The sequence below is a fragment of the Mytilus galloprovincialis genome, chromosome 11 (assembly GCF_965363235.1).
Source record: "Mytilus galloprovincialis chromosome 11, xbMytGall1.hap1.1, whole genome shotgun sequence".
NCBI classification, from domain to species: domain Eukaryota; kingdom Metazoa; phylum Mollusca; class Bivalvia; order Mytilida; family Mytilidae; genus Mytilus; species Mytilus galloprovincialis.
Genome location: NC_134848.1, coordinates 60,412,285 through 60,530,996, shown reverse-complemented (window position 1 = coordinate 60,530,996; position 118,712 = coordinate 60,412,285). Strand labels below are relative to the sequence as shown.

At 32.1% G+C, this 118,712-nt stretch overlaps 3 protein-coding genes and 2 long non-coding RNA genes across 5 annotated transcripts; 1 reads left to right on the top strand and 4 right to left on the bottom strand.

Moving 5' to 3' along the window:
• Positions 1-11,190: 11,190 nt before the first annotated feature.
• On the bottom strand, positions 11,191-20,757 carry LOC143051279 (uncharacterized). Its single transcript, XR_012970684.1, has 4 exons — positions 20,447-20,757; positions 19,221-19,324; positions 15,427-15,618; positions 11,191-12,470 (listed from the first exon to the last, which is right to left on the bottom strand). It is a non-coding gene; the product is annotated as an uncharacterized LOC143051279 (long non-coding RNA).
• A 5,877-nt stretch (positions 20,758-26,634) lies between these two features.
• LOC143052519 (toll-like receptor 2) lies at positions 26,635-30,915 on the bottom strand. The gene is made up of 2 exons (XM_076225567.1): positions 30,792-30,915; positions 26,635-28,860 (listed from the first exon to the last, which is right to left on the bottom strand). The coding sequence occupies exon 2, from the start codon at positions 28,846-28,848 to the stop codon at positions 26,704-26,706; it is 2,145 nt and encodes a 714-aa protein (XP_076081682.1). The 5' UTR covers positions 28,849-28,860; positions 30,792-30,915; the 3' UTR covers positions 26,635-26,703.
• A 13,288-nt stretch (positions 30,916-44,203) lies between these two features.
• LOC143052518 (uncharacterized) lies at positions 44,204-72,601 on the bottom strand. Its single transcript, XM_076225566.1, has 20 exons — positions 72,415-72,601; positions 71,534-71,610; positions 69,997-70,130; positions 69,575-69,655; positions 68,042-68,182; positions 65,482-65,591; positions 64,620-64,720; positions 64,109-64,203; positions 62,692-62,804; positions 62,102-62,226; positions 61,337-61,423; positions 60,142-60,314; positions 58,800-58,895; positions 52,036-52,164; positions 50,846-50,992; positions 49,565-49,652; positions 48,351-48,448; positions 46,915-47,065; positions 45,556-45,687; positions 44,204-44,431 (listed from the first exon to the last, which is right to left on the bottom strand). The coding sequence occupies exons 1-20, from the start codon at positions 72,585-72,587 to the stop codon at positions 44,421-44,423; spliced, it is 2,262 nt and encodes a 753-aa protein (XP_076081681.1). The 5' UTR covers positions 72,588-72,601; the 3' UTR covers positions 44,204-44,420.
• Positions 72,602-74,718: 2,117 nt separating this feature from the next.
• Positions 74,719-82,197, bottom strand: LOC143051278 (uncharacterized). The gene is made up of 5 exons (XM_076224233.1): positions 82,142-82,197; positions 81,577-81,698; positions 79,609-79,688; positions 75,887-76,001; positions 74,719-74,905 (listed from the first exon to the last, which is right to left on the bottom strand). Exons 2-5 carry the CDS (start codon positions 81,689-81,691, stop codon positions 74,763-74,765), a joined length of 453 nt encoding a protein of 150 aa, XP_076080348.1. The 5' UTR covers positions 81,692-81,698; positions 82,142-82,197; the 3' UTR covers positions 74,719-74,762.
• Positions 82,198-83,787: 1,590 nt separating this feature from the next.
• Positions 83,788-88,719, top strand: LOC143052517 (uncharacterized). Its single transcript, XR_012971144.1, has 2 exons — positions 83,788-83,895; positions 87,691-88,719. It is a non-coding gene; the product is annotated as an uncharacterized LOC143052517 (long non-coding RNA).
• Positions 88,720-118,712: the final 29,993 nt, after the last annotated feature.

The window sequence follows — 118,712 nt, the reverse complement described above, 5'->3', positions numbered from 1 at the left end:
AAACATTTATCCAAATTACAAAAAGTCTAAAACAAGCGATTTACATTTTCTATGTCTGTTTGATTTCAATTTTCAGGTTTAAAATTAAGTTAATTTTCGGTTTTACCTGTATAAGAATGATGTTTTGTGGATCGAATCGGTCAATCGAATGATTTACATTTGTTTCACTTTCAATGTTGACATTCTTTTCTTTTTATAGTCTAACACGCATCAATCATGCATATTTCATCACTACCTAATGGGTAAAATTGAAGTTCACATGCATACGGATTCAATGAGGTCGAATTATTCAATTGCAAGTGAATAATTCATCATCGTTTATAATGTTTCTTATTTTATTTTTACAACATTAAACCATACTGGCTGCTATTAGTGAATTATTATTTCACTATAATTTCACTTTCATTGAACAAAAAAATCATAATTTAATTGTTTTATGTATCTCGTAGCTAGTGCCCCTTTAAAGAAGCTTATATATGAAAATGATGAAGGCATTAACGAACTGTGAATCACAGCACAAGAAAACCAAAACATACTAAATTGAATACTTAAAAGAGTATTTTATTAATGTTTGTTATTTCATTGCATTGTTCATACCATTTTTGACGAGAATAGGTGTGCATACATTCCATTGTATAAGTTTGTGTTCCTGGTGCAGGTGGGTCATGTCTGTGTGTGTTGCTCTGTACCGAGTCAGGAATATGACATTTGTTTTAACGCATTCCATTTGTAGATAACGTTTGACTTTTTGCAGTTTTTATAGACTTCTTCTTAATTTACTTTGAAGTTATGATATTTTTGATATAGCTATTATTTAGCACAGTTATTTCGATTTTTAATCTTGATTTGAATTTGAACTGTTTTGATAAGTTAGAAACACAGTACTGCCGAACACTATGATCGGTCTTGTATTTTAAATGAGGTTTATTTCTGTTTCATTTCACGCAAGAGATTTTGTTTTTTCTATGTTACAAATAATGTTAATTATCATTTTTGCATTGTTTTATGAGAAATCAATCTGATTTAACAATTTATCATTTTGCTGCCTGTTTGAACTTCTGTAACTCGAATACCTTTAAAAAAATGGTCTCTGAAAATCATCAATTAGGCGACTTGCACTGCAGCAATTGAAATGAGATACCACTTTTTGAATTAAGTGAGAAAAAAACGTACACAGAACCACAAATTAATTCAAAGAGTGCATACCTTGTTCAATATAGGTAGTTCATTACACGGTTCCAAACTGGTCGATAAACTCAATTCAAATAGGACTTCTCATTGAATATTTAGAGAGGCACTTGGTCAGAAGGTACGACGAACTAACTTTATAAATATCGGCGTTTGAATCTTTACAATCCTTTTACTACATTTGTTTTTTTAAATTTAATTCTTCCTTATTTGATTTGAACTTATTGGCATTGATATGTTGATTTTTGTATCATAATACAAATTCCACATTGTAAGTACTTTCGAAAAGGAAACAATGCATTTATACGCTTCAAAACATCAATATAAAAACTACAATAAGTTCAATTGTGGCTATTATTGTTTTTTTTAAATTTGTATTACACATTGTCACTCATTTGTTCATATTTCATCACCGGCTATTCAATTTGTAAATTAGTATTAGTCATGTTTATGGCCTTCATTCAAAACTTTGATGCTGTTGACAGATCTTTGATAATTCTTTGTTTTCTTTAGGAGAATACAGATAATTATATGTTATAATGTTACACTTCTGCCTCAGGTTCGGGTGGAGGTACTACAATACTGTCGGTATTTATTACAGACATTTCTTCTTTGTTAATAAAATTGTCATTTTTTTTTTGTGTACCATTATTTGCAATCAGTTGTTTCAAATGAATTTGGTAGTGTAAATTTTGTTATGAAATGTGAATGACATACGGGTAAAGACTTAGTTGGTTTTACTTTGTGTTTTTTAAAAGTCCGATCATTTCTACATTTTTAAAAAAATTATAAACTTGTCTTTGTTATTACCATGATTAGTAACAATTGTACATCATGAATGGTTGCTTTTCATAAAGTATAATGAATGTAATAGAAAAACTAACTAAAACTTTGTCAGCAATTATTACACATATTTCTTCTTTTTTTAATTTTAATTCGTGTACCATTATTTGCCATTAGTCTATTTTTGAATACCTTTGGGTATGCAAATGTACAAGTAAAGATACTTAAATTTGTGTGTGTGTTTGTGAAGAGTTTTATACATTTTTTATTTTCTCATTTTAATACAACACCATGAAGTATAATTTTGTATAAGCATATTTTTTTTAACATAAGGAATGTTTTTTCTCATAAAGAGTAATGAAGATAGTTTAAAGATACTAAAACTGCTACGTATTATTTATAAATATCTCATATTTTTGTTAAAATCATTGTACCTTCATTTTCAATCAGTCATTTTAATGATACTTGGTGATATAATTTAATTTTATGAAATATGAATAATAAAAGGATAAAAAAACTTACATTATCTCCTCTTTTTAAACGGAAGCATTAACAAATTTTTTATATGATTTTTTTATGTACATCGTTATGGATTGTTCTCCATACATTATGATAATTATCAGATAAAATATACTTTATATTTCATTTGTATTATTTTTAAATTTTATTGAAAATCATCCACCGAATTGGCATGTTTTGATTGTTTTGAACAATTCTATTAGATTGTAGCAATCGCGATATACATTTTCAATTAGTACTCATCGGGTTTGATAAAAGAATGCCTTTATGCTTTTGGCAAACGGAATTATAATGCAATTTAAAGTTGAGATTTGTCTGCACGTTTCACTTCTTTCCAAATAAACGAAAACAATCTGGGATCAGAAAATTTTGTTGAATGATTAAAAATAAAATGTCGGGCTCCTGTACATAGGCGATTTAAATTTTCCCGAGATTCAGGATCATTTTAATGAATTGAAACGAAACTACGATTGCGTAATTTGTAAGAGTACAACATATGACGTAGTAGAGTTCAATCTGTCAGAAAGGTCCCTCCATCCTATCCTTCCGATCAGACCGATCACTTTAAGTCTGACATGTTTGTGAAGATGAAATGCACGTACTGTAGCTATAAAACCAGGTATAACCCATTATTACATTGGTTGCAACGAATTACATTGATTTCCCAGTGAAATAAAAACCGATAATTTCACATGTGATTAAACGTGTTTATTTCACTCATCTCACGTCATACAACAATAGGCGTTGTCAAGGCGTCGATAACGTCGGATCAAAACAAATTGTGAATGCGTAGAACAAATATATAGTTCCTTATATTTTCTACTTTAATTTTATTAAAAAAGCCATTTGGCAATCTAATAAAAAGAATAACTAATCAAAGAATTCAAATATCGAGAAATATGCAACTCGTGACCGAACAACACTCGTGAAATAATGTGTTGTTCGGACAATCGTTGCATGTTGTTCTCTATTTGAATTCTTTGATTAGTTATTCTATATCTATTGTCATCAGCAAATGCATGTCAAGACTTTTGTTTTATATGCGTTCCATTGATTGAAGTCTACGTTTGGTTTGAGTTTGTCAGTTTTTATGGACTTCCTTTTTTGAATTACCTTGGAGTTACTTCCCTTTTTGAATTACCTTGGAGTTACTTCCCTTTTTGAATTACCTTGGAGTTCAGTACTTTTGTTAATACTTTTTTTATTTGCATTTAATAAACAATGCTGATATTACAAAGTCATGTTGATGAAAGAATTAAAGTAAATATAGTGATAATGATATTCCCATTAGAAATATAGGGTTCATACGAAAGAAAACTCAAGTACATGTTCATGAAAAAGTATTTAAAATGTTTACAAAGCAATTAATTTGTGATTTACACTAATGAGCTTGGGTGTGTAAAAAGTGAGGATTATGGCTTCCGTTGATGATCACCTAAAAACTACTCAAACAGCGTCTTTAAACTTGTTATATTTTCTTTTGAAAAGAAAGAGTGAGATAAAACAAAATGAATAGAAATCAAAATTTTCTTAAATCTCTTGTATCCGAGAATAATCAATTTTGTCAGCTATAACCGACCTGAACAACGAAACTATCAATTGGAAATTACTCTCTTGGAAAAGCCATAGGATTTTTTTTTTAATTGAAAGAATTGAATAAATAAAAATAATGTCATCATAATAATAATTAAAAGACTGTGACATACAAATACATCGATCTGATACTAGAATATCGATCCCCTTGCCATATTCACCTGGATTTATTTTAGCTTTACCAAGCCAAGCAAGAGTTGTGTCCCTTAGATTGTCGAACTTCCGGTGTTCGTTTGAGTCGAACTATGTGTATCTCGAAATATTTCTGTGGTCCGGCTGACTTCGACATAACGAGAGTCGACTGTAGTTAATATTGGGCGTTTTACAAAATATTTCATTATACATTTTTTTTAATTTTAATAGCATGGTGTATTTGAAAATAAGTTTAGTAAATTTCAATATCGTCTTTATTACAATTTCAACGAGAAAAATTCGTGTGCTCAATATGTATACAGTATGAATAAATGATATTGAATATACGTGTACATAAATGAGACAAAAACAACTACAGGAGGAAACCAAAGATCCAACACTGTCTTTCATTACCATTAATCAGAAGTTGTTCTCAATTAAATAACACTTTTATCTGATGTGATCGTCTAAATTTCCCTTCATCAAGAACAAGGGGGCGGGCTTGATGTCCAAGTTATCTGCGTTATTTATGAACAGCAATAAATAGCATGTCCAACGCATGTTGTGAATTCGAGACTAACTTTTATAAACATGGTGCATCAAATATGGTATTTTGAATAAAATTTCATCAGAATCGAGCAAACCCCTTTTTAAGTGGGAGGATGTTTATTTAACGAAACACGTAAAAAGATATGTGATCAAAAGAAAAAAAAGTAAGGTGATTTCTTTTTCTTAATTTATCAATTACCGATTACATACATCTCTTGCCAAGATAACATTGATATACATCGACCTCCTTGTTTCGTTAATGGTAACGATTTCGATATTGATATAAGCTTGTTAAAGAATTTGAACATATCTTTACTCTAGAATCTCTGCCAAACTAGCATCAAATATTCACAAAAATAAAAATGAATACCAAGAAGCAACAATAAAACAGCACAGTACATAAGACCAAATTCACCAACCACAGCCGACTAATCCGACATGCATATAAAGACAAATAAAGACAAACCAGCAACGATAAAAACACATTCCATAGCCTTAAATTTGATTACACCAGATTAAGATGCACGCAATCATATGCGTTGCCGTTTTAAACCATGTCATAAATCTAACAAACATACATAGGAATAAACTGCAACGGGAAGCTACCAGCAGAATGAACTCTTATTTGGACATTCAAATTAAAAGCAACACAATATTTAAAAAGAAGTGTCAAAATGGCATTAAATTGCTAATTAAACACTCGGTTTACAATTGAAAAGAAGTATAATTGAATCTTGACTTGAATATTTTCAAAAGTGGTCAAGATAACAAGGGGAAATTTTAATACAACGGAACTATTAACAACGGTCATATGTGTGCGAAGTAAGGCTATATAACTTTTTTATCTATCATTTTCTACGGATATTTCCTTAACTTAGTCAGGTAAATGACGATTGTCTTTCATTCGTTCCTTTGGTTTGTCATGCCCGACGTTCGAATTTGTCAGGTTTTTTTTATTTATTTTTTTTATTTTTTTTTTTTTTTTTATTTTATTTATTTTTTCGATTTTGTTAAACCCTAGCCGTATTTGGCACAACATTTTTGAATTTTTGGTCCTCAGTGTTGTTCAACTTTGTACTTGTTTTGGCTTTCGAACTTTTGTATCTGGGCGTCACTAGTAAGTCTTGTGTGGACGAAACGCACTTCTGGCGTATTAAATTTTAAACCTGGTGCCTTTTGTTAGCTATTATTCGTGTGTTTCTTTGTCCAATATGTTCTCCTATTTATTTGTATTGTAGTCCTGTAATGTTATGTTGTCATTTTAATGTTATATTTAACATTGCCATTAAAGCTGGAGGTTTGGCATGCCACAAAACTAGGTTCAACCCACCATTTTTTTCTTTAAAAAATGTCCTGTACCAAGTCAGGAATATGACCATTGTTATATTATAGTTCGTTTCTGTGTGTGTTAAATTTTAACGTTGTGTTTCTGTTGTGTCGTTTGTTTCCTCTTATATTTGATTGTGAATTCACATTACTATAAGACGTGTTACGGTACTGTTCTATTCAAAATTCATGTATTTAGTTTGATGTTATATTTGGTATTCTCATCGGATTTTGTCTAATGCTTAGTTTGTTTCTGTGTGTGTTACATTTTAATGTTGTGTCGTTGTTCTCCTCTTATATTAAATGCGTTTCCCTCAGTTTTAGTTTGTAATCCGGATTTTTTTTTGTATCGATTTATGAGTTTCGAACAGCCGTATACTACTGTTGCCTTTATTTGTCAGTGTTAATGGAATTTACCTTAGATCTTGGTATGTAGTTTTATTCTTTGAGTGGTGTCATAATCGAAAATACTTTAAATTATAAACGAAAAAATTGAATTAATAGTGCAATGAATTCACACAATCGTAAAAACATTTTTCTTCATTCTTATCAGAAAAAACAAACTAAAATCTTTAAGTCAGAAGGCGAAATAGAGAAAATACGTGGTATATTTTTTTTATATATAGCAAAATTTAACTACTTATATTAAAAACGCATTTAAATTTCTACACTATTGGTTTCTGATGTAAAATAATTATTTTCTTTGAAATCGGTAATTACTATCTCCCGGATCATTTTCTTTTCAATTAATAATTAACAGTTTTCTGTTTGATAACTAATCAATCAGACAAATGATTCAATATTCCACTGATTTATTACCTGTCATACAATGTCTATCATAGAAACAACAAAGTTAATTTCACTATTTCAATTTAAAAAAAACATGAAAAAGATAATTACAAAAATTAAACTTTAGAGATATAGATATAATCGAATTTTCCTAATTCCAAAGAAAATTGTGAAATTAATATTCATTTCAAATTTTGAAACGTCTTAATCATTGCATTCTATAACTGGATGAGCTGGTTTGTTTATTCCAAAACATTGATCCAAAATTAAAATACTATAAATGTGTTAAATACAACTACAACAAGTCTGATCACTGTAATCAATTGATGATTTCTGTCAGCATCTTCCTTATTCTTACATATTATCGCACCGCGGGAAAATTATCACGTTTTGATTGGTTTAAAGCCGTCACGTGGTGACCCCTATGGATCCGTAGGGGGTTAGTAAATTTCATAAGGGGTTCATGACGTCACGTTTACTATTATTGGTGACGTCATCTATTAATGTTGTTGTCTTTCATTGTTTATTTTTCCACAAAACGCAGCAGAAAAGGTTAAGCATGCGATAATTCGTTATACGGTTAACTACTGACCCACTACGGACCATAGAGGGTGAATAAAATCCTCTATGGATCCGTATAACTTATAATATTATGCCAATATTCATGCAAATACAACTTGAAAACTATGAATTAATTTTTTAAAAACATTTCTTTGCTTTTGTTGGATATTTGTTCCACAGTTAATATATAGATTTGTTTGTAATTTTAAGAGTTATGACACTTTTGAAATGCTTGTATATAATGAGAGATGGTACATGATTAAATCCTTTTCTGTATTTGATAGAACAATGAGGTCATATGCTTTCGAAATCAGTTTGGTCATGTTGGTGTTGAACTGTCCTTTCATTGGACATTTGTACCATTATTTGCTTGCAAAAATGACAAACGATGGCACTCTTTCCAATTATTAATTTGTGCTTATCTGAGTCGAGTTTTGTAGGTCCCTTTGTTCGTACATGTCTACACGTACATGAATTTGTGTATGTATACAGCGTTGGCTACATAGTGTTGGGTTAATGTGTTCATAATTAAGTTTTTTTCTAAAGCTTATCATATGCACAAAATTAAAAAAACAAAAGTTGCTTATGTGAAGGTATCCCTTTTTGAAATTAAGGAACTTGAATTTTAGATATAACGTATTTGTACATTTATGTTAAACACGATTTAATTTATATTTTTTAAACAATTTTTGTATACATATTTGTAATATATGTGCTTACCTGACTGCCTGGTTATCATTATGTGTGACTTGAAGAATATTCAACCATAGATAGGTAGAAGTCTTTGGAAAAGCATCAATGTTTGTTGTATATAAGTTAGACAAATATAGTGTTAACATCGACATGTTATATAAAAGAAAACAAGGTTTCGTTACCGTTAGATACTTGATATGGTTTTACGTAAATCAACTGACTTGTAAGAAGGTCTATAAAACCTACATTGACTTTGATTATATCATGACTCCTGACCGAAACAATGAACATAAAAGAGAAAAAAAAATATATAAATATCCTGTCTGATTATATCTCTCCTATTCTGATACTGTTCGCGCTCCCTCTGCTTGTGTAGTATAGTTTGTTGTTAACATGTGCATATTAGCTGATCTCAAGACTAATGCGTTCGTCTCTGTTTTTTATTTCTGGAATTTGTGAAATCAAAGAATACACACATATGTAAAAACCTGTATCAAAAGTTGCTTCAGTATATTTACATTAAACATTTCACTGTCAGGCATAATTAAATACCAGAAATTCTTGTCTTTTCAAATAGAAATCTAATTATTGAAGAAGTGGCTTTATTGTTCCTTGTCTTGTTGAGTACAAAAATCCCGAAAAAAATGTGTATATCTTGATTTATGATATTTAAACTGACATTTGGTTTCCTTAATCAATATAACCCATTATCGTATCATCATTGTCGAAGTCGATTTTTAATCAGTGGTCAGTTGATGTCAAAGAAGAATGCTAGATTTCTCATAGTTATGATTTGATAATTTGTCTAAATATCTCCGTTCTATGTTTTATGCACTTAAACAGAGTATATCTTCAAAGTTTATTTCTAAATCACATATATGTACATGTAAGTGGACTTTGCAATGATTTTTTATTTGTTTTTTGTATAAGTTCACGTCTGTTTTTTCTTTATGGTAAGCGACCTGTTAAAATGATGAAAATGTATCAGCCTGCACGAAAGGTTTAACAGACACAGACATCAAAACAAATTCATAATGAACTAAAAATTCGATAGACAACATGAAGATAGAGTATGACGCCATTTTAATATCAAAATCATTCTACAAAACAAACTACGCAGTTTAAAAAAAAAATGTTTTTCTTTTGAAAATTTTATATTATTAAAATTCAACAAGGCAGCCGACGCAATACAAGAAAACCCCAACGTTGGCCTCCAGTTTATAATTTGGCGTCATTGTGCTATCTTGCTTATTTCAGTTAATATTTCATAAAAGCGTTAATTCATCTGCTAAAAGCAAGTCATTACTTTCAATTTATTTAGTGCAATGTGTGTTTCTTATGTTAGAATATAGATACAATGACTCATTTTAGTGGGATACAATTAATGTCAATCAAAGTACATTTTGTGCATCCCGTTATTTTGAATTGCTGTCATCACCTTTATATATATTATGCATAGAATCGAAATTACGGTTCAATTATTATAACATTCCTTTTTTTATTCAAGCTTCTTCATGTTCTAAATTCTAGAAATTTGTGATATATGTTTATGGGGAGAGAAAAACAATCCCAGCTCTATGTAAGACTGCACGGTGGAAAAGAGACCGTCAACTTATAACATCGAGAGCGTCAACCACAGTGCGTGTTAAGAATGGTAAACTGTCATGTTAATGTTCAAAGATGTCCTGATTCAAGCTTAAATGTTATAGAAGTACAATATTGTATTGAATTGAAATGAATTTAATTGAATTTTTAATTCCAGAATACGGAGGACATAACACACGCGTTCCTTGATTCGAGCAACAACAGATGAAACTGTCGCATTATTTTGATCCCGATCTTTTAGCTTTCAGGCGTTGTAAATAGGTAGCACCTGAGATCAACCTGGTTTCTTGATGAGCTTATTGGTACTCAGTCCTCTAGTTTTATATGTTGTTTTCAAAAGTGTCGTAGTTTTTCGTTTTTTTATAAGAAAGAAATATTTTGCGATAAAACTGTGTTTCTCATATTTCTAAGTTTGTGGAAATACTTTCTCATAGGAATAAACGAATATGCTTGATATATGTCGATAAGAAAAACAACGTAGCGACATAAAAATCAAAAAGACATCTAGAGGTCAATGTATAATCTTAAAAAAATAGACAAACATTTGTACTTTTGTCAAGACATAAATAAACCTCGTCTTCAAAAGTGGAGATTAAATGCAACAGAAATGTTCACGACATGTCATTATTACCAAATTACCAAAAAGAAAAAAGAAAAAAGCAGCAAACAAAAATCACCCATTAAGAAACAAAGACACAGTTCCTGACTAGGGAAAACACGTAAGTAAACTTATAGATGGATAACAAAGATGTTTGAGAAATCAATCTGATGTTTTGCGATCAGTAGAATGATAGAAGGTATATAGAATAGTATACTAAAAAAAATCAGTCAATATACTAGTAACCTGAATCATAATACCATATAATTGAATGCTTGCGTTTTCAAGGATTTAGTCTGATATAAAATAATGCGATTATCTGAGTAACTGCTGCAAGCTCTTGAATACCGAATTAGTACGGAAATGTATATCTGATATGATTGTAAAGTTGATATATTACTGCTACGGTGGGAGAAATTGATAATTTCCAAATTTAAAGCGACTCGTTTGTGCTGCGATCAACGCTGATGTCAAATTCGAGGTATAGGTCTAAAAATGAAGCGGATGAAGCCTTGTCGATTATTACTTTAACTTCTAGTTCTGAAGGATCTAGTAATTGAACCCAATAAGAAATGTTTGGATTTTTTAAAAGAAAAAACATCATCATTTCATCTGATTGTCAGATCAAAGGATCGTGCTTCTTTGATCGTCACGTGTTTGACAAGTGTATGAAGGCAACCCTACTCATATGACAACAAGAAGAGGTCGGGAAAGCCAGAAACATGAAAGATAACATATAACCGAAATAAGGTTGTTTAGAAACAAGATTTAATAACAGCAGTATAGTTTATCATTTTGATCTTTCAATATGGTGTGAGTCAAAGCATAATAATAATAATTTTATTTGCAAAGTACACTCATATGGGCCAAGCAAACAACAAGAAATATACTATACAAATTACAAGTATAAACATTATACGAAAAATAATTATGAAATTGTCACGTTTATAAACTTTACAGATGGCTTAATAAAGTCACGAGCTGCTGTCCAATGATAAGATACATGACTTAAGGTTGTCTTAGCTTTGATTTGTATAACTCGGTTTGATGTGATGAACTTTTTAGTGATTTCTCAGAGTTGAGCACAGTTAAAATCTAGAAAAAAAATTATATTTATCAGCACGTTTATTCCAAAATTACCAAACATTTAGTCTCTAAGTGCATTTCTATTCGACGAATATTCGAAGGAAATGAGAAAACTACAATGTAGTATTGCGGACATAAAATAGGTTCATTTGTGAATATGGTCCAAAATCTTATTTTTAAGTCAACGGGAAACCCCAAATACCACTTGGACAAAGGCATGCACAAAGAATACTGCCATAACGAGTTAAACAAAAAGTCACTTCATAAATTGCGCAAGTCCGAAGCGCTGATCCTTAGATTCATCTCCATCCGAAACGATGTATTATACGTCTATTTTAAACTATCATTGAAATCAAATAATATGTCAGGTAGCAGGTGTGGTCAAAGTGTTGACCGACAAAATGATGCCACCACGATTACAACATTTCATTTCTTGATGGAGTGGGATAAAAGAAACGAGAGCCAATGACGTTAGAATCGAACTTTGTAAAAATTGTTTAGAGCAATATATAAAGGTTATGCTTATGATGATGAAAAAGACAACGGTAGGTTTAGGAACAAAATCTTAATGCCTGCGTCTAATGCCACTAACATTTAGTCCAACAACAAATAGAAATTGAAATAAAATATACCATACAGTTTGCTACATAAAGTAAAATTGTAATTTATAAACTGTAAATATTGCACTTTTGTTTCAAGTAAAATAAATAACTTATTACATTCTAAATTTCCCTAGTTTATTAATTAAAAAGCACCGAAAGTTTTTAATTATTGTACATTTCGCTTAAGTAGTTACAGTTCTTTATTCACAACAGAAGAATCTAACACCATTAAGTGCGGTATCGTCGAATCCCGCTCCTTGGGCAGCTTGTATTTTAGTCTTTACACCACATATGGCACTGTTCACTGGACAAGCGTCACTCCATTCACCGTAAGAGCCATATTTGCCATACCCGGGAGGAAAGCTTAGGTCAAAGTCAAACAAATTATCTTTAAAAGATCTGCATCTGAATCTGACGTAGTTGGCACCTGTACTGTCTTTTGTAGGCTACCAAACAAAAACAAAATAAACATGTGCTGAGTTCATTTAACTTAGTATAAATTTATGAATTTTGTGTGGCGCATATGCAAACTGTTGTCATCAAACGCTACTTAAAAAGAGATATAGTTGGCAGTGTCATCCACTTTCATACAGTTTCGGAAAATTAAAAAAAATATATATCAGTGCATGAGATATGGTTTGTGAACTTTTAATTAGATACAAAACTAAAGTTTTGATAAGCAAAAAATACAGAAGATTTAGGGATATTAAAACACTATGAACCTAAGTAGAATATGCAAACGTCTAATTAATCAATCTTTGAAATGTATCTTCTATATGATTATTCTGTAGAAAATCAAACTCACACTAATTTGCTCTGTGTGTCCAATAATTTGCAACCTTAATTATAGAACTGTACTTAAACAATGAACTTCAAATAAATAAGGTCGAAACTAATAAAACCAATTTCAAAGTACGACTGTATGATTGTAATAAACGGGAATGAACAACATCATATAAAATGTATAGCACATATATATAAGAAAATGTGGTATGAGTGCCAATGAAACAACTCTCCATCCAATTTTTTAAAGTAAACCATTAAAGGTCAAAGTACGGCCTTCAACATGGAGCCTTGGCTAACACCGAACAGCAAGCTATAAAGGACCCCAAACATGACTAGTGTTAAACCAACGGTCGAATCTATATAAAAAACCGACAAACTAGAAACACTTATGAACCACAAACGACAACCACTGAACATCAACGTTCCTTACTTAGGACAGGTGCAAACAAATGCATCGGGTTTAAACACGTACACAATAAGTTTACAAATCTTTACCAGATATCAAATGACATAGAAGTAAACAGCTATGGGTCAACGTACGGCTTTGAAAATGAGCAAAACCCATACCGCACAGTATGTGCATGAGCCAGCCAAGTATAGGATCTTCAGGTCAACTGTGGTAAAATGAAGCTATATATATGAAATATCGATGAGAAAAGGTACATGTATAATATTCTGGTAATTATTTTGTCTCTATAAACATGTTACACTGGTTGAGAGAATATAACGTAATCTTTCGTATTCAATCAGCGCACCAACAGATGAAGTAAATATGTATATCTCCCAGTTGGTAGAATAAATGTCAAATGAAGTTAAAAGTTAAGGTGGTATGGGTGTCTTCCTCCATCTTAGATTGTAAAAAACAGAGAACCAAAGGTCCAGATTTTTTATCAAGTTAGCAAAATTTGATGCAGGAATGCAGATATTTAATGTGAATTTTTATTTAAAAGAACTAATTCATAAGAATATAACTTATAAATATTGATATTTTTGCAAATGATGATTATTTTTGGTTGTTTTTAAAAATAAATTAAATTGGCATTTTAAGGGGAGGTAACTCTAAAACAGTGCATTTTCTGAAGGATTCTACATAGAATTTTCCTATTTTGTATTTTAGCCGGAAAAAACGTACGGTGACCCTATCTTTTCTTTTGATATTCTCAAAGCATTGTCTGAAAGCTATCTTTTCCTTAAGTATTTAACAATTCTATCATTTTGTTTAGTTTCTAATCACAAAATTGTGTTTTTTCCTGTATAATCCATACAAAATTTGTCATTTTGTCACGCCCTGTAGCTTGAGAAAATGCGCGGTGACCTATCATTTTTATAACATTTTTCAACATATATCAATAGATACTACATTTTGGCAAAGTATGAACAAATTCTATCATTTTTATTTTAGACTCCCATACCACCTTAAAGAGCTTTGGTTGAGGAATAAATATGTCGATAGATTAAGCCAAATACAGCTAAGGTTATTTATCCCTGGGATACGACCAACACTCTCTTCCTTTTTGTTATCATTTTGACAAGGTGTCGGCCTCATCGTGTTTTCCAAAAGATGGAAATGAGTTTTTTACGCAAAAACCAGACGATAAGTGAAACTAGATAGATGAAAACACCAAAAATTCAAAACAGAACAGCTGAATCTAAGGTCAATTTTGCCTAAAGCAATTGTGGCATTAATTTAGTACAATCGCATAACATTACCTTTAGTACATTTACATAACATCGGTTTTAGTACAATTTCATTGATAATGATAAGAAATTATACTGTTAAAATGTATCATCGGCATCATGCCAATATCCAAACCCTGGTAACTGGGCTTAATGAATATTAAATGAAACTATGGTAACAATCTAAGAGCTACAATGGCATACCAAGGTTTTTGATTGATCAGTTTCTCTAATTCTTACCCTGATGTTTTTTTTACATCAATGTTTTAACTTTACTAAGGTAGTAAATGTATGAAAATTACGTAATTTTCAGTATGTTAAACTTATACATGATATTAAATGTTACAGAAAAAACTCGCGATTATAAGAACAATATCTACCTCTGGCATTACAATTTTTTTTTTTTTTTATTTTGTTTAACAGAAAAGTTTAAAAATTCAAAAATTCAAAATCAAACACAGGTAATTTTAACATATTCGATTTCACTTAGATTCTTTATTGCATGAATGACGGACACCGAGTAATGTTTATAGATCAAAAGTGCTAGTCTGTTTAAGTCCCCATAAAAAAAATCTTTTGGAATAGGAAATACGAAATATTGTCCCCTTGTAATATTTCTTGAAATCAGAAACAGAAACATTATTATATAGATATCAAAGTACAAAGACAAAAATAAATACATTAACAACTTATCACCTAGCTTAGAATTTCAAAATTTGAGTTCAATGCATATTTCATATTGCAAATTATCTGTATATCCATACAGACATTTTGTAATGGTCTTAATTAATTAAACTTACAAAGGAGATTTAAACACAACAAACATGTTGTTTGTTTTGCAAGAATTTTTAGTATATCATTCATAATAAAATTCGTTTAGATTTCTAATAGCTTAAATCGAGAAAATATTTGTTACATTTTTAGATTTAATCAACTTACATTGTATTTCTCTACTTGTAGAGAAAATGAGGTAAGAAATGTCTTAGCCGGACAAAGTGCTTCCCCTGTCCAATTTCCCCATACCTGCTGACCAGAACTTGCCGTGTCACCACAACGATCACTCCCTCTACTCCCACAGATAATTTCTATGTCATTCAGTTCTGTCTTATCTGTTAAATGTGGTCCTTCGATCTGTAAATAAATCTATTTAACTGAAACAAATGAGGGTCATAAACCAAAACTGGGGGAAACACTTGATAGTATAAGAGGAAACAAAACGGAACAACACAAACACTGGACTGCTAAAAAAACGCCAACATACATAAACACGGACTATGTGATAACAATTGCCATATTCCTGACCTGGTTCAGGACATTTTAAGAAAAAATGGCCTGCCGAACCTCCCGCGTATATAGCAATGTTAACAATACCGATAAAAACAACATTACGTGACAGGAATAAAGTATAAATAATACAAGGACATTCAAGACAGAGAAATACATTAAAAATTAATATAATAGTCCATTTCACCATGTAATCCACAGAATAACAACGAACATCTAAGATTAATTTGTGACAAAACACAATTACAGCACAACAGAATAATGAACTATGCGTCACACGAATGTATCAACGCCACAAAAAGTGACGTCACAGGTAAATTTCTAAAATTACAATAGGAAATTGGGATTAAGTTTGTAATGGTGTTATTTGATGTTTTTTCTAACCATTACAAGAATATTAATATAAAATTGTGTTAGTAATGGTGTCATTATTTGTATCTTAAAACCATGGTGTTTCACAAATGAATCATGTGCATATAGTTACTTTTAACCTAAAAATCATATAAATGAACTAGATGATTAATATCTTTACTTTTACATACATAAAGAAAAAGAAAAATAGAATTAAAACCATAAACGATAAGACATAAAATAACATCCAACAATAACTACATATGGAACATCATAACTAAATACATGAATGTTGGATGAACAAATACCGATACACGTCTTATATCAATGCGACTTTACACTCAGCAAAACAGTCATATTTGGGAATAGGTCATGTTCGGTAGTTAGAAGACCAGACGACGTAGATGATAAACCACAATCTAAGACGTGGTAAAAATGTCGTTAGTTAGTTTAGACAAAGAAACATCATTAGATCAACCAATTCGTGATGGTGTCCATAACATTTACGGAGTGTTAATTTTAATTTTTCCTTTTCATAACTCTGTTGGAGCACACTCCTGTATATGAAGTCCGTATAGTTTGAACATGCACAAGTATAACGTATGAACTGAGATATGTAAACACCATACGATGGGGCAGAGGGTATGTTACTGTTGAGAAATGGGAAGTTGATAATTGGGAAGTTAAAATCGTCCCGTTTGTCATAGATTTTAGTGTGAAGTCGTCTATCTGTGTCAATATTGAGTAAACGATCAAGGTATGAAGCAGTCCTCCTAGTATCAGTAGTATCCTTAATTTTAAGTTCACTTGGATATATGAGATGTAAGTATTGGCTGAAATACGGGTTATTCAGTGAGAGGACATCATCAATATATCTGAAAGTGAAATTAAAGAATTTCACAAGGTGCTTTTTCTGTATGTCTTTTAGAAGGTTTTGAATGAATTTTGCTACATACGAGTACAAAAACAAATCAGCCAGTAGAGATGCACAATTAGTACTGTCTGTAATACCGACTGTCTGTTGAAATATCAATCCTCCAAACTCAACAAATATGTTGTCCATCAAAAAGTCCAGCATTTTGATAATATCATCTCTTCAGTATATTTTATGGGTAGAATCAGTGTGGCTCTTCACAAAAGTAGAATTATTATAACCAAAAACAAGAAATTTGTATCTACGATTTCCATTTTTATAGAAAGCTCTGTTTAATGAGATGGTGAAGTCGATCTTTTAATTGAGCATGGAGAATAGTAGTGTAAAGCGTAGACAAATCAAAAGTTTTAATGATGCTGCAAAATTGCAGAAATTTAGATCTAAGATTTAGCAGTAGATCTTTAGAATTTTTAAGAATCCACATCACTTCAAGACTACTGCTGGAATATATCTCATTTAAAATTGATGCTATTAGTCAGAATAGCATTAGTTAAGGTACACCATAAGCTAAGAATATTGATAGGTTATTGAGCTCCTTTTGAGATATTTTTTTTTAAATGATGGGAAAAGGCTGCCTCGGACTTTTGCCTTATATTTGCCTTGGTATTATTTGGGCCTAAAATCGAAAGAAAAGTAATCTAGAATCTGTTTCAATTTTGGTAAAATACCTTTTATGGGACATTCAATTCTTTTATGAAAAAACATGGGTGTTATGTAGCAAAACATTTTACCCTGTATCGTAGAAGAAAAACCAATGGAGTTTGAACATCTGACAAAAATTCATAAACCTGGCCTAAGTACATCCTTAAACGATTAATTACAAACATGTATTGTATGATCTTCTGATTTGACGTACTGATATTTATTCATGTTTTGAGAACCTTGTGATTAGGTTGTTGTATTTTGTCACTTCTAATAATTCTCCTTTCCCCTGCTGGTGGACTGGACTTGGTGTATTGTGAACTTTAAATGAGTTAAAGACACTTTGTAATCTGTGGCACGTGGCTTTGTACTTATACTCAATCAGATATTGATACTTCTTTATTGACTGATTTGCTTGCTCTCTTTGATGATATTTTGAGGTTTTTTTTAACTTCAGATTTTAATAATTTTAGATTGCCATTGAATTGGTCGAAATACTTGTGACCCCCGGTGAGAAATATTTTTACACATATAATTTATATTATTGAATCAAAATAAGGTATGTGTGTGCATGTTTAAGTGCACATCTGGGGAAAGCCCCTGCATCAATGTGGAGAATGACTTATGAATTGACATAATGGTATGGGACACTACATGTAATCAGCAAAGAGATTCTAAAATATGTGATGTTAACCTATTATATAAAAAAATGTGTATGATTACCAATGAGACAACTCTTCAAAAAAGACTAAATGACACAGAAATTAACAACTATAGGTCACCGTACGGCCTTCAACAATGAGCAAAGCCCATACCACATAGTCAGCTATAAAAGTCCCCGAAATGACAAATGTAAAACAATTCATACTAGAAACTTACGGCCTAATTCATGTAATTTATGTGCAAATAAAGAACAAAAAAACAAATATGTTACACAGAAACAGAAGACAACCACTGAATTACAGGCTCCTGACTTGGGACAGCCACATACAGAATGTGGCGGCGTTAAACATGTTAGCGGGCGCCCAACCCTCTATCTAACCTGGGACAGTGGTGTAACAGTACAACATAAGAACAAACTATAGAAATCATATAAAAAAGCTTAACTCATGAGATGGATACAAATAGAAATACAGGTTTATTCCACCATTGTCTGCATAAAGAAATACATGTACCAAGTCAGGAATATGTCATTTTTTTTCCATTCGATTGATGTGTTTCAGCTTATGATTTTGCCATTTGATAAAGGAATTTCCGTTTTGAATTTTCCTGGGAGTTTGGTATTTTTGTTATTTCACTTTTTATAGACGATTTGATGTTAACTTGGTTTACATTTACTGCTCGCACAATTAACTAAATAGTTATTTTATTTTGACGATAAATTTTGTTACGATTTTTACAATGTTTTAGTATAAAGTAAAGATAGTCACGTGTAGTTGGTATCTGATTGTAGAAGTTAAATAGTCTTAACTCTAACGTTTTAATGATAATTATTTAACGATTATCATAGAAGTATACATACTTTCATTCTGTAACCAACAGCATAATGACCTTTTCTACAAAATTCTTCATTTGCCCAATTACCAAAATATCCACCATTTGTTACAGACAATATCTTATTATAGCCTGAAATAGTAAAAAATACTCTTCCGCAAAAAGTTCTTGACTAGCAGCAGTATATACATTTTTTCTCGTCAATAATATTTCAAACCTATTATTGCAAATTCTTGCGTATTAAACAAATGTAATCATATGTATCAATGAAAAAGAACGAAACTTCCAAAAGATTTTAAAAGCAACTGACACAAATCCTACGTACTTAAAACAAATATTGATAAAAACAACCCCTTACAAAGTAAAGCGTGTTATCCTTCAGTGTATTATCAGGTTTATTACGGTTATTTAAAAAAAAATGTCTTCCGATCTTTATAAAGATTGCACCAGCTTTATATTTTTACTTAAAGGTTGCAACTTTATGTCGTGACCAATTGATATATAATTCATTATGGATCATGATCATAAGTGCAAGTCTAATTAAACAAATGTTGAGTATTTATCAACAAAATGAACGAGATAGACTTCCAGAACAATACTGTATCAAAATTGTCTTCCACATAATTATAATGCACACAATCATATTGCAGTCTAATGGACTTATGTTTAATATTTGACATGTTTGAAGCATAGTTTAAGTATATTAGAAAGACTTTTCATATTCAGTTGCTATCAGGTAATTGTTCATCTTTTGAATTTTAAAAAAAGAAAAGAAAAGATATTGTGCTTACATTCATGACACAAAACAAACTAAACGCAAGTAAACAAACTCAAAGACAAAGAAAAAAGCCCTGAACTTTGCGAAAATCTAACCCCACTACAAGTTCAAACGCTGTGAGTATATATGAGAAATTGGCAACAAATAGCTCGTTTAAATCATGCTTAAAGTTAAAAAATTAACATAAGTTTGAAAGAAAAACAGTTGACACTCTCAAGAACAAGCGTGAACTAGTGTCTATTCAATATAAATATAACGTGGTTACTTTAACATGCTCCTTCTACCTTTCTAAAGAAGAAAGGAAGAAAGCAAATCGGACTGTTGACTCTCTCTATTAAATTGTCATCTGATGCAATGGCCAGACGTAAACACATAAATAAATGGAAATATATCAGGGTATCCTAGACTTCCCCTATTATGAACATCTTTCCATTGCCTTTAATTATAAGTAAATTTTAGGTGAAGATTAGACTTACCGACATATTTACGACTGGTATGTAGGATGTTTGAACCTGAAACATTGTCAAAATTCGTATGACAGCATCCGGACTGATCAAGTTTACACTCTTGAGTCGAATTTATATAAGTAATCTCACAACATTTGTCACTGAAAGTCAAACAAAATACTGCACATTGACTCTGAGACATTCTCCCTATGGCTGTGAGATTCACTGACTTGATTTTCTTATTCTTTTCTACTCTAAAGTATTCTGCTCTCGTCTGATAATTTCCAACAGCCGACACCGCATTTTGAAATAGGAAGCTACATATCGAAGCGATAACATATCCTTGCATGTCTGATACAACGAAAAAATCTATGTAAATAAGATAAGTTTTAAAGTTTTAAAACAAATGCTGCACACCACAAATTCATTTGATAACTGCAATTAATCTAGTTATGTTTAAATTCAAGACAACTTGCTTTTAGACATGATAGATTCAGTTTGATTTATGCTCACACTTAACACATATCATAGGTCTTCAGAGTCAAATGTCAATTGAATTATACCTTGTACATGTAATACGGAGAGAGCTTTTATAGGCTGTGCCTGTTGCTCAATCCTTTTCATATCTTAATGAATAAAATATGTTTAAAATCAAAAACAAATCGAATGTCAATTCATATTAGAAATTTCTGCGTCCCTAACACATCAATTGTCCCTGTAGTATTCTTAGTCTCTCTTTGATTCCAGAGATAAGACTTTTTTATATTAAACACATTTATATAAAGCATTTCATTGATTAATATGTATGAATTCAAATATTGATTATGAATAACATTTTTATATTTATTTCTTCTGTGAATCATCATATACATTTTATCATTATTAAATACAGTAATGAAAGTGAATTATTAAAGGCTATCTGATATATTGTGAGAAGACAAAATACCTTATGAATATTCTAAAAACATCTTTCAAAATACATATACCAATTTTAATTACTCCAAAATGTATAAGTGAAACAGAATTATAAAATAAGTATAATAAAATGATGCAATAACACGAAAACGAGATATTTATCAATACATGATGAGATAAGCTGATAATGATAACAAATTACTATACTTAAATTTGTTCATAGATTGAAATAAACTTAGACAAAACAAACGTTACATGGATAGGTACTAAACACATAGGCAAGACAAATTGTGTGTAAAGTTGGGACTGTCATGCAGCAAGAGTGCCTTCAAACTATTGGGCCGATGTTTTGTGTTGATTAAGACAGAATATTATACTATCAATACCAAAATCTAAGTTGTGTTTCTCGAATTCAAGAAATAGAAAAAAAACATATTACATAAATGGTCATAACAGTCACTTTCCCAATTTGATAAAGTAACAATTACAAAATTATAAATTATCAAATAATATCAAAATTGAATCATCCGTTCATGTCCATCCCATGTCCAGATGACAATATTGTACGTCAAATAAATAATAAAATTTATTCATTCATTTTGGATGATGAACCTTAAAAAAATGAATGGGATCATCTATGTCACCAATACTACAAAGGAGTCCACTATCATAAAATGCAACGACCAAATATGGAAATGATGAATCAAAATAACCATGCCAGATTTTTTTATTTGTTGGATACATTTTAAGTTCACACGACGTCTGAAATAGTAAAATATTTTGTACTAGCTACAAAACAGTAGAAAAGCTCGACACCATGATTTTGTTGTTTTTATGCTTTTGTCATGTTTTTGTTTTCTGGTTCTAAAAATTCTTAATAATAATCTTTATTTGTCATATACGTAACATTATACGTGTGACATAAACAAAAGTAACAACAACAATAAAATAACTGAGTTGAACACACACATATCTATATATATACAAGTAAAACTAACTAAGAGTCCCCTGTCCTCAGCTCTAAAGGAACCTGTTTTTTTCACTTGGTTTATATTAGAAAGATTTAGTAGGACTACTAGTTTTTCAGTATCAGATAGATTTGAAAACATAGGATTATCTATTGCCCTGTCATTAAAAAGTTTTATACGTAAAACATTATTAATTTGACAGTGGAGGAGAAAGTGATTTTCGTCTTCTAAGGTTTTACAAGTTGGACATGTTCTATTGTCTCGAGGTATTTTTAGATATCTGCCCTTCTCAATGAGCAAATTATGGTCACTAATTCAAATTTTTGTAAATAAACGTCTAGTTTCAAAATTGTGATATTTTAGATAAAATTCTTGGTCTTGTTTGACTTTAATATTTTTGTAAAGAAAAAGTTTGCTATTTTCGTTCAAACTGTTAATTTTATTTTCCAGTAGTTCTGAATAAAATTTACTTGTAATATTCTTAATCCAAGTCTTTAGTTTGTTAACTTGTTCCATATTTTGACAGGACATTACTTTTTGTATATCAATATTCATTATATTAATCAACTTAACTAAATTACAAAACTGCAGGATATTTTGAGTTGTCTTTTTATTGAGGAGGTTTTGGAAAACAACTGTTACGATATCGGATGTCGAACTGATTTTTTATTTGGTTGAATTCACAATGTACATATTATTAACGATTCAAACAATGAGGAGAAAGAGATAGAGTAATGAATGTTAGAAATATGTATGAACGAATATAAAAACAAACATGTTGATTGTAAAGAATAGAACAATATAAAATGTGCTCATATTGTGTACTAAATAATCAACAATTAACCAAAGACAACAATTATGAATATGCAGTTCTATTATAAGCAGCAAATACCAAAACCATTATAAAATAGAAGGGCACATACAACAAGCACGCAGACACGTTATATTGCATCGACATAGAACGAGCACCATACCCTGCAATACAACAGGTTTTTAAAAAGGGTACTTTTACTAATAAAACAAATATTCACCGGAACAAATGTACATGTACACACTTATCTCGTAGGAAAAACTCTCAAGTTATAAATGTAAGAGCATGTCTTTCAAACGAATAATCAACTTTAAAGCTATACATGTATATAAATTGCGTCGGTCGAGAAATTAAAATTTAATATTCCGTTTTTTTCTTTGTGAATGTAATTCCCTTATACGACAAATCCGTTGCTGTCTGACATTCATGTATACAACTTACAACTTACAAACTTATCATGGGTTGATTTTTACTTACACCATCAAGACGACCGGTGCCACATGTGAAGCAGAAATTGCTCACCTTCCGGAGCTCCAGAGTTCATCCCGGTTTTTGGTGGGGCTCGTGTTGGTCAGTTTGTAGTTTTATACAGAGTATTGATGACTTTTTCGGTTGTTTTTTTGGGGTTTTTTTTTCATGGGATAGTCAGTTTTTCTTCTGTTTAAGTTTTTAATGTTTCATTGGTATCATCCGCCTTTTTTAACGGTCAGTCATGCAGGTATATGAGACAACAGTCTCATGAAATTAAAATGATTAACTATCTTATGCATCCAGAGACTCATATGGTTTACTGTATGCATTACGTTTTCTCATTGGTTTTGTCTCTAACTTTAATCGCGTGAAAGCGGCTTTCATTTTAAAAATGATATCCGTACGTGGAAAGAAAATGGATTATTCTTTTGTAATATTAAAACGGTCGATACCGATTTCGTTGTATCAATAAAACAATTCCCAACGAAATATTGTTACAAATATGTAACAAGTAGATTTTTTGTTATTATTTAAAAGTAAACATCTATTCTCCTAATGATATAGAACTTGATAATATACATTATTTGATTGATTTTTGCTTGCCTTACGTCTGACGGTAAATATAGTATGCATATTAAAGACGAAAACAAATGAATAATTAATGCAATATATAGGTTGTGTACGGTAGAACGACCGGATGAAAGGTTTGAAATTTTTTTAGATAAATTAAAATGAAATAAATTTTGCTGCAGGGACCGGAAGATAAACAAACGATTAACTGGTATTTGTTAAAACATGAAATAGGAAAACAGAAATTATAAAATAGATCTAAATTATCAACTGTCAAAAGAATCATCAAAGATCAATTTAACATTATGTAGCATCAACGTGTAGCTCAACGCGACTTGGAAATATTAATAGAATATTCTTCGAATGCTTTAAAAAATATCAATAAAAGCACAGAGTTCCAATGTCCCCCGCGTTGCACATACTTTATAATTCAAAGGGGCATAATTCTTTTCAGAAAAGTCGATTGTCCGCTATTACAGAACTTGTCCGAGATATTGCTGATATTAACCTGTAGTAAAAGTTTTATACAAATCTGGCAAGAATTGTACCTGTGAGAGCGCTCACAAGACCGGACGGACAGACACACGGACGCCCGGTATTTCCATGTCCTCCGCAACGCGTTACGCGGGGGACAGAAGAAGATGTTGTAAGATTGCAAAAAAGTTAAATCACAAAAATACCAAACTCCGAAAAAAACCCAAAACGGAAAGTCCCTAATCAAACGGCAAAATCAGTAAAAAAAAGTACAGAGCCACGTCATATGTAACAAAGAAACACAAAAAGGCATATAGACAAAGCACTTTAGCAAAAATGAAAGACAAGAATACAAAAATTTACCATAGCACAATAACACAATGACGGGATGTATAAGTACAGAGCCAAGTGGTATGTAACAAAGAAACACAAAAAGGCATATAGACAAAGCATATCAGCAAACATGAAAGACAAGAATACAAAAATGTACCATAGCACAATAACACAATGACGGGATGTATAAGTACAGAGTCACGTCAAATGGATATCTCCAAAAATAGACTAATCAGTAAAATTAATATTAAAAAAACAAATAAAGAAATACTATAACACGTTATTACGATGATAAACAACGTCAGTACACATAATCTATACTTCAAGACCATCGTGTATTATTTGTGAAGTTATCAACAAGGTCTTAGTATCTTCCGATGAACTTTTTTAGAAAAAGAACGAGACGTTCTTTGACATACTCCTAGTTCATTAACTTTCTGCCTAGACACTGGTGACGTTTAACAAAGTCTTAGTAGGAGCTGCAAGCTCCTGAATACCGAATAAGTTGGGAAATGTATATCCCATATGCAGGTGAAGTTGATATATTGCTACTAAGGTGGGGGAAATTGATAATTTCAAAATTAAAATTGTCTCGTTTGTCATAGATTCTAGTACTGAGATGTCCGTGTATGTGAAATTCGAGGTATAAGTCTAAAAATTAGGCGGAGGAAGCCGTGTCTGTTGTTTCTAGTTCTGGGGAATATATTAATGGAACCCAATCATAAAAGTTTGGATTGTTAATGGAAAGAACATCATCATTATATCTGAATGTGAAATTAAATGACCTGGCTTCCTTGATCTTATACACTTGTTTTTGACAAGTGTCTGAAGGAACTCCGACTCATATCAAAATAAAAAGAGGTCGTCAAGAAGAGGCGCATAGTTCGTTCCCATAGAAATGCCGACAATTTGTTGAAAAAGTCTACCTCCAAATTCAACAAATATATTGTCAATCAGAAACTCCAGCATACTGATCACTTGTTCCTCGGTGTAACATGTTTTACCTTTTTGTTCACTATTTACCAAATATGCCTTATGGTATCCCAAAGTAATAAATTTATAGCGTATGCTACCATTTTTATGTTGAAAAGCATTGTGGATTATTTCTTTTAGACGATTTTTCAATTTCTCATGGGGAATGGTGATATACAGAGTTGAAAATTTTTTGACAGAACTAATTTCAGAAAAAAGATCGAGATTTAAAATTATCCAGAAGTTCTTTAGAGTTTTTGAGAATCCACATATGGTTAATACCACTACGCAAGTAAACAGTTTCACCGTATTTCTGAAGACCCTCTTTCACTACGGACAGAATTTTGTGTTCAATTAATGGACAATTTTTTTAGTCGAACATGCAGATGAGCCGGCAATGTACCGTTGTTTGTACGGAAATTTGTTAAGCTTATGTATCCAACACAAACAAGGTAAGTCCTCCGATTGACATAGAAGTTAGCAACAATAGGTCACCGTATGGAAAATAATAAAGCTTATTTCATTTTTGTTTTAAATACATTGTTTAATAAAAGATATATTTGTAATTATACATGTTTTTATTTACCATTTCAATGAATATTATTTCATGAAGAAATCTTCATAACCAATGACACATATACATAATGCATTTGAATTTAATCGTTAATACAATAACTATCAAATACTTTTTTGAATGATCATATTAAGAAATAACAGTGTAACACAGTTGTGAACCATTTTCTAAAATTTCATGTTTAAATTTATTACAGTTATCATAACAGTGCTGTCGGTGGATGCCCCAATGGCTTTCTTAGTGTTTCTACTGCTGCCGTCCAGAACAGTTCTTCGCCTACGCCCATTGGATATTTCAGACTTGATGCACTGTCTAGAAGGGCTCTGAGTTGATTCGTCATATGTTTAGAATCAATATTTTTAAGCATAATCAATAAAAACACATCCCTTCCCTGTCTGCGCCTTCTCTCTTGAACGACATCAACCTCCCATTGACACCATTCACTTTTTGCAAAATCATTTGATAAAATAACAACCACTTTCCATGATTTCTCTAGATAGTTATTGATATTTGCAGTAATTGATTCCCCGATTTCAAAATCTCTATGATGAATGCAAAGTTTCATTCCTTCATCTTGTTCTAGTTTCTTTAGAAATTTTTGGTGAACCCATTGGCGATCAGCATCACAATACACAACAAATGCATGATATTCGAAATCATCTGCATCTTGCAAGGGGAGATAACCTCTTCTTCTGTTGTAATTAATTCTCCATAGGTATAAATAGTTTTTAATGTTTGTTTGACACTTCATTATTATCGCAAATATCACAGCTAATACCGTTGCTGACAATAACAAGATAATTACCGTGGTATAAATAGGATTCCATAGGGGACACTCCTTAGACGAGTTTACATACTTTTGAAGTAACGTTCCATCAAGCGATGGTGGCGACCTACATTTATATAGCGTTGGATAACTGAGAAGCTTTACTTTAGTTGATTTAATCCATTCTGTAAACCATAGTTGATCACACGTGCATACAAAAGAATTATAGCTCAAATCCAGAACTTTTAACGATTTAAGTACGGCTGCAGGAAAAGTGTTTTTGTTTATAATTTTGATGAAATTATCTTTCAGATTGAGGTTTCTAAGAGACGTCATATTCCGAAATATTTGACTTCCGTCATTCCAATCAGACAATCTGTTTGAACTTAGGGTCAAATTTTCGAGTGATTTTAAGTACGGGAAGACATTTTTTGGAAGAATAAAAAGACTTGTTGAGGATATTATTAAATTTTTCAGCCTCACTAAAGGTGAAAGTATTTGTTGCATCTTTGTTTCGTTTTTAGGGAAAAAATTATGGTCTAAGTTTAGAAAACTTAGATTTGGTGACAAGGAAAAAATAGTCTGTGGATTAAACTCCTCTCTATCAAAATGGAAATTTGCAACGTCCATAAGCAGACGTGAAAGAGTTGAACTATTGAACGCATAATCGTCTATTTTTTGCAAAGGAAACCCTATTTTTGAGAGTTGTAGAGAATACAAAACTGGGAGAGATGCGAATATATTTGACCGAATTCTCTTCATTGGTATTCTATTGAGTAAAAGCTTTTTCAAATTTGGCAAACATTGAAAAGCTTGTACTCTTATGTCCCCAATGTTATTATCGCTTAAATCTAAAGTATGTAATTTGTTTACTAAACTGATACCTCGTCTATCCTTTGTACACAATTCCGGAACCTTTGGGAGAAGATTTTCATTCAAACGCAAATCCACTAAATCCTTTGAAATGCCTTTTAAATCAATATGTTCAATCTCATTTTTATTCATATACAGCTTTTGCAACTTTTTTAATGGTGAAAATGTCGCACTCTGTAGTTCGGACAAACTGTTACCATATATTCCAATAGTTCGTATTTCACTGTATGAAAAACTTGTAAACATATCGACTGGAAGGAAAAGCCAGTTATTATTTTTAAAATATAAAGATCGGAGATTTCTTGTTTCCATTTTCCCAACAGATACCTTAATTACATTCACTGCTAGATTTGTTTCTTGAACTATACTCAAACTATCCAGATATTTTAAATTGATAAACGCATCTTCGTGAATAAACGTAATAAGATTGTTATCTAATGTTAATTCTTTCAGTCTAATATAGGTCAAATTCTTGAATCCATTTTTATCAATATTCGTCAAATTTGTTCCACTCATAATAACAGAAAGTATCATTTCTGGAAATTGTGGAATGTAATGCAAATCCCGTCCCCTACATACAGCTTGACGTTTCTTTGAACGCCTAATAGCGCATTTACAATTCTTGTGGCATTCCTTTTGCATTACATACCCTTTGCCTATATTTAGGAAACACACCGTCAACACAAAAAGGATGTATATTCTCATTTCAAGAATTACCTGAAATAAAGATCAACCAAATATATTAAATGTCATTTCGCCAGATTAAAAGTTAAAGGGGCACTAGTTGTCAAATGTATGTTCACCGATTTGACTTAAATGCTCATTTTAGATTAATTACCATGTAAAACATTTATCCAAATTCCAAAAAGTCTAAAACCAACGATTTACAGGGCAAGGATACGATACTATGTACCTTCATTTTGTGTGAATTTTAGTCTAGAAGCCATCTTATCAACTATCGAGATTACCCCGAAAACAGCCAACGGTCTTATCACACGATATAAACATAAACATAAATACAGTAGATAGTAAATGGAACTTGTACACATGGATCTGTCTATGTGTTTTTTATTTCGATTTTAAGGTTTAACAAATAAGTGATATTTTTTTGGTTTTAACTGCATAAGAATTTTTGTTTTGTGGATTGAATCAGTCAATCAAATGATTTACCGTTGTTTAACTTTTATTAGGTTACATTCTTTTCTTTTGAAAGTCTAACACGTCAATCATGCATATTTCAATTCTACCTAAGAGGTAAAATTAAAGTTAACATGCATACGTATCATCGATGTTTCTTATCATATTTTGACAAATTTGAACCATAATGGCTGTTATTAGCGAATTATTATTTCACTATTTTACTTTCATTCATGATTGAACAAAAAAATCATAATTTAAATTTTATTTTGTATGTATCTCGTAGCTAATGACCCTTTAAAGAAGCTTATATATGAGATAGTGAAGGCGTCAGTGAACTGTAGTCACAGCACAACAAAACCAAAGCAAACATCTTACTAACAAATGTAAAACGTCCAAGCGTATTTTTTTAATGTTTGTTATTTCATTGCATTCGTCATAGGACTTTTGACGATAATAGGTGGTGCAGGTGTTTCTTGAGGTGCGACTGGGACTTAATACGTGTTTACAGTATTATTTGAACGTTAATTACCTTTGTATTTCTATTTACCTATTTTTTCTTTCATTGCGAAAGTTTACACCGTTCAAAGTTTGTACTACCAACTACAAAAACATTTTATTCGGCGTCTTTCTGCATAAAACTTTCAACTACACAAACATTTTTGTTGTCGTCCTTGTTGGATTTGTTTGTTTGTTTTAATATTTTAGTCAGTTGTATGTGTGTGTTATATGTTTTATATGTTTATACAGTTTTGGTTTCTTAATCCAACTTGTTGTCATTTTAAAAGAGGGACGAAAGATACCAAAGGGACAGTCAAACTCATAAATCTAAAACAAACTGACAACGCCATGGCTAAAAATGAAAAAGACAAAAACAGAAAAACAATAGTACACATGACACAACATAGAAAACTAAAGAATAAACAACACGAACCCCACAAAAAACTAGGGGTGATCTCAGGTGCTCCGGAAGGGTAAGCAGATCCTGCTCCACATGTGGCACCCGTTTTCCTACCATGTATGTTTGTGTTGCTCTGTACCGATTAGGAATATGACGTTTGTTTTGGTAGATAATGTTCGACTTTTTGTAGTTTGTATAGCTTTCTTTTTTTCACATTAACTTTGAAGTGATGCATTTTGTTATCTTTATTAAATAGACGTTTTTGGTACCATTTCTTTGATTGTTCTTCCATTTGATTTAACTTTGAACTATTTCTGTAAGAAACACGGTACTTGTGATCACTATGATTGGTCTTGCATTTTAAATGAGGGTTGTTTCTACTTCATAACACGCACGAAATTGTGTTTGACCTATGTTACAATTATCCTTTTTGCATAATTTAACAATTTATTATTTCGATGCCTGTTTAAATACTTTTTTTTTTAATTAGTCTCTGAAAATAAATCATTGGACGACTCACACTGCAGCTATTGAAATGGGATACCAATTTTTAAAATTTAGTGAAAAGAAAACATGCACAGAATCAGAAACTAATTAAAAGAGTTCATACCTTGTTCAATGCAAGTGGTGGATTACAAAGTTCCAAACTGATCGATAAACTCAATTTAAATTGGACTTCTTATTGAATATTTAGAGAAGCACTTGTTCAGATTGTATGACGAACTAAGTTTATAGATAATGTCGATTGAATCTTTACAATCCTTTTACTGAATTTGTTTTTTTCAAATGTAATTCTTCCTTATTTTATTTGAACTTATTGACATTCATATGTTAATTTCTAATAATACAATTTCCACATTATAAGTACTGTCAACAAGGAAACAATTCAGTTATACTCTTTAAAACATCGTTATTAAAATTACAATAAGTTTAATAGAGCGTGTTATTGAGCTTTTTGAATTTGTATTACACATTGACACTCATTCTTTAACTTTTTTATTACCAAATATGCAATTTTCTTTCATTCATTTTCTACTTACCACCTGATACTTTACATATAGGATTTATCTCTCTTTGACTGTTCAGACTCGTAAAAAATTAAAACGCCTTGATGACCCTCATCCCAATCATATAATCATAGTCACCCGTATAAGAATAGTAGGTGAATTCCGCTTAAAAATAGCAGGATCCCAGGTGGAATCCACCTAAAAATTAAGACTTATAGACGGAATTAAGGCGGACATGGAATATTGACAAAAATCCGTCTTAAGTTTCATAGACCTTAGGCGAAATGTTTACTACTTTCCTGTTTAGTTTTCAGGATTTCTGTAGTAAAAGAAATATTATAGATGGAATGCTGGACTTTTTTTTTTTTTATTTTTATTATTTTCAAGATTTACAACAAATACAACACATCAAACATACATACAGTAAGTAGTATTAGCGATACATTTGAATATATATTTATTTATGACAATACACATTGTTGTAAATTAATTTTTTCTATTTATATGAGAAAAAAAAAGGAGCAAGAAAATACAGAAGAAAATATAATTAGAGTTAAATGTTTATGTACCACTGTGTGGCACTTGAGAATTGTAAAGAATGTTATAAAAAAAAAAAAGAAAAAAAGGAAGAGGTTAAAAAATATCCCGTAAGATTTTCAGTACATAATAAATTGTGCTATTAGATACAATAATATTTTATGTTAGTTTTGACAATAAATATAGATTGTAAAAACAAATGACAAATTGAATTATAAAAATAATACTTTAAATGCATTCCACATGGTACCAAAGTGTTTTTGTCTCTTATTTTTGACTGCCATTATTTTTTCTAAATTGTACATATATTTTAACTTTTCTTTAATGGCACTGACTGAAAGATCTTTTGAAAAACATCTACTGTAGTATATATATTGTTTCATGTATAGAAAAATCAAATTATATGGGTCACCTTTTCGAACTTTTGATATATCTCCAAAAATAAAATTCAACTTATTCAATGGCAGGCTTACCCCACCAATAATCTATATCTTGTAAAAAATTTTGGATAATCTCACAATTCCACAGAATATGTTCAATAGTTTCATCTTCTAATTTACAAAAAGTACATAGAGGGTTATCGATAAGTTTGATTTTACATAAACATTTATTTGTGGCAAGAATTCTATGGTTGATTCTGTACTGAAGCCACTGTAGTTTTGTATTGACAGTGACTGTAAAAGGTAGTTTGAATATATGTTTCCAAATGAGATCTTCACCTAATATTTAACTTCACTTCAGTTGTCCTGTTGGAGTTACCTTGTTACTTATGAGTATTTTGTACATATCTTTAGTACCTTTTCTACTTTTAAAAAAGACTTGTAAGCAAGCTGGAATAAATTGACAACATAACTTATATGAACCTTTTTTGTAATTGTTTGCTGCTTTTTTAATAGCAGAAATAACACTCATGTAATTCAAAAAATTTAAACATTGATATCATAACATTGCTGTAACAATTCTAATGAAATAAAACATCCATGTTCATCTATTACATCATTAACATATTGTAAACCATGATTAAACCAATGTTGATAAAAAACAGGTTTATTACCAATTCTGATCATATTGTTAAACCAAATAGGACTTGATAAAAAATATTCATAGTCCATATTTCTTTCTTTATCAGTAATCATTTCCCAGGCTCTGAATACATATTTCCAAAAACTGTTTTTGATATATAAACTAGCTTGTTTGATATACTGAACACCACAATTAAAAAGTTTATTTTTATCAATATCTGACATCAAAATACTTTGCCACTTATTATCTCTCTGAAAAATCCTTCTTATCCATGATGATTTTAGTGCCATGGTAAAACTATAAAGATCTATCATTTTTAATCCTCCCTCCAAATATTCTTTAATCAATATGTCCTTCTTCACTCTATGAATAGGAGAATTCCATACAAAAGAATAAAAAATGTCATTAATTTCTTGGAATACACTGTTTGAAGGATTAGGCAAAGACATAATAAGGTGGTTTAAAATAGGTAAAACAAGAGTTTTTATCACAGTTATTCTACCTATCACTGTAAGGTTTCTTTTTGACCATTGTTTTATTATGTTCTTAATCTGTATAATTTTATCATTATAGTTAATGTTGACAATATTGTCTAAGTCCACATCAAAATTTATCCCAAGTAGTTTAAAAGTTGTCTCCCCCCATGAAAGGTTAACGTCGGGACATAAAATTTCCTTGTTATACTTTTTACTTCCAAACCAAATTACTTGTGTTTTCTCAAAATTTATATTTAAACCAGATATTTTTGCAAACCAGTCCAATTCAGATAAGGATTCATATAAAGATTTTTCACTACCATCTAAAATCAATGAAGTGTCATCAGCAAACTGTGACAACTTATGCTCAACTTGAGTTACTTCAATACCACTAATTTCCTTATTACCTCTTATCTTTAGTGCAAGAATCTCAGCACAAAGGATGAAAAGATAAGGTGAAAGGGGATCACCTTGTCGACAGCCTCGACCTATGTTAAAAAATTCAGAAAGGTTACCCCCTTGTATAACTGCAGACTTGATATTATTATAAAAAGCTTTTATCCAGTTGATAATTGATTCCCCAAAATTAAAGAACTCTAAAACATTTAGCAAAAAATCCCAAGAAATAGAATCAAAAGCCTTTTCGAAATCAATTAACAACAAGAGTCCAGGTGTTTCGTGATCTTCTGTGTATTGCATGATATCATATAAAAGCCATATACTTTCTCCTATGTACCTCCCACTGATAAAACCAGTCTGACCTAGATTAATAAGTTTGTCAAGGACAGTCTTAAATCTGTTTGCAATTACTGCTGACCCAATTTTATAGACAGTGTTTAAAAGTGAAATAGGACGCCAATTTTTCAAAAAATGACGTGGTTTATTTCCTTTTGGAAGGCAAGTAATAATTCCTTGCTTTTGTATTACTGACAATTTAATGCCTGTCCAGCCTCTTTGACTGTGATTTTACCCTCAAAGCTCTCCTTCTCATCATTAGACAGTAATGGAACATTTACATTTTTAAGATCTTCTTTCAGATCAGCTACCGAACTTGAGTTATCTCTCTTCTTATATAAATTTTCATAGAAAAGTTTTACTTCTTTTAAAATTTTGTTCTGATCAGTAAGTATTTCCCCATTATCTCTTTCAATTTTTGGTATAATTTTACTCATAAAATTTTTTGACTCCAGTCCACAAAAATAATTTGTTGGTTTTTCACCTTCCTCTATCCATTGAACACGTGATCTGACTATTTTACCCTTTAATTTTTTAATACGTAATTGCTCAAGTTCAATTTTTTTGCTCTCAAGTTTAGTTATTGAAAGTTCGTCAACATTCTCCTCTAACTGTATAATTTCATTTCGTAAAGTTGTTTCCCTTTTTTCAGATTCCCTTTTTTGTAACTGGAATAAAAAATACTTTTCCCCCTGATTTCCATTAATAAAGTTTCAAGAAAAAGTTGGTGATTAATTCTCATTTGAATATCTTCATTATCCATCTCATCAATATTGTCAAAATCATAAACTAGTGCACAATATTGTGCTTTGATTTCACTAATCTTTTGTTGAACTGTATTTATATATTCTATATCATAAAGTAAGGAGTTGTTGAACTTCCATAAACCTTTTCCTCTAATAAAAGGATTAAATTCCAGTTCAAGTAATACCATAGAATGATCTGAACGATAACTTGGATGTACTTCACAGTTTTTGAGACTATTTAACATATTATCTGTAAGAAGAAAGAAGTCCAATCTAGCCTGTTTAAATGGAGTTCTTTTTCTCCAAGTATACCTTTGGACATTGGGATAAAGCTCCCTAAATGGATCTATTAAACTTCTTTCTTCCATGATTCCTAAAATACTATCTCTAGCCTTAGGATTATTAGTATGTTTGTAGTTACAATAATCTATATAAGGGTTCTGTACAAGATTAAAGTCACCACAAATTATGTAACTTTCATTTTCAAAATCATCAACCATGCCCATAATATTATCAAAAAAATCAGGACTATCCATATTTGGTCCATATAAGCACACTAAAGTAGTTTTTTTGATTTTCTACAAAAATTTCTAAAATCAAATAGTTACCATTTATATCTTTTTTTTCTTTTAACACTTTGAACTCAAAATTATTGTTGAATAATATAGCAACTCCTCTAGAATTGGAACTGACAGAAGAAAAATAACTTTCATATCCCCACATAGATCTAATACTATTTTCTAAATCACTTGTAAAATACATGTATGTATCCTGGATACAGTAAATATTACATGCTTTTAACTTCAGCATATTAAAGACATCTTTTATAGTTCGTTCTTATGTTGTACTGTTATACCACTGTTCCAGGTTAGGGGAGGGTTGGGATCCCGCTAACATGTTTAACCCCGCCACATTATTAATGTATGTGCCTGTCCCAAGTCAGGAGCCTGTTATTCAGTGGTTGTCGTTTGTTAATGTGTTACATATTTGTTTTTCGTTCATTTTTTTACATACATAAGGCCGTTAGTTTTCTCGTTTGAATTGTTTTACATTGTCTTATCGGGGCCTATTATAGCTGACTATGCGGTATGGACTTTGCTCATTGTTGAAGGCCGTACGGTGGACTATAGCTGTTAATGTCTGTGTCATTTTGGTCTTTTGTGGATAGTTGTCTCATTGGCAATCATACCACATATTCGTTTTTATAGTTACAAAACTGTTGTCAGGTCATTACATATTGCATATTTTGGCGTTAATATTGATTCACTTATAGGGTCTTTGCATCGGAACTAAACACATTTATTTTAAAACCAGTTGTAGGCATGACACGGGTTATGTTCTTCTCATATATGTTATGATGGTATGATACTTAACCCATCACGGGAAGGATTGTGTCTGATATTCAGATGATGAAGACATAATATATAACTGATAGTACTTTATATTCGAAAAACACTGAAGAGACATTGTAATATGACTAATAACTGAAAATGAAGAAATTGTGAAGAACTAAAAATGTCAAAATTATATACATTTTGTACGTGAACTGAAGTTGCTTAATACAGTCGATCAAGTTTGATAACTATTTTAGTATTTTATTTGTATGACGTCTTAGTTTTTCTTTGCAAGAATGCTTAGAAAAGGTAAAAACCTGAATCTTTGGAAGGAAAAATTTCCTTTAATGATGGCAGACTTTTTTTCATATTCTTAAGCCTGAATTTTTTTCATATTTTAAGGTTGATTATTTTCCAATTCTTAAGGCGCATTTTTTCCAAATTCTATAGGCGGATATATTTTCCGTCTCTTTAAGCGGATATATTTTCCGTCTCTTTAGGCGGATATTTTTTTAGAAACATTTTTCCTTTGAATCAGACGGAATTATTTTCCCCTAAGACAGGCGGATAAATTTGCATATTTCGGCCCTATTCCGCCCTGAATCCGCCTGGAATTCATGTAAGAAAGATTCTTCGTGTACAGGTGTACTTTAAACGGATTCCCTCTAAAAAAAATCTGTCTAGAATCCATGTAAATACGCCTGGAATTTTTCGTACAGGTACCAAGACGCATGCGTCACCCTACCAAATCAGTTTTATTTTCTGCGCGAAAGAGTCCAGACGTTCTTGAACAACTTCTGTTGTTTCAAGATTTGATTTAAAAACGTGTCTCTGATATTGTTGCAGACAAAGAAAGCGCTTTTGATATGTCAGAAACTTTCAACATGGCGGACGAAAAGAAACAAGACCGTAGCGGTAAGAAAATGTCTTCAAAGAAAAAAGATGTTTATGACTTAGAAGGTCGTATTAATGCTTAGTCTGCTGATAAAGAGCAACAGTGTTCATCTTTGAATGAAAAGTTAAGACAACATCTGAACATACTGGCAGTTGAAAGGCATACAGAACCCGAAACGGGAGTGTCTATGTCAGAAACTGTAAGTCACAGACGAGGCTTGTAGTGCTGCTCGCAGACCAATATTAACCCTGATATCTGCTGTACCATTGAAACAAATGACAGTGGTTTTAAGAAATGGAAATGAGTAGGTCCAGTACGACCCCTTTTTGGCCCCAAAATATAGCAGTTTTACAAAATTGTTAAAATGTAAACTTTTAATTATTTAATGGACAGTAGAATGCTTCTGCTTCATAAATATGGGCTGTTTTTATCGGGTACTAGCACCAGTAAGACATGCTAAATTACTGAAATCTTCATAATTCTAGCATTTTAGTTAAATTTTAGACGGTTTCCGTGTAAAACGAAAATGTCCACATTCGTGTTCATCCTACATATTGGAATGTAAGTTGTATTTAATGATAAAACATAACATATATAAAGGTTGACGATGAACACGGATGCGGCCACTTTCATTTTTGACAAAAACCATCTGAAAAGTGACAGTTTTTCAGCATATTTGGTAGATTTTTCATATTGAAGCTTGAATCGGAACGTTTTTAATGACTTAATTAGTTAAAATCTTTCACATAAATTAATTGAATCAAATGAAATAGACACTTAAGTGTTTATAAAGTGGTCAAAGTCTTTAGTCAGATGAATCTGAAATTTGAGGCCAAAATCGGTCCTTACCGGACCTACTCCTTTGACAGTGGGTTCAAAATACCAAAGAAACCGGCATCTGATTTCAAGTCAGGGGCTACATATACAGCAAAGCAGAATTCAACAAATAAACCTAGGATAAGTTTGTCTTTTAATGCCAAAAATAAATTTTGTTCCCGACGCCAAGATTTTAGCGCTGCTTCCCCAGATACCGGTGGGAGGACGGTTGAAGTTTTTTTGTAAGAGAATCGGGAAAATATAACAGACGACAAATGGATTTTAACAATTCTAAAAAATGGTTTAAAATTGGAATTTCAGACAGAACCTCATTGAACAGGCGTAAAGCAGACCCAGGCCAATGCAGAGTCTTTCTATTATTTAATCAGAGGTAGACGCCTTGTTAGAAAAGGGTGCAATAGAGAGAGTACCTCAATCCGAAATAGGTCAAGGTTTTTACAGTACTCTTTTTCTAGTTGCAACGACAACGGGGGACTTGAGGGCAGTTATCAACCTGAGACCCCTCAACCAGTATCTAGTGTAGCAGCACTTGAAAATGGACATTTTGACAAAAGTCCTAAATTTGTAAAACCTCAAGATTGGGTGTTAGATCTGAAGAATGCATATTTACATGTACCCATTCACAAATCACATCGAAAATACCAACGCTTCTGTATACAGGGCAAAATGTATCAGTTTGTAGCACTATGTTTCGGACCATCTCAGGCTTCAAGGGTGTTTACAAAGATTGTAACAGTAATAGAAGCTCATTTAAGAATTCAGAATGTAAGGCTAGCTAGCGACATATCTAGACGACTTGTTACTAGTAAATATACAGCAATACAGTCTTGTATTAGATCGAGAGAAAACACTCAATCTTTTAACAAGGTTGGGATTCATTGTCAACCTAGAAAAATCTTCATTGATCCCAGATCAGTCAATAACATACTACATATGAGCCCTTTTCAATTTCAAAAAGGAAATTGTGTCACCAACTCCAGAGAGGCTGGCCAAATTAGAAATGTCAATTCAAAATTTAATGACAGGGCACAACAAGGCAAGGGATTATTTGGTTCTACTGGGTGTAATAGCATCATGCATATATATAGATTATTCCAAATGCTCGACTTTTTATGGGAAATTGCAAAATTAAACATAATAGAGACAAACCTGAAAATCAATACTATTATCTTTGAAATGCATAGAAAAAAGGGGTCATGGATGAAAACACGTTTAAATATCTTTCTGCTAAGCGAGATCTCAAACCAGGAAGGTTGTATCTTCTGCCTAAATTGCACAAACTTGATCCTGAACTAATAGAAAGGGTTCAAAAGAATCCTACGCTGTTTAAAAATGGCAGAATTCAAGGGAGGACTATTGTTTCATTATCGGGTACTGTTTTAGAGAGAATAGGGAAGTATTTGGATAAATTCATGCTTCCAGCAGTAGTAAAACAAGAAACACATTTAAGAGACTCATTATAATTTATGAATATTATTCAGAAATTGCAGGTAAAACCTGACGCCTACTTAGTCAGTTTTGACATAAAAAAAATGTACAACAATATGTCCCGTGTAGAAATGATTGACGCAGTCAAGCATGCCTGGCCTACGATAATTAAATGTAAGCATACGATTCTATTGCCTCCACTGCGATATATATATATATATATATATATATTGGAACTTCTAAAGATAGTTCTTGAAAATAATAAATTTATGTTCAATGGTAAATTGTATAAAACTTCAACTGGAGTTCCAATGGGAAATAGTTTATCATCTGAAATTACGGATCTGAGAGTTTCTGAAGTCTTAAATAGTATTTTAAGGACTTTCCAACATAAACAGAAAACATCAAGCCTCTATAGATTGAGGGACGATGGCTTTTTTATTTACAATGAAGGTACAGATGATGAAATAGCCCAATTTTTTTTTAACATGCTAACAGACAACATGCACTTCTGAAATTTGCACACGAGAAATCACAAACTAAAATGCAGTTCTTAGATGTATAGGTATTCAAAGACAGGCCGCAGATATAAAGAAACAGGAATCTTAGACCTCACGACATTCCGAAAAAAGACTGAAAATTATCAGTAATTAGAGAGGTACTCGTGCCACCCATCTTCTACTTTCAGAGGCATAATTAAAAACTAAATGCTTCGCTTTAAGAGATGTACGATCGATCCAGTAGATTTGCAAACACAATATGCGTTATTTTCTGTGCGCCTTATTTAAACGGGATATCCAAAAAATGAAACAAAAACTGTTATGCAGGAAGTGACTGCAAAACAAAGAAAAGACACATTAATGGTAAAGCCCAAATCAGTATTGCAGTCGCCTCCCTTGTTATTCTCCACAGTGTTTTCAAGACAGAAATCACACATTAAGAACAATATCTTAAAACACTTGGATAAATTAAAGGATAACGAAGAGTCAAAACTTTTATTTGATAAAAGACCTCCGTTTGCTTTCCGTAGGCATAAAAACTTGAAAGACACAGTAACATCAGCAACTCTGGGTAATTAATATGTTGCAGATTATGAAAATAGATTCTATACTTTGTTCGTTAAATTGATAAACAAGGTTAAGCAGATAAAGAGTATAAAAAATATTAGTCAGACAGATCATGAGGTGTCGAGACCCTAATAAAAATTACAGTATTTTTTAAAAAGTGTCACTATGCAATGGCTTGGGCTCCTGACGATGGACATGGTCATGGTCAATTAGTTAATTCTAATTGGTCTAAATAGATGTTCGAAACACCTTATGATCTATGGAGTTGGGTTCCTGGGATAGGCTTTGACAAAAATTTATTGAAATATATGCGTGATGTTTTTATAGATGGCCTTGCCGACCATATCAATAAACCTCTTGGAATTCATCGATTCGCTCTAAACTGTACTCCATTCCGCTTTCTAGACTGAACTCTCTATTGAAAGCCTGTGAAGAATGCCACTACAAATAGTCGATCTACGAAGTATAAAACAGTTGCCATGGTGATGGATATTGCTAACCATAGATTATTTGGACCCGTTTTTGAACATTTGGAGGAATTGCATAAACGTTCATTCTTCAATTTGAAGTTCACAAAAAGGGTATTGATGCTATAAATATTAGTAATATTCTTCACAATAAAAGAGTAAAAAGCAACATTCCTTCTTATTTTAATGATCACTCTTCTCCTATAGCATTGTATTCCTACACCAACCGTGTTGAATCTAAAATTTAATCACAAAAAAGTGTTGCAGAATATAACATGTATAAATGTTGATGACCTCAAGGCTAATATAAGCCACCTGATTGTGCCTGTTCACATTCCCATTTCGTGTACAATCCTGCTTGCCATGTAATTTCTGGACATCTAAACATAATCAATAACTACAAGTTGAGACAACTTTTGTCCAAGGGTCCGCAATACAGAGAGCCACAACTAATTAATTGGAAGCAGAACTTCAGAATACTATTGGATTCTGTTGAGGGTTATGCAAACGACTGGGCAAAAAGAGAAAAGGTTGAAGTTGACACTCTTTCGCAGTGGGTAAAATCAGTGAGGTCATTGATTCAGATAAGAGTTAGTAAGCTTATTGATGATGTACTGTCTCTTATTGATAATAGATTCAGTGATCACTTACATTTAATATATCCAAGTGAACTTGAAATTAAAGATGCTAACGACACAGATAAATCTGCTTCATATTTAGACTTTTTTTTCTCGAAATGACTACTGATGGTAGGTTAAATACTAAAATGAGTAGGTCCGGTAAGGGCCTGTTGTGGCCTCAAATTTTAAGTTCATCTGACGAAAGATTTTGAAAACTTTTAAAACACTTAAATGTCTATTTCAATTGATTCAATTATTTTTTGTGAAAGATTTTAACTGATTCACTCATCAAAAATGCTCCGATTAAAGCTTAAATATGAAAAATCTATCAAATATGCCAAAAACTGTCACTTTTCATATGTTTTTTGTCAAAAATGAAAGAGGCCGTGTTCATCCTCGACCTTTATATATGTTATGTATTATTATTAAACACAATTTACATTTCAATATCAAGAATGAACACGAATGCGGCCACTTTCATTTAAGACGAAACCGTCAAAAATTTAACTAAAATGCTGAAATTGTGAAGAATTCAGTAATTTAGCATGACTTAATGATGCAAGTACCCATGTGCATTGCAATGCCAAAAACAACCTATTTAAGTAGCAGAGGCATTATACCTTCCAAAAAATAACTAAAAGTTTACATTTACACAATTTTGTAAAGCTGCTATATTTTGGGGCCAAAAAGAGGTCTTACTGAACCTACTCCTTTATGACAAACGAGATGATTTTAATTTTCCTTTAGTCAACTTTCCATCTTGTGAAACAACATCCCAGCGGCACCAACATATGGAGTATATGTGTCTCAATTGGTACGTTACGCTAAGGCTAGCTCAAAAATTGCTTGATTTGTTTGATCGAGTAATACTGCTTTCTCAAAAGTTGATTAGACAGGGCTATGAATCAATCAAATTAAGGTCATCACTCAAGAAATTTTACGGTCGCCATCATGAGCTGATTGGCCATTATGACAAAATTGTGTCAGAAATCATATCTGATATTCTTCCTCAGTCATCATAACCTTCCATCATTACCGAAGTGAACAAAGAAATAACACGACGGGATCCGTATACGGTACAGGAAATGCTTACCATCTCCGGAGCACCTAATTTCACTCCCGGTTTTTAGTGGAGTTCTTGTTGTTTCTTATTTATTATTTGTAACTGTTGATGTAAATGTCTTTTGGTTTTATGAGTCTTTGTTTACTCCTTGGTTTTGATATTGTCTTTTAACTCATGTCAGATTTGCTCTAAATGCTTTGGTCTCAGAGATATAATCAACAAAATGCATTTTATCCCCTATGTTCTTTTTTAGCCATATCGGCCATCTTGGTTTACTAGCTGGATCATCGGGCACATATTTTCTAAATACTCTAGTGATGATTGTGGCCAGGTTTTTTTTAATGTGGACTAGTAATTTCAGAGAAATAGATTTTTGTAAAAGTTAACAGACGACAACAAACGACGGACGACGGACGTTAGATGATGAAAAAGGCTCACTATGCCTGTGGGACCAGTTGAGCTGAAAATAAATACCAAGAAGCCACAACAAAACAGCACAGTATAACCATATACTCTTTGAGTGGTATCATACTCGAAAACTGCATCAAAAATCAACAAATCTGGATTGGATACTTTAAAGTATAAACATTGATAAAGGAAGAGGTTAAATTAATAACAAGCCCTAACAGGGGTGTGGAAATGCTATGCCCGACTCGCCCGACTCGTACATTTGAACAACCGGACAAGTAATTATGTTTGTCTTGGTTGCCCGTGGACAAGTAAAAAAATATACAAGACAAAGTTCAAGTCCAACAAAAACATAAAATTAATTTCAAAACGTATAAAGATGTTTAATTTATGTAAAAGAAACCAATGTTACGCAAGTAGAAACATCAATGTTCATAACGATAAATATGAGCTCTAAATATTACATGATACCGGAAATAGATCGATTACCAAAATATATAAAAATAAGTATGCGAACCCGAGTCGCGTAACATTGCATTGGCTTTGTCCATTGACCCGGGATCGTCGATTAAGTTTTATCAATCATTTAAAGAAAGTGTCATTTCTTATAATTTTGTATCGAGATTCAGATTGATAAATACTTGATAAAAAAGTGGACAAGCAAGACAAAAAGAGTCATGAGTCGAGTAGAAAACCTTGAAGGACACAGAGTATTTAAAAAAAAAGGGGAAGCGAGAATTTCAGACATCGTGGATATCAGATTGCCCGTCATCTATGGAAATTCGGAAAATAAATTCAGTTTTTGTCTTATTTATACATGAAGTCTTATTTATAGATGAAAGGTCATTGACAACATTATTTGTTGTCAAAGTGGAAAATAAAAGGGATGTATTAATTGCCCATCAAGACAATAATAAATAATCAAGAAAAAAAAAACCAGGTGTGTCAGTTCAGAGAAACACCACAAAATCAATAGTTTATCTATTATTTAGTTTACATTTCTTCAATCACTGTCCTCAAATTTAGTATATGTACCTACTGGCTACAATTTTTATTCAAAAACTGCTGCAAAATTGTCCTTTACATGTCATTTCATTGGTTTGCTGTTAGGTTTCTGTTCCATTGATGTCAACCCATTTCCTACTTTCCTAATTTTTTACACATATAAACAAATATATTTCATTTGCTTGTGATGCACAACAGTGCTAAGTAAGAATCATATATTAGCTAACAAGAAATACTTCAATATTTATTGGGATCATCAGGGCAAGTAAATTTTTTTCCGGACAAGTAAAATTTTAGGTTTCACTTGCCCGGGGACATTAGAAGAACCAGACTACATTTTAATGTCTTTGACAGAAGGCGAAATAGAGAAAATACGTTGTATATGTTTTTGTGTTTTTATTATTTATTTATTTTACACGAAAATGTGTAAATATTTAACGATGATAAGTAAAGTTTCAAAAAGATGATTTAAATTATGAATAAAAGTACTATTCAGTTGCAATCTCACTACGTAACATGAGTTGAATAATAAAGCCATCACTGCAAAGTTGGTGATAACTATCTATCCTAAAGCTTTTTTTATGTACCTCTCTAATACCAATCTGAAACATAATATATCGTGTTAAGAAACTTAAAGACTTCCATAAGATAAAATTACTTACTAGTATGTGCATTATAATCAATTTTGTACTTGTTTGGCTTCACAACTATTTTGATATGAGCGTCACTGATGAGTCTTATGTAGACGAAACGCGCGTCTGACGTATAAAATTATAATCCTGGTACCTTTGATAACTATATACGCAACATCATTTACAACAATGATCGACTTCAATCTTTCATACTCTCAGTGAGACTGTGAATAAGTTTATTCCATATCACGTGCATGTTCTGTCTAGAATAAATCAACTCTAAACATGAATTACTATTATGACTTAAGGGCAATAACTCCTATTAGAATTCAATCGCCAATTTCGGGATGACTAATAGTTAAATGTGTATTACTTTTAAAAAGTAAAATCACAAAAATACTGAACTCAGAGGAAAATCAATTCGGAAAGTCCATAATCACATGGTAAAATCAAATAAGTGTTTCCCTATAGCTATCAAAATTTTAAGGAAATCAGCCTTTAACGTAAAATGAGTCATGATTGTGGAACATATTTGTATCATTGTTACAACTCGTATAACGAATTATTTGACGTGCTTTGTAATGAACACTAGAGCATATTTACTTGTTTTATTTCATAAAAACCTTTTATAAACTGGTCTGAAACAGTTCAATAGATACATAGCAGCTGGACAAACACTAGTTTTGATGTTGAGAAGCTATTTCCTCCATAATAGAAACTGATAAAACGTTCAGCTTAATTTTACAGAATTATCTCCTTGTAGTTTTGTAAACCACATTAAGTTAGGGAGTTGCAAAAACAAAGTAAACTGAGTGACTGTATGTACATTTTAAAACTTATGAATGTGATTGTTGACGAAAAAAATATATTCAGTCAAACTGTAGTCTTTCTCTTTTATACCGTCTTTCTCGTACTAGTATTTTCGTTAGCAACACTTAATAGTTGTATTCTGTTGGATCTTTATTTCTTAATTTTCCTTTTTTTTTTTCTCATTGTTACATTTAGTAATACAAGTGTTGTGTAAAGACAGTCCAGATAATCACTGTGCTGTGAGTAACATTACTAATTTACATAGTTAAACCAACTGTACTTACCCTCATCTAGAAGTTCTTCTAAAGTTTTATACAGGTTATTATCGTTGAACGTGTCTATTGTTCGTTTTCCTTCACAAGGTTTAGGTGCAGGTTCCTTTCCTGTCTTATAACCTAGTGGCAGTGGTTCTTCAGCTGCAAAATACAGGTACCAGTATAGTTTAAATGACGTTATATTGCAATGTGGATAATTTACGCGGAGATTTTATTTTATGATCTCTATATCTAGGAACTAAGCTTTTTGCCAGGTTTAATATTTGCACTTTTCTTGCTACTGATGTTAATTTTGGGATCAAAATGATTGTGAGTGAATGTTTTATATAGCGTATAGAGATATTTAATCTCTCGCAGAACTTTCCCTACTTATGAAATAACATGAATAGCGTCCTGAATAGGTGATACGCATTGCGCGACTGTCCTGTATAAGATACTTTATAGTTCTACTGTAAACCACTTTCAAAATATTGGTCATTTATATTAAAGTCTATATTTTTGTTATTATATCTATTCTTTTTCAGTATGATTGCCAATGAGACAGATCTCTACAAGAGACCAAAATGACACAGACATTAACAATTATAGATAACCGTACAGCACATGTTCTTATAAGTGCTTTTCTATACAAATGGCTTGGAAATGAATTGTTATTTGCACACAACTGTTTAACAATTGTGGTAGTTAACTACGTATGAGAAAATATCAAATAACGTGGGTCTCTGTGTGAGTAAAACAAACATTTTGTGTTAACATTGATGAGTCTGTCGGTAACAATTTTTATCAACAAATATTAAACAAAAGAACATAGAAATGAAGTTTCAATTCAAAAAGAAAGCGACTCAAATGACAAATAAAACAACACAAGTGGTGAATAAACTCATCATAGATACCAGGACTAAATTTTGTACATACGCCCGACCCGCGTTTCGTCTACAAAAGACTCATCAGTGACGCTCGAATCCAAAAAAGTTAAAAAAGCCTAATAAAGTACGAAGTTGAAGAGCACTGAGGACCAAAATTCCTGAATGTTTTGCCAAATCCAGCTAAGGTAATGAAATAGTTTTATCAAGGAATGTTTACAGAGCTGATCAGAATATCAACTATTGCAGGCATAAAGATACGAGTAAATGTCAACCACTGCACTGTGTTAAAGGAATAGATATTACTTGATGCTTCAGAAACCTAGTTCATGGACGGACATAGCCTATAAGAAAATTACAGCAAAATGGTAACCGAGTTATACCAAACCATAATAGAGGACAAGGGGCGAAAGATACCAGAGGGGATATTAGAGGACAAGGGGCGAAAGATACCAGAGGGGATATTCAAACTCATCAATTAAAAAAACACGGCAAATATACATACGTATTGCTGCAGGCCCAACGTGATATCTTGGTTTTGCTTCTTTTGGTAGAACCGGATGTGGAAACTTTGTGTCCCAGGCGTAATCGTTCAGGTCACATCTCGGATCAAAATCTCCGTAAGTAGGTGCATAAAAGTTGTTGTCGCTGGTAATCTTTAAAAAAGAAAATCTTTTTCGTTAATAAGATGATTTTTACTCATACAGATTCTTTATGTCACATCATAGGTCAGAAACTATTACATTAGTGTTTAATGATCATTAAACGTTATTGATTTCATCAAAAGACAATTCGCGAATCATGTGATGCCAGTCAAATTACTTTGTTTAACCTATTGTGTAGATATACTTATTTTTCTATAAAAGTGTTTTTTGTATGTAATTTTTGTACATTACAATTAGATTCATTGGTTCATATAAAAGTAAACATGAACAGAAAATAGGTTGTCAGATCTCTGTAAGTGAAGCGTGGTGGCAAGGTTTGCATGTTTATCACATTTAACATTCAGCGTTCCATGGATATAGGATAAAGCTGTCCAAAGGACTGTTATGATATGTTTATGATTTCTTTGGTCCAGTTTATATACCAATAAATTATTTAGTAAAGGCGTTTAATCCCTATAATTCTTTGAAATTTAAGAGAAGGCATTCAATTTACCCACTCATAATATATATCAAACGTGTATTTTCGTCACTGAATTGGTCTTGTGCATGAATATATTTTTTGTTAGCGCAAAAAAAGTTACTCCATGGAATTGGATATATGATAATGAAAAAAACATAAACATTGACAATATCTTATTATCATTTAAATAAGTGGTTTGTGTATATAATTTGATTTAAGGAACTCAAAGTGAAAATAAATATTTTGAACGTGGCCGTCATCTTGTTTACATTGGTTTTAAAAAGTAGTTCTCTCAGTCAATCGAAAAATAAATATCGACAAGAGCCACTACCGGAAGCCCTCTCGACCTATTATATAAACTTATTCCATCATATGCAAATTATATAAGTATTTCAATGATATAAACATTGGTTTGAAATGTATGTTATATTTTGGGTATTCAAGTATTTTTATATCTTTGCCTTTTGAAATTTGTGTCAGGCGTTTCCATAATATGACTTAAAAATGCTGATCCTTTGTCCAAGTTTCGCTTTCAGAGATCAGAAAACGAGCCATTCTACTTTCTATTTGAAAAATTAATCGGGGTCTTTTGTTTGGTGTGATGATACACACATTCACAAATTCGGAAACATTCACTTCATTTGGTTCATATAAAAGTAAACATGAACAGAAAATAGGACAGGGGTTGTCAGATCTCTGTAAGTAAAGCGTGGTGGCAAGGTTTGCATGTTTTTCAAATTTGCGTTACTGGTGATGACTTATCCAGAAAAGCTTTCAGGACCTACAAAATGATAATGTGTAATTTATTTTTCTTACGTTTTTGTTACCATCGACCTTGTACCATTCAGTGACAAATTTATTACCATTAACACCGGGTTTTATAGAGCAGAATATGTTTCCTTTGATTTCATTACCTACAAAATATATTAATAATAATTATATTTTTATAAACAATGAAAGGCGATTTCTGATATCAAAATGTGACTCTGTTAAGCTGGTATGCAATGTAACATTAGACGCTATTAAATCGTCGGATTTTGATATCGTTCTAATTCATTATCATGTGTGTGTGAGACGTTATAACATTCAATAACACATGAATAATTTGTTAAAAAACGAAACGAACAACAAATTAGGAATACAAAATTTATATTTCTAAACGACGACGTTAACATTGTTCAGTTTCAATATAATATTTGTAGTCACTACTAAAAGAAAATTGCTTTACAAGGATATTTTGAATCGAATGAGTAATACTTAAAGAAAATATCTACCGAGAGGATATTAAATACAGAATTTAAAACTCTTGGCATATTCGGCCTGTGACCATGAAGATGCTTTTCAAGTGTAAATAATATACTTCATAGTTGCAGGATTATGTAATCGTTCAAACGAAATATAGAAATTAGGTAAAACGTCATCCGAATTACTAGAGGTTTGCATCAGTGGTGCTACAATCAAACAGTTAACATTCACCATCATTAACAAAGAAGTGGAAAGTATTATAAAACAAACATTTAAAAGTTATTGTTCTGAAAACAATGGAATACGCTACACTTCTTACAAAAGAGGGGCGATAGATATGATAGATTGAAAATAAACTGACAACGCAATGGCTAACAAAGAAAAACATAAACAGACAAATAATAGTACACAAGATACAACGTAGAAACTGAAAGACTTAGCAACACGAACCCGCTCAAATCTAACAATACTATTATGGTCATTGCCGAGAAGCCCATTGGTTCTCTTTGAGTACTTCGTCTTCCTACACCATAATAACAGTCTCCCGGTGTCCTACACGCTCCCTTGGTGTTGTGTGGGAATTGTTCTGGTGGTGGGATTATATTGTAAAGGACACATCTCCATTAATCTTTAGGGAGTGTACATGGATCCGCTGTACCCTTGCAGTGAATCAAGGAGTGCGTCTCAACTGGCGGAATCTCGAAGTACATATATTGCCCCTGCTAAAACTTATTTATACTAATATCAAGGTAAACCCCAACCCCCCTATCATGATAATTACTCACCAACAGGATTTCCTGGGTTATTGCCATCCATGATTTTAGCAAGCTTAGGATATTTATTTGCCCACAGCTTATCTTTATATGGAATTTTCTGAAATGATTAAAAATCATATCACATCTTGATTTATAAATATCCATGGTAGCATTGCTTTTTCTACAGCTGACACAGCTAATGTTCTCGTATATTTAGCCTCTAATTTACTTTGTTTACTTTGTAGGATATTTGTAACGCTTGTTACAGAAAGTGCAAAGAATTATTTCTAATGAAAAATTCATATTTTTTCCTATGGGCCGTAGTGAGCCATAGTTTTGTCTCAGATCGTCTGAAAAGTAAACGTCAAAACAAATACCGCTTGATTTCTTACATTAAGATAAATGGTCATTATGGACCGTTAGAGCAACAATAGTTTATTGATGTTCAAATCTCGAATCGCATTAATTTCTAAAAACAGGAAGACCGGATGACCCTAAAGGTGCATATAAACACACATTCGATAAATCTATAAGTTAGACCACAATAATATTATATATAAAGATCTGGGAGCGCTTAATACATGTCGTAAGTGATTCAATACACAGGTCTACATACCGCATCGGTTTATCGATTCATGATGGGAACCGTAAAAATTATGTAGTGTGGAATTCATCCGTTCTTTATAACTCTGTTTGAACAATTTGTGTCAAGACAATAATTTGTTAACGAAGTCTATACTATGAATATGCAAGGGGTATGTCTTAATTATGTAAGATGAGACAGAGGATGTGTTACTGCTTCCAAACTAAGAAATGATCACCTAATGAAACACTGACCAGTGTATGAGTTACAACCAGACCACCGACGCGATCTGATACCTTTCCCATCTGCTCACCTAGCTTAACTCTTATCTTTCCAGCATTCCGTTAGTAAAACCTTTCCCAAATGTCAGTCTGCTCCTCCAACATACCTCTACCTGTTCTGGCATTACTTTTGTAAAACCTTCCATGTCTGCTCCTCTAGCTTATCTCTTATCTTTCCAGCATTACTTTAATAAAACCTTTCCCATCAGTTCCTCTAGCTTACCTCTCATTTTTCTACTTTACATTTGGTATAAGCTTTCCCATCTGCGTTTATGGTATACCTGTCATTTTGTCAGCATTACTATTCGTAGAACCTTTTCCATCTCCTTCTCAACCTTACCTCTTCTCTTTCCAGTCTTACTTTAGAAAAACCTTATCCAATCTGCTCCTCTAGCTTACCTCTAAATTTCTTTTGTTAAATCTGTCCTACCTGCTGCTTTTGCCTACCTCTAGTTTTTCCAGCATTGTCTTTGTATTAGATTTCCCGTCAGCCCCTCTGGCGTCCACTTTAATTGTGTATCGCACATCTTTGTTGAATATGTTCTGTCTAACTATGTTATCTCTTCCTCCACCAATGATTATATGTGCATTGTTCTAATAACACAAGTTAAACTTGATGACGTAGTAACTAAATATCAACTTATCGACTTCAAATATAACTTTGAAATGATTTGCATCTAATAGCATTTTAAATTCTATAGTATTATAGCTTGTTTGGTTCAACTATTAGAATAATTTAGGTTTTCATTTATTATATATAGTTGTTGTGTATGACGTTAACATCAAGCGTCTTTTTCCCCGTTCTCTCTTATGAAAATTGTTAATTTCTGTGTCATTTCGTCTCTTGTAAAGAATTGTCTCATTGGCAATCATACCACATCTTCTTTTTCATATTTGAATAACTGCCTCATTGAGCTACAGAATAAGAATTTGTCAATGTACGCTTTATTCTGTTGTCATTTTGTATGGAACGCCACGACTACCTTATGTTGATGATCGTCACTATATGCAGTGGTCACAGCATTATATACACTTTACAGCATTATATGCAATGGTCACAGCATCATATACCCGTTACAGCATTATATGCAGTGGTCACAACATTATATACCCGTTACAGCATTATATGCAGTGGTCACAACATTATATACCAGTTACAGCATTATATGCAGTGGTCACAACATTATATGCCCGTTACAGCATTATATGCAGTGGTCACAACATTATATACCCGTTGCAGCATTATATGCAGTGGTCACAACATTATATACCCGTTACAGCATTATATGTAGTGGTCACAACATTATATAACCGTTACAGCATTATATGCAGTGGTCACAACATTATATGCCCGTTACAGCATTATATGCAGTGGCCACAACAATATATACCCGTTACATCGTTATATACAGTGGTCACAACATTATATACCCGTTACAGCATTATATATAGTGGTCACAGCATTATATACAGTGGTCACAACATTATATACCCGTTACAGCATTATATACAGTGGTCACAGCAGTATATGCAATGGTTACAACATCATCTCCTTAAGTATTTAAACTTTTGTCAAGAGATCAATGTTATGCAGCTAGGCTAGTTGAATTATATATTAAATTAACAATGTTACTTACATCGTGGAAAACATTTTGTTCAATCAAAGCACTGGAGTACTGATCGTCTAACATAATTCCTCGTACATCTGCTCCGGGAACATTTTTTTTAGTTCGCTGAATATGATTCTTCCTTATAATATTTCCTCTCTAAACATATCAAATGGACTAAGTTCAATATACCAAATGTGTATTGCCTTCTTATAAATTGTTGAAGATATAAGATGAAAGGCATTAATACTTATTTCTTAGAAAACAGTGACGGATCCTGGGGATACGAAGCGGACGCCATTTGACACGTTAGATATACATTTTAAATATAATATCGTGCAAAAATTGTTTTGTCGTGTTTAGCTCGGCGTTGTATCTTCAATTATCGGGAATAACGCACCCCGTCTCACAAATTATTGAACTGCCATGGAAAATCTGTTATTATATATATATATATATATATATATATATATATATATATATATATATATATATATATATATATATATATATATATGAAGATAAAGAAGGAATTAATTATTTCATTCATGGCGAATGTCCAATATTCCGAATCTTTATTTGACAATTGTGGTAATGTTTTATAAAATAATGACGTTACTTAAGTACCTGTCTTTGTAAAAATCATGCAGAAGGTGATTCATGACATGTCACAGAAGTAATTTTTTTTGCCCTATATCTTAAGAACTTTGGTAGATGAGTAAAATTCTGTCTTTATTTTCCCTGTATTATGCCCGTTGCCATGGTAACCATCAAATCAACATTTTGCTTGAATATGTGAAAAAAGACCCTTTTTGAAAATATAAAATAACGGAATTTAAAGTCCCATAGAAATATTGTTAATCAATACAAACAATATGTATATTTACAGTATTGACAAACAAAACCCCAAACTATACAAAAACATTAAAATTGTGAATTTACTAAATAGTTTGTTTCCATAGCAACCATTTAAAAATGTGTTAAATTTCGAAAATGAAAAATTTCAAAAACTCCTAAATTTTAAATCTGTTTATCTCCCAAGACCAACAATACCATGAAATGTCATTGGCAAATTTTGAAAGACCACATTCTATATATTCATAAAATAAAAAGAAAGTCGTGCGTTTTTTTTTTTCTTTAAAAAAAAAATTTTAGTCAAAAATTGTCAATTTTCACCAAAATTCAGATTAACAATCAGATGAATAATCAAACATTTAGTAACTTAAAAAGCTAAAATATTCCATTTATATGTGCAATTCTGACACGCATTTGTTAATTTTAAACAAAAATATATAGTAAATGAAGATAGACTTGTACAAAATGAAAAATCATCACTCTGGGTATGGTCCACCCCCCTTTTTTCGATTTTTTTTTTTTTTTTCAAAATTATAAAATTTGTTGAAAAAAAACGTGGTATCTCATTTAGTTTACTTGTGAACTAAGTATTTTAAGAATTTAAGCATAACACAACTTCTAAAGTTGAGGGCATCATATGTACCCCCTCCCTTCAATCTTATATGTAAGATTTCTCAGAAGTTTAAAAAAAAAATTGGTAATACGCATAACCCGTTGTAGTATCTAAGACTGATGCTGTCAGTGAAAAAGAATAATGTTGAATCCAAAACTTAATTACTAGTAAGTCTATGTATAAAAATAAGACGATGTGTTGTAATTGTCAATGAGACAATTAACTCTCCACCAGAGAGCAAAGACATACAAAATAAACAACCACAGGTCACCGTATATCCTTCAACAATGAGCATAACATGATTATCTAGAAAAACAAATCTTAATGAACATTTTAAAAAAAATAGCTCAGGATACTTTGTCTTTCAAAATGGCTATAAAAAAGTTACAGGAACAATTTAATGCAACTCATTGTTGGTTTTTGAAACAGATTAATGCTTTAAAAACTTTAAACCTAGACTAAGATCTGTTAAGCAAGAAGGTTCACCCTGAAATGTCTGGTTGGTTTTATTTATCATTGAATTACTTTTGAAACTCTGTAAGTGTTATGTAAAGATTTTAATACAAGTATCATATTAACTTAACATTATCAATGTTCTAAGAAAATGAGGTCAGTGTAAGATGAACTATGTCAGACAGACGAAAAAGAGAGAACGGAAACGGAAAATTCAGCATTTTTTCCAATTTATAAGGGGCATAACTTATTGACAGTACATGTTAAACCAATAACATTCTAACTGTTCTGAATTTTATGGAAATAAGCATTGTGTATAAGTTTCAAAACATTTGGTTGTGGCAAACTTCATGAACTTAAGTTAGAGAACGGAAACAAAAAAGTCAGCACTTTTTTCCATTTATATAATGGTATAACTCTGGAACGGACGTACTTACGGACAAGGGTACAACTTAATGCCCCCTTTGCTACGGTGGGGCATACAAATTCTACATGTTCTATCTGAGGAAAAATATACCAACGATCTACATTAAATTGTGCAAGAATTTGTCAATGTTTCTATTGTATATGGTGGAAAAGGACAGCTTGTCTATTATTATTATTTTTAAAAACCTAACTGATTATTATTTGTATACGGCAGAATAATCGATTTTTTTTATGGTTCTCAAAACATATTTTCCTTGTGGCCTTGAGGACAATTGGCTGGTCCTAACTATTATATACTGTTTTGATTCTCAAACCTTTATGACAACCATGTGCAATGACCATTCATTGAATTTTGCCTAATTTAATCAATTGTTATATTTACACATTTTTATGCCCCCGCAGTGGCGGAGGGGGCATTAAGGTTTACCCTTGTCCGTCCTTCAGTACGTCCCAAAGTTGGTTTCTGTTCTCTATCTTTAGTTTGCCTCAACCAAATGTTATGAAACTTAATCACATTGCTTATTACCATAAAACACAGACTTAGTTTGAATTTTGGTGGTGTCACTTAAACCGTCCAAGAGTTATGCCCCTTTACAGATAGAAAAATTGCTGAATTTTCCGTTTATGTTCTCTAACTTTAGTTTGTCTTTACCAGATGTTATTAAAATTATACACAATGCTTAAAACCACCATATACAGATCAACTTTGAATTTTGGTGGTGTCACTTTCACTGTTCTATGCAATGCCTCTTTATAGAGGAAAAAAGTTGCTGAATTTTTTGTTTTGTATTTCTTTCTTTAGTTTGCCTCAACAAAATGTTATGAAACTTTTACACAATACTTATCACCATAAAAGTTAGTACACAATTGGTAAGTGTCACTTTTACTGTTCTTCAGTTATGTCCGTTTATAACTTTTATGATATGCAAGCGGGAGCATCATCTGTGTCCAATGGACACATTCCGCATGTATTTCAAATCTTTTACATAAGTTAGATTAATTTATTATATATTAGAATAGAAAGAAAGGTTCTGTAGTTCTTCTTCAATTTCAATTTTAACCCAGTTAAATTGACATAGTGACAAATAAGTGTTTGCATAAAGGTTTTGATGTACATGTCGATTTACATTGGAGGTAAATAGTAACAGCCATTATGTGTACATAATCTGACTCTGCGCAATAGTATACTAGTCCACAAAAGAAACGATACAAGGCAATGTATTTTCCATAGATAATGAAATTGGATACACTGTACCAAGCTTAAAACTGTCCATTGGTCTAATCTTTACAGAGTGTTATTTTCTTATCAAAACCACTGTTTTAAGACAAAAAAAATAAAATATTTTTTTATTTTTGTTATATCAAAAATAGTATTTTTATAAATAAAAAATTCGAAATTAAGTTCTATAATGATGGACAATGGACTTTTTTTAAAGAGTTATGACCCTTAAAAATATTAAAATTTATGGAAAGTGGCCTCGTTAGCGCTCTCGATGGTACAAGTTTTTAATTTTTTATTTTCAGTTTATTTCTAATAGGACGGACGTAGTTTTTTTTAGCTCACCGTTTCAAAGGAACTGTGAAATTTGCCATCACTTGGCGTCCGTCGTCGTCTATTCGGTGTTAAATATTTGAAACATTTCCACTGAAACTACTGAACCAATCCCAGTAAAAATTAAACTGAATGATCCTTAGGATATCTAGAATAAAGTTTGTGTTTTATTTTCAATTTTGTAAAAAAACATGGCCGCCATGGGTAAAAATAGAACATAGGGGTAACATGCAGTGTGTAGCTTATATCTCAAACACTAAAGCCTTGAGAGCAAATTTTCAGATAAATCTAACAACCCATTGTTGGGTTGCGGCCACTAAATTGTTAATTGTACGGAAATTTTGCAGTTTTTGGTTATTATCTTGAATATCATTAATGACAAAGATAAACTGTAAACAGCACAACTTTCAGCAAAGTAAGATCTACAAATAAGTTTATATGACCAAAATTGTCAATTGAATCCTGTGGAGTTATAGCCCTTTAAAGAATTTTTTCACAATTTGTTCATCTAGTTTGCTTACTTTAAAAAAAGTCTTCTTCTGAATATGCTAAATCGATTTCGGCCCAACTTGGGAGTATCTTGTATAAACTTTGTATTTTATTTCCTTGTACTTCAAGAAACTTAGCCACTATGGCTAAAATGGAACATAGGGGTAAAATGCATTTTTTTGCTTTTGAAGAAAAAACGACAGATACAAAGAACATTTAAATGGAATTTTTAAGCCACTCATTGATATATATTGAAAGACACAAATAATCATTGATGCAAAATTTATGAAACTAGGACAGAGTCAATTTTAAAGACCATGAAATAGCACTTAAAGATTTTAAATTTCAATTTGCACAAAACAAGTGTAATTAGGGACGCAGCTATCCTTCATTCAGTTTTCAGCCTTTCGGCTATTTTCTGTTGATTGCTTTGGTTGTTGTCTCTTTGACACATTCCCCATATCTAAAAAAAGATCTTAATATATAACCAGGTGCTCCGCAGGGCGCAGCTTTATACGACCCCAGTGGTTGAACCCTGAACAGTTAGGGCAAATTTGGTCACAACATTCAAGCTTGATTCTGTCTGAATTTGGATTGTGATCAAATTTTTGAAATAATATAGGTTTTTGTCACAAAATTAATGTGGTCAAAGATCTAACAAATCTATTGCACAATACTGTGCAATTGAAGATTTCTTCTTGAAACTTTTCAAAATTCGAAATTTGAAAAATTTTGAAAAAAAAGGAAGCCCTTCAAAAATCGTAAACAAAAAATCCCCCCCCCAATTTTTTTAAACCCCCTTGGAGCAATAACCCTTAAACTCAATCCCATGCTTTCCATTGCAGTATTGAACATTGTAGTACAATTTCAGAGAGATCCATACAATTACACATAAGTTATTGTCTTGAAACTAGAAAAATGCTTGTTTTGACCCCTTTTTGGCCCTTAATTCCTAAACTTTGGCCCCATTACCCCTAAAATTAATCCAAACCTTCTACTTGTGGTTTTAAACATTGCGATATGATTTCAGAGCAATTGAAATACTTCTACACAAGTTATTATCCTGAAACTAAAAAAATGCTTGTTTTGGGCCCCTTTGGGCCCCTAATTCCTAATCGGTTGGGACCATCATCCCCAAAATCAATCCCAACCTTCCTTTTGTGGTATTGAACCTTCTGAAAAAGTTTCATGAAGATCTATTCACTTAAACTAAAGTTATTATCCGAAAACCAATGTGTCTTCGGGCGACGACGACGCAGACGACGTAGACGACGCAGACGACGACATCATACCATTATACGATCCCAAATTTTTTTTGGGGTCGTATAAAAATGGTGTAGGGGGTTTCTATTATTGCGCTCACCCTTTGAAGAAATTTCATGTTTTAATGCTCAAAATGTTCACAATTGAATTCCATCTTTTAAATTTTTAATAATTTTTTGAATTTTGAAAAAAAGGGGGGGGGGTGGAACCATGCCCAGAGAGAAAAAAATTCCTTCTCTACCAAAATATCTCTATCAATCATATATTCTCATTTATAATTACCAAATTTGTGTCAGAAATGCACGTATAAATGGAATGTTTTAGCTTTTTCAGTTCAAAATGTTTCAGTATTCATCTGTTTGGTAATCTGAATTTTGGTGAAAATTGACAATTTTTGACTAAAATTATTTTTTTAAAGAAAAAAAAACACACGACTTTCTTTTTATTTTATCAATATATAGAATGTGGTCTTTCAAAATTTGTCAATGACATTTCATGGTATTGTTGGTCTTGGGAGATAAACAGATTTAAAATTAAAGATTTTTTGAAATTTTTCATTTTCGAATTTTAACACATTTTTAAATGGTTGCTATGGAAACAAACTATTTAGTAAATTCAAAATTTTAACGTTTTTGTATAGTTAGGGGTTTTGTTTGTCAATACTGTAAATATACATATTTTTTGTATTGATTAACTTTATTTCTATGGGACTTTAAAACCCCTTATATTTCAATTTTCAAAGGCTACTTATGAACGTATTTAGGCAACATTTTGTAAGGATGGTTTCTATGGCAACCAAGGTTCAAAAGAAAAAAATTGATACATGAAACTTATTTTCATACCATACCCTCCTCATAAACAAAATATAAAGACATTTGAAGATGGGTCATGAATCGCCTATCAACAGGAACCTGCATGATTCTTACAAAGACCGGTACTTAACAATGCATTCGGTACATGTTTATCGTTGGTTTGACAGTTTAATTATCTCATGTAACCGATATAAGATAAGAAATGATGACTGGAAATCTATGAAATAATCAACAACGCATACATAATGATTATTTTTTTAAGCACCCAACATTAAAAAAAAATGTTTTCATGTAATACTCATATTCTATACTATGTGTACAATGTATTTACCCATGTCCAATCTCTGCCGCTCATGAACGCTCCGCAATCACTGGAATATCGACACATTTCGGATAAATGATTGTATTCAAATATGTGATCGTTTCCCTGCAAAATCAGATAATGTACAATGTTACTTTGGTCAACATCTGTATAGAGGGTTATTTTCGCCGGGTGTAATTTTTCTCTTATTTTCGCCAACATAACAAAATCGCCAACATAAATTCCACAATTTCAATAGTATGCATGCACTGGTGTTGCATAAAAAGTTTTAAACCGCTAAAATATTTGTTACTAGTTTCTTATTCAATGAAAATCATTGCAACTTATATTCAATAAAAATCACGATATTTTTCATGTAATAAGAATCACGATATTTTTCATGTAATAAAAATCACGATATTTTTCATGTAATAAAAATCACCATATTTTTCATGAAATAAAAATCACGTTATTTTTCATGTAATAAAACTCTCGATATTTTAATGCTATTTTACACCCAGGAAAAACACCCACATTAGTACAACGACTTGCCATTTGTTTTGGGTAATTTTAAACGCATCAGTCTGTGCTTTTATCTCTTTAGTGTTTTGCCGGAAATATTTATTCTAAATTTCTGGATATTCATAGAATGAAGTAAAATCATTTCGGACCCTGCATTTCATTTCTCCTATTTTTAATCTATATCTTTCATTTGTAGTGTTTGGCAAGCAATAAAACCAGGTTAAGCTTACCAATATTTCTTAAAATATCCTATACCAAGTCAGGTAAATAAAACTTTTTATCAGACAGTCTACATTCTATGTGCTATGTTTTAAGTGTACTATATGCTTTTAACTTATATATGTCATTTATGGTATCTTACTATGCATTATATGTTTAAAATTGTGCTGTTTTCATGACTTTTGTATGTGTGTATTGTATTGTGTGTGTGTATTGTATTTTGTTATTAAGTCGATTTGAAAAGCTCACTAGAGCTTGTGTTATGTAGTTTATAGAATATCGACTCTAAATAAAACTTTGAATCTTGAATCTTGAAAAGTTGCTATATTTCTAAGAAATTACCAAAAATAAGTCCATAGTACACAGATGCCCCACTTGCACTATCATTTCTTTCTATATTTAGTGGAACGTGAAAATTAGAATGATCATACACTAAGGAAAAATTGAAGTTTTAATTTGCATAAACTTCAACCTTATGAAATACTACCTTGATCAAAACTTTAACCTGAACAAGGCCAGACAGGTTGCCGAACGGACGAACGGACGAACGATCGAGCGAACCGACCGACCGAAAAAGATAATGCCCTAAAGTGGGGCATAAAAACCAAAAATTAATTAAACGTCTACTTACAGCCCATTTTATTCCTGTGTATGCTCCTTGAAAGAAAATATTATGATGCACATGTGCACCAACGCCATCACAGTTGACTCCATCACTGCCAACATAACCAACTCGTCCAAAATTAGATAAAATATTATCAGCAACTTCATTCTTTGAAGAAGTTAATGTTTTTCGATCACCGCCTAGAAATTAATTAAAATAAAATAGAGAATTGAAATTGGGAATGTGTCAAAGAGACTACAATACACCTAAATAAGTCATGTAAATAAATTGTTGCCTATGCTCTAGGCTAGTAGAAGCAACCTACGTATTGATTAGCAAGGTATAAGAATTCTATTTTAAATTCCATGTCCCATGCTTCAAAAATTGAATATGAACCTTATCTTTATGTATTCAACTGATTCAGAAGAAAGCGGCCAACTCATTCGATCGCCATTCATTAATGTGTTCATCACGGGTATCATTGGATCGCCGTACACTAATGTGTCCATCACGGGTATCATTGGATCGCCGTACACTAATGTGTCCATCACGGGTATCATTGGATCGCCGTACACTAATGTGTCCATCACGGGTATCATTGGATCGCCGTACACTAATGTGTCCATCACGGGTATCATTGGATCGCCGTACACAAAATAATGTGTCCATCACGGGTATCATTTCTTCCATAAAACTGTTACCTGGTTAGCATTGTGTGGCTTTGCAGTGTAACCAATATCTTCCTATGGATTGTTACTTAGTTAGCTAGCAAATTAATGACCTGCTTAGATAAGTATGGCGGATCTAGCGGGTGCGCAGAAAGAGTACGCCTTCTTTTGATCGCAAAAAAATATTATATCAAGTTTTTGACGATTAACAAGATATTTTTGCATAAATTCGTTCAAAAAAATATATTTTGTTTCAAGCCTTTCAAACAAACTTATCCAGGTTTTTTTTTCTGTCAGAAATATTAAAAAATTAAATAACTAATTTATGTTTTTAAAATCAGCTATATCGTATATTTGCACTCACTTTATTTTAGTATATCATTGACCGCTCGTATTTTGTATTAAAAATATTACATTTTTTTCATACACACCTTTATATTCATATATTGTGTAACTATTTTAATATTCGTATATAAGTGCATATAAAATTGTTATTAGTATGTGGAGGTATCCTATAAGCTGTATTGCTTTTGGAATAAAGTATTATTACAAACCTCTGATATCGATTCCACCATCTGTATTTCTTATCAGATTTTGATTAATTTTCAAATTGGTCCCTGTTATTGTTATACCGTATGATCCTGAAATTTGTTTTTAAAAACATGAAAGGAAATTCGATTAGCGTGAATAAGTGGTGAAAAGGATGTATAACTAAGGTAAAGAGACAATAGAATATCATGATTCAATAGACAATACGATAAACTTATACTTTAAAACAAGAATGTGTCCCTAGTACACGGATGCCCCATCCGCACTATCATTTTCTATGTTCAGTGGATCGTGAAAATGGGGTAAAAACTCTAATAAGGCATCAAAATTAGAAAGATCATATCAAAGGGAACACGTGTACTAAATTTCAATTTGATTGAACTTCAACTTCATCAAAAACTACCTTGACCAAAAACTATAACATGAAGCGGGACAGGCGGAAGAATGAACTGACGGACAAACGGACGGATGAACGAACGAACGGACGCAAGGACCAGAAAACATAATGTCCATAAATGGGGCATAAAAACAATAAAAAGATTAATAAAAAAAGATATGTTTCTAATAACCTTCAAGTGTACATTGTTGCTTCGCATCACGGTGCGGAGCTTTTAGTTTAAGTAGACATACACGCCATCTTGAAATTAAAATATCTACCTATGTTTTGAATACTAAAATATTTACCTAATACTATGTTTTAAATCCTAAATTATTTCCTATGTTTTGAATTCTAAAATATCTACGTATGTTTTGAATCCTTAAATATTTACCTATGTTTTGAATTCTAAGTCCTGTAAATGTTATACTTTTTACTTGAGGTGCCTCTATTCCAAACTTCCGACAACACTGAAGTGTGAACCCTTCAAGTACGATATTAGCCGAATCTTTTGAAATTCTGCAAGAAAATATTCAGTTTAGATCGTGTGTAAGCAAAAAATATGTCCTATGAAATCGTGTCTTCTTGAACTATATTTCACAGTTCATCTGTGATATTTCGTTCACGGGACAAAATATCACATTTGTAAACTATAAAATAGTGACTCCCTTAGTGAAAAATTGTACCTAGTACTTGGACAGAATTCAGGGATGTTTTTTAAAAACAGATATACGTGCAGATATTTAAGAAATAAAAGATTTCCTTTCGTTCAATAGTAGCCAAATCTTTTAATATTCTACGAAAAACATTCTTTTTTTTTAATTTCACTGATTTTCGTTTATCAAATAATTTCCCTTCGTTCAATGGTAGCTGAATCTTTTTTATATTCTACCTTTGAAGATATAGATGACATTTGAATCTTCAGAACGAATCAAATATATGTAAAAATATGTAAAATGCTAAATAAGATAAATATATACGTACGAGATGCACGTGTCGATGATAGAAGCTTCTATTGCGTCACCTTTGGCATAATGAGCGTTTTTCAAGGGCCATATGTATAACATTTTAGTCTTCCTATCCACATAGAACTCCCCCTAGAAATAATCAAATATAAATTTACAAATATTTAGCTAATAAAGAAACAATTTGCATAATATAAGATTGTGTTCATTTTTCTTTTTTTTTATTATTTTTTTTATTTATTTTTTAATTTTTTGGGGGGGACTGTTCTGTCAAATAATAAATTGGAGTTAATTTAACCTAATGGATACAACAACGCCACTTTTAATTACTCGGGAGCATATTACTATTTATACTGCACTCGTTCTATTTGAGCAGTCAAAATGCATTGACTGTATATTTCTATGTCATATACAGTCACTGACCCGATATCACTTTTCCTCATGAATATTTAAATAGAAAATGCCGAAATAATATTTAATTATTCATACGACCTCTTCAACCTGTTCTTGTTTCCAATGCATACAACGACGCGTGGATCGACTAAACCTTGTTTCTTTTGCAATAATTGGGAAAACATATTTCATTTGTTAATATTTTTTGTTTGCAACCTATAAATTATTATGTTTCATGCTTATGGTTTCTATTTAAGTCCAGACTCAAACAATTTCGTTCACCGTCGAGTGTGAGTTTCAACAGGTAAATATGTACATTTCATTGTGTTGTATATTTCTCCGCGAGCATGATATGAGGCCTTTTTAAAGGGGATTTTCCCCAATATTTAAATCCAATAAATAACCTTAACGCATTAAACAACCATTGAAAAGGTTGTTTTAGATTGCAGTATAAAGACAATAATAGTGCATTGACTTGACATATCAACGATATAAGGATTCGGCCCGAAACGAGGAAATAGCTCGGCACAGCCTCGCATTTCCCGTTTCTAAGCCTCATCCTTATATCGTTGATATGTCAAGTCAATGCACTATTATTGTCTATGTAATTTGTGGCAGAAAAACCGGATGAGCACATTCGTGATATATGAAAGATCGAGAAATGTAGATGAAATATAAAATACAAGGTTGTTGATTGGATCTTAATTATCGAAAAATACGCATTGATTTTGTTATTTGATTACGGACTTTCTGTTTGGAATTTTTCTCGGACTATTTTTGTTATTTTACTTTAATTTCATTTCCTTTAATTGATTTTCCTTATTTTGTATAGTTGTTTAAGTGATACTCATACCTACAAAGTTCGTTTAAACGTTTTTATACGCAATGCTTTATATGCTTTTTATATTGGAATGTATTGGAATGGAGTGTTGAGACTTAAATAAAATATTGAATCCTTAAACAATCATGTAACTAGCGTATATTATTGTGGTCATTATTTGTGTATGAATTAACATGGAAACGAAGTAGCAGGTTATACTTACAGGTTGGTCAAGTTCGGACAGCACATTTATAAATCTGAAATAGCCACCTTGATTATGGTAATCTACCTTACCAGGATTTTTCTCGTTATAATTTCCTGAAACAAAATACAAAAATATTGTAAAGGAACAAATAAAATGTTTAAATTATATAAGAATTTTATCAAACTTTATTATTTTTCAGACGTACACACTAGCAGAAATGACACGGTATGCTTATAATATTATAGGACAAAATATACCGTACTTTGGACTATGATGGTTTACTTTTACAAATTGTGACTTGGATAGAGAGTTGTCTCAATAGCACTAGTATCACATCTTCTTTTATCTGTAATAGTACGTGAAATGATTATAACGATTCAACTCTTTACCGATATCAAATGATATAAAAGTTAACACTTATAGGTAACAATATGCTTTCGGCAATGAACAAAAACTCATACCGCACAATAATTAATTCCCCAAAACAAATTACAAATGGACTCCTTAGCATCAAAAGGTCAATGTTTACCTTTCTTCAGTCCGTACATGACTTTTTCTGTGACTGACAACCATTGACCTTTGGGGTCAAACTTAGCAACTTTGTAAGCTTTATCAGCCCAGCTCCAGAACCTGTGGAAAATGTTCAAAATTTTATATAAATAATTTTATATTTCACGTGTGTTAATCTTTTAAATTTCTGACATTCAAATTATATAAAACAATAAAAAAAAGTCTCCAAAATTTCATCGAAGAAAAAGCATGGCCATAAATATGATAGAATTAAAATGCATGTACGAACAAAAAATCATATCAACAGAACACATCTATTTACATTTAAATTCAGAGTTGCATACTTTAACTCATCGTGCTTAAACCATGAAAAACATTATGTGTTGAATTTGAAAGCACAGTTCAAATATTTGTTATTTGCAAGGTACGATTTTACACATTAGCATCAAATTGAATAGTATGTAACATAGGGCGGCACAGCTTGCTGATAGGGTTTTTGATTATGTAATTACATTGTCGATTTTATATAGTGATTATTTGATTACAAGTCCAAATATTTGATGATTATTTGATTACAAGTCCAAATATTTGATGATTATTTGATTACAAGTCCAAATATTTGATGATTATTTGATTACAAGTCCAAATATTTGATGATTATTTGATTACAAGTCCAATTATTTGATGAACATTTGATTACAAGTCCAATTATTTGATGAACATTTGATTATTTGATAATCTAGGACTGTATTTTTGATTATTTGAAATGATTATCTTATTTTAAAAAATATGATTATGTGATTATAAAAGCAAGACATTTGTGATTATGTGATTACTTGGACACCCCCATGAAGGGCCTCTATAAATATTATATTATTTACCAGAATCCATGTACCCAGAGATCGTCTTCAGGAATCCATTTAAATGGTTCTTTTGATTCGTAATGAAACGATTGACCATTCGCATCCGGTTTGTCGATGTTAATATAACCCTTCAATCAAACAGATCAAATAGAATACAATAAATTTAATGCGACTGTCATACAAGTGCAAGTGAGAGGTTTAGCTAGCTATAAAACCAAGTTCAATGCACCATTTTCTGCATTTGAACATGCCTAGCTGTACCAAGTCAAAAATATGACAGTTGATGTCCATTCTATTGGTGTGTTTTATATATATTTTGATTTGGGACGTTCCGTTTTGAATTTCCCTCGGTGATCGGTATTTTTGTGATTTTACGTTCCATCATTATTTTCGAAAGGAAGAGAGGTTACATAAATACTCTTTTCGATAAATTTCCCGAATGGAAAGTCTGATCATGATCGATACTAACTTGATATACTTCTCATAGTCAGAAACTAACTTGTATTGTTGCCTGGTTTTCATTCGCGTCGGAAAATTCAAAGTAAACAAGCATAAATTATCATTTTAAAAAATTGTATTGCCTCATTCTGTAGACAACTTTGAATGTTGGTTCGACAGAGATTACCACGTGTTCAGTAATAACATACACCCATCACGTCCCCTGAATTTCATTTGTTTTAAGTATTAGATAAAATACAAAGGTAACAAAGAAACAGGCCGGTAATAACCGTTGCCGGATAGTTTTTCTGCACGAGTAGTCAGGTCAAGGTCCGAGGCGATAGCCGAGGACCTTGACCTGACTACAAGTGCAGAAAAACTATTCGGCTGGTTGTAACCGGCCTGTTTCTTTTGTTACTTTTGTTTTTTATCTGACTTGTACGACGTTTCAAGAAAGTAATTATACATTTAGCAAGACTAAACATTTGAGAAAAAAAAATCAGGAATCTAATAATTTGATAAAAAAAAAAGAACCATTTCAAGTAAAAAGTGAATGTTGTACGCATTTAAGACTTTTTAAAATGCAACTTCGCAAAAAGGTAATGTATTACAGAAATAGTTTAGTGGTAAGTAAGATAACGTTTGATTTTTATCAATGAAACGGAAAACGGAGAGGGGGAGGTCTAATTCATTTTAAAATAAAGAGGCTGTGATCTTTATTTTTGATAAAAAAAAAATGTAGGATATGCCATTCCATCCCCCCCCCCCCCCCCCCATAAAAAAAATGGTAAAAATCGCCCATTTGTTGCAAAATGCATGAATTTAATATTCAGTGATGGAGTCGCAGGGGTTGGAACAACCCTTTTTTGGACGATCAATGCATTTAAATGCAGACATAGAGTTGGACCCCCCCCCCCCCCCCCCCTGTTTTGTCCTGGATCCGCCACTGATATAAATTCGATAACAATATAAATGTATCAAAAGAATGAATTTCCTACTTCAATAGTGAATGAAATGTTTATGAAAAAAATGGATTTTGTCTTAATATTATATATATTCAGGCATATATTTTGATTTTTTTTTAATTCATGCTGGTCTCTAGATTTGCAAGTGTTGATCGGGATTAAACACGTGTTAATATATGATCCAATCGCAGCTTACCGCCCAAAATTGATGACATAAGTTGAATGATTTTCTCCTAGATCTGCTGCTTATTTGGACGTGTATTACATGAACACTTTTAGTTTATAGGATCAATCGTTGGTGAGTTGATAGGGACTTTATCTTTTGATGTTAGATCTTTGATTTTTATTTACTTATTTCCTGTCTTATTTTTATTGAAATATACACGTAAGTATTAGCATTTCTTTACTTTCAGCATTGTCCAAAATACTATTCATGTCCATAATTTATTGACCGAATATTTTGCTTCATAAAGGGGGCGGTATGTTCTTTTTTGAGTATATTAACTATTTACTTTTCAACGCCATCACCCAAATGTTTTTGTTTAAATTAGCACTATTAACGGTATTCGGAAAATCAGGAATCATGCAAAACATTAATTTGTCATCTGCTTGACTATAATAATTGTTTTCTCATAAAATTTGGGATCAAAATATCTATTTTAGGAGAAAACCATACCCCCCTTTTTTTTAAGTTAAATGTCTAATCCCTTAGTGTACTGATATGAATAGTATTTAACTGGAAATGTTTAAAAAAAAAAAGATATTGATGCTAACGTTAATATTTTGTTCAATAAAAAGACAGGAAATAAGTCGGTGAACCAAAAAGTTCAAATCTAATTGAAAGTTAAAGTGTCCATGAACTCACTTATCATGCACGAGTGATTCTATTTATAAAAAGTGTCCGTGTAACAACTAAAAAGAGTCCGTGTATCGTCTAAAAAGAGTCCGTGTAACACCCGTTAATGTACTGTTTTTCTATAGCTCTGCGGGGGGCAAAGTCGTACAAAAGTGGAATACATAATCATTTGATGAAAATCATTACAAATATCAAATTAGCTTGAGGCTGACGTAAAGATTAAAATATTTTTAAATGAGCATATATAAATGCAGCCTTAACGATACCTAAATACTGTTATAAAATAAAAACAAGAAACAAATAGATTTATTTAACATACCTCATTTGGATATCTTGCTAAGGTCAGAGGTCGATCATTTTCAAAGATTTCCAACCAAGACGTACGCCGGGTGTAATATCCGAATGTAGACATTTCTCCCAAGTCTGTAATGCCAACATCCGGTAACGACACCTGCTGTACCTGAACATAAAAAGAAAAATGCCAGAAATAAGTATATTCTTACGGGAATAAGTTATTACTGTCACAACAATTTAAGAAAAGTGATGAGAACTAAATAGAACATTTTTTTTTAATCGTTTCCATCTATCGGCAGCGGATTTTGTCAGGCGCATAGCATCTTCACTGGTTAAAGGTTACGACCAATTCCCTCTTGGTCAGCAAAGATGCTGATGTTCATACAACATAAGTAAAACATCATCTGACAAATATTATTAGAAGCCTACCAATACACAAATAATATACAATTTTAAAAAAGCGTTAAAAGCTGTTTCATAGCATGGTTTTTATTGGGCGAAACATTTTCATTATATCTTGAATATAATCAAAATACACAAAAATGTTGTTTTTTTTATGCAAAAGGTTTGTTTCTACTCGCGTATTTGACAAATAAATTTGGACATTTTATTAGAAAATCGTCGTTTTAGTGCCGTACTATGCAGCAACGGGTGGAGACTTAAGGGGACCCTTTATGTATTAGTTTGTATGAACAATATTCTTTACTTGTTACAATTTTCAATTATTTCTACTGGCGAGCTAACGGAATATTAACAACAGCCTGAGTCTTGTATTTTTTAAGACATCGAATGAAATTCAAGCCATTACGGAATATAATCTTCAAAAATAAAATTTTCCAAAAAAGAGTAAAACATTAATTATTTTTTTTACGTAGAAGTGATTTTACAATTAATCTTTCTCAATGTAGTAGAGAACATTGTATTCTAAAATATGTCCTAATCGATCTTTTACAAAATTTGAAATTGCCAAACGCAAGCTGAAATCGAACCTCGTGACAAGAACAAAATTTGCACACGGCATCTTGACTGTCGTCCCTTCTCTGGAAAAAAAACATTATATATGAAATGAGTAAATAAAGCAGCACTGTAATACAATATAAGTTTGACAAAGAAGAAAAAAGATGAGAATATAAAACATAACTGTGCAAGACAAACGCCTATTAATCTTTTTCTTCATTGTTTTAATTAAGGAGACTAATTTCTTTTGTTTGGAGTCTTTTTGTCTACATTCCTGACATCTTTAAATTACCTTATTTTGATTTACTCATGTACAGAACACATAAAACAGATTTTTTTTCCGAAACTGCACCGCTTGATTAAACTTCTTTTGGTTATTCTTTATTCACAGAGTGCCAGAACGTCCTATCACAAAGTATGTTACCGGTTGAAAATTAAGATACTCTAGATACTACGGAGTAATAGGTACCGTTTTCAGAGTAGCAGACAAAAAAATTCATGACTGGTAACTGGTTTAAACTTGATCAAATTACCATTTTTAGTGTAGCAGACGAAAACAACTTTTCATGGCTGGTAACTAGTTCAAAATTGTTCCACTTACCGCTTTAAGAGCAGCGGACGATATTTTTTCGTGAAATTTAACTGGTTTAAACTTGTTCCAAGGTATCCGTTGCCCTCCTGTCTGAAAGTTAAAATAATCGAATACATCTCACCAAATGAAATAGGATAGCGCTTTGTGCACATTTCGATTCTTGTTGAAAGTAATATAATGGCAATTTAAATCAAATAAAAATCTAGTTGCTGAATGTGCTATGAGATCGTTACAGTTACTGCGAGTACCCTTTGCTTTGATCTGTTCTGGTTGTATTTAAGATACGTGTATGAAAACGAGCACCGTGGTTTTGGAACAAAAAGCCAAATTGGCAATAGTATTATGAAATTTTGCACTTTTTTCAGGTTATTTAAATGAAATATTTAATCAAAATAAATAATCAAATCAAGATAGTCTTAGAATATACGTACCACTCGAACTTTATCTTTTTTATTTGTTCGGATGGTTAGTTTTCGGGACTCCTTGTTTGTGATGACTAAAGTAGACTTTAGATCAAAGTAACATGTAGATCCACAAGTTCCACACATCAATTCTATTACAATATCTGAAAAAAGAAGGCATAGCTGGTCCTCATTTTCATCATTACCTGATCCATTTGTTTTCTTGAGTAAAATATATCATTGTTCTATTCTCCGAAAAAATACATATTACACCGTGGACAATTACTACGGAACATATATGTCTGTCTTACATTTTTTTTAATTAAATTTTACTAACAATACAAGAAAAAATTCCATTCTCAATTTCAAGTGATACCAATAAGTATAATTAAATATTTGAAACATGTAATGTAATGTAAGGTATTGAATGATTTTAACGTGACGACATGTTATTGACCGGTAACCTTCATACTAACATTTAACGTGACGACATGTTATTGACCGGTAACCTTCATACTAACATTTAACGTGACGACATGTTATTGACCGGTAACCTTCATACTAACATTTAACGTGACGACATGTTATTGACCGGTAACCTTCATACTAACATTTAACGTGACGACATGTTATTGACCGGTAACCTTCATACTAACATTTAACGTGACGACATGTTATTGACCGGTAACCTTCATACTAACATTTAACGTGACGACATGTTATTGACCGGTAACCTTCATACTAACATTTAACGAATAGCACAACCAAGAAAAAACAGGATCTACTTATCCTTCCAGAGTACCTGAGATCACCCCCAGTTTTTGGTGGGGTTCGTGTTGCTTAGTCTTTAGTTTTCTATGCTGTGTTTTGTGTAGTATTATTTGTCTATTTGTCTTTTTCATGTTTAGCCATGGAGTTGTCAGTTTATTTTTGATCTATGAGTCTGACTGTCCCCCGGGTATCTTTCGCCCCTCTCCTATAAACTACTGTTATTTTCTACTTAAATAAGCAACACGATCAGTCGGCAATCCTCGGTAGAATCCGCTACTCTCCTTCTGAGGGTACGGAATCGGCCGAGTTGAGACGAATGCAACACGATAAGTTCCTAGTGTGTAACTGGATCCTCTTATCCTATCATAGTACCCGGGATGAACCCAGGATTTTGGTAGGGTTCATTTTGCCAAGTCCTTAAATTTTTTCTGAATTGTGAGTTACAAACTTTTATTTGTAAATTGGTCGTTTTTCGGTATTTCGCCGTGTTGTGATATTTGTTATCGACTTGTGAGTTTGAAATCTCTTTCAAATTGGTTCCAACCACTTCTCATGTATAATAATATCGTATGGATAAGAGCAAGTGCCGTGACATTCAAAAACTACAATTTCTGAATTAAATTAACACCAAAATGAAGGGGGGTCCCTTCGCAAGGGCTTGTGCTCTACGCTAAAGGAAACTTTTCGTTATCTCCCATTGTATATCCCATGTATAATCGAAGTGCAGGTTCATATAGATACCATTTATAGTTGTTATTTTGGTTTTTTTTTTTACTAAAGTTTAATTCTAACTCACCGTTTCCATTGTAATTATCAGTATTTATTAATGACAGCGCATGTTCTATTGTCTTCAAAGGGGACCCGCTACTCGTTCTGTGTAAATTAGATCGGATACATATATCAAACAGATAATAGTGGAAATTTTTTTAACAAAGCTAACGCAAAAGTCGTGGTTAACTAAAGCAGTCATCTCAGACAATATTTCAAGATTAGTGCAGAATAATCCAGTGACTATATGTATTTAGTGGGTTATGTTGTAGAGGTATGAGGTAGAAATTTGTCTTTGTGGTTTTTGCTCCGTGTTGAAGGCCATACTGTAACTTTGAGATGAAAAAACAACACATGCATTGTTCCTTTTCTTTCTGTGTGTTGTAATATGCATGTACTGATTTTTGTGTATTGAATGAATACAACATATTCTTTATATTTCTTTTATCAATCAATTAAAGTTTTTTCGACAATGCAACAAATTTTAAGACAATTATATTACGGTAACCGCATACTAGTATAAACTCAACATAGATAGATGTATCTGCTATGTTATTTCAGTCGCACAATTTGGTCTTCAAACGAATCAACAGTGACGCTCGAATAAAAAAAAGTTAAATTCTATACCTAGGATATAGAAAATCATTTGTATTTCCTGAAATTCAAAGTTTTGAAAACAGTAGATTTATTAATATGAGCATATCTTTTCAATGATAATTCACTTCAAAATAGAAGTGCCGACTATATATTTGGAGGTTTCGTCTTTCAAACACAAACTTTGATATCCTTTTTGTGCAAAATTTGACAAAAGCATATGTACAATATAATAATAAACATTAGTCGAGAAAAAAAATACATATAACAAGTGCCTGCGTAGTTTTATCTTAAATTACGGAATATGTTTCTTACCCTTTATTTTTGTCCGAACCACACGGACTAACGTAGATATCCATTGTTTTCGCTCTCCTCCAATATCGCCATCTCGAGAACTCGGCGGAACTCGCAATTATTAAAGACATGAAAATTAATGAGAGATACATGTTTCCTCTATGCTGAATTATTCTTGTTTTCGAAAACCACATAGTATATTTATATATAAGCATAAATATATTTTAATCATTTGACGGTATCGAAGATAAATTCCGCAGGCATTTTCAAAACTATAGCCTACAAACCTATATAAGTACTTTGTTTTCAATAATAAGATTTTATCTGTTGATGGAGAACGTAATCAAAGTTAAATTGCGTTATTTTAAAATTTCACCGTATGTCATCTGCTGGTCAAGGTTCGATATATGTCCTCGAGCTCTGGACTCGTATCTATATATACCACATTTGTTTTACATATAAGTGGACTATAATTATTCCATAAAATTGTCAATTTTCGTTTCTATGCAGTTGTTACATTGAGTAAATCAAAATTTTAGTTTTTGACAATTTATGAAAATGCTAACAAATTCAAAATTAAGAATAATGATAATGACAGTCTAAGGCCGAAATGATAGAATTATAATTGCAAACATTTCAACATGTTCAACTGCTTCAGAAAACTTTTTTTTTTGTATTAGATTTGAGAATTTTGAAATGTTTGAGTAACTACAGTGTGTAAATTTGTTTATTTCCCCTCACCCTGTTTTGTTTATTGAACAATAATGTCAACCTCATTTTCTGTTCAGTGTTTACTTTTTCAAGCAAATTAATATGAATTTAAAAAGATAATTCAACCAAAAATAAAAACTATTTGTGAATGCCAAATCGTTTGCTTTTCGCAGTGAATGTTTTTTCATCGACTTAAAAAAAAATTGTAGTGGATGCAAGACAAAGATTTAAAGAGTATGTACAACTTCCAAGCAAGGACCGAAGCTCATAAACTCGGCAATCATGTTAAACGCAGGACTTCGGGAATGTCCGGAGAGCCGACATCCTTGCTTCGGAAGTTGATGTAGCTACTGTTTAAACTAAGGTACTGATAAAAGTATAAAAGATTAAAAAGGAAAAAGAAAAACAGCCAATTAGTTTCATAAAGATCATACGCCTTTTTACTCCAAACTGTGCATTTAGCTAGTCTACAATCTGTCGATTGTCATTGTACAAGGTCTAATTGTTAATGACGTCTTTACATTGCCATGGATGTTGCATGTGTACTAAATGATAGTTTAGTCTTAGATGCATTATATTTTTATAAGTTGTTTTCCCTTTGTACTAGTTGTCAGTGGTGGCAAGTACAGTACTCTAAAAAATGTACCTCGTGCCTTTTTTGTTGTGGTGATGTATAAGTACTGTGCCACGTACGGGTTGTGTTTTTGTTAGATGTATTTTTGCTTTGTATTGATCTGATTAGTTCGGCCCCTTTCAACTGTTTTCTATATATAGCTTGTTCTTATGCTGTACACTACAGGTAAGGGAGGGTCTGTGCCTTCAACTTAGCTTAAACCAAACTCTCACCTCAGGTCAGGAGCATGTAATTCAGTGTTGTCAACTCGTTTGTTGATATATATATATATTGGTTTTTCTTTCATTATTTTGTACAAAAATCATGCCGCTAATTTTTCTCGTTTGAATCGTTAAAATACATTTCCCATTCAGGGGCCTTTCTAGCTAGCTGAATACATAGTGTGTTTTTTCTCATTGTTGAAGACCCAATTATTTGTTAATTTCCGTGTCATCCGGTCTTGTACGGAGAGTTTTCTCAATGAATACATACCACATCTTCCTTTTTCATAGTTAACGTGACTTTTAATTATCATTAATAATAAAACGTGTAATCAAAAAAAAAATAATAAACTTGAAATCTCAGGGCTATATTTACAAAGGAAGAACATTTTGTTTGAATGATTACATGCTTTTTTTTATTTTTAAGGGATTGTCAGACTAGAATATTGAAGGGGTCGCAAACTAGGGACCGTTAGGAGTGGAACATGAAAAAAAGTATTAGGTGCATAACGTAAACAAACAAGTAGCTCAAAAAAAGTATTTACGAGTAGTGAAATGATAAACAAGTTGCTTGTAGAAGTAAAACAGAGCGAAGATACGAGGCACTTGGGAAATAAAAAATACAATAAAACGGACAATATCATGATTTAAAAAAAAACGAAGAAAGGACAAACCAATAATAACAAAGCATCGCACAAAAATCTTAAGACATAACAAAACTATTCTTGTTTGTACCTGAATGTGTGGATGCAGATTTTATATATAATTTAACAGCAATAATATAATTATTCATTTTTATTCGTTTGTGTCCATAAATATATTTTTTAACCAGATAGCTTAGCTAAAGCCTGGTAAATTTTAACTTTTTTCTCCATTCTCTTAAGTTTCCTTGCTTTACCACATTCCACCAGAAGCTGACAAGAGTCTACTCTGTAATAAATGTCATGAGTCTCACGCTGAAGTTTTCCTACAAAATAAATACAGTAACTGTTGTATTAAGCAAAGCCGTCAACTATAAAGCAATCGCCTTCGAAGTATGCGCATACTGATATTCGTAAAGTTTAAGAAATTATCATCATAAGCATAGATGAGCCTTAAAGTTTAATGATGTAAAGTAACCATACATTTCTTAATTATTTTCCTAAAGTTATATGTAAGCAATTATACGGTTAACTTCTTTTTTTAACTCTGGGTTTCTGTATTTCTGAAGGGAGAGAGCTATTTCGTGGAGCCGCAACACCTCTGAAACCGTACAAAATCAGTTATATTTGAGATATGACGTATAAATTTAGTGTTTTTACTTCCTAAATTTTTCTTTGCAATTACATTTTTTTCCACCGAAAACGCAAATTTTTAAGAAAATATCCAAATTCTGACACCGTTATCGATCCCTGTCTTATACGCTTTTCGCGCATTCTCAGTCCACGTAAAGCCCGCGAAAATTTCAAAAAATATTGCTTTAACACTTGCTCAATTGTATCGCGATTTCTCCGGCTTAAAGTCAATATGGATAGCAACAACCTAACTCAGTTAGCTATACTGATATTTAAATTTACTAAAACTAAAAACCAAAAACAATCTATACATTCTTAATATATAGTTTGTTCAACACCTTGTATCCATGCTTCCCTGTTTTGTTATTAAACCCCATTCGTACCATCATATATTGAATCGTTTCAACAGATCACAAGTTGTCATAGATATCTATATAACAGATGGAATCGAGGGTGGAATAGACATCGGGTCACCAAACATTTCACCTAGCATATATTTGTATCGGAATTTGACTCCTAACTCCTTGTGATTCATTTTGACAAGTGTCAGATTATGTGCATATATATTGTCAATCTGACTATCACCACACACATATTCCAATATTAGATGCTATCTTTGTCAAATTAAATAATAAATGCATTTTGCCTTATTTGCTTTTATGTTGTATACCTACCCGATATAAGATAACATTTGTCAACCTCGAGACTTATCCCACAATGCATCTGAATAACTGGTGACAATAAAACGACTTGTTTACGAGGAATACCATTTATATCTTTTACATTGCTCTGAAAATCACAAACAAAAACTTAAATGATGAAAATGACACCTTTACTTTGGTGAGTTCGACTAGGAACACATAAATTAATTTCAGATACTGTTCCCAGTCCTGACGAGCTTTTCTGGATTTACATTGATCAGAAACCCTGAAACACAGAAATTTGAAAGCCGAAGACTGTATTAACTACTTCAATATGGGATATCCATATACATTTTTTCTAAATTTATAGACAATCAATCAAAATGGTTGGTCGGCCCATATGTCAGTGCTTCGGTACTCATTTGATTTAGTAAAATTGACCTTAAATGGATTTGCCAGAAGGACTTCGAACCTAGTAAGGGAGCTACCATTTGATTTTTATGGGGGGGGGGGGGGGGGGGGGGGGGGGCTAGGATGAGAAATTGTGTCCTGCCTTTTTTTTTAGTTGTAATCTCTGTCCTGCCTTTTTATTTTTCAGTCTTTTCGGTCCTGCCTTTTTTTTTCTTAGCTTATCCTGACTTTTTTTTTACCTAAATTGTCATCCTGACTTTTTTTTTGCAAGTGTCTCATCCTGCCTTTTTTTTTTACTCAAAATTCCTGTCCTGCCTATTTTTTTCAAATTTCATCATAGCCCCCCCCCCCCATAAAAATCAAATGGTAGCTCCCTAAGTTTCTTAATTATTTATAAAATATGTAAATGGCAATATTCCAGATGTTAAGTACATTTGTACATCTAATAAATCATATCAGTACCGTAGCACTAACCTATGGGCTGTTCATTCCTATTTGATTTATTGTTTTTAAAAGAAAACAGGTATGCTATGAATATTTTTATTTTTTTTATTTTCATAAAATTTCTGACAGCCCCTTAAAAATTGTACCTGTTATTCTAAATTTTGCTTCTGTACATCATGTTGGGAAAAAAAGATGTAGGTATATATATGCATTTTTATACATGTGTAAATCATCGAGACACGAAACCTAATGCAAGAGGGTCTTGGTCTCTTGCAGAACAGAGAATAGTAGGAAATAAGTACAAAATAAAGTAAGTGCTCAAGAGAAGAAAATATCAAAAAATCCCCAAGCAAATAAAAAGAGTGTTTCCTCTGTGTCGAAAGCCTCAATGTGTCTTTAAGATGACAAACGGCCATAGAACCGCTTTTTTTTTGTTTTTTGTTCTGTTGTTTGGTGTACATACTGATTTCGTGTGAAGAATGGATACCTCGTATCCTTTCTTTTCTATAAAAAAAACTATATAAAAATATGACGACAATATACAAAATGGACAAAAGATATATTCATGCAGAAATATAGCTCTTCAACTATACCGGCTTTTTAATATTATTGGCTTTCAAGTATTCGGTTGTCGGGATACTTCTGCTGGTGGACTATCATGTCTCTGTATCATCAGGTCAATAGTCAGTATTTCGGTACTGGGAGGATAATAGATTTATAACAAACATTTATAAGGGGACGACCATTTGATATTCTGGCGGGGGGGGGGGGCAAGAGGATTTTGAAAATAAATAACTCAGCCTTGATAATCACAAAAATAAATGTTCTGTGGTAGTTTGAAAATAAATTACCTGACTTGCAATGTATAGAAAATAAATAACTCAGCAGGTCTAATCGAAAGTATGAGATGGCACCAGATTCTTCATAAGTTCATCTTTTTCCCCCAAAAAATCGGGGAAACATTTCCCAAATTTTTTAATAACAAAAGTATTATTTAAATATACCTGAAATGTCTGAAATTTGGTTTCATTTAACTTGAGGTATATTGTCTCAGGAAACCTTACCTCACTTTTATTTTAACAGGGACGTAACTACATGTAGGAAATTTCAAAACCAAACGCTTGTCTTTATATCAAATTGTGTTCACGGCCTTGCAAGAAGAAAGTTCTGTTTTCCCTCAGACTTATAGCCCTGATTTTTCGGGATCAATGTTTCTTATTTATTTGTCTTTTGTTCATTTATAGCCCTTCTGTATTCTGTTAGTGTTGCATTCCTTTTGTAATCTAGTAATTTTGTTATGAACTTGATCATGAGTTTAAAAAAACAGCAGCCAGGCTTAACTATGTGAATTCCATTTTTGCTTTATCATGCACATTGGTCTTTTGATGTTGTCCCTAGAAACTTCAGTCTAACACTGAATTTATACATTTTGCTTTGAGACCAAAATATTGTCAAAAAATTATTAAAACAAAACTTCATTTTCAGATTATGAAAGGGTCTTCAGAGCATCCAGAAAGCATGATTTTGCACCATTTGTTCTATAGCTTCTTGGGCCTTCAGTGGCTCCAAAACCCTTCAAAAAAAATTTTGCCTCGCTCTGCTCGGCGTAGTATGTTTGCCGATATATTTAAAAGTGCCTAGTTATAACTTAACTTTAATACTATGTATGTATGCAATACATGTATATGCAGTTGGGAATTTAAAAGATTCATTTCTGCAGAGGGGTATGGTTAATCTGATTAAATGGTACATAATGACTTGACTATACTATATGTATTATTTATAATAAACAAATCATTTAAAAAATTGTATGTTTTCGAATATCAAAAATATAGCTGTGAAAATGAAAATGAAAAATCTTGCTTTAATAGTGCAGAAAATGAATAATCTGTCCTCTTAGTTTACAAAAATAAATAACCGATCAAAAACAAATCCTCTTGACCATCCCCCCCCCCCCTGAATATCAAATGGTCGTCCCCTAAACTCATACGTAAATATAAATTTTGAAATAATAAAGAAATTAGGTTTCTAACTGCCTCGTGCAAAACTAATATTATAAATGGTTGGGCTATTCTTAGGCACGTTTCGGTAATTATATTTTTGATTGTTTTGATTCTTATAGAGATATTATACAAATAAAGCCTTTTTATGAGGTCGATACAAGGATATATTGACCTCAAAGAAGTATATTGACTGAGGACGAAGTCCGAGGTCGATATACTTCTTTAGGTCGATATATCCTGTATTGACTTCATACAAAGGCTATATTTGTTATATTATTAATTTCAGACCATTATGCATATTTGAATCAAAATCGTCATTTGATTTTGTTTGAAAGATATCATATTGTCTCCTTGACAATAACAACATATTAGTTGTTATTTATTTTTATTTTTTTTGTTTGTTTGACATCTTATGTATTTGAAGATTTTTTTCGTCAAATAATCGATCACAGATATCATTTGTTTCAAAATGTTTAACGATATCCTGAAATTCATTACATGACGTCACAAAGTCAGTCGGTTTTTAAATATTCTAAAAATAACCGTGCAATATGCTTTTTGCCGATCAATATGCTTTTTGCTATCCGCCGTTTTCTCTCTACCTTCGAAAATATAGTTTAACATGTGACTATCTCTAAACGAATCAAATTTGTTAAAATATACGAATTAATAATATAAAGGTATAGTTTGCTGAATTTATCATGCTTGTTAAAATGTAAGTTTCAGTTTGCATATGATTACCATATATATTCCGAATGGTACATGTAGGTGCCTTGGGGTAATTAAAAATCAGAACCATAAACGAAGTCAATACAAAACTCGATGTTTTGAGAATTAACATAAAATACATTATTATGATTCTTTCGCAATCAAAATTTGAAGGATTACAATACTTACTTTATAATCTGTTTCGATATTAAAATCAATATTCAATCCTGTAAACCATTCAGCAGAGCTCAGAACTTTTCCTTTGATTACTATTACAATAAGAAATAAAAAATATAAATTAATATACAGTAACTGCAAGTTCTCTTAATCCGGTATTTTGTGTTTTTTCGTCTTTGTGTTATTTGACCTGTGTGCTTCGTGCAGATCAGATAGGTCACGCCATTTCCAATTGATACGTTTAATGTGTTGGGTTTCATAAAATTGAGGTTCTAGGCCTACTAACACACGTTTGACAGGTTGGATTATAGGTTATAAAAATTATGAAAAAATCATGATGGTACAAAAAAATGAGTAAATTTACAAAAATACCGATCTCCAAAGAAAATTCCAAACGTTAAGATTTAAAGCAAATGGCAAAATCAAAAGCTGATCAAAGCTCAAACATATCAAACGAATGGACAACAAATGTCATCAGAAGAGTTATCTCCCCACTCAGAATGTTGGGTAGACTAGCTTTACACTTTTGTCAACTTTATCAATACATATTGCAGTGGCGAATCCAGAGGGAGTGTTCCGGTGGTTGGAATGATTTTTGGGACGATCAGTGCATTTGAATGCGGACATATATATATAGTTTAAACCCCCCTTTGTCCTGGATTAGGACCCCCTTTTATATGGCTGGATCTGCCCCTGCTTATGGACCGTATGGAGATGATGTGGCTCTTTCTTATGACATAGTTGACACATCACTTGTAAGTTCTAGAAACTCTGACTTGATCGCTATCAATCAATTCTTTTAAAGTACATCGGAAGGATTTTTATACGCCCGTCAAAATTTTGACGGGACGTATTATGGTATACAAATGTCCGGTGTCCGTCCGTCTGTCCGTCTGTCTGTCCGTCTGTCCGTCTGTCCGGCGTAAACATGTCGCACCGTAACTTGAGAACGACTTATCCAAATTTCCTGAAACTTATTATAGTTGTTTCTTATGATGGTCAAATGATCTGTATACTTTTTGGTGAAAATAAAATTTAAACTTTTTGAGTTACGGCACTTTGTAACTAAAACAGGGGTGTGGTTTTTTTTCACATGTCGCACCGTATTTAAAAAACGATTCTTGATTATGGCTTAAAACTATATACACTTTTTAGTTATATTAACCTTAATATCTGTATACTTTTTGGTGATGATTCAAAATTCCATTTTTGAGTTATTGAGTATTTTGTAAAAAAGGGGGAGGGATTTTTTACATGTCGCGCCATGTCTCAAAAATTATTTATGATTATTGCCTAAAACTTTACACATGTCTTTGTTATATTAATCTAAAGATCTGTATACTTTTTGGTGATGATTCAAAATTTCATTTTTGAGTTATTGAGTATTTTGTAAAAAAAGGGGGAAGGTTTTTTTTTTACATGTTGTGCCATATCTCAAAAACAATTTATGATTATTGCTTAAAACTTTACACATGTCTTTGTTATATTAATCTAAAGATCTGTATACTTTTTGGTGATGACTCAAAATTTTATTTTTGAGTTATTGAGTATTTTGTTATACAGGGGAGGGTTTTTTTACATGTCGCGCAGTATCTCAAAAATGATTTATGATTATTGCTTAAAACTTTACACACGTCTTTGTTATATTAATCTAAAGATCTGTATACTTTTTGGTTTTGATTCAAAATTTTATTTTAGTGATATTTAGTTTTTTGTAAAAAAAACAAACAGGGTGGGGGGTTTCACATGTCCCGCCATGTCTCAAAAACAATATATGGTTATTGCTTTAAACTTTCTCAGAAACTATTTATGATTATTGCATAAAACTTCCACACAAGACGTCGGGCGTATCATATGCGCTCATGGCGCAGCTGTTTATTAAGTCTCATAATATCCTTCGGTTTGACTGAAAGAAAATTTGTAACTTTCAATCAGTTTAATATGAAAAAAAATTAAAGAAAATGTTATCACTTCACTTACAGAATGAATCGTTGTCTTTCAGCACAGATTTCAATGATGTTTTAGTACAGTCGCATGCTTCTGACACTGCTATAGTACTGGTGATAACTAACACGAACACGTATAGCGAGTACATTTTTCTTCTACAAAAACAAATAGAACAAATAAAAACAAAAATAATTTACTCCCATCTATATACAGTTTTGCTTATATTAAACCCGCTTGTGTAAAGTATCTTAAAATTTGTCCCGATTTACCTGAAAATATATGCCCCAATATGCAGATTTAATAGGTGCAATGCGATTTAGTGAATATTTTAGCGTCGATTTAACCGTCCACATTAGCACTGGAATAATCCGCCACATCATCCGTAAGATCTGAAGCCCATTTAAGAGCAAACTAACACATTCGAGAAAAAATAATATATATTTTTTTTTTATAGAGAAAATAACGAAATGTAAGATTTAAAAAAAAACGGGCAACACCATTACAAAACAGAAAATCGACGAAATAAACAATTATTTTATATATATTTGGTTGAACATGTGAATAAATGCTGATGATAAAATTTATAGAATCTACTCACGTTTTGTCCTTATATCTCTTGGTTAGTGGTTAGTTAAAGATTATTGTGTCCGTGCCCTAACAAATCAACTTATATAAATGGTGCACCTATTATGACGACGTAACACCTACACGGTATGCTATACAAAGGGTAAAACAATTACAGATCGAACTTTCAAATACAGATGGTGTATGTTTGCATTGATAAATCTGTTAACAATTATAAAATTCATCTGATAAACTTAAAAGGTATCAAATTTAAATGAAGTGATTATAATAGGGACTGTAATGCATGTACTAAACTTAAAACATTCAATAGTTTCAATCAATATGTCACTTTGTTAGGCCAATTTCACATGATGACGACATATTGACTTTTTATAATACGAATTTGAACGCTGAACAGGTCAGATGAGTAATACAGACCAAATTAGTGCAAGAAGTCACCTTTATAAAATAATTGCCAATATAAGCGTATTTATAAGCAAACACATAAAATCAATTAATTAAATCAAATGTCTGTCAACGTCACAGTTGATTGTAGGTGTTTGCTCATAGCGTCTATTTGAATCCTATGTCTGCTAGATTCTTATATTGTCACGTGTGGATCGGTATCTGCTTACCCTTCCAGAGCACTGACTGCAATCTCGCCGATTTTAAGTGGGATGTCAGTTTGACTTAGACTTGTATTCCTTCTATATCTTCTGTCTCTTTGATATATACAATAACTTTATTTGCATACACCATATTTGGCAATTTGAATGATGTCTTGTAAAAAAGACCGCTTCAATAATGTATAGCAGTATTTTTCAAGATTACTAAATTTGTATAGAAGGGGTCGAAAATGTGTCCCATATACTTAGTAAAACTACCATCATCAATAAAACGCATATAGTAATATGCAATTAATAATCTAACAGTTTTACAAGGTGAGATCATACAATATACATGGAGTAACTGTATATTAACCATGTTACATAAACCCATCTTTCATAGAATAAAAAAAAAAAAAAAAATGGTTTCGATGATCTGCATTTAGCACCGATCAAATTAAGTCATTGCAGTGGCGGATCCAGCCATTTTAAAAAGGGGGGTCCCAACCCAGAGTAAAAGGGGGGGGGGGGTTCCAATATATGCTCCCATTCAAATGCATTGATCGGCCAAAAATAAGGGGTTCCAACCCCCGGAACCCCCACCCCCACCCCCCCCCCCCCCGACCCCTGGATCCGCCACTGCATTGGTTTCAGTAGTTAATTTGGAAAAAAATATAGTTGCTTTGACATTACATTAAAAGAACATGCCTTTCTCAAAAAGGCGGGTCTTGATTAGAAGGATTCCTCGTTTATGTATTGATTTTCTAATTGATTGGGATCTTTTTGTTCATTCATTTTATATCTGAAAATTACGCCTATTCTGTGAAATCATTTTCAATTAAATCTGCAACGTAACTGAGTATGTTTACTTATAATTATTAATTACCTGTTAAATTCTTTAATTTTCCATAGTTATTCTCAATTATGTTAGCTCAATGTTCACTATTCGTTTTTGATGGGCCGTTATGCCATTAGTCTCTATTCTGTAGCCATCCCTCACAAAATATCGATTTGGATTGGTCCGAGTTTTATTTTTGGTCCGAGCTGTCTTCATTCCAACCTGAACGTCCTAAATATTAACCTGAAGTGCGTATTCCATTTTTGTGAGTCCAGTTTTTCCGTAAATATTGTATTTTAAAATAATACGAAACAGTGATATGATGCATCAAAACGTAATAATATGGTGAGAATATAGTCTCTTGGTTTCTGAAGTTATGGGTTGTCTTATCAATTTCATGATCTATTTATAAATGAAAAATAATTTACACGTGTTGGAATACTTGAAGGCGAGGATACAGTCTTGAGACAGTAGTCTATACGTAGTATTAGTATTACTAATCTCAGGTACAGAGAATAGATAATATAAGATGTAAATTTTATCAAATCAAATAAGTGTATTGGTGAAAATTCCTATACAGGAATGATACCAGCTGACATTTGTCATTTACAAAATACAAACCCAAAAATAAAAAAAAAAAAAAAAAAAAATAACATATTTTCCTAATGATAAGAGACACGTATTTTATTATTTTCCAATTTAGGTCCCCTAAGAGGGCACATTTACACATATAATCTTTAAAACATGGTGCTTTACAGTGGCGGATCCAGGGGGGGGGGTCCGGGGGTTGGAACCCCCCCTTTTTTTGGCCGATCAATGCATTTGAATGGGAGCATATAGTTGGAACCCCCCTTTACTCTGGGTTGGGAACCCCCCCTTTTTAAAATGGCTGGATCCGCCACTGCTTTACATGATGTTCATACAAGTATAATCGTGATAATACACCTAGTTGTGAATGATGAAAGGTCCTTTTTATATATTTTTTTTATTTTGTGAACCATCTATCATTTGTGTCTATGTACATTTGTAGTAAAAAATACTTAAGAGACCTAAGAGCTATGGTTCCAGGGGGGGGGGGGGGGGGGGGGGGGGGGGGTTCCGGGGGTTGGACCCCCTTTTCTTTGGACGATCAATGCATTTGAATGGGGACATGTAGTTGGAACCCCCCCCCCCCCCCCCCTTTGTCCTCGGTTGGGAACCCCCCTTTTAAAAATGGCTGGATCCGCCCCTGGGTTCCGTAGGCTAGCTATAATACACATAGAATATTGATATAAATAATAAAGTGAAACAGGCTATCATGTTTAAAAATTATCCTGTGTAATATTTTTGCAAATTCCCCTCTTTTGATTATATCTTCTTCTTAGTACATTGTAGTATGAGCCTCCTTTAATTAGGAGCACCTCCAAATATATATGGAGTTTTCCCTAACTTTAAAATTTTAAAACGATAAAACAAAAATGTTCTATTTCCAACAAATGTACGGCAGTAACGGCACATATAAATAAACAATAAGCAATAGAAATGTCATGCATGGCATATTTACATGGACCTTTTTATAACAAATTAATCTACATACAAGTATATTCTCTTATGTATGTGACTGAGTTTTATTTATATTTAAAACTATGTTTCATTTGAATTTGCTTTTTAATCATGTTAATATGCATAAAGGTACATTAAAAGGAGGTTTCATTTAATAAGATCTATGTATTGAAATAATAAGTTAGGGGACGACCATTTGATATTCTGGGGGGGGCCAGGAGGATTTGTTTTTGATCGGTTATTTATTTTTGCAAACTAAGAGGACAGATTATTCATTTTCTGCACTACCACAGAACAAACCATTTATTTTTGTGATTATCAAGGCTGAGTTATCTATTTTCAAAATCCTCCTGGCCCCCACAGAATATCAAATGGTCGTCCCCTTAAGATGTAAGAATTTAATAAAATCTAAAAAGGCAGATTTTCTCAGTGGAATGTTATATGTACTTCATGATCAATGTATATAAAAATCTTTAAAAAGTTATAAAACCGTGTTTTGTCACCATCAATAAATTTAAAAAGGTTCTATAAATGATAAGGACCATATCATAAATGTATAAGCCAGTTAAGGATAGGAATGATCATTAATTATTTAAGCTTCTTACTACAATTATTAAATGACAGACTCTGTTGGTACTATCTATACATGTGTTACTTATATGATAATCATTATTCTCATTTGGTTGTCAAGTCCTCCACTTTACGATATATATCATGTATATGTATATTTATATAACTACTAGAAGACACCCGTGATATCGCGGGTCCGTGACTGAATTAAAGTATATAACTATGCGCAAGCCTTATCTTAATATTAGTACTGTCATCTGATAAAGTCATGCCGATTATAAGATTCACAATTTTCTCTGCTTTCAAATCTTTCTGTTTGAACCCGTCGAACTGGAACTTATCAATTATTGGTAATATTAAATATTTGGAAAACAAAAGGTCCTGGAATGGAGTATTTTTTAATCAACAGCATTGTCCTATATTAGTTATAAATAAAGTTGAATTCTTTGATTCGCTGTTTTACGTCATGCCCGCTTACAAATTGAGACTTATTTTTAGTCCAGATTTTTAGTATTCGTATTGTTATCTTAGAAAGTCTTACGAATTAAAATACTACGATAGGTAACAATTTGACAATTTAGTAGTGTCAACCCTGTGATTATGACCCGTTTATATAGCATATTAATCCTGAATACACCGTTTGGTGGTGCGCCTGTCAGATGCGGAACGTACAGATAAGGTAATAGGTAACAGGTGATTATACTATTGGTATCGGTATCGGACTCGACCCGGAACTTCCTAATTATTGGCGATATTAATTACGTGGAAAACAAAAGGGCCTGGAGTGGTGTAATTTTTAATCTACACCTCAGTACTATATTAGTTGTATATAAAGTTGAATTCTTTGATTCGTTGTTTTTACGTGATGACGGCTGACAAATTGGACCTCGTAATTTTAGTATTATAGATATGCACAATGTGTGTTTCTATTTGTTGTCTAAAATTTTCAGTCTCTCTATGTACATTTGAAATTACATGTTTCTAGTTTTGTTTTCAATATTTTCCATGAATTTTTCATAGTTATCAAACAACTCCTTATAATATTTTTGCTATTAGCAATTGTACTATTGCAGTTTTGTTCATGAAGGTGCTGTTGCAGTTTGCTGGTGTGATTTTATCAGTGATTTCTTTTCTTATATCGAGGAAATATTTTTCTCTCTTGGTACTGAGTATACAATTGAGGACAAATCAGTTACAAATATATCTGCACATACAATTGTAAAGATGGAAATAACCTGCCAGATGACATGTAACTCAGCCACTATGGTTTTAGGTAAAATCATGTAATATTTCATTACTTTTTGCACTAAATTCTTCTTAACTTTATAAATATATATACTCCCTCTATCACAGCTACAACTAAATTTAAGTGTGAGGTGAATATTTAGTTGATTATCACAATATAGGGGTGCCTATAAAGTGCGAAACAAAATAGAGACGAAAAGAAACGAAAAACGAAACGAAAAGAAACAAAACAAAACGAAAAGAAACAAAACGAAATAGGAACCAACGAAAAGAAAAGAAACAAAACAAAATAGGAATAAAACTTAAATCAAATTGAATGTTAAGCTGATTATATTTATAATATTTATAAATTATTATTTATTGTCTAGTTTGATACAATTTCTTTTAAAATTCAGGGAAAAAAACTGTGAAATTCAGCATAATCGTTAACAAGCTGTGGTTTAGGAACGACTTAAACACAATATATACTATTTGATTATGAACACTATACGTTATACTAGACAGACACGATTAGACACTAACCATTGGACTTTATGGGGGGCAGGGGGTCTTTTTATAAAAAATTTCCTGGCCCTGATTTAGGTAAAAAAAAATATCTGTCCAGCACTTGAATTGAAAAAAAAATAATCTTACCCACATTTTTCCAATTAGGGGGAAAAAAAATTACATTGAACAACGAAAACAATAATCTGTCCCACGTAGCATTCGAAAAAAAAATCCCGGACATCATTTGAACAAATCGTGGTGGTTTTCAAATTTTAATGATTATCTTTTCTTATTCAGAATGCAAGCCTGTTGGAGAGAGCAAAATGCAGGAAAGAAAACTCATAGAACCTGAAGAAAATAAAAGTTTCACACCAAAATACAGATACTCCCTTGATACATGTATAAGACCATTGTAGACTATAGGTCACTTTATTCAAGATCGCACAAGATTTCCTACTGGTTTATTGAAATTATCATGAGTAAATTGTGGTGAATGCATATTGTTCAAACTTAGAGAACACATTAGAAAACACATACTGGATATAAGGTTTTGAATGTGATATACGTTGTAAAGGTTTTATAAGTCAAAATCATGTCGGAGATACAAAAAAGAACACACCCCGAGGATTTGTCTTTTATGTGTGATGTATGTGGTAAAAGGTTTAGCCAGAGGGGTCACTTACAGAGACACATGAGAACACACACAGGTGATAAACCGTTTAAATGTGACGAATGTGATAAAGAATTTTTACAAAAGTGTGACATAGAGAAACACATGAGAACACATACTGGTGATAAACCTTATAAATGTGATGTATGTGGTACAAAATTTAGTATGGGTCAGCACTTAAAGGGGCACATGCGAATACACACTGGTGATAAACCCCATGAGTGTAAAGTATGCGGTAAAGCGTTTAGTTCGAGTCACAATTTAAAAAGACACGAGAAAATACACACTGGAGATAAACCTTACAAATGTGGAGACTGTGGAAAAGAGTTTAGTAGGGATATGCACCTGAAGAGACACATAAATTCACATACTGGTGATAAACCTTTTAAATGTAGTGTATGTGGAAGAGGGTTTGGTGATAATGGAAATTTACAAAGGCACATAAGAACACACACTGGTGATAAACCACACAAATGTGACAAATGTGACAAAGAATTCATTCAAAGTAATGACTTGCAGAAACATATGAGATCCCATACTGGAGATAAACCGTATAAATGTGATGTGTGCGGGAAATGGTTTACTCAAAGTACTAGCAGAGATAAACATGTACGAACACACACTGGTGATTAATAAAATGAGTATTATGTATGTTATTTATACGTGTACATGTTTGTATAGTTTTAAAATAAGTCAGACAAATTCATAACAGAGAGACACACACAAGTCATGGTGCTAGCTAGTTATTAAACTCTTAATTAGGACATATGAGGTATAGGGTTTTGTCAGTTTATATTTACAGTCTCACACGAGCATCTGATTATTCAATTTCATAATATGTTATGAATGTTATAAAGGACTTGGCCAGAGACCTGGCGTTCAGAAACACATGAGATTGCACACTGACTATATGTTTAACTCTATCATGTTTATCATGTTTATCATGTTTATACATGTTATTTTATAGTTTGATAAATCAATGTCATAATCAAATGATTTCAAAAGTCAACAATTGTTTTATTATATCACATGTATCTTTATTGTTTGTTCACTGACACAAATGGGCCATGTGAGCTTTTGTTATAACATAACGTCTGTCATTAGTTGTCTTTACTTTTACAAAAGTCTCTCTTTGAAACAACTGAGCCAAGCTAAACCAAACTTGGCCTGCAACATTCTTAGTGTATTTAGTTTTAACAAAATGTATCTGGTGACCTTGCCCATCAAACAAGATGGTCACCACAGCTTAAAAAAGAACATGTGAATTAATTACAGATTTATATCTCTGAACATGCTGAAACTAAAGCATCTATAAAACAAATCTGACGTGGTAAACATGGTAAACTTGTTCATAAGGTCAAGATATATCAGCCCTGAAATTTTAAGTTGCATCCATCAGATAACCCCTTGTTTGGTTGCTGTTCTTGATCAATGTTGAATTCATAATTTTATGGAAATTTTGCAGTTTTTATGCCCCACCTAAGTAGTGGGGCGTTATGTTTTCTTGTCTGTGGGTCCGTTCGTCCGTCCGTTCGTCCGTCCGTTCGTCCTTCTTCAGGTTAAAGTTTTTGGTCAAGGTAGTTTTTAATGAAGTTGAAGTCCAATCAACAAACTTGGTTCACATGTTCCCTATGGTATGATCTTTCTAATTTTAATGCCAAATTAGAGTTTTTACCCAAATTTCACGGTCCACCGAACATAGAAAATGATAGTGCGAGTGGGGCATCCGTGTACTTGGGACATATTCTTGTTGGTTACTATCTTCAAAATTTTAATAGATAGAAATGAACTGTAAACAGCAAAATTGTTCACCAAAGTAAGACATCATGATCCAAATTGTCAATTGACTCCATAAAGAGTAATTGCCCTACAACATGTACAATGTCAATTTTTTCGTAAATTTTTGTAAGTTTTTACAAAATATTTTCCTCTGAAACTACTGGGCCAACTTCATTATAAAGAGATAATTGTAAACAGCAAGAATGTTCAGTAAAATGAGATATACAAACACTTACATCACCATCAATTTTGTCATGAATTCTTTCCGTAGAGAAGAAAGAACCCTGTGATGTAAAACCAAAGGCCACGCAAACCTTAAATTCGAGCTTATTAAAATTCAACTCCAGTCTGGACTTAGGGGATACAACGAGGACGCGTCCCAGGGACTCACGGGTTTCAAAAATGATGCGTCCAGAACGTGTCTTAGCGAGAATCCTGTCCAGATTACCTATATGTTATAGAAAAGGGAATTTTTACAGACAAATGATAAGGATATGAATTGCTTCTCTCTTACATGTCTAAGACATTACAGTAAGGCAATTTGTCTGCACACCGATATTATTATCTTCGCTTGCGGGAGTGGATCGTAACCACTGGCTAGCGAAGATGCGACATTATATAAACATGCTCGAATCCTGGTTTCATGTAATATTTGCCACTGAACAATTGCGATATCAAATAACAGATTCATAATTTAATTTAATTGTACTTAGTGTTATATATAGAAAAGAAGATGTGCTAGGATTGACAATGAGACAACTCTTCACAAGAAACCAAATGACACAAAAATTACTACTGACAACTATAGGTCGGGGCCGTAGTGATAGTCCGACAGCTCAATAGTCCGACGGTTCGATGGTCCGACAGCTCGATGGTCCGACGGTTCAATGGTCCGACAGTTCAATAGTCCGACAGTTCGGTAGTCCGACAGTTCAGTGTTATTTCTGCTTCTATATTTGAATCGGAAGTCCCGTGTGGAATGAGGGTACTGCGCATATGTGATGAAAGTCGTATGACAGGAATTGATTTGAAAGGCTGCTTTCATTATGAGGCTCGTACCGACTTCGCAGTCGAACCGGAAGTGGAACACGAACCGTAAGTTCGGTTCATTTGAATCGTCTGTTGAGACGAACCAAAGAAACAGTAGTCCGCTGAAAATAGTTCAAACCAAATGAAAAGTGATCCTACTCATCTATCGGAGGTAAGCTGGATGTGACTTCCGGTCACTCATGTTTTTCATCATGAAAGATGGAGGCCTCCAATAATCAGTTCCGGTCTCAAATGACTGTTTTTCACGTGTTCACACTACTCGGAGATTTTAAAGAATTGTTATTTGGAAATGTGTATCCATATCTTCCATGAAAAATGATTCAACGAAATATCGGACAATTAACTACAGCTGTGAACGGATCCAGTGACGAAAAGACGGACCTTAGGACGAACGAACAAACTTAAGCCTTCTGTGTCTTTACACAAAACCGGAAGTTAGATTTCTACTTCTAATTGAAGAAATCATCTTACTATAAGCACAATGGCACAAATCGACAATTCTACCAAAATAGCTTCCTGCGGGAGCTTATAAAAGCTCCTACATTTGAGGGAAATTTATTGTTTATTAATCAATATTATTATAGTACCATCCAAATTTAGCTTAGCTATAAATGATTCAGTATAAACCTGTGCAAGACGTATTGATTATGATCATTCTATTTGGTTAAAGTTGATTGATGTATATGCAGGTGCTTACCCTTCCGGAGCACATGGGATCACTCCAGTTTTTGGCGGCATTCGTGTTTCTCAAGTCTTCAGTTTTCAGTTTTCTATGTTGTGCTTTGTGTACTATTGTTTGTCTATTTGTCTGTTGTTTTTTTTTTGTAGCCATGGCGTTGTCAGTTTATTTTTGACTTATGAGTTTGAATGTCCCTCTGGTATCTTTCGCCTCTCTTTTATGAATTGCTATTTCATTTTTATGATTGTTGTTTCTTAGATGTTCAAGACATCTCTCCAAATGATTTATTACTGCCAACACGATATGGGTGAGTATGCAATATTCAATACAGTGGTACCTGTATGATACGACACCTAAGTTATATTACACATTTTGTCGGACTAAAAAATAATTTCTTTGTATATTCTTGTGATTCCTTACTTACTCTTGTTATTCATTAATATTGCTTACTACTTATCAAGGTTTACGCTTAATTCATATTAAAATAAGACAATGTGTTTGTGATTGCCAACGACACAACTGTCCATCCAAGACCACATGTCGTTAAAGTAAGCAATTATAGCTAGGTTACTGTATGATCTTCAACATGGAGAATCGGATAACACTATAAAGCAATTGGGGGCTTTATAAAGGCCCCCTAAATTACCAGTATGACCAGTATAAAACAATTCAGATGAGAAAACCAATAAAAGAAAAACAAGTGTGAAAATACAGCAACAAACAAAAACCACAGCCGGGTTAAACATTTTTTCTGGATCCAAGATTCCCTTAGACAGCGGTGGTATACAGCACGATAAAAATCAGTTGAAAACGACAAAAATCAGTTGAAAACGACCAAAAATCATCAAATTGATATAGGCCAAATAAACATTTAACAATTATAATTATATCAAATGATTTGATAAAAATTACACAATAAAAACATACAGTACCAATTAGTCCGTTTCCTGGTGTAAGTGGTATAGCGTTACCGCAAACATTTCTTTTGTTCTTTGCTTTTTGGGGGGGGGGGGGGGGGGGGTAACGGCATTTAGTTCTTGTATTTGCATTAGAAGAAGAATGTGTTACTAATCCGTTTGTGCTTTTTTTTTTGCATTTGTTGGTGATGCATTTCATTCATCAAATATTTTCATGCAAAACACTATAATCAAATTTGGAATTATTTATCTTTGAAAAATATCACAAATTGTCAGCAAAAATTCAGTAGTTTTCATAACTAAATAGTTTTATCAAAAAGTTCACTTTTAAATTTACACAATGTTTAAAGAAAATACAACAAAGTGTCAAAACTGAACCACTCCATAGCACACTGCGTTCCAGTATTGGTCTAAATTTCTCGTTCCATTATTATATTCCTCTTTCAATCTCATCATCCGTGCTTCTAGATTTCGCCATTTTCTTTTTCTTTTCGGCGCTGGATCGCCCCTATCGACAGTCTCCACGGAGTTCTCCAAAGTTGCTTGTTGGTCTTTTAAGCATCTTATGAAAGTCCACAAAGAAGGGTGTCTAACCGAAACAGTGTTATTCCAGAGTCGGTGGAAACCTACAATATTAATAATAATTAATAATATTAAACGATATTAATATCAAGTAAAAATATGTGATACATAATTAAATACTTCTTTGTGTTTGACATGACTGTTTTACACTTGTCATTTTGTAGCCCTTGAAAGTTTACTTTGCTGTGTGAGTCAAGGCTTAAATTGCTTAAATTTACTACCTAATTAGGTTTTAGATAGAGTTGTCCCATTTGCAATCATATCACATATTCTGATGTTTATATAGACGTATTGGTGGCACTTATGTTCATATTTTTTAAGATTTTCTTAAACATAAAACCAAATTCGTAATATGGAACGGAGAAGCAAACGCTACAGCTATACATACTTGTACTGACGTGATTTTATACATAATAAATCAAATCATTTACACCTTCAGTAGCCGGAAAAGGAGGGGGGGGGGTAAATGGTGTCCACTATTTTAGAAAAAGAATGTTTAATAATTAAAGAATAAACGAAAAATTGTGTATTAAATAAAATTACGAAATTTTAAACCTTATACTAAAGCCCCCCTAACCCCTGCATATCAGTTTAACTGTAGAAATGCATTTGTATACCAAGCGAAAATTTAAATCTAAATCGTTTTAAGTAAAAAATATTCTGAATGTGAAGTTTAAATTGAGACCTTTTTCTCGTCAGATTTACTTTTGAAATAAAAAGATAACACTTACTTTCAACGCTGTTGTTTATTCTGTTGTTCATATCTCTTTCATAAACATTCCACATCTGGGGAGGGAACAACCCGTTCAAATAGTTCCTTTCGAAGTAGTCAAGAAAGTCCCTTAGTCCATTATACCGCCTGCAGAGTCTCTGAGTTCTACGGGATGTTCTCAACAAACGAAAGTTCTGGCGCACAACAGCAATTGGTAGGTATCCAATGGCCATAACTTTACGGACTAGGCTTTTTACTGCTGGTCGTCGTCGGTAACTTGCCGCAAGACCTAAGTTCTGGACTTTTCGCCACAAACTCTGATTGAAGTGAAAATAGCAACCACTAATTTGAGCGCGTGGAAGCTCAGTTTCTACTGCTGCTATCAATGCGAGCTCAAAATCACAGATGACTTTTCTTGGGCGCCATCTGTGCCGTGTGATTTGTCGAATTTTGACTTTCAGTGTTTCTAAAATATGTCTATAGTCACCAATATTGCGATCAGTCATTAGACAGTTTACAAAACACATCACCCTATTACGGTACCGGCCGTGAATGGTAAAATATTGTGAATATGGCCTTGGACAAGTTCTGAAGGTCCCGTCGCAATATATCTCTTTACATTGTCTAAGATTCAATAAGTTTTCATGTGTTGCATATATCAGAACACCCCAATCATTGTTTTTGTACAACAGAAATCTATCTTCCGACCATGTTCGTTTCCCATGCCCGTGAATGGAAACTTCATCAATATCATGAGGCACAGCGGGGACGTGAGCTAGTCGAGTTCGTGTCATTGCGGAACGGACTCTGTGGAATTCAGGAATATGTTCTCGATCCCCGCCTCCTTGTGCCACATTTCTCGCAAAGTTTTTGTATACCCGCTTTATTGGGACGCTTGGGTCTTGTTGAATTGCACTACGCAAAGACTGTAATGTTGTATCGACTCCTATAACCGTCTCGTCTTCTTCGTGTGTATGGGGACCTTCTTGCAAAATAATTATATTAGGTGCTTGGTCATCTAAGTTGAATATATTTGTTTGAAGATTGGCCCTGCACTCTTGCCTCCAACATCGCCAGTATATAGCATGAATCCTCTGTCGGTTTTTCTGGTATTTGAAACCGTTGTATATTAACACTTTTCCTCCGCGATTTCCAGCAATGACCCTAGCAGCCATTTTAGAGATGTAATGGTAAAGGGCAGTAGAGTCCTTTATATACCATCTTTTCATGGGAACTTTCAATTTACTCAAAGATGTCAATTTCAAAACAAAATTGACATTTCTATATAAGGAATAGGGGCCAATGCAGTGCCATATTTTGACACTTCCTGTGCTTGCATCATCAACGTGGTAACGCGCATCACCGTTATTACACACGTGCAAAGTGAGAAATTCTTGAATAGCTTAAAATAGGTTGAAATATGAAAGAATATTTTCTTATAAAAAATAAATAAAAAAGGGGGAATAAGCGGCACACGTGTCTGCAATTGTAATCGCTTTTATGATAATTTAAGTATCAATATTCGTTTTTTTTTTAAACAAGTTATATCTTTAAAAAACATATCCGACGCATTTTTGATGTATTAAAGCAAGTATATGAAGTTAAAATCCAACCATTAATCTTATGATCAGTTAATTTTTTATCATAGTTTAAAAATTGCACAATTGCACATAGGGCTAACGCCTGACAATTCTTAGTCCTATAATATAAGCCTTCGTAGGTTCATTTCTTCTTTATACGACGTGGTTCAGAATTGATAGTAAAAAAGATCCGATTAAAAACGTCGAATGAAGACGATATATACCTACGAAGGTTTATATAATAGGACTAGAGGATTCGGAACGTTGAATATACCTAGCTGTAAAGGTTTTTAAAATATAAAATGTACCCTGTGTTTAATAAGCATCTTTCTTTATTTAACGTTTCAACTAATTGGCGAATGTGGTGTAATTAAGCGACTTTCTCTTCCAAAACAAGTCGATCTTTATTGTATACGGTCTTTCTTAGGGGCTAAGTAGTCCATATCGGGATACACCAAAGACCTGAAAGTGGACATGAAATGACCTGGGCCCGTATATGTGTCGATATATTAAAATTAAATTAACTTTTTAATTCTTCAATGGATTTCCTAAAAATTTTAGTTTAATGAAGGGACCATTCAGTTCAGGTCTGTAGTGTAACCTATTTATATCATATTCGGTGTGATATGTCGGACTATCGAACCGTCGGACTATAGAACTGTCGGATTATCGAACCGTCGGACTATTGAACCGTCGGACTATCGAACCGTCGGACTGTCGAGCGGACCCCCTATAGGTCACAGTACCGTCTACGGCCGACAACAATGAGCAAAGACCAACCCACATAGTCAGCCATACAAGGCCCGGAAATGACAATGTTAAACAATTCAAACGAGAAAACCAATGTTCTAATTTATGTACAAAAAATGAACGAAAAATAAATATGTATCACATCAACGAACGACAACCACTGAATTACAGGCTTCTGACTTGGGACAAACGCATACATGAATGCAGAATGAGGCGGGGCTAAACATGGTAGCGGGATCCCAACCCTGGGGGCTGGGACAGTGGTGTAACAGTACAACAAAAGAACGAACTATAAAAATCAGTTGAAAAAAGGCTCATCTCATGAATAAAATTACGAATACTACAAATACAAGTGTACGTGGCTGGGTATTTGCACATCCAAACAACACAAATTAAAGACACCAAGAACAGACATGAGAGTACTACTCACAGTTACTGACAGTTAGTTCAAATCCACTGCCAACTTCCACCAAAAAGCATGCATCTAAGACTAAATTATCAATCAGTACACATCCGATATCCAATGGATTTAGTAAAGACGGCATAGACAGTCAGAGAAAAATACGACTTTGTGCAATGCCAAAATACAGGTATCGCAAGATTGTAGATCCACGCATGTAACTTATGTATATAACAATGATATTCAGTTGGGTTTTAATTTACTGATAACAAAATAAATATTACTGATACCAATGAAAACAATATTTAATGATCTACAGTGTTTAGTTTGTAACCTTTAAGAATAAGTTTATCCAAATAAACGATAAGTTTACCAGGATCATTTCTAAATTATCGGGCACGGTAAACAACATTTCCATAAAAAATTAGGATGTGCTATCCCATTGGCATAAGTTTTCTACAGGAACAACCAAACTTCAAAAAGCGAACGAGTTGTGAAATTTAAACACCGTAAGATGGTACCCAAGAAAAGGGAATTTCTCGCTACATTGAAGACCTGTTGGTGACCTTCTGCTGTTGTTTTTTCTAAGGTCGGGTTGTTGTCTCTTTGACACATTCCCCATTTCCATTCTCAATTTTATCAGTAGTGAAAATAAAAAAAATATCAATGGGGAACGAAAAATCGTCACGTTTGTGGTCAGTTTTAGTGTGCAGTGTCCTGTTAAAAAAAACGAAATATCTCTAGGAAAGGACAGTTTGATTTATTGAAAGTAAGTTCGTTTGGTATATTTCGGCAGTATATTGAGAAAATTCTTGATTATTTAAAGATTGGTAAGTGTTGTTGAATTAATCAATTTAAATACAATTTAGACAGGTATTTTCGGAGTTGGGTCATACACTGTGATTCATAACAGTACACAAATAAGTCTCCTATTAAAGGGGTGCAATTAGTGCCCATAGGAATACCTGCAACCCTTTTTTTTTTGCAGAAACGTATATAAATATTATCCAGGAGAAAATTCACAGCTTCAATCATTTTGCATACTAGTATCTAACATATTTACCTTTCTCATTAGAGAAAAGGGCTTTAAAAAGTTGCAGCAATTCAACTCTTTGATAGTAGTTAAGGAACTTGTTAAAAGCACTGAAAGATTAGTTGGAGAACATTTACTCGGAGAAAATGCATGTTTTTCACTCTGCATTTAAAAATAAATGGCTATATAGTGTGATTTTGAGAAGTACTCATGATTTGCTGTGCACTCTGATATAAATATTATACTTCTTGGGTTCACCGTTGAGGTGGCACGGTAGTATTTGCATTCCAGAATTTAGGTTGCTCTTTTGTGTACCCTACTTAGGTAAATGTATCTAAACAGTGTGATTGGACAAAAAATACAGTATCAACTGAACATACTTTCCCAAACCGAGGGATGAATCAGGTGTAGAAAAATATGAAATAATTTTACATGCAGATGAAAATGAATTTTTGAGAATTTTTTTAAATTTTGTATTCACTGCACCATAAAAGACCTAAAATTACTAGTGGCCTTAGGTTTCTAAAAATAGCAAAAAAAGTAAACGGTCATGATACATATTCAAATTCATTTCTGAATAGTAAAATGAAAGTACTTCAGTTAAGTGTGAATGTAGATTTTTTTGCAGTGTTAGAAAGTGGTGAAAATTCTAAAAAGGCTATCATTATCCCTATGGGCCAGGAAATACTACCGTGCCACCTTAAGGGGGATATATATTTTTACACTAAATCAATGAAGGAACTTTTTTTACCTATGCAATTTGTAAGTTTATCAATAAAAAGTTGATTAAGTGCAACTATGATAAAACAAGCCTTAAATTCCACCCCTGAGAGTAAAAATTGCTGATTCAGCAAATTTTGCCTGATCTGTAGGTAATAATGTAAAAATTTTCATAGAAAGTAGAACTTCATTATATTTATGTAACTTGCAATACATTTTTAATTATAAATGCTTGCTTTAACTTTTCGCAGTGTCTGACACATGTGCAACCACTGAAATTTGAGACGCGACATTCTACGGTTGCATGTTCATTCTATTATTTTCACCGAAATAAATAAATTGCATAATTTCTTATTTTTTTTCAACATAAGTACAGCTATACTAGCTTTCTTAAGGTTTAATTAGTAGTTCTGACGTTACATGACACCAGTAGGAGCTTTTGGGGAACCAGTAAGTGGTTAAGGGGTCCTTACTTATTCATTTAGCTCTCATATTGGTATGAAATAGAGATAGAAATAGGGGTTTCTGTACATTGAATAGACATTATTTTTGACAAAGAATGTATTTATGATGCTATATCAGCAAGATTAAATGATTTATTCATTTTCCATGCAAATACCATTAGTTGTTAAGATTTTCTGACAGTGAAAAGCACAATAAATGCAAATTGATTATGTAAGGGGACATAATTTAACTTAATGCATACATGAGAAATAGACAATCAGTCAACTTAGAGATGTATTCTAGTACATGTATTGTCAAACAGGTTACGGAATAATAGTTAACTGCAATCTAAACACTCTTGTTGTATTGCCCTCATAATCTGAAAATGTTTAAAGTAATGTAAGGCATGCTGTAAAATGTGGAATGGACTTTAATATCAGTTTTCATGATTTGGTGATTAAACTGTTTCTTTTACTCAGATTAACCATAAACAGAGTTGGCAATCCAATAATTCCTCCTAAATCACCATGTTTGACTTCTGTGTTGATTTGAAACATCATATATTTGGGTTTTGTTCACTTCTTAAGTAAAAATGGTAAGATGAAAAAAAGTGAAAATCTGCCAGATGGGGTAGGGATGTAATGTTTCATTTTTTTTTTATAAGAAATGAGTGCAGACTAGTATTCTTTATTGTAATATGTTCCAAAGTAAGAAGTCTATGCATCATAGGTGTCATGACTGGTTTCAAGTTTGTTATGTCTTGGTTAAGGGGGATATATATTTTTACACTAAATCAATGAAGGAACTTTTTTTACCTATGCAATTTGTAAGTTTATCAATAAAAAGTTGATTAAGTGCAACTATGATAAAACAAGCCTTAAATTCCACCCCTGAGAGTAAAAATTGCTGATTCAGCAAATTTTGCCTGATCTGTAGGTAATAATGTAAAAATTTTCATAGAAAGTAGAACTTCATTATATTTATGTAACTTGCAATACATTTTTAATTATAAATGCTCGCTTTAACTTTTCGCAGTGTCTGACACATGTGCAACCACTGAAATTTGAGACGCGACATTCTACGGTTGCATGTTCATTCTATTATTTTCACCGAAATAAATAAATTGCATAATTTCTTATTTTTTTTCAACATAAGTACAGCTATACTAGCTTTCTTAAGGTTTAATTAGTAGTTCTGACGTTACATGACACCAGTAGGAGCTTTTGGGGAACCAGTAAGTGGTTAAGGGGTCCTTACTTATTCATTTAGCTCTCATATTGGTATGAAATAGAGATAGAAATAGGGGTTTCTGTACATTGAATAGACATTATTTTTGACAAAGAATGTATTTATGATGCTATATCAGCAAGATTAAATGATTTATTCATTTTCCATGCAAATACCATTAGTTGTTAAGATTTTCTGACAGTGAAAAGCACAATAAATGCAAATTGATTATGTAAGGGGACATAATTTAACTTAATGCATACATGAGAAATAGACAATCAGTCAACTTAGAGATGTATTCTAGTACATGTATTGTCAAACAGGTTACGGAATAATAGTTAACTGCAATCTAAACACTCTTGTTGTATTGCCCTCATAATCTGAAAATGTTTAAAGTAATGTAAGGCATGCTGTAAAATGTGGAATGGACTTTAATATCAGTTTTCATGATTTGGTGATTAAACTGTTTCTTTTACTCAGATTAACCATAAACAGAGTTGGCAATCCAATAATTCCTCCTAAATCACCATGTTTGACTTCTGTGTTGATTTGAAACATCATATATTTGGGTTTTGTTCACTTCTTAAGTAAAAATGGTAAGATGAAAAAAAGTGAAAATCTGCCAGATGGGGTAGGGATGTAATGTTTCATTTTTTTTTTATAAGAAATGAGTGCAGACTAGTATTCTTTATTGTAATATGTTCCAAAGTAAGAAGTCTATGCATCATAGGTGTCATGACTGGTTTCAAGTTTGTTATGTCTTGGTTAAGGGGGATATATATTTTTACACTAAATCAATGAAGGAACTTTTTTTACCTATGCAATTTGTAAGTTTATCAATAAAAAGTTGATTAAGTGCAACTATGATAAAACAAGCCTTAAATTCCACCCCTGAGAGTAAAAATTGCTGATTCAGCAAATTTTGCCTGATCTGTAGGTAATAATGTAAAAATTTTCATAGAAAGTAGAACTTCATTATATTTATGTAACTTGCAATACATTTTTAATTATAAATGCTCGCTTTAACTTTTCGCAGTGTCTGACACATGTGCAACCACTGAAATTTGAGACGCGACATTCTACGGTTGCATGTTCATTCTATTATTTTCACCGAAATAAATAAATTGCATAATTTCTTATTTTTTTTCAACATAAGTACAGCTATACTAGCTTTCTTAAGGTTTAATTAGTAGTTCTGACGTTACATGACACCAGTAGGAGCTTTTGGGGAACCAGTAAGTGGTTAAGGGGTCCTTACTTATTCATTTAGCTCTCATATTGGTATGAAATAGAGATAGAAATAGGGGTTTCTGTACATTGAATAGACATTATTTTTGACAAAGAATGTATTTATGATGCTATATCAGCAAGATTAAATGATTTATTCATTTTCCATGCAAATACCATTAGTTGTTAAGATTTTCTGACAGTGAAAAGCACAATAAATGCAAATTGATTATGTAAGGGGACATAATTTAACTTAATGCATACATGAGAAATAGACAATCAGTCAACTTAGAGATGTATTCTAGTACATGTATTGTCAAACAGGTTACGGAATAATAGTTAACTGCAATCTAAACACTCTTGTTGTATTGCCCTCATAATCTGAAAATGTTTAAAGTAATGTAAGGCATGCTGTAAAATGTGGAATGGACTTTAATATCAGTTTTCATGATTTGGTGATTAAACTGTTTCTTTTACTCAGATTAACCATAAACAGAGTTGGCAATCCAATAATTCCTCCTAAATCACCATGTTTGACTTCTGTGTTGATTTGAAACATCATATATTTGGGTTTTGTTCACTTCTTAAGTAAAAATGGTAAGATGAAAAAAAGTGAAAATCTGCCAGATGGGGTAGGGATGTAATGTTTCATTTTTTTTTTATAAGAAATGAGTGCAGACTAGTATTCTTTATTGTAATATGTTCCAAAGTAAGAAGTCTATGCATCATAGGTGTCATGACTGGTTTCAAGTTTGTTATGTCTTGGTTAAGGGGGATATATATTTTTACACTAAATCAATGAAGGAACTTTTTTTACCTATGCAATTTGTAAGTTTATCAATAAAAAGTTGATTAAGTGCAACTATGATAAAACAAGCCTTAAATTCCACCCCTGAGAGTAAAAATTGCTGATTCAGCAAATTTTGCCTGATCTGTAGGTAATAATGTAAAAATTTTCATAGAAAGTAGAACTTCATTATATTTATGTAACTTGCAATACATTTTTAATTATAAATGCTCGCTTTAACTTTTCGCAGTGTCTGACACATGTGCAACCACTGAAATTTGAGACGCGACATTCTACGGTTGCATGTTCATTCTATTATTTTCACCGAAATAAATAAATTGCATAATTTCTTATTTTTTTTCAACATAAGTACAGCTATACTAGCTTTCTTAAGGTTTAATTAGTAGTTCTGACGTTACATGACACCAGTAGGAGCTTTTGGGGAACCAGTAAGTGGTTAAGGGGTCCTTACTTATTCATTTAGCTCTCATATTGGTATGAAATAGAGATAGAAATAGGGGTTTCTGTACATTGAATAGACATTATTTTTGACAAAGAATGTATTTATGATGCTATATCAGCAAGATTAAATGATTTATTCATTTTCCATGCAAATACCATTAGTTGTTAAGATTTTCTGACAGTGAAAAGCACAATAAATGCAAATTGATTATGTAAGGGGACATAATTTAACTTAATGCATACATGAGAAATAGACAATCAGTCAACTTAGAGATGTATTCTAGTACATGTATTGTCAAACAGGTTACGGAATAATAGTTAACTGCAATCTAAACACTCTTGTTGTATTGCCCTCATAATCTGAAAATGTTTAAAGTAATGTAAGGCATGCTGTAAAATGTGGAATGGACTTTAATATCAGTTTTCATGATTTGGTGATTAAACTGTTTCTTTTACTCAGATTAACCATAAACAGAGTTGGCAATCCAATAATTCCTCCTAAATCACCATGTTTGACTTCTGTGTTGATTTGAAACATCATATATTTGGGTTTTGTTCACTTCTTAAGTAAAAATGGTAAGATGAAAAAAAGTGAAAATCTGCCAGATGGGGTAGGGATGTAATGTTTCATTTTTTTTTATAAGAAATGAGTGCAGACTAGTATTCTTTATTGTAATATGTTCCAAAGTAAGAAGTCTATGCATCATAGGTGTCATGACTGGTTTCAAGTTTGTTATGTCTTGGTTAAGGGGGATATATATTTTTACACTAAATCAATGAAGGAACTTTTTTTACCTATGCAATTTGTAAGTTTATCAATAAAAAGTTGATTAAGTGCAACTATGATAAAACAAGCCTTAAATTCCACCCCTGAGAGTAAAAATTGCTGATTCAGCAAATTTTGCCTGATCTGTAGGTAATAATGTAAAAATTTTCATAGAAAGTAGAACTTCATTATATTTATGTAACTTGCAATACATTTTTAATTATAAATGCTTGCTTTAACTTTTCGCAGTGTCTGACACATGTGCAACCACTGAAATTTGAGACGCGACATTCTACGGTTGCATGTTCATTCTATTATTTTCACCGAAATAAATAAATTGCATAATTTCTTATTTTTTTTCAACATAAGTACAGCTATACTAGCTTTCTTAAGGTTTAATTAGTAGTTCTGACGTTACATGACACCAGTAGGAGCTTTTGGGGAACCAGTAAGTGGTTAAGGGGTCCTTACTTATTCATTTAGCTCTCATATTGGTATGAAATAGAGATAGAAATAGGGGTTTCTGTACATTGAATAGACATTATTTTTGACAAAGAATGTATTTATGATGCTATATCAGCAAGATTAAATGATTTATTCATTTTCCATGCAAATACCATTAGTTGTTAAGATTTTCTGACAGTGAAAAGCACAATAAATGCAAATTGATTATGTAAGGGGACATAATTTAACTTAATGCATACATGAGAAATAGACAATCAGTCAACTTAGAGATGTATTCTAGTACATGTATTGTCAAACAGGTTACGGAATAATAGTTAACTGCAATCTAAACACTCTTGTTGTATTGCCCTCATAATCTGAAAATGTTTAAAGTAATGTAAGGCATGCTGTAAAATGTGGAATGGACTTTAATATCAGTTTTCATGATTTGGTGATTAAACTGTTTCTTTTACTCAGATTAACCATAAACAGAGTTGGCAATCCAATAATTCCTCCTAAATCACCATGTTTGACTTCTGTGTTGATTTGAAACATCATATATTTGGGTTTTGTTCACTTCTTAAGTAAAAATGGTAAGATGAAAAAAAGTGAAAATCTGCCAGATGGGGTAGGGATGTAATGTTTCATTTTTTTTTTATAAGAAATGAGTGCAGACTAGTATTCTTTATTGTAATATGTTCCAAAGTAAGAAGTCTATGCATCATAGGTGTCATGACTGGTTTCAAGTTTGTTATGTCTTGGTTAAGGGGGATATATATTTTTACACTAAATCAATGAAGGAACTTTTTTTACCTATGCAATTTGTAAGTTTATCAATAAAAAGTTGATTAAGTGCAACTATGATAAAACAAGCCTTAAATTCCACCCCTGAGAGTAAAAATTGCTGATTCAGCAAATTTTGCCTGATCTGTAGGTAATAATGTAAAAATTTTCATAGAAAGTAGAACTTCATTATATTTATGTAACTTGCAATACATTTTTAATTATAAATGCTCGCTTTAACTTTTCGCAGTGTCTGACACATGTGCAACCACTGAAATTTGAGACGCGACATTCTACGGTTGCATGTTCATTCTATTATTTTCACCGAAATAAATAAATTGCATAATTTCTTATTTTTTTTCAACATAAGTACAGCTATACTAGCTTTCTTAAGGTTTAATTAGTAGTTCTGACGTTACATGACACCAGTAGGAGCTTTTGGGGAACCAGTAAGTGGTTAAGGGGTCCTTACTTATTCATTTAGCTCTCATATTGGTATGAAATAGAGATAGAAATAGGGGTTTCTGTACATTGAATAGACATTATTTTTGACAAAGAATGTATTTATGATGCTATATCAGCAAGATTAAATGATTTATTCATTTTCCATGCAAATACCATTAGTTGTTAAGATTTTCTGACAGTGAAAAGCACAATAAATGCAAATTGATTATGTAAGGGGACATAATTTAACTTAATGCATACATGAGAAATAGACAATCAGTCAACTTAGAGATGTATTCTAGTACATGTATTGTCAAACAGGTTACGGAATAATAGTTAACTGCAATCTAAACACTCTTGTTGTATTGCCCTCATAATCTGAAAATGTTTAAAGTAATGTAAGGCATGCTGTAAAATGTGGAATGGACTTTAATATCAGTTTTCATGATTTGGTGATTAAACTGTTTCTTTTACTCAGATTAACCATAAACAGAGTTGGCAATCCAATAATTCCTCCTAAATCACCATGTTTGACTTCTGTGTTGATTTGAAACATCATATATTTGGGTTTTGTTCACTTCTTAAGTAAAAATGGTAAGATGAAAAAAAGTGAAAATCTGCCAGATGGGGTAGGGATGTAATGTTTCATTTTTTTTTTATAAGAAATGAGTGCAGACTAGTATTCTTTATTGTAATATGTTCCAAAGTAAGAAGTCTATGCATCATAGGTGTCATGACTGGTTTCAAGTTTGTTATGTCTTGGTTAAGGGGGATATATATTTTTACACTAAATCAATGAAGGAACTTTTTTTACCTATGCAATTTGTAAGTTTATCAATAAAAAGTTGATTAAGTGCAACTATGATAAAACAAGCCTTAAATTCCACCCCTGAGAGTAAAAATTGCTGATTCAGCAAATTTTGCCTGATCTGTAGGTAATAATGTAAAAATTTTCATAGAAAGTAGAACTTCATTATATTTATGTAACTTGCAATACATTTTTAATTATAAATGCTCGCTTTAACTTTTCGCAGTGTCTGACACATGTGCAACCACTGAAATTTGAGACGCGACATTCTACGGTTGCATGTTCATTCTATTATTTTCACCGAAATAAATAAATTGCATAATTTCTTATTTTTTTTCAACATAAGTACAGCTATACTAGCTTTCTTAAGGTTTAATTAGTAGTTCTGACGTTACATGACACCAGTAGGAGCTTTTGGGGAACCAGTAAGTGGTTAAGGGGTCCTTACTTATTCATTTAGCTCTCATATTGGTATGAAATAGAGATAGAAATAGGGGTTTCTGTACATTGAATAGACATTATTTTTGACAAAGAATGTATTTATGATGCTATATCAGCAAGATTAAATGATTTATTCATTTTCCATGCAAATACCATTAGTTGTTAAGATTTTCTGACAGTGAAAAGCACAATAAATGCAAATTGATTATGTAAGGGGACATAATTTAACTTAATGCATACATGAGAAATAGACAATCAGTCAACTTAGAGATGTATTCTAGTACATGTATTGTCAAACAGGTTACGGAATAATAGTTAACTGCAATCTAAACACTCTTGTTGTATTGCCCTCATAATCTGAAAATGTTTAAAGTAATGTAAGGCATGCTGTAAAATGTGGAATGGACTTTAATATCAGTTTTCATGATTTGGTGATTAAACTGTTTCTTTTACTCAGATTAACCATAAACAGAGTTGGCAATCCAATAATTCCTCCTAAATCACCATGTTTGACTTCTGTGTTGATTTGAAACATCATATATTTGGGTTTTGTTCACTTCTTAAGTAAAAATGGTAAGATGAAAAAAAGTGAAAATCTGCCAGATGGGGTAGGGATGTAATGTTTCATTTTTTTTTTATAAGAAATGAGTGCAGACTAGTATTCTTTATTGTAATATGTTCCAAAGTAAGAAGTCTATGCATCATAGGTGTCATGACTGGTTTCAAGTTTGTTATGTCTTGGTTAAGGGGGATATATATTTTTACACTAAATCAATGAAGGAACTTTTTTTACCTATGCAATTTGTAAGTTTATCAATAAAAAGTTGATTAAGTGCAACTATGATAAAACAAGCCTTAAATTCCACCCCTGAGAGTAAAAATTGCTGATTCAGCAAATTTTGCCTGATCTGTAGGTAATAATGTAAAAATTTTCATAGAAAGTAGAACTTCATTATATTTATGTAACTTGCAATACATTTTTAATTATAAATGCTCGCTTTAACTTTTCGCAGTGTCTGACACATGTGCAACCACTGAAATTTGAGACGCGACATTCTACGGTTGCATGTTCATTCTATTATTTTCACCGAAATAAATAAATTGCATAATTTCTTATTTTTTTTCAACATAAGTACAGCTATACTAGCTTTCTTAAGGTTTAATTAGTAGTTCTGACGTTACATGACACCAGTAGGAGCTTTTGGGGAACCAGTAAGTGGTTAAGGGGTCCTTACTTATTCATTTAGCTCTCATATTGGTATGAAATAGAGATAGAAATAGGGGTTTCTGTACATTGAATAGACATTATTTTTGACAAAGAATGTATTTATGATGCTATATCAGCAAGATTAAATGATTTATTCATTTTCCATGCAAATACCATTAGTTGTTAAGATTTTCTGACAGTGAAAAGCACAATAAATGCAAATTGATTATGTAAGGGGACATAATTTAACTTAATGCATACATGAGAAATAGACAATCAGTCAACTTAGAGATGTATTCTAGTACATGTATTGTCAAACAGGTTACGGAATAATAGTTAACTGCAATCTAAACACTCTTGTTGTATTGCCCTCATAATCTGAAAATGTTTAAAGTAATGTAAGGCATGCTGTAAAATGTGGAATGGACTTTAATATCAGTTTTCATGATTTGGTGATTAAACTGTTTCTTTTACTCAGATTAACCATAAACAGAGTTGGCAATCCAATAATTCCTCCTAAATCACCATGTTTGACTTCTGTGTTGATTTGAAACATCATATATTTGGGTTTTGTTCACTTCTTAAGTAAAAATGGTAAGATGAAAAAAAGTGAAAATCTGCCAGATGGGGTAGGGATGTAATGTTTCATTTTTTTTTTATAAGAAATGAGTGCAGACTAGTATTCTTTATTGTAATATGTTCCAAAGTAAGAAGTCTATGCATCATAGGTGTCATGACTGGTTTCAAGTTTGTTATGTCTTGGTTAAGGGGGATATATATTTTTACACTAAATCAATGAAGGAACTTTTTTTACCTATGCAATTTGTAAGTTTATCAATAAAAAGTTGATTAAGTGCAACTATGATAAAACAAGCCTTAAATTCCACCCCTGAGAGTAAAAATTGCTGATTCAGCAAATTTTGCCTGATCTGTAGGTAATAATGTAAAAATTTTCATAGAAAGTAGAACTTCATTATATTTATGTAACTTGCAATACATTTTTAATTATAAATGCTCGCTTTAACTTTTCGCAGTGTCTGACACATGTGCAACCACTGAAATTTGAGACGCGACATTCTACGGTTGCATGTTCATTCTATTATTTTCACCGAAATAAATAAATTGCATAATTTCTTATTTTTTTTCAACATAAGTACAGCTATACTAGCTTTCTTAAGGTTTAATTAGTAGTTCTGACGTTACATGACACCAGTAGGAGCTTTTGGGGAACCAGTAAGTGGTTAAGGGGTCCTTACTTATTCATTTAGCTCTCATATTGGTATGAAATAGAGATAGAAATAGGGGTTTCTGTACATTGAATAGACATTATTTTTGACAAAGAATGTATTTATGATGCTATATCAGCAAGATTAAATGATTTATTCATTTTCCATGCAAATACCATTAGTTGTTAAGATTTTCTGACAGTGAAAAGCACAATAAATGCAAATTGATTATGTAAGGGGACATAATTTAACTTAATGCATACATGAGAAATAGACAATCAGTCAACTTAGAGATGTATTCTAGTACATGTATTGTCAAACAGGTTACGGAATAATAGTTAACTGCAATCTAAACACTCTTGTTGTATTGCCCTCATAATCTGAAAATGTTTAAAGTAATGTAAGGCATGCTGTAAAATGTGGAATGGACTTTAATATCAGTTTTCATGATTTGGTGATTAAACTGTTTCTTTTACTCAGATTAACCATAAACAGAGTTGGCAATCCAATAATTCCTCCTAAATCACCATGTTTGACTTCTGTGTTGATTTGAAACATCATATATTTGAGTTTTGTTCACTTCTTAAGTAAAAATGGTAAGATGAAAAAAAGTGAAAATCTGCCAGATGGGGTAGGGATGTAATGTTTCATTTTTTTTTTATAAGAAATGAGTGCAGACTAGTATTCTTTATTGTAATATGTTCCAAAGTAAGAAGTCTATGCATCATAGGTGTCATGACTGGTTTCAAGTTTGTTATGTCTTGGTTAAGGGGGATATATATTTTTACACTAAATCAATGAAGGAACTTTTTTTACCTATGCAATTTGTAAGTTTATCAATAAAAAGTTGATTAAGTGCAACTATGATAAAACAAGCCTTAAATTCCACCCCTGAGAGTAAAAATTGCTGATTCAGCAAATTTTGCCTGATCTGTAGGTAATAATGTAAAAATTTTCATAGAAAGTAGAACTTCATTATATTTATGTAACTTGCAATACATTTTTAATTATAAATGCTCGCTTTAACTTTTCGCAGTGTCTGACACATGTGCAACCACTGAAATTTGAGACGCGACATTCTACGGTTGCATGTTCATTCTATTATTTTCACCGAAATAAATAAATTGCATAATTTCTTATTTTTTTTCAACATAAGTACAGCTATACTAGCTTTCTTAAGGTTTAATTAGTAGTTCTGACGTTACATGACACCAGTAGGAGCTTTTGGGGAACCAGTAAGTGGTTAAGGGGTCCTTACTTATTCATTTAGCTCTCATATTGGTATGAAATAGAGATAGAAATAGGGGTTTCTGTACATTGAATAGACATTATTTTTGACAAAGAATGTATTTATGATGCTATATCAGCAAGATTAAATGATTTATTCATTTTCCATGCAAATACCATTAGTTGTTAAGATTTTCTGACAGTGAAAAGCACAATAAATGCAAATTGATTATGTAAGGGGACATAATTTAACTTAATGCATACATGAGAAATAGACAATCAGTCAACTTAGAGATGTATTCTAGTACATGTATTGTCAAACAGGTTACGGAATAATAGTTAACTGCAATCTAAACACTCTTGTTGTATTGCCCTCATAATCTGAAAATGTTTAAAGTAATGTAAGGCATGCTGTAAAATGTGGAATGGACTTTAATATCAGTTTTCATGATTTGGTGATTAAACTGTTTCTTTTACTCAGATTAACCATAAACAGAGTTGGCAATCCAATAATTCCTCCTAAATCACCATGTTTGACTTCTGTGTTGATTTGAAACATCATATATTTGGGTTTTGTTCACTTCTTAAGTAAAAATGGTAAGATGAAAAAAAGTGAAAATCTGCCAGATGGGGTAGGGATGTAATGTTTCATTTTTTTTTTATAAGAAATGAGTGCAGACTAGTATTCTTTATTGTAATATGTTCCAAAGTAAGAAGTCTATGCATCATAGGTGTCATGACTGGTTTCAAGTTTGTTATGTCTTGGTTAAGGGGGATATATATTTTTACACTAAATCAATGAAGGAACTTTTTTTACCTATGCAATTTGTAAGTTTATCAATAAAAAGTTGATTAAGTGCAACTATGATAAAACAAGCCTTAAATTCCACCCCTGAGAGTAAAAATTGCTGATTCAGCAAATTTTGCCTGATCTGTAGGTAATAATGTAAAAATTTTCATAGAAAGTAGAACTTCATTATATTTATGTAACTTGCAATACATTTTTAATTATAAATGCTCGCTTTAACTTTTCGCAGTGTCTGACACATGTGCAACCACTGAAATTTGAGACGCGACATTCTACGGTTGCATGTTCATTCTATTATTTTCACCGAAATAAATAAATTGCATAATTTCTTATTTTTTTTCAACATAAGTACAGCTATACTAGCTTTCTTAAGGTTTAATTAGTAGTTCTGACGTTACATGACACCAGTAGGAGCTTTTGGGGAACCAGTAAGTGGTTAAGGGGTCCTTACTTATTCATTTAGCTCTCATATTGGTATGAAATAGAGATAGAAATAGGGGTTTCTGTACATTGAATAGACATTATTTTTGACAAAGAATGTATTTATGATGCTATATCAGCAAGATTAAATGATTTATTCATTTTCCATGCAAATACCATTAGTTGTTAAGATTTTCTGACAGTGAAAAGCACAATAAATGCAAATTGATTATGTAAGGGGACATAATTTAACTTAATGCATACATGAGAAATAGACAATCAGTCAACTTAGAGATGTATTCTAGTACATGTATTGTCAAACAGGTTACGGAATAATAGTTAACTGCAATCTAAACACTCTTGTTGTATTGCCCTCATAATCTGAAAATGTTTAAAGTAATGTAAGGCATGCTGTAAAATGTGGAATGGACTTTAATATCAGTTTTCATGATTTGGTGATTAAACTGTTTCTTTTACTCAGATTAACCATAAACAGAGTTGGCAATCCAATAATTCCTCCTAAATCACCATGTTTGACTTCTGTGTTGATTTGAAACATCATATATTTGGGTTTTGTTCACTTCTTAAGTAAAAATGGTAAGATGAAAAAAAGTGAAAATCTGCCAGATGGGGTAGGGATGTAATGTTTCATTTTTTTTTTATAAGAAATGAGTGCAGACTAGTATTCTTTATTGTAATATGTTCCAAAGTAAGAAGTCTATGCATCATAGGTGTCATGACTGGTTTCAAGTTTGTTATGTCTTGGTTAAGGGGGATATATATTTTTACACTAAATCAATGAAGGAACTTTTTTTACCTATGCAATTTGTAAGTTTATCAATAAAAAGTTGATTAAGTGCAACTATGATAAAACAAGCCTTAAATTTCACCCCTGAGAGTAAAAATTGCTGATTCAGCAAATTTTGCCTGATCTGTAGGTAATAATGTAAAAATTTTCATAGAAAGTAGAACTTCATTATATTTATGTAACTTGCAATACATTTTTAATTATAAATGCTCGCTTTAACTTTTCGCAGTGTCTGACACATGTGCAACCACTGAAATTTGAGACGCGACATTCTACGGTTGCATGTTCATTCTATTATTTTCACCGAAATAAATAAATTGCATAATTTCTTATTTTTTTTCAACATAAGTACAGCTATACTAGCTTTCTTAAGGTTTAATTAGTAGTTCTGACGTTACATGACACCAGTAGGAGCTTTTGGGGAACCAGTAAGTGGTTAAGGGGTCCTTACTTATTCATTTAGCTCTCATATTGGTATGAAATATAGATAGAAATAGGGGTTTCTGTACATTGAATAGACATTATTTTTTACAAAGAATGTATTTATGATGCTATATCAGCAAGATTAAATGATTTATTCATTTTCCATGCAAATACCATTAGTTGTTAAGATTTTCTGACAGTGAAAAGCACAATAAATGCAAATTGATTATGTAAGGGGACATAATTTAACTTAATGCATACATGAGAAATAGACAATCAGTCAACTTAGAGATGTATTCTAGTACATGTATTGTCAAACAGGTTACGGAATAATAGTTAACTGCAATCTAAACACTCTTGTTGTATTGCCCTCATAATCTGAAAATGTTTAAAGTAATGTAAGGCATGCTGTAAAATGTGGAATGGACTTTAATATCAGTTTTCATGATTTGGTGATTAAACTGTTTCTTTTACTCAGATTAACCATAAACAGAGTTGGCAATCCAATAATTCCTCCTAAATCACCATGTTTGACTTCTGTGTTGATTTGAAACATCATATATTTGGGTTTTGTTCACTTCTTAAGTAAAAATGGTAAGATGAAAAAAAGTGAAAATCTGCCAGATGGGGTAGGGATGTAATGTTTCATTTTTTTTTTATAAGAAATGAGTGCAGACTAGTATTCTTTATTGTAATATGTTCCAAAGTAAGAAGTCTATGCATCATAGGTGTCATGACTGGTTTCAAGTTTGTTATGTCTTGGTTAAGGGGGATATATATTTTTACACTAAATCAATGAAGGAACTTTTTTTACCTATGCAATTTGTAAGTTTATCAATAAAAAGTTGATTAAGTGCAACTATGATAAAACAAGCCTTAAATTCCACCCCTGAGAGTAAAAATTGCTGATTCAGCAAATTTTGCCTGATCTGTAGGTAATAATGTAAAAATTTTCATAGAAAGTAGAACTTCATTATATTTATGTAACTTGCAATACATTTTTAATTATAAATGCTCGCTTTAACTTTTCGCAGTGTCTGACACATGTGCAACCACTGAAATTTGAGACGCGACATTCTACGGTTGCATGTTCATTCTATTATTTTCACCGAAATAAATAAATTGCATAATTTCTTATTTTTTTTCAACATAAGTACAGCTATACTAGCTTTCTTAAGGTTTAATTAGTAGTTCTGACGTTACATGACACCAGTAGGAGCTTTTGGGGAACCAGTAAGTGGTTAAGGGGTCCTTACTTATTCATTTAGCTCTCATATTGGTATGAAATAGAGATAGAAATAGGGGTTTCTGTACATTGAATAGACATTATTTTTGACAAAGAATGTATTTATGATGCTATATCAGCAAGATTAAATGATTTATTCATTTTCCATGCAAATACCATTAGTTGTTAAGATTTTCTGACAGTGAAAAGCACAATAAATGCAAATTGATTATGTAAGGGGACATAATTTAACTTAATGCATACATGAGAAATAGACAATCAGTCAACTTAGAGATGTATTCTAGTACATGTATTGTCAAACAGGTTACGGAATAATAGTTAACTGCAATCTAAACACTCTTGTTGTATTGCCCTCATAATCTGAAAATGTTTAAAGTAATGTAAGGCATGCTGTAAAATGTGGAATGGACTTTAATATCAGTTTTCATGATTTGGTGATTAAACTGTTTCTTTTACTCAGATTAACCATAAACAGAGTTGGCAATCCAATAATTCCTCCTAAATCACCATGTTTGACTTCTGTGTTGATTTGAAACATCATATATTTGGGTTTTGTTCACTTCTTAAGTAAAAATGGTAAGATGAAAAAAAGTGAAAATCTGCCAGATGGGGTAGGGATGTAATGTTTCATTTTTTTTTTATAAGAAATGAGTGCAGACTAGTATTCTTTATTGTAATATGTTCCAAAGTAAGAAGTCTATGCATCATAGGTGTCATGACTGGTTTCAAGTTTGTTATGTCTTGGTTAAGGGGGATATATATTTTTACACTAAATCAATGAAGGAACTTTTTTTACCTATGCAATTTGTAAGTTTATCAATAAAAAGTTGATTAAGTGCAACTATGATAAAACAAGCCTTAAATTCCACCCCTGAGAGTAAAAATTGCTGATTCAGCAAATTTTGCCTGATCTGTAGGTAATAATGTAAAAATTTTCATAGAAAGTAGAACTTCATTATATTTATGTAACTTGCAATACATTTTTAATTATAAATGCTCGCTTTAACTTTTCGCAGTGTCTGACACATGTGCAACCACTGAAATTTGAGACGCGACATTCTACGGTTGCATGTTCATTCTATTATTTTCACCGAAATAAATAAATTGCATAATTTCTTATTTTTTTTCAACATAAGTACAGCTATACTAGCTTTCTTAAGGTTTAATTAGTAGTTCTGACGTTACATGACACCAGTAGGAGCTTTTGGGGAACCAGTAAGTGGTTAAGGGGTCCTTACTTATTCATTTAGCTCTCATATTGGTATGAAATATAGATAGAAATAGGGGTTTCTGTACATTGAATAGACATTATTTTTGACAAAGAATGTATTTATGATGCTATATCAGCAAGATTAAATGATTTATTCATTTTCCATGCAAATACCATTAGTTGTTAAGATTTTCTGACAGTGAAAAGCACAATAAATGCAAATTGATTATGTAAGGGGACATAATTTAACTTAATGCATACATGAGAAATAGACAATCAGTCAACTTAGAGATGTATTCTAGTACATGTATTGTCAAACAGGTTACGGAATAATAGTTAACTGCAATCTAAACACTCTTGTTGTATTGCCCTCATAATCTGAAAATGTTTAAAGTAATGTAAGGCATGCTGTAAAATGTGGAATGGACTTTAATATCAGTTTTCATGATTTGGTGATTAAACTGTTTCTTTTACTCAGATTAACCATAAACAGAGTTGGCAATCCAATAATTCCTCCTAAATCACCATGTTTGACTTCTGTGTTGATTTGAAACATCATATATTTGGGTTTTGTTCACTTCTTAAGTAAAAATGGTAAGATGAAAAAAAGTGAAAATCTGCCAGATGGGGTAGGGATGTAATGTTTCATTTTTTTTTTATAAGAAATGAGTGCAGACTAGTATTCTTTATTGTAATATGTTCCAAAGTAAGAAGTCTATGCATCATAGGTGTCATGACTGGTTTCAAGTTTGTTATGTCTTGGTTAAGGGGGATATATATTTTTACACTAAATCAATGAAGGAACTTTTTTTACCTATGCAATTTGTAAGTTTATCAATAAAAAGTTGATTAAGTGCAACTATGATAAAACAAGCCTTAAATTCCACCCCTGAGAGTAAAAATTGCTGATTCAGCAAATTTTGCCTGATCTGTAGGTAATAATGTAAAAATTTTCATAGAAAGTAGAACTTCATTATATTTATGTAACTTGCAATACATTTTTAATTATAAATGCTCGCTTTAACTTTTCGCAGTGTCTGACACATGTGCAACCACTGAAATTTGAGACGCGACATTCTACGGTTGCATGTTCATTCTATTATTTTCACCGAAATAAATAAATTGCATAATTTCTTATTTTTTTTCAACATAAGTACAGCTATACTAGCTTTCTTAAGGTTTAATTAGTAGTTCTGACGTTACATGACACCAGTAGGAGCTTTTGGGGAACCAGTAAGTGGTTAAGGGGTCCTTACTTATTCATTTAGCTCTCATATTGGTATGAAATATAGATAGAAATAGGGGTTTCTGTACATTGAATAGACATTATTTTTGACAAAGAATGTATTTATGATGCTATATCAGCAAGATTAAATGATTTATTCATTTTCCATGCAAATACCATTAGTTGTTAAGATTTTCTGACAGTGAAAAGCACAATAAATGCAAATTGATTATGTAAGGGGACATAATTTAACTTAATGCATACATGAGAAATAGACAATCAGTCAACTTAGAGATGTATTCTAGTACATGTATTGTCAAACAGGTTACGGAATAATAGTTAACTGCAATCTAAACACTCTTGTTGTATTGCCCTCATAATCTGAAAATGTTTAAAGTAATGTAAGGCATGCTGTAAAATGTGGAATGGACTTTAATATCAGTTTTCATGATTTGGTGATTAAACTGTTTCTTTTACTCAGATTAACCATAAACAGAGTTGGCAATCCAATAATTCCTCCTAAATCACCATGTTTGACTTCTGTGTTGATTTGAAACATCATATATTTGGGTTTTGTTCACTTCTTAAGTAAAAATGGTAAGATGAAAAAAAGTGAAAATCTGCCAGATGGGGTAGGGATGTAATGTTTCATTTTTTTTTTTATAAGAAATGAGTGCAGACTAGTATTCTTTATTGTAATATGTTCCAAAGTAAGAAGTCTATGCATCATAGGTGTCATGACTGGTTTCAAGTTTGTTATGTCTTGGTTAAGGGGGATATATATTTTTACACTAAATCAATGAAGGAACTTTTTTTACCTATGCAATTTGTAAGTTTATCAATAAAAAGTTGATTAAGTGCAACTATGATAAAACAAGCCTTAAATTCCACCCCTGAGAGTAAAAATTGCTGATTCAGCAAATTTTGCCTGATCTGTAGGTAATAATGTAAAAATTTTCATAGAAAGTAGAACTTCATTATATTTATGTAACTTGCAATACATTTTTAATTATAAATGCTCGCTTTAACTTTTCGCAGTGTCTGACACATGTGCAACCACTGAAATTTGAGACGCGACATTCTACGGTTGCATGTTCATTCTATTATTTTCACCGAAATAAATAAATTGCATAATTTCTTATTTTTTTTCAACATAAGTACAGCTATACTAGCTTTCTTAAGGTTTAATTAGTAGTTCTGACGTTACATGACACCAGTAGGAGCTTTTGGGGAACCAGTAAGTGGTTAAGGGGTCCTTACTTATTCATTTAGCTCTCATATTGGTATGAAATAGAGATAGAAATAGGGGTTTCTGTACATTGAATAGACATTATTTTTGACAAAGAATGTATTTATGATGCTATATCAGCAAGATTAAATGATTTATTCATTTTCCATGCAAATACCATTAGTTGTTAAGATTTTCTGACAGTGAAAAGCACAATAAATGCAAATTGATTATGTAAGGGGACATAATTTAACTTAATGCATACATGAGAAATAGACAATCAGTCAACTTAGAGATGTATTCTAGTACATGTATTGTCAAACAGGTTACGGAATAATAGTTAACTGCAATCTAAACACTCTTGTTGTATTGCCCTCATAATCTGAAAATGTTTAAAGTAATGTAAGGCATGCTGTAAAATGTGGAATGGACTTTAATATCAGTTTTCATGATTTGGTGATTAAACTGTTTCTTTTACTCAGATTAACCATAAACAGAGTTGGCAATCCAATAATTCCTCCTAAATCACCATGTTTGACTTCTGTGTTGATTTGAAACATCATATATTTGGGTTTTGTTCACTTCTTAAGTAAAAATGGTAAGATGAAAAAAAGTGAAAATCTGCCAGATGGGGTAGGGATGTAATGTTTCATTTTTTTTTTTATAAGAAATGAGTGCAGACTAGTATTCTTTATTGTAATATGTTCCAAAGTAAGAAGTCTATGCATCATAGGTGTCATGACTGGTTTCAAGTTTGTTATGTCTTGGTTAAGGGGGATATATATTTTTACACTAAATCAATGAAGGAACTTTTTTTACCTATGCAATTTGTAAGTTTATCAATAAAAAGTTGATTAAGTGCAACTATGATAAAACAAGCCTTAAATTCCACCCCTGAGAGTAAAAATTGCTGATTCAGCAAATTTTGCCTGATCTGTAGGTAATAATGTAAAAATTTTCATAGAAAGTAGAACTTCATTATATTTATGTAACTTGCAATACATTTTTAATTATAAATGCTCGCTTTAACTTTTCGCAGTGTCTGACACATGTGCAACCACTGAAATTTGAGACGCGACATTCTACGGTTGCATGTTCATTCTATTATTTTCACCGAAATAAATAAATTGCATAATTTCTTATTTTTTTTCAACATAAGTACAGCTATACTAGCTTTCTTAAGGTTTAATTAGTAGTTCTGACGTTACATGACACCAGTAGGAGCTTTTGGGGAACCAGTAAGTGGTTAAGGGGTCCTTACTTATTCATTTAGCTCTCATATTGGTATGAAATAGAGATAGAAATAGGGGTTTCTGTACATTGAATAGACATTATTTTTGACAAAGAATGTATTTATGATGCTATATCAGCAAGATTAAATGATTTATTCATTTTCCATGCAAATACCATTAGTTGTTAAGATTTTCTGACAGTGAAAAGCACAATAAATGCAAATTGATTATGTAAGGGGACATAATTTAACTTAATGCATACATGAGAAATAGACAATCAGTCAACTTAGAGATGTATTCTAGTACATGTATTGTCAAACAGGTTACGGAATAATAGTTAACTGCAATCTAAAC

Bases quoted from the DNA above. Each gene is read 5' to 3' on its own strand.
- LOC143052519 (XM_076225567.1), bottom strand. From the start codon at position 28,848: ATGAGAATATACATCCTTTTTGTGTTGACGGTGTGTTTCCTAAATATA.
- LOC143051278 (XM_076224233.1), bottom strand. From the start codon at position 81,691: ATGTACTCGCTATACGTGTTCGTGTTAGTTATCACCAGTACTATAGCA. The intron at 76,002-79,608 runs GTAAGTATTGTA...TGTGATTTTCAG, and splicing joins ATATCGAAACAGATTATAAA to AGCAATGTAAAAGATATAAA. The intron at 74,906-75,886 runs GTAGGTATACAA...TTTATTTTGTAG, and splicing joins CAAATGTTATCTTATATCGG to GAAAACTTCAGCGTGAGACT.
- LOC143052518 (XM_076225566.1), bottom strand. From the start codon at position 72,587: ATGTGGTTTTCGAAAACAAGAATAATTCAGCATAGAGGAAACATGTAT. The intron at 68,183-69,574 runs GTAAGTGGAACA...TTTTATGTTCAG, and splicing joins CGTCCGCTGCTCTTAAAGCG to GTACAGCAGGTGTCGTTACC. The intron at 61,424-62,101 runs GTAAATATTTAA...AACAAATTTCAG, and splicing joins ACTTAGAATTCAAAACATAG to GATCATACGGTATAACAATA.